This window comes from Staurois parvus, unplaced genomic scaffold (assembly GCF_062004578.1).
Source record: "Staurois parvus isolate SC_StPar_1 unplaced genomic scaffold, SC_StPar_1.0 ptg000334l, whole genome shotgun sequence".
In the NCBI taxonomy this organism is placed as follows: domain Eukaryota; kingdom Metazoa; phylum Chordata; class Amphibia; order Anura; family Ranidae; genus Staurois; species Staurois parvus.
In genome coordinates this window covers 641,422-778,156 of record NW_028318130.1, presented here as the reverse complement: position 1 = coordinate 778,156, position 136,735 = coordinate 641,422, and the positions used below count along the sequence as shown (strand labels likewise).

The following is a 136,735-nucleotide window of genomic DNA, read 5'->3' as shown; positions in this document are numbered from 1 at the left end:
CCAATGGCCACTACTCCGTACTCTTAGTACTTGACCTCTCTGTGGCTTTTGATACGGTTGACCATCCTCTTCTCCTCAAAAAACTCCACTCTCTTGGCCTGCGAGACTCTGCTCTCTCCTGGTATTCCTCCTACCTATCACAGCGCTCCTTCAGCATTACATATAAATCTGGCTCCTCTTCTCCACCCCCTCTTTCTGTAGGGGTCCCTCAAAGTTTTGTCCTTGGACCCCTTCTCTTCTCCATCTACACCTCCTCCCTTGGTCACTTGATAAACTCCCATGGCTTTAAGTACCATCTCTATGCTGATGGCACACAAATCTATCTTTCTACTACTCCTCACCTCTTCCCTTCAGTCTCCTCTCGCATTACTAACCTACTAAGCAACATATCGGCATGGATGTCACTCCACTTCCTCAAACTCAATCTTTCCAAAACTGAGCTTAGTATTCCCTCCAGCCCGTGCCCCCTCCCCCGACTTCTCCATCAAGATCAATAACACAACCATCAGTCCCTCCCCTCATGCCAGCGTACTAGGTGTAATCCTAGACTCCCATCTGTCTTTTCAGCCCTAAATCCAATCGCTGTCAAAATCTTGTAAACTTCACCTTCGCAACATCTCCAAGATACGCCCGTTCTTAACCTTGGAAACCACTAAGCAACTTATTCACTCCCTTGTTATATCTCGCCTTGACTATTGTAACTCCCTCCTTATTGGCCTACCTCATCGCAGGCTATCCCCTCTTCAGTCTATCATGAATGCTGCTGCCAGACTCATCCACCTTACTAACCATTCCGTATCTGCCACCCCTCTCTGCCAATCCCTCCACTGGCTTCCCATTGCCCAACGGATAAAATTCAAAACATTAACAATAACATATAAAGCTATTTATAACTCTGCCTCAAAATTACATCACCAATCTTGTCTCCAAATATCACCCAAACCATACTCTCTGCTCCTCGCACGACCTCCTGCTCTCTAGCTGTCTTGTCTCCTCCTCCCATGCTCGTCTCCAGAACTTCCCCCATCCTCTGGAACTCTCTACCCAAATTTACCAGACTATCGCCTACTCTGATCACTTTTAGGCGATCTCTGAAAACCTATCTCTTCAGTGAAGCCTATCCTGCCCTCAGCTAATAATGGAATCTTCTACTCCTCCTACCAGTCCATCCCCCACAGTTACTACCTTTTGTACCACTAGCCCCTCCCTCTTAGATTGTAAGCTCTAAGGAGCAGGACCCTCCTAACCCTCTTGAATTGAACTGTATTGTTGCTGTATTGTCTCCCGTTATATTGTAAAGCGCTAAGAAAACTGTTGGATCTATATAAATCCTGTATAATAATAATCCTGGATATGTTTTTTCTTACAGTTCACACCACACACAGTTCCAATGCAGTTTTGATGCAGTTTGCCATGTTCCAGTACAGTTATGTGCAGAAAAAAATGCAGCATGTTTTACTTTTTTTCCTGCACCGGAAACTGACTGCACTAGTGCCATTGGAATACATGGAAAACACTGTACATGCATTTTTGATGCAGAAAAAAAGCGCACTGAACTGCATCTAGTGTGAACTAGCCCTGACTATAAACATGGTACAGGTGAATTTGAAAATTAGAGAGGGTCTTAAATGCAACACTCTGAGACGACCGCACAATAGCAGTGCACTTACACAGCGCTGAGCAAACTGTTGGCGCTATATAAATCCGGTATAATAATAATACATGCATTGAGGTACATTGCATTAGGTTAGACTGCCCATTTAAAATGAATAAGCTGTAACACCCCTTAACACGAGAATTTTGGTCCTACCCTGCTTTTTGTGCATACTGCAATGCGCACTGAAAGGAAAGTGGGAGTAAAGTAAGCTCCATTTTTGGTGTTGGAGGAAGTATTGGAAAGTATTGTTTTCCATAAGGAAAACACTGCACCTGTAGAACTGCCCCTCCTGTCCCACTCCCTCCTCTTTGCCTGCATTAACCTGCAATAACCTACAAGGAAAAGGCTGATACAAGATGATATACATAAGGTCATGATATAATAATTTATCTTTAAAGTGATTGTAAAGGCAGAAGGTGTTTTACATTACTGCATTCTATGCAATAAGGTATAAAACCTTATGCATGCAGCTTCCCCTGCAACCCCCATGAGCCTGATTTTGATCCAGCAATGTACACGAAAGCAGAGGCTTTCTCAGCATTCTCGCTCCTCCTTGGCTCAGATATATCAGCCAAAGCCATTGGCTCCCTCTGCTGTTAATCAGAGCCAGTGACAACACACTTATGGACACACAAAGCAGGGCTCAGGAGCAAGTACACGAGTGCCCCCAGAAAAAGAGGCTTGCTATGACGGCATTTGGTGGATCTGGGAGCCCAGAGTGTCAACGGGAGACACCAGAAGAGGAAAATTAGGGCTATTACCATTGCATAGAGCAGATAAGTATAGCATTTTGGTTACTTTAGTTAAATAAAACCAAGCTTTTAAAGTCTTGACTGTAGCATTACTTAGCTTATACCACGGTGTATGTATCATGTAGAGTGTCTAAGGTTGTCCAGAGTTTTTAAACGATGGTGGTGATTGGTACTCAGTAAAGTTATTTGATAAATAAAGTACTTACTTTTTTTATTTCACAATAAACCTTCTTTTTCCTCTTTATAAGAACAACAGCTAACATTTCTACCATTTCCCTGACTTTACTGGTCTGTATACTTGTTTAAGGTGAGAATATCAAAGCCTGTGGGTTAGCATGACTCGAGCATTTTTTGGTTGTCAGCAATGGCAATCCCGGTGTTTCTCCCACAGCATGCTTATTTTATTCTGAAATAGATTTGCTGTAAAGCATGTCCTATTAGTTTTGATGAGAACCACATATTGTGTACACATACTTAAGGTTGTAAACATCAACCACACCAAATACATGCTTGGACAGCAGATGTTGGAACTGAATGTGTACGCCTCCTGAATATTTTATAAAAACTAAAACATCAAATTTATTGAAAAAGGTTTTCTTTGTTACAGTGCACAACAATTGTGATAGGTTAATACAAAAAAAAAAAGTATGTAATTGCATACCCTTGTACGAGTAATGTTATCAGCTTCCTCTGGGAGTGTTCTTTTCAAATCCCATCTGGGATGCTTCCTGGAACTAACCACTGCTCGAGGATTATTTCTAAACAACATTGGGAAGGTTTCCAGGTTACATACCTTTTCTCCTGTAATTACCTTTCCCTTTTTGTACAGCACTGCTTTCAGAAAGAAAGCTGTGCTATTCTGTATTCTTGTTTAATAGTAATTATCATTAGGGTATAGGCAGCTAAACTTAGTGATTCTGAAGGTACTATTAGTGGTCAGCTTATTATACAAGGCTATACTGTACACTGCTCAACAAAATTACAGGAACTTTTTAATCAGAGTATAACATCAAGGCTCCTAGAATGTAAGCTCCAAGGAGCAGGGCCCTCCTATCCCTCTTGTATTGAACTGTATTGTTGCTGTATTGTCTCCCTTTATATTGTAAAGTGCTGAGAAAACTGTTGGCGCTATATAAATCCTGTATAATAATAAGGCAATTAAACTCCTGGGATATTGATCTAGTCAGTTAAGTAGCAGAGGGGGTTGTTAATCAGTTTCAGCTGCTTTAGTGTTAATGAAATTAACAACAGGTGTACTAGATGGGCAACAATGAGACGACCCCCAAAACAGTAATGCTTTTACAGGTGGAGCCCACTAGTTTTGCATTTGGCTAGGGTCAGTGTCACTACTGGTAACATGAGGCGATACCTGGACCCTACAGAGGTTGCACAGGCAGTCCAACTCCTCCAGGATGGCGCATCAATATGTGCCATTGCTAGAAGGATTGCTGTGTCTACCAGCACAGTCTCAAGAACATAGAGGAAATTCCAGGAGACAGGCAGTTAGTCTAGGAGAGCTGGACAGAGCCATAGAAGGTCCTTAACCCATCAGCAGGACCAGTATCTGCCCCTTTGTGCAAGGAGGAACAGGTTGAGCACTGCCAAAGCCATACAAAATGACCTCCAGCAGGTCACTGGTGTGAATGTCTCTGACCAAATAATCAGAAATAGACTTCATGAGGGTGGCCTGAGGGCCCGACATCCTTTAGTGGGCCCTGTGCTCACTGCCCAGCACCATAGAGCTCGATTGGCATTTGCCATTGAACACCAGATTTGGCAGGTCTGCCACTGGAGCCCTGTGCTTTTCACAAATGAGAGCAGGTTCACACTAAGCACATATGACAGACGTGCAAGGATCTGGAGAAGATCTGGAGAAAAACACGGTGCGATGTGCAGAATTGGATTGCATGTGAATATCCATGCACTTTGATTCTAATGCAGACCAAAAAAAGGGTCCTGTACCACGGTGAGGTGCGGTTCCTGTGTGAATTACATGCGATATACCGCACTGCACAAGTGTGAACCCAGGCTTACAGTGGTAGTAAACCGTGGAGAAAAAAAAAAAAAAAGTTGGTCCTCCGGCAGAATAATGTCATAATGTGCTAGTATGCATTGCATACTAGCACATTATGACAGACGTACCTTAAAAACGGACCTCTGCAGCAGCACTCATAACAGAGATTCCATCTTCACCTGAGTATCCTTCTGGGTTTGCGGACTCCAGCAGCTTGAATGGCCAAGCAGCGATGATGTCAAGGTCACAGCACAGCTCTCTCAATGAACGACATTCCGCCCATTGAGAGCGCAGTGCATATGTGCCAGTGCCGTCACCGGCTGCAAAACATGTAAATACGGTGCACGTTTAGGAGATATTTACTGTACCTACAGGTAAGCCTTATTATAGGCTTACCCTTAGGTACAAGATATAAAGCGTAGTTTTCAACCACTTTATCACTGCCTGCCATGTCCAACAAAGGAACATGTTTAACGTACATCCTATCTTCTCCCATAATCCATCTTACTTTCATGATGTTGTCAAAAGTCAACTTTGCCTATTAAAATTGACCGTTACCACATGTCCCCACTAAACAGAATAGCCCCATTTTAATCTGCTACAAATGTCGTTCAGTTTGTATCACCCTTCTACTCCATCAGTTTTGCTACAATTAAACTTGTGGCTCCTACTCTTAACCTCAATACAGAATACATTCTTAGCACTGGGAAGCTTGGGAATCCATACCAAATAAAATAACCCTAACACAAACTCTAAGCCTGCAAATTTTATTAAAGCCTGTTGATCCTGCTTTGAATGTCCATGTTTAGGCACTTCCTATTATAGCATGAAAATGCTCTGTTCCTGTCTCTAAATTCTGTCACTCTCTCACACAAGGTGCTTAAAGCAGAGTTCCACCCAAAAGGGGAAGTTCCGCTTTAATGCTTTGTCCCCTGCTCCCCATTAAGGATTGTCACCTTTGGGGAGTGGGTACCCAAGTTGTTATCCCTCCCTCCCCGTAGTCTTCTGGGACAAGTGACAGGTCTCAGAAGACTACAGGGCCATTCACAAAGTGCAGCGCTTCACATGCATGCGCAATGGACACCCGGCTGTGAAGCTGCAAGCTGTCACAGCCGGGTGCCCACACTAAAGATGCCGGTGCCAGGGAGAGAAGACAGCCGGTGAAACCAGCGGTGGTGAGGACACCACTGGCCTGAGGGACAGGTAAGTGTCTGTATTGTAAACGTCAGCAGCTACAGTGTGTGTAGCTGCTTTTTTTTCCCAGCTGGAACTGCGATTTAAAGAGGAGCTCCACCCCTCCCCCCCCCCAAAAAAAACAATTTTTCTTAAAAGTCAGCAGCTACAATACTGTAGCTGTTGACATAATATTGGGGCAGTTACCTGTCCAGGACAAATAAGAGGAAAGAGACAACAATAAAAGCCTGTCAGGTGTTCTAAGTCATCTTCACTCTATCCAAAACTAAAAAAACGCTATGCCTTTAGTTATACTTTAAGACCTGGGTTTCAACAGACATACCATTAAAGCCAAAGACTGAGAGGCCAGATAGAATAGAGGACTTTAAGACACCTGATCTGTTCTGTTGGAAAGAGGCTAGGGATTGTCTGCTAGACGTTTGAGTAAGTTTGGTGCAATTAATATCACCATTTTTCTATTTTCTTGAGCAGACGAGGTAGGATTTGCACTGAAGTGAGGGCGTAAATTAGCCTGAACTGAGACCAGGAATTATCAAGGCATCTGAGGCTAGAGGATCCCTGGTCTTGGCAACAGAGGTATTTTGTTCTTGAATTTGGAGAATAGGATGTCCACGTCTGAACGACCCCATTGTTGGCATATCAGGTTGAAAACACTTGGATGAAGGGCCCATTTCCTATGATCCAGGCAATGGTGGCTGAGATAATCCACTTTACAGTTCTCCACTCTTGGCATGTGGACTGCAAAGGTCACTGGGCAGTGACCTTCTGTCCATGAAATTGCTTGGTTTGCTTTCTTTAAGGCAGCCAGACTCCTAGTGCCTCCCTTGATGGTTGATATAGGCCACAGCCATGGCATTATGTGACTGCACCCTGATTGAGTGTCCCTCTGAAAGGGGGGAAAAGAGATTTGGTTCGGAATATCTTGGAAGCAAACCAGCTGGCAGCAAGCAGATACTGAATCTCAGATGTGTAGTCAGATGGGCAAAGGTCAGCAACAACCGGGCATGCAGGAGGGCAGTTTTAAAATGTTTAAACCTTTGTTGGAAAAGACTATTCAAATCTAATTTACAGCGAATAATGAAGAACTGTGAACACATTACAGACTAGACATGTGCAGAACGAAAACATTTGTTTAGTTTTGCCTTGATTCGTTCGGAAGGCAGTTATATTCTATTTCATATTCAATTAATTTTTCTATTCTATTCTTTTATTTTCTATTCTAATCTATTCGATTCAAATTTATTCTATTTGAAATCCGAATTTTGGAAGATGGTTATATTCTATTCTATTTTTTTCTATTCTATTTTTTTTTGCTATTCTATTCTATTCTATGCATATTTTAATTTATTCTATTCGAAATTCAAATTTCGGAAGACTTTATATATTCTATTTTAATTTATTCTATTGCTTTTTTTCTACTCTTTTCCATTCTATTTTATTCACATTTGAATTTATTCTATTCAAAATTTGTATTTTAACGATGCTTATATCATATTTTATTATATTGTTTTTTCAAATCTATTCTTTTCTAGTCTATTCTGTTATTTTCTATTATATTCTATTCATTTATTTTCTCTTCTATGCTTTTCTATTTAATCTATTGTATTTGAATTCAAATTTATTCTATTCGAATTTCAGAAGACAGTTGTATTCTATTTTATATTTTATTGTTTTTTATATTCTATTTTATTTTTTATCTTATTCTAAACTATTCTATTCAAATTATAATTTATTCTATAAATTCAAATTTCAGAAGACAGTTGTATTCTGTTTTATTCTATTGTTTATTATATTCTATTTGAAATTGGAATTTAGCCAGATGGGTATATCCTATTTCTATTCTATTGTTATATTTCTAGTCTTTTCTGTTCTATTCTTTTATTTTCTATTCTAATCTATTCTATTTTAACATGTCTAATACAGACAGGGTTATTACGTTAAACATTACTCCACCCTCCTAAACATTACAAAGCAGGGGAAGCATATTAGGATTTTTAAGCAAATATAAAGCCCTTAAAAACATTTAACTTTCAATTTTTAAACAACGTTTAAGTTATGCTATGTTAATGGGGACATGTAAGGAATATGGGTCGGTGTTCTCAATTTGACTTCAAAAGTGGATATGAAACTTTTTTTTTTTCAAAGTCAGCAGGTAGGATTACTGTAGCTACTGATTTTCTAAAATCAGGTACTTAAAAGTGTCTGGAGTCCAGTGTTTTCTTCCTGCAGCTTAACGTGTTCCCAGTGCTACCATCCTGGATATGGGAACCGGCTGTGGCTTCCTGAGAAACCACAGCCAGCTCCCCACTGCACTGCCACTGGGAGAGAGCAAAACAGCTTGAGAAAAGTGTCACTTTAAGCCATAGGATTCTGCGCATGTGAATAGAGATTAGAGCCATTCATGACATGTTCTATAGGCATCCAAACAAAAATGCATAGCAGACGGCAACTACTGTAATTGCTCTGTAACAGTATGATCCTGAATGGGGGATCATGTTGGCTGATTATTGTCCTAGTCCAGTTAGCTGCACTTTGACATACTGAAATTGCAGTGAGAGCTGGTTACAGGGTTGGGCATGCAAGAGTAAACAGAGCTTCTAGGAGCGTCTCACATTTTCTATCTAGAGCATCTTTGAAAGAAGGCACATCCTCGGTAGGTACAGTGAGATATTTTTTAGGACACAGGTGGCAGGATCAAATACAGGAATAGCCCATTTCTTTGTGTACTCTTTCCACTAGATAGAGTTCAGCAAATATTTTTGGGGAGTACAAATTCTTTCTGGAGTGAACCAGTCGTCATATACTGCATATTCTGTCTGTTCATAAACAGGGAATGTTTTCCAGGATTTTGAAGGCCTATTTGTACCCAAAGGCATGTGGTGGACTTTTGTGAGGCAATGAGCTTTTCAATATCAGCAAGCATGTTGCGTGGCACTTTCTTCAGTATAGTGACAATCTGGGAAAGAAAAATCTTTTATAACTTTCTGGAATATTGCTTCATTATCCTCCTTATATCCTTCTGCATCTGCATCCTCTAGGATGGGCATATTGAGATTGGAGAAATGGGAGTATGCAAAGACGTGTAGCATTTTTGTGCCCTGGAAAAAGATGGCTGCATTAATACCATAATCTGTCTGTGGAAATGTGAAAAAGATGCAGAGAATTCTGCTTTTGTCAAATAGGCCACTAGAGCCGGCTCTTGCTCCAGTTTAAGGAAGGTATTGTCAGCTGGAGTGTTGAACGGGCCTTCAGCAAAGTGAAGATTTATCTGCAATTTTGTACTGGTTCTCTTTCACCTGGTCTCTGTCATAGCTACAAGTGAGGGTGCTGCTTTGTACAGTATTCACGGACTGGGGAGGATAAGCATGTCCATAAGAAGTACGTTAATCCAAAGTGTAGACCGTCCTGCAAGGAATTCTTGTGGTGAAAAGGCAGAAGGAAGTGCCTAATTTCAAACTGAACAGCCCCCACTAAGGTGGGGGCAGCAGAATGCAACTTTAAATGTGGCACCAAGAGAACATACACATATATCATATAAAACCAATACAGTCTTTATTATATACTTAAAAGAACAAAGTGAATTACAGGCACATAAAAATAACCATGTGTGGACCATAGCCCAGCAGAGGGCATAGACTCTCTTATATGGCAATTAGGGTTGATGTGTTTTTTGAATAGTGCTTCAGATTCCACACTGACTGCATATACAATAAACTAAAACCGTACATATAAAGCACTATTCTGTGTTCCCAAACATCAAACATAGGTAATGTCCTTTTAAATCTACAATACACCATGTGCAATTTATGTTTGCAATAAAGTCCCCCCAAAATTTCCTTTTTTATATTCAAAATAAAGTGATGAAAAGTCCACAAACGGTCTTTTGAAAACGAAAAACCCAAATTCTCTTGTGCCAGGACCAAGCAAACCAATCCAGCCACCGCCACCAGAAAAGATAGCCAAGCTCCTTACCCTGTAATATGACCCTCATATTGCAAGGAGGTCACAAACCGTTTGCTGGTTTAGCACCATTCCACGCTCCTTCCTGCTCCGGCCTCGCTCAGATGTCTTTCCCAGGATCTCATGGACAACTCACAGGACCCACATGGATTGTTTCCAGGGCATATATCCAATACCACAGAACCGTGGGACAACAGGTATTCAGGCTCTCAGGCCACTACACCTCTTCCCACATGGACCATATAATTAAAAAGGAAGCACTGCACACAGCGTGATATGGTTTAAAAACTGCTATTTAATCTTAGTATATATGCTTACAAAAAAGGTTTGTTTGCAAAATCAATATATAACAACAGTGCAGCGCTTAATATGAACCAAAATCTTTCCAAAATGTAAAACAATTCTGCCCTTCATGGATTAATATATGTGTAAAGGAACAAAAAAAACAACAAAGTGATCATAAAGTGTCCAAAAAGGTGTCCAATCATGTAATCAGTCCTACATTCTGTGATAGGAGTTTGAAACATCAAAGATAGCCAATGACACCATCCACTCTAATGCAAGGCTTACCGGAAATCTTCTGACCCCCTATTAAGAGTGGTCAATAAACTCTAAGGTAATAAAGGTAACATCATGGAAAAGGGTAATCCTCATAGAGAAGCTCAAAACATATCCAATGGTAAAGCCACAGCCTCCTCTGTAATTGACGCTGGCTCCACAATAATCCAACTCCAAACCAATGGGATCATAGTGCACAGTAGAGTACATGTAATAAAGAAATGCTCTACATAGTGTAGAACCACAAACTTGAGGAAATTATTGGGTAGCCCCTGATGACGTCACATATGTATTACTTTGTGGAACGTTTCGCTGAATGGTTCTCAAAATATCGGTGTTTTTGTGGTGAAATTGTCCCATAGGAATCAATGGAGGAATCCTGATAGTTTTCACAATATGACCATTTGTTTGCAACTCACGCCGTCCAGTGACATTCATTGAAACTGCACTCTAGCCACCTCAAATTTGAAGGGCAATTTCTAAACTGCGACTGTGCCTTCATTTTTAATATTTACTCAAGCCACTCCACCCAGTTACTCCGCCCACTCCAGTTGTAGACTACTGGTGGAGGCAAAAACATTTCACACAATTTCCCCAGAAATTATAGCTTTTCTAGTTTTATATGCACATCCAATATTCGTCATCCATCTGAGGAGCAGTTTGTACAAAATGTGTTTAGTTTCGGATTGATTTGTTAAGTTACTAATTGTTTCTTTGCATTCGTAACAAAATTAGTTTCCTATAGTTTCATTTTGTTTATTCATTTTTGACCAAATTTAAATTTTTCCAATGGATTTGAAGTATTCAACTCGAATTTGAAAATATCAAATCGATTAAAATTAATTGTGAAGAATTGCTGGTTCTATTCGAATTTCAGAAGATATCTATAGTCTTTCTAGTTTATTCTTTTCTTCTATTCTTTTTTTGATATTCTATTTTTTGGGGAAATTTGAATTTCAGAAGATGACTATATTCTTTCTACTTAATTCTATTTCAAATCTAAATTTCAAAATGTGAACTCTGGTTATATTATTTCTATTTTATGCTATACGAACGTCGGAAAACACCTATATTTTTTTCTCTATTCTATTCTTTTTTATTCTATTCTTTTTGAAATTCAAATTTCATAAGATGGCTATATTATTTCTATTGTATTCTTCCTATGCCAAACTTTTATTTTCTATTCTATCCTATTCTTTTATTTTATATTCTATTTGAAATTCGAATTTTGGAAGATGACTATATTCTATTTTATTCTATTCAAATTTTGAATTTCAAAATGCAAAAATTCGAAAGGCGGCTATATTCTACTTTTATTCTATTCAAATTTCAGAAGAAGGCTATATTCTATTTTATTCTATTCTAGTCTTATTTTCTATTCTGTTTTCTAAATTCAAATTTTGGAAGACTATATTCTTTCTATTCTATTTGAAATTCAAATTTCAAAATGTGAAATTCGAAAAACAGCTATATGCTATTCTATTCGAAATTCAAAAGACGACTATATTCTATTCTTTACTAATCTATTTTATATTCTATTCTGTTTTATTCTATTCTTTTCGAAATTCAAATTTTGGAAGATTGCTATACCAGTCTTTGAAGGAAATCAGCAATATGTTTACATTTCTAATTTGTTTTCAAATTTGATTCTAATTTGGATAATTTGCTATTTCGGTCAAATTTTTGTTTCATTGTTTTTGGATTTGCTTAAATTTGTTACTATTTTAATTAAAAAAATTGGATACATGCGAATCTCCGAATAACAAAATTTGTCCAAAATCTGATTCGGAACAAAAAGAAATACATCTATATGCTAGGCTTTGATACATGCCACATTTCTAATGGGGTGCTTTCAATGGCTTTTTATGGTAGTCTGTTCTGTCATGAGTGCTTCTCCCCAGTACTTGTTAGGTAGGTTGGCATCTGACAGCGTACACCTGGCCATTTCTATAAGAATGCAATGTTTTCTTTCAGGTACACAGTTTTGTTCAGGAGTGTATGATGTGGTTGTCTTTTAAACTATACCTTGTTTTTTCAAGTACAATTCCATTTACTTACTCATATATTCACCAATGTTGTTGGTGTGTATTATTCTTGGTTTCCTCTGGAATTTTTTTGCTGAACATGGCTACAAACTCTTGACGGTTTTCTGATGTTTCATTCTTGCACTTCACCAGATAAGTTGTGTACCTGAAATAACTATCAATGAAAGTCAGCAGATTTAGGTGTCCGTTTATGACACAGAGAATAGCTGCGATTCAATGGATCTCAGCTATTCTCTGGTCATTCGCAGTTTATGACACTCAGGAGATCATGTCAGCCCTTCACTGGAGATCTGTGTTCTCCCTCCAGATTCTCCAGCCCAGAGCTGGAGAATCAGAGGGACCGCAAACTAAGCAGAGATAATTTACCTCTGTTTAGTAAACTGATCTTTTACTGTAATCTCGTGAGATTATAGTAAAATCAGCCGTTTTCCAGAGTTTGTAGACCGTTCTCCAGCGTTTGGAGACCGTTCTCCCTTCGTTCGGAGACCATTCTCCCTTCGTTCGGAGAACTGCTTCATAAACTGCATTCACAGGAGAACTGTGTTCTCCGAGAATGCCGGAGAACTGAGCAGCGATCTATTACCGCTGGTTCATAAACAGACACCACAGTATCTATTCCTGCCTAATGTAGGAGTATTCACAGGTTCACACGTCACTGTATATGAGCTCCATGGGGCAAGTGTTTTTTTCTTTGAGTGATCTGTGGAAGTGCAGTAGCCTTTGCTCCCATATAACACTTGCATTTTATGAGCATTTTGCAACGCAACATTGTGATTATTTATGATAACCCTCTCTTTATAATTTTGTTTGATAAATGACTGCACAAATATTGTGCCAGAAACAAAAAGTGTAACAGCCATCATTTTACTCTCTAGGGCCTCTGCTTTCAGAAAATATATAATTAGGGTTGCCACCTCATCCCTTTAAAACCGAACACATTAATTACACAGGTTCTGTGGCTGATTAACCACTTGCCGACTGCAGATAGCCGAATGACGGCTTCACCGCGGCCGGCATCATATGACATCCTTCCAGAACGCGCCCTCCTGGTGATCTCCATGATTGCTGTGTCCTATGGACACAGCTAATCACGTAATGTGGTAAAAGGCCAATCACAGCGTCCTTTTACCACGTGATCAGCTGTGTCCAATGACACAGCAGATCACAGGTAAATGCAGTTGCCGGCTATTGGCTGCACTTTTGTCATGCTGTCACAGCATGACAAAAGTACTGCCTATAACCAGCAATTGTTAGAGGATGGATGGGCACTGATCATCAGTGCCCAGCAGTGCCACCCAACAGTACCGCCCACCTGTGCCAAGCAGTGCCGCCCACAATTCCCAAACAGTGCCACCCACCTGTGCCCAGCAGTGCTGCCAGTCAGTGCCACCTAACAGTGCCCATCATTGTTGCATATCAGTGCTGCCTATCTGTGCCACCTCAGTGCCGCCTATCAATGCCCATCCATGCCACCTATCTGTGCTGCCTCAGCAACGCACATCAGTGCTGCCCATCAGTGCAGCCTCATCAATGCACATCAGCGAAGGAGAAAAATTACCGGTTTGCAAAATTTAAAAAAAAAAACTTTTTTTTTTCCAAAATGGATGCTTTTTTTTATAGCACAAAAAATAAAACACCCAGCTGCGAGTAAACACCACCAAAAGAAAGCTCTATTTTTGTGGAAAAAAATGCTAAAAATGTCATATGGGTACAGTGTTGCATGACCGCACAATTGTCAAAGTGCGGCAGCGCTGAACGCTGAAAATTGGCCTGGGCACGAAGGGGGTATAAGTGCCCAGTAGGCAAGTGGTAATGGTGGTAATTAAACTCACTGAGTACCTTATCTGTATTAAATTGGCCTCAGAACCTGTGTAAATAATAGGTGTTTGGGTTTACCCGCTTTAACTCTGCCCCATAGTAGAAATACTGCTACAGGGCGGCAGCTGTGCGCAAAATCACATATACGTGATTTTGAATTTCTAGGTAGGGGGCACGCACGAGGCGCATGCACGACCTACGCACGCCATCATTTGCGGGCACAGCTGTCAATCACCGGATCCCAGCCTGTGATTTCTAATCAGTGCCCGGTGATTGCCGAGGATCTCCAACACGGGGGGGGGGGGGGGGGGGGGGGTAGGCAGCTAGAACTGATAGTAAATAAAACAGTTCTCATCCCTGTCAGCTTCCCCCCAGTGACAGAATGCCTGCCGCAGTCCCGTTATAGGTCGCTGATCGTTGCCATTACTAATAGAAAAAAAAACCCAGTATATATACCGCCATTTGTAAACGCTATGACTTTCACATAAACCAATTAATTTACATGTACTGGGATTTTTTTTTTTAGCAAAGACGTCACAGAATACATTTTGGTCTAAATTTATGACAAAATTTGATTTTTTTACTGAACATGTTTAATAGCAAAGTGTCAAATTTTTTTTTCAGAATTACAGTCAGGTCCATAAATATTGGGACATCGACACAATTCTAAACTTTTTGGCTCTATACAGCACCACAATGGATTTGAAATGAAACAAACAAGATGTGCTTTAACTGCAGACTGTCAGCTTTAATTTGAGGGTATTTACATCCAAATCAGGTGAACGGTGTAGGAATTACAACAGTTTGCATATGTGCCTCCCACTTGTTAAGGGACCAAAAGTAATGGGACAATTGGCTTCTCAGCTGTTCCATGGCCAGATGTGTGTTATTCCCTCATTATCCCAATTACAATGAGCAGATAAAAGGTCCAGAGTTCATTTCAAGTGTGCTATTTGCATTTGGAATCTGTTGCTGTCAACTCTCAAGATGAGATCCAAAGAGCTGTCACTATCAGTGAAGCAAGCCATCATTAGGCTGAAAAAACAAAACAAACCCATCAGAGAGGTAGCAAAAACATTAGGCGTGGCCAAAACAACTGATTGGAACATTCTTAAAAAGAAGGAACGCACCGGTGAGCTCAGCAACACCAAAAGACCCGGAAGACCACGGAAAATAACTGTGGTGGATGACCAAAAAATTCTTTCCCTGGTGAAGAAAACACCCTTCACAACAGTTGGCCAGATCAAGAACACTCCCCAGGAGGTAGGTGTATGTGTGTCAAAGTCAACAATCAAGAGAAGACTTCACCAGAGTGAATACAGAGGGTTCACCACAAGATGTAAACCATTGGTGAGCCGCAAAAACAGGAAGGCCAGATTAGAGTTTGCCAAACGACATCTAAAAAAGCCTTCACAGTTCTGGAACAACATCCTATGGACAGATGAGACCAAGATCAACTTGTACCAGAGTGATGGGAAGAGAAGAGTATGGAGAAGGAAAGGAACTGCTCATGATCCTAAGCATACCACCTCATCAGTGAAGCATGGTGGTGGTAGTGTCATGGCGTGGGCATGTATGGCTGCCATTGGAACTGGTTCTCTTGTATTTATTGATGATGTGACTGCTGACAAAAGCAGCAGGATGAATTCTGAAGTGTTTCGGGCAATATTATCTGCTCATATTCAGCCAAATGCTTCAGAACTCATTGGACGCCGCTTCACAGTGCAGATTAACAATGACCCAAAGCATACTGCAAAAGCAACCAAAGAGTTTAAGGGAAAGAAGTGGAATGTTATGCAATGGCCAAGTCAATCACCTGACCTGAATCCGATTGAGCATGCATTTCACTTGCTGAAGACAAAACTGAAGGGAAAATGCCCCAAGAACAAGCAGGAACTGAAGACAATTGCAGTAGAGGCCTGGCAGAGCATCACCAGGGATGAAACCCAGTGTCTGGTGATGTATATACGTTCCAGACTTCAGGCTGTAATTGACTGCAAAGGATTTACCTCCAAGTATTAAAAAGTGAAAGTTTGATTTATGATTATTCTGTCCCATTACTTTTGGTCCCTTAACAAGTGGGAGGCACATATGCAAACTGTTGTAATTCCTACACCGTTCACCTGATTTGGATGTAAATACCCTCAAATTAAAGCTGACAGTCTACAGTTAAAGCACATCTTGTTCGTTTCATTTCAAATCCATTGTGGTGGTATATAGAGCAAAAAATGTTAGAATTGTGTCGATGTCCCAAAATTTATGGACCTGACTGTATCTTTTTTTTTTTAATAGCACAAAACAGACAAAAAAAAAAAACGCATAGGCAATCAAATACCACTGAAAGAAAGCTCTATTCGTGGGAAAGAAGGACATACATTTCATTTGGGTGCAGCGCAGCATGACTGTGCAATTGTCAGTTATAGTAATGCAGCGCTGTATCACAAACAATGGCCTGGTCAGGAAGGGGTGTAAATCCTCAGGAGTACAAGTAGTTAAAGGGATGAGGGGGCAACCCTAAATATAACGTTTGGGTGTTCTCAGTTTTTTCTTTAGGAAAATGCGGACCTTAACACTTATGTGAAAATAAAAATAATCCCTGCTAGGCAAGCGGTTAAAATGGAAGGATTACAGCGACTAATCCTGACAGGAAAAGACCGCTCGGATTGTACAGCTGTCCCTGAAAACCTACACTAGGTCATTGGCATCATTCTCCACGTACTCCTCCGTGCTCTGTGCACAGGTTACAAGTCCGGCCGCGTCTCCCCACGCACACCGTGAATGCCCGACACCCGCAGCCCGCTCACACCCCACCTCCCTCCTCATCACGTCTTCGCACACAGCCTGACGACCGAAACGCCACAAGCCACTGGCGCATGCGCCTCAACCCCCGCTCTGCAGTCTACGCAGGGCTACAGCCAAAGAAGGCGTGCCTTCTTGGGTGGGTTTGACTGTGGAGAGGAAAAAAAAACCTTCAAGCCTGTGGGCGTCTCAACGAGTGAATCAGTAGCCAACCTCTACAATTTTTTTTTTTTTTTTTCCTCTTAGCAGGGGCGGGATAATCAGCCACGCTGCTCTTTTATAGGTTGTGTAAGGCGGTGCTTGATAAAGAGATACTTTCTAGGAGTTTGGGGCGTGGTTTAGCCTCAGGCTGGTTGGTCACGGAGTGGGTTGGTTTTTTTTCACAAGCAATGTGGGCGTGTAAATAGTAGAATAATAGGTGGGAGAAGCGTGAATGGGCGGGCCTGTTGGATGAATGGGCGGGCTGTGAGGTTAGCGGCTGAGGGGGCGGCGCAGTGCCCAGGAGCTGGACGCATTTAGGAGCCGGGGGCTGAGAACGGAGGACAGGTGAGCAGTATATGGGGTGCTTATGTGTGGGGTGGCTGTCATCACATGGGGTCAGAGCCGCACACTTGTCTCTGAGCAGCAGTACTTAGAGCGCAAGTTCTCCCTCCTGTGATTATTCCTCTAGTTAGACCCATTCCCCTCTATGGGATCTGTGTGGAGTTACACCGGTCCTATGGTGGGCTCAGATCTTCTAGAGGAGCCAGCCTTCCTGATGTCTGCAGGTCTAGCATCACCCTCATCTACTGTCCTCACTTAGATGTCATCTCACCTTCCTGACATGTCCGCACCGTCACTGGGACCCACAGAGCCGTCACTGGGACCCACAGAGCCGTCACTGGGACCCACAGAGCCGTCACTGGGACCCACAGAGCCGTCACTGGGACCCACAGAGCCGTCACTGGGACCCACAGAGCCATCCCAGGGACCCACAGAGCCATCCCAGTGACCCCCACAACCATCCCAGTGACCCCCACAACCATCACTGGGACCCCCGGAGCCACCACTGGGACCCCCAGAGCCACCACTGGGACCCCCAGAGCCATCACTGGGACCCACAGAGCCGTCACTGGGACCCACAGAGCCGTCACTGGGACCCACAGAGCCATCCCAGGGACCCCCACAACCATCACTGGGACCCACGGAGCCACCACTGGGACCCCCAGAGCCACCACTGGGACCCCCAGAGCCATCACTGGGACCCCCAGAGCCATCACTGGGACCCACACAGCCGTCACTGGGACCCACAGAGCCATCACTGGGACCCATAGAGCCATCACAGGGACCCACACAACCGTCACTGGGACCCACACAACCGTCACTGGGACCCACACAACCGTCACTGGGACCCACAGAGCCATCACTAGGACCCACAGAGCCATCACAGGGACCCACACAACCATCCCTGGGACCCACAGAGCCACCGCAGGGGCCCACAGAACCACCGCAGGGGCCCACAGAACCACCGCAGGGGCCCACAGAACCACCGCAGGGACCCACAGAACCATTGCAGGGACCTAGAGAATGGGACCCACACAACCATCACGGGGACCCACACAACCATCCCAGGGACCCCCACAGAGCCATCACTGGGACCCCCACAGAGCCATCACTGGGACCCCCACAGAGCCATCACTGGGACCCCCACAGAGCCATCACTGGGACCCCCACAACCATCACTGGGACCCACAAAAACACCACAGGGACCCCCACAACCACCACAGGGACCCTCAGAGCCATCACTGGGACCCACACAGCCATCACTGGGACCCACAGAGCCGTCACTGGGACCCACAGAGCCAACACTAGGACCCACACAACCATCACTGGGACCCACAGAGCCGTCACAGGGACCCACAGAACCACCGCAGGGGCCCACAGAGCCACCGCAGGGGCTCACAGAACCACCGCAGGGACCCACAGAACCATTGCAGGGACCTAGAGAATGGGACCCACACAACCATCACTGGGACCCCCACAGAGCCATCACTGGGACCCCCACAGAGCCATCACTGGGACCCACAGAGCCATCACTGGGACCCACAGAGCCATCACTGGGACCCCCACAACCACCACAGGGACCCCCAGAGCCATCACTGGGACCCCCAGAGCCATCACTGGGACCCCCAGAGCCGTCACTGGGACCCACACAGCCGTCACTGGGGCCCACAGAACCACCGCAGGGACCCACAGAACCATTGCAGGGACCTAGAGAATGGGACCCACACAACCATCACGGGGACCCACACAACCATCACTGGGACCTACAGTACTATCAGGGACCTACAGAACTACCACAGGGACCTACAGAACCATCGCAGGGAACTACACAACTACCAGAGGGACCTACAGAACCCCTCTGTATAATAACCCCTATAGAGCCCCCAGCTCCTATCTAGGATCTAGCCAGCCTGCAATTATAGAGTGATGCTGGGACTCCTCTGTATATTATTTATTACAGGCTCTCCTTGTACAGTCACATCAGTCCTTGTCCTCAGACAACCTGTCTTTTGAAGTGTAGCTGCAAACTCCATGCAATAAGGGCCAGTTCCCATCAATTGCCGCTGTATGTAGAGATGTGCAGGTATTAACTCGTCATGGCACCCCCATGCATCTTGCGAACATGGGTGCGTTTGTGGCCACCATAATGCACAGTACCGTGTGGCATGATTTTGAAAGTTGCACCTACTGTGCTTTTTTTGCGCATTTGGCAGTCCATTAGAATGAATAGGCTGGCGAAAACGTGCAAAAACTGTGCACACTCAGATGCACCAAGCTGGTGTGAACTTGCCCTTATGGCTGGTTCAAGCTACATGCATTCCAATGCGGTTTTTTTTCTGCATCCGGAATGCACAGAATGTAGGTTACATGGTGGTCCATTACATGGTTCACACCAGTGCTTTCAGTTCCACTGTGTTGCGGTTCCAGAAAAAAAAAAGAAAAAGTAGAACATGCTGCATTTTTCTTGCACAGAACTTTACTGGAATGTGGAAAAATGTACATGATCGCATCAAAAAAGCACTGGACCCCAAATGACCCAGAAAATGAGGGGAAAAGCATCAAAAGCGCACTGGAATGTGTCAATGCATCAAAAACGCACATGCAGAAACGCATCCAGACTTTCCAGCGTTTCCATGGTGTGAACCGGCCCTTAGTGCCCAGGTTGGGATTTGAATAGAGGACCCTTGTGCTGGAAGGCAGGCATTCCAGCCCGCCCCTAGACCACTGTGCTGCCCCATAGCGTCCTCCTTTCTTCTGTCTGGTTATATATAGGATCTAACCGTCCTGACTAGTCTATAGTTACAGGGAGATGCTAGAACGTGCCTGTATATTCTGCCCTATAGCGTCCTCCATTTTTCTGTCTGGTTATATATAGGATCTAACTGTCCTGACTAGTCTATAGTTATAGGGAGATGCTAGAACGTGCCTGTATATTCTGCCCTATAGTGTCCTCCATTCTTCTGTCTGGTTATATATAGGATCTAACCGTCCTGACTAGTCTATAGTTATATGAAGATGCTAGAACGTGCCTGTATATTCTGCCCTATAGCGTCCTCCATTCTTATATCTTGTTATATATAGGATCTAACCATCCTGACTAGTCTATAGTTACAGGGAGATGCTAGAACGTGCCTGTATATTCTGCCCTATAGTGTCCTCCATTCTTATATCTTGTTATATATAGGATCTAACCATCCTGACTAGTCTATAGTTATATGAAGATGCTAGAACGTGCCTGTATATTCTGCCCTATAGCGTCCTCCATTCTTATATTTTGTTATATATAGGATCTAACCGTCCTGACTAGTCTATAGTTACAGGGAGATGCTAGAACGTGCCTGTATATTCTGCCCTATAGCGTCCTCCATTCTTATATCTTGTTATATATAGGATCTAACCGTCCTGACTAGTCTATAGTTAGAGGGAAATGCTAGAACGTGCCTGTATATTCTGCCCTATAGCGTCCTCCATTCTTATATCTTGTTATATATAGGATCTAACCATCCTGACTAGTCTATAGTTATATGAAGATGCTAGAACGTGCCTGTATATTCTGCCCTATAGCGTCCTCCATTCTTCTGTCTGGTTATATATAGGATCTAACCGTCCTGACTAGTCTATAGTTATAGGGAGATGCTAGAACGTGCCTGTATATTCTGCCCTATAGCGTCCTCCATTCTTATATCTTGTTATATATAGGATCTAACCGTCCTGACTAGTCTATAGTTACAGGGAGATGCTAGAACGTGCCTGTATATTCTGCCCTATAGCGTCCTCCATTCTTATATCTTGTTATATATAGGATCTAACCGTCCTGACTAGTCTATAGTTACAGGGAAATGCTAGAACGTGCCTGTATATTCTGCCCTATAGCGTCCTCCATTCTTATATCTTGTTATATATAGGATCTAACCGTCCTGACTAGTCTATAGTTATATGAAGATGCTAGAACGTGCCTGTATATTCTGCCCTATAGCGTCCTCCATTCTTATATCTTGTTATATATAGGATCTAACCATCCTGACTAGTCTATAGTTATATGGAGATGCTAGAACGTGCCTGTATATTCTGCCCTATAGCGTCCTCCATTCTTATATCTTGTTATATATAGGATCTAACCATCCTGACTAGTCTATAGTTACAGGGAGATGCTAGAACGTGCCTGTATATTCTGCCCTATAGTGTCCTCCATTCTTATATCTTGTTATATATAGGATCTAACCATCCTGACTAGTCTATAGTTATATGAAGATGCTAGAACGTGCCTGTATATTCTGCCCTATAGCGTCCTCCATTCTTCTGTCTGGTTATATATAGGATCTAACCGTCCTGACTAGTCTATAGTTATAGGGAGATGCTAGAACGTGCCTGTATATTCTGCCCTATAGCGTCCTCCATTCTTATATCTTGTTATATATAGGATCTAACCGTCCTGACTAGTCTATAGTTACAGGGAGATGCTAGAACGTGCCTGTATATTCTGCCCTATAGCGTCCTCCATTCTTATATCTTGGTATATATAGGATCTAACCGTCCTGACTAGTCTATAGTTACAGGGAGATGCTAGAACGTGCCTGTATATTCTGCCCTATAGCGTCCTCCATTCTTATATCTTGTTATATATAGGATCTAACCGTCCTGACTAGTCTATAGTTACAGGGAAATGCTAGAACGTGCCTGTATATTCTGCCCTATAGCGTCCTCCATTCTTATATCTTGTTATATATAGGATCTAACCGTCCTGACTAGTCTATAGTTACAGGGAGATGCTAGAATGTGCCTGTATATTCTGCCCTATAGCGTCCTCCATTCTTATATCTTGTTATATATAGGATCTAACCGTCCTGACTAGTCTATAGTTATAGGGAGATGCTAGAACGTGCCTGTATATTCTGCCCTATAGCGTCCTCCATTCTTATATCTTGTTATATATAGGATCTAACCATCCTGACTAGTCTATAGTTATATGAAGATGCTAGAACGTGCCTGTATATTCTGCCCTATAGCGTCCTCCATTCTTATATCTTGTTATATATAGGATCTAACCGTCCTGACTAGTCTATAGTTACAGGGAAATGCTAGAACGTGCCTGTATATTCTGCCCTATAGCGTCCTCCATTCTTATATCTTGTTATATATAGGATCTAACCGTCCTGACTAGTCTATAGTTACAGGGAGATGCTAGAATGTGCCTGTATATTCTGCCCTATAGCGTCCTCCATTCTTATATCTTGTTATATATAGGATCTAACCGTCCTGACTAGTCTATAGTTATATGAAGATGCTAGAACGTGCCTGTATATTCTGCCCTATAGCGTCCTCCATTCTTATATCTTGTTATATATAGGATCTAACCATCCTGACTAGTCTATAGTTATAGGGAGATGCTAGAATGTGTCTGTATATTCTGCCCTATAGCAGTGGTTGTCAACTTATGAGCTATAGGAAGCCTGAAATGTGGCCCCTGACATCACCAAAGGGCTGTATATAATGTTTAATATATGTAATGCTTGAGCCTGGGTTCACACTAGAGCTCCCTGTAAATTGCACAGAAAGCTACCACATTCACATTTGATTCTTTGTGGTGTGATTTGAGTCGCAACGGAACAGGATTGCGTGGTCGTTTTGTACCATGCGATTCATTGCAGGCAAACACACTGCATTTGTGACCTGTGTTTGGCATGTCATTGAAGTGTTACTAAACCCACAACAGTAAAATCAGTCTGTATATGCAGTAAAGCGTATGTGAGGGAGGTGTTTCTCCAGTGCATGGCAATGTGAGGGAGGTGTTTCTCCACTGACTGGCAATGTGAGGGAGGTGTTTCTCCAGTGCATGGCAATGTGAGGGAGGTGTTTCTCCACTGACTGGCAATGTGAGGGAGGCGTTTCTCCACTGACTGGCAATGTGAGGGAGGCGTTTCTCCACTGACTGGCAGTGTGAGGGAGGCGTTTCTCCAGTGACTGGCAGTGTGAGGGAGGCATTTCTCCAGTGACTGGCAGTGTGAGGGAGGCGTTTCTCCAGTGACTGGCAATGTGAGGGAGGCGTTTCTCCAGTGACTGGCAATGTGAGGGAGGCGTTTCTCCAGTGACTGGCAATGTGAGGGAGGCGTTTCTCCAGTGACTGGCAATGTGAGGGAGGCGTTTCTCCAGTGACTGGCAATGTGAGGGAGGCGTTTCTCCAGTGACTGGCAATGTGAGGGAGGCGTTTCTCCAGTGACTGGCAATGTGAGGGAGGCGTTTCTCCAGTGACTGGCAATGTGAGGGAGGCGTTTCTCCAGTGACTGGCAGTGTGAGGGAGGCGTTTCTCCACTGACTGGCAGTGTGAGGGAGGCGTTTCTCCAGTGACTGGCAATGTGAGGGAGGCGTGTCTCCAGTGACTGGCAATGTGAGGGAGGCGTTTCTCCAGTGACTGGCAATGTGAGGGAGGCGTTTCTCCAGTGACTGGCAATGTGAGGGAGGCGTTTCTCCACTGACTGGCAATGTGAGGGAGGCGTTTCTCCACTGACTGGCAATGTGAGGGAGGCGTTTCTCCAGTGACTGGCAATGTGAGGGAGGCGTTTCTCCAGTGACTGGCAATGTGAGGGAGGCGTTTCTCCAGTGACTGGCAATGTGAGGGAGGCGTTTCTCCACTGACTGGCAATGTAAGTGGGGGGTTGAATATTACTGAAATAATTTTAGGTCTCTTGCACACTAACAAAAAAACGCTGAGTTTATCGCTTGGTACCTTTTTTTCTTCTTTGCAGATCTATACACAGGTGCATTACTGTCTGTGGGACAATGCACAGAGCAGGGTAAAGATCCGCAGGGCAGCGATGTGTTCAGAGACATAAAAAGAAAATTTGACAATTTGGAGTGCAGTAATTTACATGTGTATACAAGTACATACAAGAGCATATGCAAAAACTGAAGCACTGGCAGCTAGAAGAGGATGAAGAATTTTAAGCGTACTGTACTGGTGTTTGCACGCCTGTTCAGATCTATGTGCAAGGTCTTTATTGAACATAACATAGTGTCTTTTTACTCTTTTTACGTTTATATGCCAGAATGATTCTGCATATAAACGTCAGTAAATTATTACATCCATGTGCAAGAGGCCTTATTGTGTAGAGCCTGGGGTTTCACAACCATATTATTTGGGTGTCAAATACTCTATGCCACTATTGTTTAATGTATGAACTTACTGACCATTCTAATGTACTGGGAGCTGTAGTTATTTTTTTTATTTTTTTTTTCATCAGTGTTCCCTGAGACCTGAGAATTATTTCAAGGTTTTCTCAAGGGTATGGCTTCTTTCACACAGGCAGTTGTTTACATGCCACAGCCATGATGCATTGCGCTGTGGCAAATTTAATGTGTCCTATTGAACTGACAAGTGGCCCAGCCAAACACTTGGCTCACAGTTGCCTTAGTCTGGCCATACATTATACAGTTTTCTTACAATTTTCTGTCCAATTTCTGCCCAATTTCCTTTAGCTTTACCTTCAACTATGTAGCACAAGGGCTTGCCTCATTGGATACAATTGAAAGTGTTGTTTAGGTTTGACCTCTATATTATATGGTTTTTGGTAAATCTAAAGCAAATTTGTCAAGAAATTTGTATAAGGTATGGCCAGCCTAATTCAGGCCATAGACGGGTCGAAAACCGGCCGTTTTAAAAAAAACAAAATGAAAAATCGGTCGTTCAATTGGCTGACGTTACCACCAGCAGTAAAAAAATCTGCCTGTTTTCGTCCCGTCTACGGCCGGCATTTAATTACTTCTGTCCCTTGCAGAGAGCTCCGCTATTATATTTGACATGAAAAAGTATTGCGGCTGTAACAATGTATCTATTTGTATCCGAATAAAAACATCTGTATCCAAAATGGATACAATGTTGCAACCGCAATACTTTTTCATGTCAAATATAATAGCGGACTGGAATTCTTATTCTTCTTTTTCTTCTTTTTCTTGCAGGTCACTGCTCATGCGCAGATTTTATTTCAGTAAAACGATCGGCCGATTTGCCCATCATTGCCGGGCAAATCGACCGATCGCCAAAATCGGCTGATTTTTTTCCAACTTTACAGATAAAAAAAATGTGCCAAAACCCTGAAAAACAGCTGACCAATTAACCCACTAACAGTGTGAAAATCAGCTGATTTTCGACCTGTCTATGGCCTGCATTAGTACCATATAAACTAAACTAAAAAAAAACAAACAGTTGTTCAGGAGGTGGCAGGATCACCTCCCAAATGCCTGCCAAAATCTGAAGAGTAGATCACTGTGGATCACTTTTCAGAGAATGGGCTGGTATGAAGCTAGCCTAAAAAGGTTAAGGAAGGCTGGTACAATATGTCTTATGATGTTGTCTGATGTCTTCTTATGCAGGATCTTACCCTCCCAACACATGTGCTGTCTTTGCACCAGTCTGCTCACTTTGGATTTCAATCCATCTTTATTATATGTTCTATGGTGTTATTAGCTCTTTTATCTTCCTTTATACCATTTAACCTTCCTAACGTGGTTAAAGGTTGTAGCTCTGCTCATCTCTGTGTGATATATGTAGTTCCCGCGTGTGTCTGATGCAGCCCAGTCATCTTTCTGTGTATATCATCACTGTATGTCTTATCGGTCACTTCCAGCCTTAGCTCACCTCGCGGCTTTCCTTCCCTCGCCTTCTGTTTTTATAACTGTATTATCTTATCCTTTCTGATAAGGGCCTGAGGCCATTCACATTATCTTTCTATTCATTTGCACTTATCTCATCTAGATTGTAATTATTGTTTAATTCTCTGTAGTTTTATTCTGACACCTTGTTACAGTTATCTAATGATGCATGTTACATTGGTACATTCCATTTTAATGCTGCAGCTGCCTAGACCAGCCTTTTTCAGCTGTATTACTGCATTGGAAACCCAGGTATCATTTTAGTTCCCAGGTAACCCCTGAAAAAAATATCTGCAGCATACAGTGCATTAGAATGATCAGTAAGTTGTAGGTATATTAGTACTTTTAAACTGAAGAATTCAATTTACTTCTTTAGTGCTTCCTTTTTGCCTTCCAAAATAAAACAACTAAGGCTGGCCATACACTATACAATTTTCTGCCCAATTTCCTGTAGGTTTACCTTCAACTATGTAGTGCAAGAGCCTGCCTAATTGGATACAATTGAAAGTGTTGTTAGGTTTGACCTCCTATTGTATGGTTTTTGGTAAATCTAAACCAAAAAGCTCAAGAAAATTGTATAATGTATGGCCAGGTTTAGAATAATAACCATATAGGAAGGCAGACCATGTCAGTTGTGGAAACCCCCTACATTAAACGTCAGTAGAGAAACATTATCACCAGAATTATGTAGGCATCATCGGGCAGGAGGATTATATGTCATTACTTACTCTTTAGGCTACTTTCATACTGATCCGTGGCAAAAACACGTATATACACTTTTTGAGGTGCATTTTAAACATGACACGTGACTCAAAAACCACAACAAAAACGCACTGCTGGGGTTTTGTCACATTTTCCTTTGATTTCAGTGGAGAGATGTGTTTTGGTTGTTTTTTTTTTTATATTGCACCAAAAATGAATCCAGCAAGACTTTTGAAAAACGCACATGACCCGCAATTGATCAGGGTAACGTGTTCCATAGGAATACACGGTCAGATGTTTTTCTGTAGCTTTTTTTTTAACACAAAAGGGTAAGAAAAACAGATCAGTGTAAAAGCAGCCTAATTCTCCATTCACACAGCTGTTAAAAAAAAAAAAATGTACTGCGTATACAAGTGTATTTTCCATACAGATATGAATGCAGCTGCATTGTTTTCAGTATTTTCAATGGAGCCATTTACACAGGTGTGTAAACATGAGCTGCTTTCAGATCCATAACACAGAATCCAAAAATCTGCCTCTAAGAACAGGCGCTTTATGAAATTGCATGTATAAATGCATGAAAATTAAGGCTGGCCATACAATTTTCTTTTAGATTTACCAAAACCCTATAATATGAAGTCAGACTTAAGCACATTCCATTTGTATGCAGTCAGGCAGGCCCTTGCACTACATAGTTGAAGGTAAGGGCACTTTCATACTGATACCCTTTTCCTACATTTTTACCTTGCAACAAATACATTTCCCTTTAAATCCTAGGGGACTCTTCACACCACTGCGTTGCTGGTGCGGTGTGTTTTGAAAAGTCCTGCATGCTTCATCTTTGGTGCGGTTTTAAAAAAAAAAAAAACACACACAAAAAATGCAGTTCCCCATTGAAATACATTGGAAAACACGGTAAATAGCATTTAAAAAGCGCAGCGTTTTTGGTGCGTTTTTGAGTCATGTCCATTTTTTAACATGCAAGCAACAAAAAAACACACCTGAAATACAGCAAAAATGCATATGAATTTTTACCATAATTTTCTTACAGAGCAGTGTAAAAAGGCCCTAAATCTAAAGGGAATTGAAAAAGAAAAACATATAATGTATAGTCAGCTTAAAGTGGAGCTCCACCCAAAAGGTGAAGCTCCGCTTTAAGTACCGGTTTCCCCCGATCCTCGTGAGGAATTGGCTTGGATTTTTACAGGTACCTGCTCCCACTTCTGCTTACGATTGCCTAGGCGGTCACAGCGGAAGTTGTCCTCCCTCCCCGTAGTCTTCTGGGACATGTGAGATCTCTAGTCCTAGAGGATGCCAGTTTTGGGGAGACACGTCGGGCAGAGTCTCTGTGTAACGTCATTGCGCACCGGCATTTGGACTGACACCGTGGCCAGACGTTTTTTATTGAACGCTGCTTTATTCCATACACCTGAATGTAAGTGCAATCCGTTTTTTAATAAATGATTGGTTTTACCTTACTGCACTATGAGGCTTCTCCTTGTTTAAACCTTGCACATATGATTGTGGTGAGCAATATGAGATGCTACAGCTTATTCCTGGTGGGACCATATACTCCTTTGATGAATGTATTGATCCTTCCAAGGGTCTGACGATGAGACTGCCAGCCTGCAGTTTGGATGTATGTGCTTGTGTGATCTCTATAGCTTGAGATAATTTCAGTTTGGTTAGAGGCTTGCCTTTTTCTAAGATTCCCATTCTCGTTTCATTCTTGTATTTCACTGAAAAACCTTTTCTCCAGAACTGCCTAAGTCAGTGGTCTCCAAAATGTGGATGCGGCCCTTTGCTTGCCTTTATGTGGTCCTTGAGGCATTACTCCAGCTAATTATATAGGGCACTATTACCCCATACTGACAACAACATAAGTGCACTAGTCTTCCCACTAATGCCAATGATGGGTCACTATTCCTTATACTGATACCAGTGACTGAGCACTATTCCCTCTACTGATACCAGTGATGGGGCACTATTCCCTCTACTGATACCAGTGATGGGGCACTATTCCCTCTACTGATACCAGTGATGGGGCACTATTCCCTCTACTGATACCAGTGATGGGGCACTATTCCCTCTACTGATACCAGTGATGGGGCACTATTCCCTCTACTGATACCAGTGATGGGGCACTATTCCCTCTACTGATACCAGTGATGGGGCACTATTCCCTCTGCTGATACCAGTGATGGGGCACTATTCCCTCTGCTGATACCAGTGATGGGGCACTATTCCCTCTGCTGATACCAGTGATGGGGCACTATTCCCTCTGCTGATACCAGTGATGGGGCACTATTCCCTCTGCTGATACCAGTGATGGGGCACTATTCCCTCTGCTGATACCAGTGATGGGGCACTATTCCCTCTGCTGATACCAGTGATGGGGCACTATTCCCTCTGCTGATACCAGTGATGGGGCACTATTCCCTCTGCTGATACCAGTGATGGGGCACTATTCCCTCTGCTGATACCAGTGATGGGGCACTATTCCCTCTGCTGATACCAGTGATGGGGCAATATTCCCTCTGCTGATACCAGTGATGGGGCACTATTCCCTCTGCTGATACCAGTGATGGGGCACTATTCCCTCTGCTGATACCAGTGATGGGGCACTATTCCCTCTGCTGATACCAGTGATGGGGCACTATTCCCTCTGCTGATACCAGTGATGGGGCACTATTCCCTCTGCTGATACCAGTGATGGGGCACTATTCCTCCTCCCACTGATGCCAATGATGGGGCACTGTTCATCCCACTGATGCCAATGATGGGGCACTGTTCATCCCACTGATGCCAATGATGGGGCACTGTTCATCCCACTGATGCCAATGATGGGGCATTGTTCCTCCCACTGATGCCAATGATGGGGCACTATTCCTCCTCCCACTGATGCCAATAATGGGGCATTATTTCTCCCAATGACACAAATGATGGGGCACTATTCATCCCACTGATGCCAATGATTAGGCACTATTCCTTCCACTGATGCCAACGATGAGGCATTATTCCTTACACTGATACCAACAATGGGGCCCTATTCCTCCCACTGATGCCAATGATGGGGCATCATTTACTCCCAGGACATTTTCTACTTTCACAGGCCACGGTCTGGCCACCTCAAAGTCTGAAGGACAGTAAACTGGCCCTTTGGAAATTTTTGATGACTTCTGGCTTAAATAAATGTGATCTTAAGCCCTGCAGCTGCAGAGAAAACTTTACTAAGTGTTTCCATTTCATTGGCAGGTCACCCGATGGCTGCAGATTTGGCCATTCATAGTGAATGGAAAATCTGACAGCCATTTACATGTGCCAGCACTTAACATGTCCTTCAACAAATTGCATTGACCAATACTGACTGTTAGCCAAATAAATGTTCTTAAGAGACCCTATCATGCATAAAATCCACATGGCAAAGCACATAGCTGTAAAGAAGAGATTGAATACTTTCTGTCAACCAAATTATCTCAAGAACTACAACTAGAAAGACAGGACAGAATACTAACCTTGTCACCTGGGGGACAGTAGCAACTTAGACAATGTTTGGTGCAATTCTTCTTTAAACCATCACTAAGCAGTAATATCAGCTCATAGACTTTAAGTAGCTGCAAATGATTTACCTAAACTATTTATTACTAACCATAGATGGTGCGCTCGCAGGATTGCTGATTTACCTAATTTCCCACACATTGCCACTTTCAGGTGAATGTCAGTGGAAAAGGTCATTGACCAAAGTCTGTGGCAGGTGATCTTTACTGTGGCATATGTACGGTTATAATGACATAAATGAGGCTTTAAATGCTTCCATGCATTTCTTGGGGCTTTAGAATGTATATTGTAAGGAAATCTGTGCTGTGTTTCCACCCAGACCGCAATAAACTACATAGTCAATTCATGCTGTCATCCCATGAATTTCATCTTAATAATCCTGTCCTAAAAACATGTCTTTGCATGTGGAATGAAAACCAGTCCGGTAGCACACCCAGTCCACACTCGGCAGGAAACACTGGAAGAGGTTGAATTTTGCAGCCAGGCATGTTCATTTTAACTTTTCTATTCTTTATTTGCATCACATAGAAATGGATTGTTTTTTGCTTTGCCATGCCTACTTTTTTCTTCTCTTATTAACTGTGTTATAGTATGTCTTGGCGCCACTCGGAAGCTGAGTTGTCAATCTAAAGAATTACCTCACCAGCATGTATAGGGGAGCGGTGTCCTCCTTGAAGTCCTGTAACTTGCGGTTGAGAAGAGAAGACAGGACTCCGGTCAGAGCAGTGTTCTTTCTTCTCTTTTCAACAGCAAGTTACTAATTTTCTCTGGGTGTTTACTTGTTGCACTATCACAATAGATGCTTTGCCTTTCATTACAACAGCAATGACGTTCAGTAAATTGGTCAACTTTATTTAAGAAAAAATAGAAATATTATTTGCTACAAACATATTAAAAGCACATAAAACATGTCACAATAGTTGTTAGTGTGAAATTGTGAGCTGATCATACAAATAACTTGCACAACCCATATCACTACCCTTACATTTTTTATATATATATATATATATATATATATATATATATACACTATACTGCCAAAAGTATTGGGACACCCCTCCAAATCATTGGATTCAGGTGTTCCAATCACCTCCATGGCCACAGGTGTATAAAATCAAGCACCTAGGCATGCAGACTGCTTCTACAAACATTTGTAAAAGAATGGGTCGCTTTCAGGAGCTCAGTGAATTCAAGTGTGGTACCTTGATAGTTTGCCACCTGTGCAATAGGTCCATCCGTGAAATTTCCTTGCTACTAAATGTTCCACGGTCAACTGTTAGTGGGATTATAACAAAGTGGGAACAACAGGAACTCAGCCAAAGTGGTAGGCCACGTAAAATGACAGAGCGGGGTCAGCGCATTCTGAAGCAGAAGTGTGCAGAATTCGCCAACTGTCTGCAGAGTCAATAGCTAAAGACCTCCAAACTATGTGTGGCCTTCAGATTAGCACAACAAAAGCATGTAGAGAGCTTCTTGGAATGGGTTTCCATGGCCAAGCAGCTGCATCCAAGCCTTACATCACTGACTGCAATGCAAAGCGTCGGATGCAGTGGTGTAAAGCACGCCACCATTGGACTCTAGAGCAGTGGTGACGTGTTCTCTGGAGTGATGAATCGTGCTTCTCTGTCTTGCAATCCGATGGATGTGTCTGGGTTTGGCGGTTGCCAGGAGGTTGATACTTGCCTGACTGCATTGTGTCAAGTGTAAAGTTTGGTAGAGGGGGGTTAATGGTGTGGGGTTGTTTTTCAGGGATGTGTGTACATATATAAAATCATTCAACTGGTTAGTAGAAACTGGAAATCACAGTGGAATAAGCATAGCATTTAAATAACAAAGCTTTCATTAGATGTGGTGGCTGTTTTCCACTTGATGATCTGGCCAGTAACGCACCTCCTGTATTAGAGTGTCTACACTCAGGATGAAGGAACAACAGAGATGGCTTTGGACAGCAGCATTGTCAGTGGGGGGGGAGGGGCTGCACTAACAGATTTAGATACACTAACAAATTGAAGCCAAACTCCAGCAGTTACAGCAATTTTTTTTTCTTTTGAGATAAAGGTTTGCATAAATAAAAGCTGATCATTGTAAGCACCCTTGTCAGTGTGAAAGGATAAGTTCACGTTTAATAAAGAAAAAAAATAACTGCACATTTTACTATACTTTACTTTACTTACTATATTAGAGATCCAGGTGCAATGTTAGGCTCCTGAAGACTGTCAGTGTAGCTTTCTGCCCATATCTCCGATTCCAGCTGGCAGTTACTTCATTCCAGAAAGCTCAATGGACTACAAGAGCGCCTGTAACTGAAGCATCTGCAAAAGAGCTTGTTCTTTTGAAAAACAACAGACGTACTGGCTGGATCAACAGATGGAAAGAAAGCCTAAAAAAGAAAATTAATGCAGCTGTCACATTTAAGAATACAAATGTTAACCAGTGTACAAATATGTACAAAGTAACTATTCATATGCTAATATTGTAATGAACTTCCATTTAAGGCCTTGTTCACATGAGCATACTCTAGCCTATGTCTATACATTCCCTTGCAGGCAGTGGTATTCATTTAAATTGAGACATATCTGCTGTGCAAACACAGCTGTGGGTGTGGTAGCATGGTCCTGAATGCATATTGTCTATGTTTGGGGCTGCAAACTGGCACGGCTTTCAATTTGGGAGCAGCCGCTGTGTCCCAATTGACATGAAAGAGACTGCCTGCACAGGGATGCACAGAACACCTGTGCCCCTCCATGCGGTCAAACGCAGCCTTCGCAGGGGCATATGGTACATGGGTATACCCATGTCAACAAGGCCTTAGTCAAAAAAATTAATCACTGCACATGGTCAAGAAAACCTCTATAAATTAAAGGTACTGAGAACGCCAGTGGTAGATCAGGCTGTATGTGTTTAGACACATATATCTAGATAGTATATACACTACCGGTCAAACATTTTGGAACACCCCCCATTTTTTCAGTTTTTTTGAAATGTACACAGTTTATTGTCTCAATGTACTCTGAAAATAAAGCATAGAACAAATAACCAATTGGACATCATGAAAAAAATCAGAAATCATGGAACCGAGCAAGAAATATAATCTAAATGTTTGACTCATCAAAGTAGCCCCCTTTCACCACTAGATTAAACAGCTGAACACATTTGTGGCATTCTTTCTACAACGGAAATCAAATATTGTACAGAAAGTTCTTCCCATCACTGTTATAGAGGTTCTCGCAAATGTGTTGGACTTGTTGGTTGCTTTGTTTTCTCCCTTCTGTCCAGTTCATTCCAAACCAATGTGATGGTCTTTAGGTCTGGAGACTGTGCTGGCCATTCCATGATTTGAAGCCTATTGTGTTGTTCCTTTTTCCTAAGGTAGTTCTGACAGAGCCTGGAGGTATGTTGTGGGTCATTATGTTGCTGTAGGATGAACCCCTGACCAACTAGATTCTCTATTCCAGAGGGTACTGCATGCAACTACAAAATGCTGTGGTAGTAGTTTTGGTTGAGGGTGCCACTCACTCTGTGCAAGTCATCAACTCTGGATCCTACAAAATAGCCTCAGACCATCACTCTTCCTCTTCCATGTATGGCAGTTGATGTCACACACCAAGGAACCATCCTTTCACTTGTTCAACGGCATTTAAAATCCTGCGTAATGAACTGTAAATCTAAAATTTTGATTTATAAGTCCATAGCACCTTCTTCCCATCTTCAGTAGTCTACTGGCAGAGCTTCATAGCCCAGGCAAGCCTCTTGTTCCTATTTTGCCATCTTAGCAATGGCTTTCTTACAGCCACTCGACCTGTCAAAACTGCAGCTCGAAGTCTTCTCTTCAGAGTTGAAACTGAGACTTGCTTACTTTGATCAGACCATTTTCACATCTGGTGTTTTGGAATTCTAGGCAGAATCACTCCGATTCTGCCTGTGATCTCAAGAAGCACTGCAACAGTGGCAAAACGCACCATGCATCTTCAGGTGACATTCATTTTCAGTGGCACCTAAACGTGGTGTGATTCTAACACATTTGGCATGTGATAAATTGTGCTGCAATCACAGCAAACCGCAGGGCGTGAAGCTTGTTGCTCAAAAGACCTATATCTGATGAGGAAACCTTTTGGATGTGATACTTAATGCGTATAACTATTACGCATCTGGTGAGTGCATAATTCTGCCATTTTTCACGGAGCACCACTATCGAGTTTTAAACAGTCACCTGGCACTTTATAGTCACATAGACTGTCATTTATATCAAACTTTTACTATCAGTGTGTCATTTAATACCTTCTTTTGTTTTGAATCATAATCCTAGCGCTGCACTGTCTTATTTATTCTATTGTAAGGTTTATGTTGGTTACCTTGAGTGCTTAGCTGCTTATTGGATAGCGCTCACTTTTACAATTTTTTTATTATTGTCTTAGTATACACAATACAACCTAAAATCAAAAAGAGACCTCATGGCGAGGCCAAAGTGCATAGTATGCTGTATGGCCAACGACTGGATTGTCTTCTGCCAAAACAGCAAACACATCGGGGTGCACCACCGGGTGATTGTGAACCAGATGGAATGTAAATCAGTGCAAATAGACCAACTGAATATATGATAATATGCTGGAATGGATATAAATCCAAATCTATCACAATATGTGTATAATCACAAACCCTGATATGGGGTAAGTCACTTGATAAAACAGTTCTTGATAATCAAAGAATAAATAGTGAGCGCAAGACAAAAAGAGGAAAAAGTAAAGCAGCTAGCACAACATGGCAAACCCTCTTTCTCCACCAAAACAAAACACTATAATATGAATGTGCAGCGCTAATAAAAATGTGTGTTATAATCAATGATGACCAGTGTGATAGTAAAAGAGAAAAGAAACATCAATAAAAAGAAATAGAGAATAGTGAATATTTCAATGAAGAAACAAAATATATGGTATAACAAATGAAAATAAATAAGTCCTCCAAATATCATAACAGTCCCAAAAATAGTGATGTAATGAAATCAACAAAATGTAGTGACGTCTTTGACTTCCGCACTGCACCTCCACCATAATGCACTCACCAGAAGTAAGTAGCAAGCAAGCCCAGAGTGGAATGACACTAAGGGGTGTTCCTGCTTGTTCCTCCTGCTGGTGACCCGGTTGAAGCTGGGATCTCTCCAGAAGCCAGTGATGCACCAAATGAACTATCAAAAGTAGAGTAGCCAAGTCTCCATCTCCAGCACACGGTGAACCAAGGAAAGGGATTCCTCCTAGAGGGCAAGCTCATAGACCGAGCCCGGAGACAGTATCATATATTGTAGTATGTTTTATTAAAAAGATAGCAACCACGTGGAGCATAAAATCATCAATGGATAAAAAGCACTTACAAAGATGGTCGCCGGGCCATCACGTGGACACGATTCCTGATAATCAAGGCAAGCAGAGTCAGTGCTCAAAGATGTATGTAGAAGTGGCAACAAAGTAAAGGCACTGGCATCAACCTGGGAAAAACTTCACCTGCTCAGCAGGTCGCTGAAATTAGTATGAATGACTTCGATCTTTAGTAGTGTTGGGGCAGGCTAGAACCCCTGTCACATTTTCTTTTTTTCTGTGTTTTAGATTTTTCATTACTTCTGTTTAATGAAACTGTTGTCAGGATGACAGGAAGTAAAGGGTAATCTCTGTAGTGGAGCCCCTGTAAAAACAGACAGTGGTTCACAAGGCAAACGTCGGACTTGTTTTCCTTTTAGGCTTTATGACATTTGGGTCATGTTTGCACAAGTGTGGTGTTTGAAGAGTCTCTGGCACACATCCTTAGGAAAGTATCTAGTTTGTAGCTATAACGTGGGCTTCCAAGTTCTGATGTTTAAAGTAAATCCATACTAAAGAATTAGATGGGCTTCCCAAAGAGCTTCAACCCTGGAACAAGTATGCAGATCAGCTGTCACTTACGTGTCTTGTAAACTCATGCAGGTTTCCACTTGTTTGCATCTATTAGAGAGCTCCGGGTTATGTAAAAAATATGAAAATGAGGATCTGCCAAAATTAAAAACTGTGACCGAGAAATCTTTTGCTGGGATGACAGAAGCAAATGTGCTACTGAGATTCTAACATGCTTCTAACATTTGTGTCTGTACCTGCCACTAAAGCCTATTAATTGACAGCACTATGCACATACAGCAAAATAGCCTCCATTATATCATTAGAGCCACACTTTGTACTTGTTCCAGCTCAGATACGAACTGCTGCAACATGTCTAACTTTTATTATAATCCTGAAAAATGAGTCAGTCAAAGGTCCTGGGAATTACAGACATAATAATCTGTTTTTAATACGTCCAATAGTTGACAGTACTGCCCTATGCCTGCCCCAGCTGCCAGATCCTGGTAAGGTGGCATCTGTTTTAAAGTCAAAGCCTGATTTTTAGATTCTGATAGAGTGGTAAGAAGGTGAATACCTCTGCCATGTTTTTATTGCTGTCTGTGTTTGATGGGGACATTCACTCTTTCTTAATTTTCCTGATCTCCAATATCACAAGGAATGAAAGGGAGGGTAAATCCAAAATTTTGAGTTGCCTCCAGAACAGGAGTAGAGGGAAAATTGTCTAATGGGGACATCTGTGACATGTATGTGACCGCTGTCTAAGAGGGGATCTAACAATGTGAACAAGTACCCCCACTGGAGGATTTTCATTTACCTCTTGTGGTGATAACTCGACATGTATAACTATTTCAAAGGCCCTGTTCACCAGAACAAAGAAAGGGATGAATCTCCCAAGCAGGGGCATTCGCCATTTAAAGCAGAACCAAATTGTATTTGAGCACCACAAACCGATACTGCTACTTAGTTCATTTTTAAAGCAGATCTTCACCCTCCTAACAAAGTTCCTTCCTCCCATCCTGTACATGAATGTTTTTTTTTTTTTTTTAACCACTTGACTTCTGGAAAGATTTAACCCCCCCCCCCCCCCCCCCTCCTGACCAGTTAATTTTTTTCAATAGGGCACGTTTTTATTTTAACTGAAAATTGTGCAGTCATGCAATGCTGTACATAAATGAAATATGTAATTTCTTTCCCCGCAAATAGAGCTTTCTTATAGTGATATTTGATCATCTCAGGTTTTTTTTATTTTTTGCGCTATAAACAAAAAAAGACTGAATATTTTGAAAAAAATATATATATATTTTCTTTCTGCTACCTATATAAAACCTATCCAGAAAAAATCTAATTGCTTCATAAATTTAGGTAAAAATGTATTCTGCTACATATTTTTGGTAAAAATAATCTCAATAATTGTATATTGATTGGTTTGTGCAAAAGTTATTGTGTACAAATATGGTATATACTGGAATTTTAATTTTATTTTATACTAGTAATGACAGTGATCAGCGACTTATAGCATGACTGTGATAATGCGGAGAAAAATCAAACACTAACTGACGCTATGTGGGAACCAGTGACGCTAATACAGTGATCAGTGCTAAAAATATGAACTGATACTGTATTAATGACACTGGCTGGGAAGGGGTTAAATATCTAGGGTGATCAAGGGGTTAACTGTGCGCCTAGCTAAGTATAAAGTGTACGGTGTGTGTGCTGCTTTCACTAGATAATGTGCTGGATTCTACAGTATTCCCTGTTCTTCAGGGAAAGAAAATCCAGCAAATTGCCGCTGAAAGGACTCAGCTGTGTTCTGTCAGAGTCCTAGATAATGGGTGGCGCGTCAGAGGCGCATACACGCACTCGCGACTAAGAAGTGCAGGATCACGTTTATATACGTGATTCTGCACAGCGCGGCCACCCTGTAGCAGTATATCTGCTATGGGGCGCTAGGCAAATTGTCCTGCTCCACCTCTCAATGCACATTACTCGCCTAGGCACATGATGTACAGAGTGCTCCGTGTTCCTCCTAGGATATGCACATCACATATCCCAGGAGGCATAGTGTTAAATTCACAAATGAGGAGGGGGGAAGCCGAGCAGCAGGTCATCGGGGGGGCCAGAGTGCTGAACCGGGAAGAGTCGGCGGGCCTCGCAATGACGTCACAAACAACGTGGCAGCACGGGAACAAGTGCTGGCAGAGGACAAAAGAGGATCTTGGCAGGACAGTGCTGGATCTGCTGGGTGGGAGGGATTCTGAATTGTCCAAAACTGACCTCTTTGTAAGTAGAGGTTAAAAAAAGGGGGGATACAGTGAAGATCAGCATTAATATTCAAAGCTAACTCACTCATCCATTTTTGTCTTCATGCTTTATTTTGTTGGGAAATAGCTCTTAAAACCCCTCAACCCCACCCCTTCCCTAGCATTTCAAGCTCATATCACCTGGAGTAAAAGCAGATGATTCATGTAGCATTTACATTTCCTGGATTCATCTGCCCTTAGCCCTGGTTCACACCAGAACGATTTGTCATGTGGCTTGAGCGCTCAGATTTGCATGACAAGTCACATCTCATTAACGGCAATGGAACTGTTAAAATTGGTGCGACTCAAGTTGTAGTGACTTTGAAAAAGGTTTCCGAACCATTTTTGTGAGACTTTATGGCAACTTGCATTGACATCTATTAAATGCAGTTGCACAGAGTGTCGGCAAGCCACAATGAAGTAGCACTGAATAGTCAGCTTGAAAGTAGCACTGGTGTGAACCAGGGCTTAGCTCAGGCAGGCTGCAGTGCTTAGTTGAGAAAGCTCCTCCTCCAGATGAAAGAAAAAGAAAATGCCCCTGAAGACTTCTGGGATGTATGACATCATTTTGCCCTAGGCCAGAAACCAGGGTGCAACTGAAGAAATGTGTAAAAAAAAAAAAAAAAAAAAGGTTGAAATCAAGTAGGTATATCTATTGGCTAATGTTAGCAGCCTAAGAAAAATAATGAATGACGGTTGAGAGCGTTCAGTTCTGCTTTAATGTACTGGTGCAACTATGACGTGTTAGCAACACCATCCATATCATCACAACTACTTTGTACATCCAGGTGGATTATACCTTGTTTTTAATCAGGACAAATTGGGCTTTCATTTGGTGGTAAATGGTAACCGATATCTTCTGATTATTTATATATATATAATCAAAGGAAAACTGGCCCAAAATCCAAAATAGTTAAAAAAATATATATATTTTTTTTTTTTAAATTTAGATGTGTGTTTTCTTGTTACAACCATAACCCACCACCAAAGAACAACCCAAAATAAATTTTCCAGCTCTTGATCGCAGCGATACCATATATGTGTATGTTATTTGTTGTTTGTACCCACAGTCCAGAAACAATAGTGTGCATTTTGTGTTTTGTTTTTCTTTTTCCCTAAAACACACTAACCCTGATACCAATTTAAAAAAAAAAAAACCTGACCTTGACCCAAACACTAACCCTGGCACTGAATTAGATCAAATCTTGATCTAAGTATTTTTTGTTTGTTTTTTTTTATTTTTTAATTATTTATCTTCTTTTTTTTTTTTTAACAGTTTTTTTTTCCCCCTCTGTGCAAGGAGAGAGAGAAATACAATGTATCTCTCTGCTCCATTTATAGAAGAAAAAAAAAGAAGGGGGGCAGGCTATACAGGGACTGATCACTGTGATAGCCAATCAGAGGCTATCACAGCAATCATGTGACCCAGACCCAATCGTTAGAATGGGACCTGGGGCTCTCAGTGACACCCCGGTCTTTGTGCTGGAAGCACGCTGTGCGGCATGCTGCCAGCGCAAAAACAGGTACGCAAATATGCGGCCCCACGGAAAAAAGCCCAGTTCTGTGACGCCACATATTTGTGTTACACAGGCGTGAAGAGGTTAAGCAACCATGCTGGTCCAATTCAGAGATAGGCGCTTTTCTGCAGCTAGGTGCTACTTCAAGTGACAGTCTATAGCTGAAAACCTATTGCATGTATATTGTTTTTTGTACAGTATATTTCCCAGCGTGGGGTCTGTTAAAGAGCTTAGAAGGAATTTAATTTTGATTAGAGAAAGCACATAGTCTGTATAATCCTTGGCTTTTTTTTTCTATGAATAGCTGTGTGGTTAGTTTGCTTGCTGTGTGCTGATATCGCTTGGTGGTCTGTATCATTTTTCTCACTGGCAAGTTTTTCTTCTTCCATGGAGATGTTAGATTTGTGCCAGCTCAGACTCATTTTTTGACATAAAAGGGCATTGCAGCTGCTGAGCTCAACATTGCAGTCAGCTGGGAAAAAGCAAGCACTCAGGCAAATGAGAGGGCTTGATTCGCTTGAATGGAGGCAGAATGCGTGAAATGAGGCAACTAGCATAGTGTATGTGCTGTGTAAGTAGTCTGTTTACTCTGCAATATTCCACGATTGATTTTATCTCTTGTGTTGACATTTCTAATTTTAAAATCATTTCTTTTCAATGTTTTTTACATTAATATTCTTTCCTGATTGAATACTGCTTTTTCAGTTTATGACCACGTTTCATGCATACACTTAAAATATATTATAATTTTAATTGCCAAGGTCAAGATTATGTGGCATATGTTTTATTTTCTATATTTTGGGTAAATTATATGTTATAAGGCTTCTTTTTAGGTCCACGTTTCTTACTATGCTGCATTAATTTGCTTTAAAGCTTTGTTTATGAGCTTTTTACTTCAGTCAGTATTTTCATGATCATAAGAGGATAAATTGTCAGCTGCTGTATTGGGATTTTGTTCTGATGACTTCTGGTTAGAATGTATGAGATCAGGTTGATGTTTGTCTGACTTAGATGAGAATATTTCTGTTCACAAACAAGTTATGAACCCATTTTAAATTTGACTAGCAAAGTACAGTACACTTTGTTTTTTTTCAATAGAAGACATTTGCTTTTTAACCACTTAAAGTGTTACTAAACCTAGTACCCTGCATTCACTATATCTGGTCTCCCTCAGTACACACATCATGGAAATGCAATTATTTTAGTAAATATGAACTGCTAAATACCTTTTCTCATCAGCAGTTAGAGCAGTCTTGTGGCTATGTGTCCAGCCCAGCACTAGCTAAAGCTTGTAGGAGGAGTTTTCATTCTGCTCTAGGAGGATGCAGAACCCCTGACCTCTGTCTGGACAGTGCTGATTGGCCCTGTGCTGATCACATGCACTCTCCCAAGAAAAAAACCTCTCTAGCAATATACACCAAACTGAGCATGTTCATGCCTACGGTTCAGTCTGGAGATAAGTCATGGTCATTTGGAAAAGGGGAGGAACAGAGAAGAAAGGATCAAACAGCCTTTTTACACAATGCAGACGATTAACCTCTTAGGTTTCACAGTGAGTATTACAAGCATGCTTTACTGCATATACAGACTGATTTTACTTTTGTGGGTTTAGTAACACTTTAAGGTCCACCCTATAACCGTTTTACTGCAACGGGGCAGACCTCCTGTGCAAAATCACATATATTTATATGTGTGTGTGTGATTTTGCACTTCTGCCATGGGGGGTCGCTGGCGAATCCCTTGAGTGTTCACAGCAGAAGCTGATCTGCGTGTGCCCATGAACGGATGTCTGCTGGCACATGCTGATTGTCGGACATCAAGCACATAGCTAGGCACACAGTTAACCCTTTGATCACCCTAGATGTTTAACCCCTTCCCAGTCAGTATCATTAGTACAGTGTTGGTGCATATTTTTAGCACCGATCACTGTATTAGTATCACTGGTCCCCACAAAGTGTCAGTAAGTGTAAAAATGTTCACCGCAGTATCGCAGTCCTGCTATAAGTCGCTGATTGCCACCATTACTCGTAATAAAATAAATTAATAACAAAATTCCACTATATGCCCCATAGTTTGTAGACACTATAATATTGTGCAAACTAATCAATATGTGCTTTATTTGGATTTTTTTACCAGCAATATGTAGCCGAATACATTTTCACCTAAAATTTATGAAAAACTTGATTTTTTTTAATTACATTTATTGGATATGTTTTATAGCATAACATAAAAAAAAATTTTTTTTTTCAAAGTTGTCGGTCATTTTTTGTTTATAACGCAAAAAGTAAAAAAACCCAGAGGTGATCACATACCACCAAAAGAAAACTCTTTTGTGGGGGAAATAAATTACATAAGTTTCACTTATGTACAGCGTCGCATGACTGTGCAATTGTCAGTTAAACAAACACAGTGCCGTATCACAAAAATGACCTGGTCAGGAAAGGGGGTAAATCTTCCGGAGGTCAAGTGGTTAAGAAGGCATGCTGTACTGTCTAATGCTTTAGAATCAAGACTTTGTTTTCTTGTAATCCACCTGACCGAAAGTTGACCAGTCATCCTAGAGAAAGTAAACCAAGACCTTTAGTGAAGAGTCACAAAATCTAGGAGCCAGCAACTATAATCAGACTTATTATGCAGTTCTTAAACTTTACAGCAGTCACATACAGATTCGGACCAATTTGTCGGTACCTCTACAGTTTATTGAAACAATACTTTATTCCTCCTGAAAAGTGATGAAATTAAAAGCAGTTGTTTTGTGTATGCCTGCTTCCCTTCGGAAAAGCCAGCCATAGACGGAGCGATTTAATTTCCTGCAACCACTGTCAGTGTAGATGGGGTAATTCCTCCCAGGGAGCCATTGTGTTTGCTGCTAGCAATAATGAACCAACCAAAATTCGAACCATGTATGGCCAGCATTAGTCAGAGTAAAGAAATAAAAGTTTGAAAAGAGGTAAATTATGCCTTAGCCTATAAAAATATTCTGAAATGGCCTGGACAGATTTGTTGGTGCCCCTAGAAAAGGTTATAAATATATCATAATCATATTTGAGGCTGTTTTACATAATTAAAGTGTTAGTAAACCCACAGCAGTACAATCAGTCTGTATATGTAGCAAAGCATGCTTGTTATACTCGCTGTGGAACCTAAGGGGTTAATCCTCTGCATTGTGTAAAAACGCGTTTTGATCCTGACTTCTCTGATACTCCCCTTCTTTCAGTGTCCCCCTCTTATCTCCTTATAAGACATAGCTTGTGGAGTCACTTTGCACATGCTCAGTTTGGTGTGTATTGCTAGCGAGGTTTTTATTTTTTTTTGTTTATCTTCTTGGGAGGGTGCATGTGAACAGCACAGGGCCAGACAGTGGTCAGGGGTCCTGCATCCTCCTAGAGCAAAATGAAAACTCCTCCTACAAGCTTTAACCAGTGCTTTGCTAGGCACTGATAGAAGTCACAAGACTGCTCTAACTGCTGATGAGAAAAGGTATTTAGCAGTTTATATTTACTAAAATAATTGCACTTCCATGTTCTGTGTACTGTGGGAGACCAGATATAGTGAATGCAGGGTCCTAGGTTTAGTAACACTTTATTATTACACCTTGTCTCAATTCTATTAATAAGTCAATCAGCCTATTTCACTAGAGAAAAGTAGTCATTCTGCTATTTAGTAGTATTGTGTGCACTACACCAAACATGGACCAGAGAAAACAAAGGAGAGTGTTGTCTGAGAAGATAGCATGTCAAAGATAAAGGCTATAAGACCATGTTCCTGTGACTATTGCAAGCATTATTAAGATGTTTAAGTTCCATGAGAGTGTATCCAACCTTCTTATACAACCCCAAATGAAAATCAACCCCAGATTTAACAGAAGGATAGTGAGAATGGCAGACAAAGAGCCAAGGAAAATTTCCAAGGAGATGTTGGCTGAACTCCAAGGTCAAAGTACATTGGCATCTGATCAAACCATCTGTCATTGTCTGAAAGACAGTGGATTCAAAGAAATACCCAAGAAGACTCAACTGTTGAAAGAAAAACAAAAAAGAAAGACTGGAATTTGCTAAAATGCATATTGACAAGCCATAATGCTTCTGGGATAGCATTCATTGGACAGATGAGACAAAACTGGATCTTTTTGGCTAGTCACTTCAGCTCTAAGTTCACAGATGAATAAATGAAGCTTTCTGAAAAAGTTACCATGGGCCTCTTGGCTGCTTCTCTGATTGATGCTCTCCTTGCTCGGCCACCTGCCAGTTTAGGTGGACGGCCATGTCCTGGTAGGTTTGCAGTTGTGTCATACTCTATCCATTTTCAGATCATGGAGTGAACAGTGCTCCATGAGATGTTCAAAGCTTGGGATATTTTTTTTATAACCTAGCCCTGCTTTAAACCTCTCCACAACTTTATCCCTGACATGTCTGGTGTGTTCCTTGGCCTTTATGATGCTGTTTGTTCACTAATGTTCTGTAACAAACCTCTGAAGGCTTCACAGAACAGCTGTATTTATACTGCGCTTAAATTACACACAGGTGGACTCCATTTACTAATTAGGTGACTTCTGAGGGCAATTGGTTCTGCTAGATTTATTTTGATGTGTCAGAGTAAAGGGGGCTGAATACAAATGCACTCCACACTTTTCAGATATTTATATGTAAGAAATTTTGAAATCCATCTATCATTTTCCTTCCATCTCACGATCATGTGCCACTTTGTGTTGGTCGATCACATAAAATACATTTAGGTTTTTGATTGTAACAACATGAAACAATGTGGACAATTTCATGGGGTATGAATACTTTTTCAAGTCACTCTGAGATTAAGGATCCCATCAATGTCCATGCCATTTTTGTTTGTTTTTTTATTTTAAATATTCTTTTGAATAAAAAGCAAAATTTGACTTTTTGGTCAAATATAGGGAAAAAATGATTGATGACAATAACTTTTATCATTATTAAGTTATTTCCTCAAAAAATTGCTGGTGACAGCATTTATGTGAAATGAATAGTGTTGGGCCTCCTGAAATGTCTTTTACTCCTCATGCAGACTGAACCTTTTTACAGCTGCTGTTTTTTGCTTTTGGCGGGGGGGGGGGGGGGGGGGGGTTCTACAGCTAGTAAACTCCCCAGCATATTATCCTATGTGTCCTTACACACTTAGGTTTTAATCAGCGGTTTTTGGCAGGGGAGTTTTTTAGCTGGAAAGAAACCCCCAGAACTTTTTTTTTTTTTGGGGGGGGGGGGGTAAAAAACGTGGCAAAAAGCTTATGTAAAAATGCTGAAAAACGTGCGTTTTCAACGTGACTTTATACAGCTAACGTCACCAGCGTTTTAAAATGCCCAGTGCGCATGAGGACTTCCTAAACCACTGAATCCCTCCCACTGTTATCTCTAAAACATGGGGACTAGGCTAGATTAACACTAGACTGCTGTATAGGTTTATTTAAACATAGGAAAACTTATCTGGGATGTATACAAAAACTGCTTCCCCAACTGAATGCACCTAAATGTGGGTAAACGCACAGCATGAACTACCATTTCTATTATTACTTGCATTTATTTGCGTTTAGAGGTGTCCTAGAAACATCACTGTTAGTGTCAATGAAGATTAGTTGTTTTGTGGTCCAAGATATGAACTAGAAGGGTTAAGGTAATGCAGCAACTATGCCCAGGCAAGCTCTGAATTTCTGAAATGATAAACAAATATTTTTGCACTAAAGATATATAATTAAAAACTAATGGCATATTTAACATAGCAGAATAGATCAATGGGTTTTTATCCCCCCCCCCCCTTTCCCTACATCCTTTTTATATCAGCCACATATATTGCCCAATCCTCCGTCTCCAGCTTTGATAGCATCCTTGCTGATGTAATGTTTCATTATTAGTGTCATATTGTAACACTATGGGCCCTTAAGAGTAGAATATTCCAGTCGCCAAAAGAAGCTGGCGATCTGGAAACTTTCCAGCGAAAATCTCAGTTGCCCAACTGTCATGCTGACAATTTGCTTAAAGTGGTTGTAAACCTTAGACATGAAATATGGTCAAAGCATAATCCTCTATAGGGTGTAATTGTCTCCATCCAGAGCACTAAGTGTCATTTCTGTCTGCTGCTTTGTTCCTCTGCTATCAGCATGAATCATTTCTGACAAGTTTTCCTGACACCAAAAGGAAATTAGTGATAGGGGAGGGACCTCCTGAAGATTGACAGCTTCAGCTCGGTTCATGTGAGCTGTGTGGAGGAGGGTGTGTCTCTTCCCTTCAATCAGTTCTCAGAGCTCTCTTCACTGAGCGCTGCATAGTGTAATTTCAGCTCTCCTCCCCATTTTTTCTGAACTCTCAGCCAAGCTTTATATGTTCAGCACTTTGGATGAAGAGAAGACTGCAGACCTGAGGCTAGGCACTTCACTGGATATATGTAAGGGCTTTACAAGCACTTTAATTACTTTTTACAACACAAGAAACAGTGAGAAGCACCTCTAAGTATGGACTCATAGACAATTTTATTGCTCACAAAGTAAAAAACTCACATATTCAGGGGAATGAATAAACTCTTCAGAAAAACACATCACCAGGAAGGAGCACCAACTTCCGCTGATGTGTTTTTACTGATGAGTCTATTCATTCCCCTGAATATGTGAGTTTTTTACTTTGTGAGCAATAAAATTGTCTATGAGTCCACACTTAGAGGCACTTCTCCCTGTTTCTTTTTCATGATTTTTAAATGTTATGGGATTGGCAATTCTCCTTTGCGCCTATTCCTTTCATGTTTCCTTACTGTTTACACGTATGCAGATAAAGTTGTTTTTTTTTTTTTCTCTATTATTATCCTTAAAGGTTTTAAAGATTAACAACTAAGCCAGTAGCATTTTTAGAAGGTCCGCAATAGTAGCTCCCAAAAGTAATTCTAAAAAAAAAAGAGAATCCAGTACGGCCTGAAAAAAGTGACTTAAAGGATAAAATCACCTTTGGGAACATGTTACTTGTTCCACCCGTTTTTAGGGTGGAACATGTAACGTTCCCGCCGCTGCCCGATTCCCCCCTCCCTCCCTGTGACAGCAGTATGGCCGCATCACTCATTCACAGAGTTCCAACAGCTTTTGTGGATGTCCGCTTGTAGTTTACTGAATCTTCCTGTCAGACTATATCTGCTTGCCCATACGGGATGTACAGGAAAGCCACTGACAGTTTTCAGGCATCCTGCATGGCACCAGCAATCTGCTGCTTGCTGCTGCAATACTTTCCAGACTTCCCAAAAACAAAATAGTAAATGCACATTTTTTTTACCTGCAAAAAAATGGGCATTTGTTTTTTTATTTCTTTTTTTTTTTTTTTAAAGTGAACTTACCCTTTAACCTCTGTCAGCGATCCAGCAAGTTAAAATCTTCTGAGTTGAATGACACCAAGGGGTTTATTTACTAAAGCTGGAGAGTGCAAAATCAGACTCCCTTCTGCATAGAAACCAATCAGCTTCTAACCTCAGCTTGTTCAATGAAGCTTTGGCAATGAAACCTGGAAGCTGATTGGTTTCTATGCAGAAGGGAGTCTGATTTTGGACTCTCCAGCTTTAGTAAATAAACCCCCAAGTGTCATTCAGTCAACTTCCTGTGTATCCAAGGCATCAGAGCATCTCTCCTCCAACCTGGACTTACAGAAGAATTCTGCAGAAAGCTCTCTGCAGCACTTAGGTATCACCCATCTCCAAAGGAAGAAGAGCATCTGTGACATCACCAATGCCAGACCATATACGCCAAGAATGAAGTCTCAATGAAGATTTTTTTTTCAACTGTTATGAGAGTGTTCCAATGAGGGAGAGAAGGAAAACTGTGAAGGGAGGGCTGGTAAGCCGTGCGGTGGGCTTTAAGTTCAACTAGTTTAAATATCTAGGAATTATCCCTATACTGAGTTGCCATATATTATGAAAGCTATAATTAGCTTTGCAGTTGGAGGTGTCTATTAGGTAAGCTATTTGGAAAGAGATGGGTAATAAGGTTGGATTATAGGAGGAACAGATTTCAGAGTGGACATCACTGTTCTGGTGATGTTATCTTTATTCTCAGTTAAACCAAAGAGCAGGTAAGATGTGGGGCAATGGCGCAATTTTGCACATTTGCAGACTCTTTACAACAGGTTTTCTCAACCCTAGGGTTGCTCCAGAGGTTGGTAGACGTTCCTTGAGCAGTGAAATATTTATGCCTCTCTGTAATAGTGATGCTGGATGCAGTTACTAAAAACAAGTCATATACATGCACACAATCAACATGCAGTCGTGCAGGTACTTTTAATCAGCATTTAAACCATTACATGTACTATGCATTGTGAAAGACCAACTACCCAATGAATACCTGCCCTGGCACATCATATCATTCACCCGGTACTCCAAGAAATAACAGAATCCAACTACAATATTCTTGCACTGTCAAAACCTCCACTTTTATTATCACATGACACACAGGAGGATATATCCTTAGAGTCATCACAATCTGCATAATAACACACACCAATAATAATGTGAGCATTACAGCATGAAATAAACACATCATTTGACAGTGTCGCAGCATAGAATTAATACATTACCAAAGCTATGTGGAAGCTGGAAGGAACAAATCCCATCGAAACCAAACTGCCCATGGGGTCACGGAGAAGCCATAGGCGCGAACAGTTGATGAGCCCATATAGCTTTGGTAAAAAATCCCAGCGTCAGTGTCCTCTGGCCACTAGGGGAGCTTTCCTACTGGTCTTGCCCGGACCTTCGCCTTATAAACCCTTTTTCTGGAAGCAGTCCAATAGTGGGTGGTGCCACACCCACTACGGAAGGGGCTAGCAGAAGGGTTCCGCGAGGATAACAGTCATGTTCAACCACCATATTCATTATCTGAAAAGTCACACTTTTGCTTATCTACCCCAAAACCTTTTCATCTCCCTCAGACTTAAGGATTTCTAAGGATGTCCTTAAACAGGTTTTTATCTCCTAATGTGAGGTTACTAGATGTCATAAACACGGTTCATTCCATAAACAAGGTTTTATCTTGCTCTCAGCAGAATATCTTGTGACTTTGTTCTTTTGGCTAAAGAAATTACATCATCACTTCTCATGCCCCTGGCATTTGGGCGACAATGCTTTATTGTAAAAATTCCCCAAGAAGCAAAGGGTCCAAGGCCAATATGTTTCATAGGCATTACACTCTCAGATAAGTTTCCTCTGACACCATTGATATTTTTTAGCTATCTGTAAGGGGGTAATCCTTACCAATGCCCACAAGTGTAAAGAGCATTCTTCCCACTGACCATCACACTAATGTACCATGAGTTGTAGATCTAGTAACTTTTAGCAGGGGTTCCCTGAGACTGGAAAGCTATTTGAAGGGTTCCTCTGCATTGAAAAGGTTGAGAATGGTTGCTCTACATTGTTTGTCACATTCCCTGAACCACACAGTGTGCAGTTCCTCGGGTGTAGGTGAAACACAAAAACAGATCAATCACTTTTAGTTTTGGCTGCTGTTAGGGAGTCTTGCATGAAAGTATAACTAAAGGTGAAAAAATAATTTTTTTTAGTTTTGGATGGAGAGGAGAGAGTTTGGAACACCTGCCAGGTTATTTTTTTTTATTATTATTGGTGTTCGTTTCCCTGTTAGGAGGATTCACCCTCATTATTTGCTCAGTTTAATAAGGGGAAATCTTCCAGTGGGGACCCAGGTGAAAACCAGGAATTCCCTCATTTCAGATGGATTTTCTTTCACTTCTTATTTTGGCTATGAGACAGGAAGTCAAGAGAAGTGTCTCCAATGGGACAGATGGCAAAAAAATACCTAAAGAGTCATAACCCCTCCTTACTCTATCCAAAATGAACAGACATGTTTTCTCCTTTTAGCTAAAGTTTTAATGCAAAATAATGTGTTCCGCTATTTTCCTGGTGTCTGTCCTTAACGTTGCGTAACTATGTTGTGAGCATCTGTGCAGACACTTTTTCATGAACAGTTTATGTGCCTACAAATGTAACCATATTTAGAAGTCTTCGCTACGGACTCACTATTGGTTGTGTCATCCCTGGGTTAGGATTGTAGTATGTGTGAACATGAGTGTTTTGATACGTTGCCCTGTGCATGATCTGCATTCTGTTCAAATGATGTTGAAAGTAGCTGGGGGCATCTGAGGTGAAACAAGTGCGTTATCTCTGTGGCACAGTAAAGCTTTTATTTAATAAGGCAAAGAACAAACCACATAGTGCAGCAACCCTTGGCAACCAGGCTGTGTATTGCTTTATTCATTGGTTTGATTACAGTAGCCTGACCAGAACTGTCATCAACCCGATTCCTAAGCCTTACTGACTGCATCATATTGCTCAATTGAACTGTCATTAAACATGTCCCTTTGTTGCATATTTTGCTTCTAAGCACATTTCTCTTGTTAATCAGACATAACAGATCTTAATTGGCGTCTCTGAAATGCATCCTGTTACAACATGAAAGTACAGTGCTGAATTTCTAGACTCTGCCAGTTCTAAAGCTGGCCATAGCCAAGGAGGGAGGTCAGCCATGATCTGATCACTAAAAGACCTTTTTTAAATTGTTCATGTTATTAACTTGCTTTCCTGATTGAGCATGAATCAAAAGGAACTTGTCATGAGACCAATACATGGCTTGCCACTGCTGACCTCCTGTTGAAACATTTTAATTGCCTGGTTATAATGGTGACTTTATCTTTTTAAAATTGATGAGTGAGGACGAGAGGTCCCAGTAGTCCCAGTGCCAGTTGGTTGATTAGAGGATATACAGTTCTTTCCTCCCATCTTTCCTTGTGAATTATCTGCCTTTGTGTTCTACCTGTTATTATGAATTGCACAGGAGATTAGAGTGATAATATCCTTTTGCTACATTGTGTCCTGTATTGTACACAATCTGGCGTGGGTGGTGTGAAATGTGAACCTCCTGTGAGTGCCCTACTACCCAAATGTGCAGTATCTTTCAGTATCTTCTGTTTTGCCCAAATGCTAGGCGTTCAGTGGTGAAGCTCTCCAGCCCCTTCCCTGCTTTCATATATTAAAAGGGAAATATGGGATTAACAAAATATATATATATATATATATATATATATATATATATATTATACTCACCAAGGTGGATGCAGCACCAATCCCAGCTGCATCTGTCCCCTGCTTCTCCCAAGACCTAGAACTGGGTGATCAAAGACCGCTGATCGCTCAGTTCTTGGCCTTCAGTGAGCAAAGAGTCTGTGACTGTCAGTCACCGACTCTCTGCTCTGCCCTTGCATTGCTCACTTGACCTCTGGGCTGTGGAGGGGGCAAAAGCAGCTTATTTAGGCTCTCAACAGCTCACTAAGAGGCTGAATTAGCTGCTGTTCTAGGCTTCTGGGTGGATCCTAACTGTAAAGTCGAGATTTTTCTAGAGCCTGGACCGGCTGAGTGGCATCAGCCAGTGGGTTGGCTGAAAATTGGTCACAGGAGTGCAGAATGAACTGCACAACTGTGATCCATAGGAAAAGTATAGCCAAAAGAGCTTTGGCCATCCTTCTCCTTTAATATTATATTACCTTTTATATTCTTAAAAATTCTAGTATACCTTTTCATGCATTCTTCTGGATTGACCACTAACATCACTGGTCATTCCTCAGCAGCAGCAGGTGGTCCTTAGGTCTGGACAACACGGTTCCCTTATAGTAATGAGTGAATACATTGCTGTGCAGGACTGTTTTGAGCCCAGGCTGACATGAAGACATCACCTAGAGAACATGTCTATGACAGCCTGGGCTCTCAGGAAGCGAGTTGAATGACTCTGGGCATCATTCAACCCAGAAGACTGGTGGCATCAAAGAACTGTTGGAAACGGCTAAAGATTGAGGGTGGGTATTGCAGCTAAAATGGCTTTTTTTTTTTTTTGTTGTATACCTACTGGGTATCACTTATTTTTCATTTATTTTCAGAAGGTGGAGTTGGTCTTTAAATATTGCAGGTCTTCACACATGATGTTCATAAACAATGCATACTTATATCCATTTAACGTGCAACAAAAGGCAAAACTTTTTTATTTTGGATAGAGTAAGGGAGGGTTATAAGCATTGTTGGTCTTTTTTTTTTTTTTTTTTTGGGGGGGGGGTTTTGCCATCTGTGTCCCATAGCTTAGATCAGCCTTTCTCAACAAGGGTGTCCAGGCCCCCTGGGGATTCTTAAGGTTTCTCAAGGGGTGCCTTGGCAAAATGTCCAAAAATTGGCCAAACCTTCTATGCAAGCCAGTGGGTGGAACAAGCCTGACTTTTAGTTACACAAAACCATAGGTTTTCATTGTGCACCTTTACGACCTTCTAGCCGCTGGCATCCTGACAACCAGTGACATCAGTTGATAAGGAGGATGTCAGTTGCCTGCACAGCATCTGAGTTCGACCCTCCCCTGTCCCTTTTCCATCAGTGCTGGGGTAACAGTAGCTCAGTGATGGATAAAAACAGGAGAAGAGAAACATTGGAATACTAGTCAGTACCAGTGTGCAAAAATGTATTTGCTTTAGAAGAATAAATCGCCTCTAATGTTGGGTGCCCTACATGTGTGGATGTTGCTGCGTTATATAAAACTGTTAGAATAGTTTTTCCCATTTTAGAATGGGGTGCCTCAAAACTGTCCATAATTTTAAAGGGTGCCTTGACTGAAGAAAGGTTGAGAAACACTGGCTTAGATTCCCCTTTACTTCCTGTCCCATAGCTAAAACAGAAAGTGAGAGGGATATCACTCCAAAGTGAATGAATCCCACTGTTTCACTAGATCTAGTGTCCCCATTGGAAGATCTCCCCTCCTATTACTGTTTTGGTGACAACCAAAAAAATTTGATTTCGCTTTTACTTTCCCTTTCAATGATAACAGTAAACAAGACAAATAGGGGGCGCAGACAGCAATGAAAACTGACCAGTGTTCTAATCCCTCCTCACTCTATCCAAAACTAAAAAAAAAAAAAAAAAAAAAAAGTTTTGCCTTTTAAGTTACCATATTTTTTGCTCCATAAGACACAGCTTTTTCCACCCAAAAAATGGGGGGAAATGTCTGTGTGTCTTATGGAGCGGCCAGCCCGGTATTCCCCCATCTCTGCAGCCATGTTAGAATACTGGGCCGGCTGCTCGGCTCTACTGTGCAGAAGAAACCTGCTCCTCGGTCCTACCTGTTCCTCTGTCCAGCGATGTCCTGCTTTCACCAGCCGTCTTCTGTCTCTGGCGCCGGCATCTTCAGTGTGGGCATCCGGCTGTGACACCTTTCGGCCTCACAGCCGGGTGCCCACTGCTAATGCGCGAGAAGTGCTGCGCTTTGTTAATGGCCCCGTAGTCTTCTGGGACCTGTCACGTGTCCCACAAGACTACGAGGAGATCAACTCTGTGGAAATGGGAGCGGGTACCTGACAAATTCGGGTACCTGCTCTCCAAAAGTCTGCAGTCTCTGGTCATCTCCTGTACTATGTCTGCAGCCTCTGGTCATCTCCTGTACTGTGTCCGAAGCCTCTGGTCATCCCCTGTACTGTGTCTGAAGCCTCTGGTCATCCCCTATACTGTTTCTGAAGCCTCTGGTCATCCCCTGTACTGTGTCTGAAGCCTCTGGTCATCCCCTGTACTGTGTCTGAAGCCTCTGGTCATCCCCTGTACTGTGTCTGAAGCCTCTGGTCATCCCCTGTACTGTGTCTGAAGCCTCTGGTCATCTCCTGTACTGTGTCTGAAGCCTCTGGTCATCTCCTGTACTGTGTCCGCAGTCTCTGGTCATCTCCTGTACTGTGTCCGCAGCCTCTGGTCATCTCTTGTACTATGTCCACAGCCTCTGGTCATCTCTTGTACTATGTCCGCAGCCTCTGGTCATCTCCTGTAGTACATCTGCAGTCTCTGGTCATCTCCTGTACTATGTCCGCAGTCTCTGGTCATCTCCATGTGCATTGTACATTTCAAGGCAAAAACATCCCAATGAATATTTCACACAAAGAAGTCTACCAAGGTAGTCTGTGGGTATCAGTTTAGAGAATAGTTATAAGTAAATACAAGTCCTGTAGCTGTCAGAAAATGTTTTTTTAAAACCCATTTGAAGGGGAGCAGGACAATTTACAAGATTGCATGAGTGAAGCCAGGTCTGTATTAGTACTCTGCTAGTACAATATAAGTTGGAAATGGAAACTTTATGTCTGCCAGTCTCACTTTTGGTCCAATACATTTTGTTTTTTATTATTTTCATTGGGATTAGTGGTTTGAGAAGCTGGGGTATTTAAAAAATGGAAAAATTGCATTTGCTAGAGCTGTTTATTCAATGGAACATGCAGAAAGTTAGTAACAATTTGCAGGTAAGACATTTTTTATAATCTTCCTTGGCTAGGTGTTGGCGTCTGTATAATGTAAATTGCACATAGCTGGTGGACTGTTTAGGAAGCACATTGGAACAAATTATACTGGAGGGTGTCCAGTGCTAGACAATGATACCCATTCATAGACACTCAGTGACTTGGAACAAAGAGGGGTTTCTTCAAGGCTCTTTATATTATGGGAATACTCTTGTTTAGAAAGACACTGGCGTCAGTGTGTTTACAAATGAGAAAACATGAGGGCATAGCAATGTGGACATTTTGCTTTTTTTTCTTTCCTTTTTTTTTCCATCCACATTTTGGGCCTCTCCAAGCTGGATATAAATGCTTTCACTCCTCTTCAAATAGTGAATAAAAGGGTTGATTTATAAACAAAAGTGTACCCAAAAAGAAATGCATTGGGCTAGTTGCTAGGAGAATATCTGTCCAAAATATACAGTATTAGTAATTCTTCAGATTTCTCCTTTAAAGTGGTTCGAAACTCAAAACATTTTTTACCTTAAAGTGATTCTAAAGGATTTTTTTTTGTGGGGGTTTTTTTTAAATAACAAACATGTCATACGTACTTTGGTTTTGGGAGCAGCAGTGGCAGTGTTGTGGAGGGTGTCACATTTTAGGTAAATAGCTGCAATCGGCAAATTTTTAGCCACTGATTACAGCTATTGGTTTATTCAGAGTCTGCTGAACATTTTTGTTATAAGCTCATAGTCATTTCAGTGACCATGAACCTATAACAAAAGGAGGAATGCCATGTCCTTACAGCTTTCTGACCTAGCCAGCTGGAAGCAGTTCTGTAGGTCAGTACGCCATACTGACCTGGCAGTGAAAGGGTTAATTTTCATCTGGCAGTCCTGCCAGTAACTCCCTGCCCTATGTTGACACTGCACACTCGCCATACAAGCAGTGTTTTCACCAAAGAACAAGTCTATGAACACCACCCCCTCTCCTCTTCTCTATAACTTAGATGAGAAGGGTTCTATATTCTCAAGAGATCTGGGATCAATGTCATTGATAACAATGCAGCACAGACAGAAGTAATCAACTGACAATATTTCTGACAGTATATTATGCACAGATATAGCAAACTTCTTTAAGTGGTTTATTTTACAGCCCAAAGGGAACCTTTATTAAAAGCCTAAGGGCTCATCACATCTGTTCACTTTGACGCATTACATTGAGGCACCCCTTTTATTTAAAATTGGCTGCCCACAGGAAACGGGAGAAGAGGATCTGTTCTCTTCCATCTGGAGCATGTTCCGACACTGTTCTGAATTCCATTCATGGGTTGCCAGCGATGTCAACCCTCCTCTGGTGGAGCAAGTACACCATCCCTTGTTTCTTCCTCTCCCTCTACTGCTCTCTACTTGTTTCCTTTTTTTTCTCTGTGTGTCCCTTTCCAGTATTACCATATCACCTGATACATTTATCATCCCTTGCGTATAATCTGAGACGTGTTCCCATAATCTCCAATTTCTATGTGTTCTTCTGGGCCGAAGAGCCCGACAACCACTTACTCTTCTATGCCTACAACACATCTTCTATTTCGGGTGTTCTACATTCTCACCTAATTTTGTTAATTCATGTCAACAAAACCTGTATGTATCATAATCTCACTTTAGTAAAAGGTTGTTCGGATACTTGTATGCAGTATCCCACCCTTCTTTGTTACCCGTTTGTTTTACCTGTATTTCCTTGTAATCTCTGTTTCTAAAATTTGCAATGAACTCTGAAAAATGGGCTGCCAATGCACCAGAGTGGACTGGAAAACATGTCTGCAGTATTTTTCTCCAATCACATGTGATTGCATTGTTGTGTGCTGCAACTCTGGTGTTTTGTGAAGCTGTGTTGGGGTGCCATACAAAATGAATGGCACAAAATAGTATCAACAAATGTAATGTGAATGACCACATTACAGTGGTGTGAATGGGTCCGAAGCATGCCTTTGTAGCTGGCAGGACATTCTGGCTTTTGTGGATCCTTGTTTAACCCTCTCTGACCTTCTTTCTACATATCTAGGTGAATCTCCTTTCTGGCTACATTTGAAATATACAATGCAGAAACATCCTTTTCCCTTTGTGTGTTTTCTCTTGGGGAGGGAAGTATTCTACAGCAGAGGTGTAGATAATTGATACTTGCTCAAAGCACAGCAAGCAGTTTACTCAGTTCTGCTACCTGGTTACAATGCTGTTTAGCTCATTACCTTTTTAGAGGCATCATGGTGTGATTACATATAAAATGATGTATATGCAGAGCAGCGATACCCAGGTAGAAATATGCTGTTTAGAGATGACTAGACTGGCCACTTCAAAGTGGAATTTTACCTATAAAAGTATTTAAAGCAAAGCACATTTTACAGCCCACCATTTGCACCTGTCCATACAAACACTATAAACCGTGACCTCATTAAAATGCAACAGTAGAAGTGTCCTATTGCCTGCATAGTTCCAAACTTCTAAATTTCTCTTTGCTTTACAGGCGAGATTTCCTGATGGGCCAGACACACTTTTTCCATTTTGGGAGTTCTGCACGGTTAATCACGGAGACTGACATCACCATGACAAGCGGCAAATTTTGTTGGAGACCGTCATTGTTCGTCATTCTTTTGTTTTCTTTGGCAACGGCAATAAACTCAGCAGAGACTAATAATCATATTGCCAATACTTCCGAGGCACTGGATACATTACCTGTGGTCACATCAATAGTAGATCATATCATTGTGAAAGAAGGGAACAGTGTGGTCATTCACTGCAATATTGAGGGACACCCCGATCCTCATTTTCAGTGGTACAACTCTAATGGACATCTACTTAAAGAGGAAAATGGTAAGCTTACTTAATAAATGCATCCAAATAGCGCACTGCTGTCATCTTTCTCCTAGTCTCTCCATTTTAGTCCATTTAGAAAGCAGTATAGAATGCAAACTAAAGGAAGCTGCAACCAGTGAAGAAGAACATTCAACAGAGGCATACTTTTAAATTCCTCACACTGTGCTTCCAAATAGTAATTAATCAACAATCATATCATGTACTGTATGTGTGCACCCTTCCTGTTTGACTCACAAGTCACGATAAACAAGCTGAACGTTTCTCACTTTGAACAACAGATAAGTCTATGCTCTGTACATCTATGAAAATGTCCCTGGATTTTTACATTATGTGATCATATGACATGGGTGCTGTCAGTAATCCGGATATGACCAGAGATGTGTGGATTGACACAGGGAATATCAGACTTCAGGAGTGATGTGGATAATATAATTTATTGTGAGATACACCAGTAAACAAAACACACAGTACAAACAAAAACCAAATAACCAAACCTTCACCCAATATATATACTGTATGTACAGAAATAAAAGCATAGTCAGGGCTGGAGAGGTAGAATGGTCAAGCAGGCCGGGTCAGGATCAATCGAGCGGATCAGGTACAGAGGAGTAGGCAAACGGATAGTCAAAGGGAGAGCTGGGTCGGTGCAGTTCAGTCGTAATCAGAGTTAAGCAAGTACATCACAGGAGTCAGGATACAGATACAGGACAGCAAAGGCTCATGGGAAAACAAACACCAAGGCACTGGTTACAGGCCTGATTACTGTTTAGGTACACCTCCTGCAATCAGCCTCAGGTGATGGCTTAATTGCAGGAGGTGAGATCCTGGCTGCTGAAAGGCACTTGCTGGTAAGTCCCGGTACTGCAGCCCAGAGAGCAGGTGAGCCACAGCACCACCAGCAGTGAGCCCTTTCCTGACAGGTGCTCAACCTGTGGCCCTCCAGCTGTTGTGGAACTACAAATCCCATGAGACATTGCAAGGCTGACAAGTACAAGCATGATTCCCAAAGGCAGAGGCATGATGAGACTTGTGGTTCTGCAACAGCTGGAGGGCCACACTTTGAGCACCCATGTCATGATATGATACAGGGATGGATGAGGTAATGGCCTGTAAGCTAAGTTTAGCTAAGCTAAATTTTCTGGGTTTTTTGTTTTTTTTGAACATTCAGCCAGTTTTTTAACGGTTAGTGGGGTCAAATTGATGTTCCTTTTTGACTAGTTATGGGCAATTGCAAAGCAGGAGCACAGTAGAATTTGTTTCTCACACTAACTGTTAAAGTGGTTTTTGTTTGTGAAAAAATCATATATTTTATGATGAAACCTGTTTAAAGTAGAACTATAGGCAAAACTTTTTTTTAATTTTGGCTAGAGCAAGGGAGTTATTACCCTGCTTCAGATTTTTTTTTTTTTGCCATCTGTGTCCTATTTAGAAGATTTACATTTAACCTGTTACACCCAGAAGTTGGGTTTAATATGTAACATGTTTAGAAAGGTAAACTTATCCTTTTAAACTATATTTCACCTATTATTTAGTAATAATACTGGCATGGAATCTAGAGCAGACATCCTAGGTGCTTGGAACAAACAGCATTTCCAATCATTAGTCTATTATGTACCTTAATCACAACCTATTTTTTTATAACCCATACTATTAAATGTTACTGCATCTATCACCCACATATCTTACTACACCATTGCTTGAGCCGTACTATGTTTTAGACATGGGCCCATGCGCACAGCTGCGTTTACATCAGTAAAACTGAGCTGTGTAAAGATCCGTAAAATCAAAATAGAAAAAGCTGTGTCATTTACGCATGTACATATCTAAACACTTGTAAATGCATGTACGTGCTTACATGCATACATTTTAGCTGGAGAATATGATATGTAAGTTTACATGCCTAAATGCGTGTTTACTAAGCACTTTACTGACCATTTGATGAGTGTTTGTTGTGGTTTTTTTTTATGCAGGACCTTGCTGCCAGCCTCTTTCTTCCTAGATATTAGTAAATTATGGCAGTTAAATGGATTAAATTGCTACAATACTTCTGGAGTCCCTGACTCAGAAAAAGTGTAGGGAATTTTATTCCCTGACCACCAACATTCCCCACCAAATCCACCCACTGGCCATCTTACCGAGTCCTTCGGTGCACCCACTTTTGTTTTAACACAACTCTTACAACTTAATATATCCTCCATCCCATGTCCTCCTAATCCTCCTCTAGTCCCATTTGCTCCTCCTCTCCAGTAGGGGGACATCTGTTGACATTTTTGCCAGTCTGGATTAATAACATTCTGGACCTCTGGGTCCAGTCTGTCATTTTCAAGGGCTGCAAAATAGAAATTCTATCATGCCCCCTCCAATCTGCCAGCTTCACCACAAAGATGGGCAGATTTGTTGGCTGCCCTGAATCAGCATCAGGCAAGGAGTGGTAGTCCAGTTGCACCAGAGCAAAGTTTCAAGGGATTTTACTGAAACCTATTTACAGTCCCAAAATTGAGTGAAGGTATTTGCCCCATTTTGGACCCAAAATCCCTAAACTGATATGTGTATCCCCAAATTCCCCATTGAGCTGTTGTCATGTCTCTCCAGATCCTGGCATCAGTGGACATGCAAGATGCCTTGCTTCATATTACCGTATTTCCCACACACCAACACTTTCTACACAATAAGAGTGCTTATTGTCCCTGTTAAATTGTCAGGGCCTTATTTGTCAGTGGGTACCTGGATGAACTTTTGCTGAAAGATTCCTCAGCCCCAGTCTTGTCGTCCTATATCCAAAAGCCAATCCAGTTAATTTTAAACTTTCAGATACTTGATCAACTTGATCATATCTGCCCTCCAGCCTTGCTGTTGCCTGGAGTATTTGGGGCTAATCTTGGACACGACCAAGGCCAACATTTTCCTATCGTAGGAAAAGACTGCTTCTCTGAGATCCAGCTGTTGGAATTTGCAGGTCAGTCAGGCATCCATCACCTCGATTTTGCATAATGCTTCTGGGCCTCATGGTGGCCTCCTTTTCGTGTCTGTTCTTTTTGCTCCATTCTACTCAAGACCTTTGCAGCTCAACAGGCAGGTCCTTTTCTTGGGATCGCCCATTTCTGCTGTCCAACTAGATTAAAATCTCCTTGACATGGTGGATTTCTGACTCAGAGTCCAGAGAATCCATCCTTCCCTGTCCCGCGAAGGTGGTAAGCATGGCTGCATGCTTGGGGCGAGGTTTACAATTCCCTGAATGTCCAGGAAATATGGTCTTCAGGAGTTGATGCTCCCAATCAACATTCTGGCAAGCCGTAAGACTGACTCTCCTACACTGGACCCTTCTCCTACATGGTCCCCCAGTCATGCTGCAGACAAGACAGACAATGCCATGGCTGTGGCCTACAATAACCATCAAGGAGATACCAAAAGTCCATCAGCCCTGAAAGAAGGAAGCCTAATTTCTCTCTTGTGCGGAAAACCAGATTCCAACTCTGTCTGTCTGGTCTTGTCATGCACAAACCAGGCATGAGAAATTAGCACTTAGTTAGGGGTGCTAACTTAGTTAACATTGTTTGGGCTCAGGAGACTGGTCTCTTCACCAGAACGTTTTTCAGGACCTCATGTCCTAAGTGGTGAACAACAGATATGGCCTCCTGTCTTCCTTATTCAACATCAAACTGAGCAAGTTTGTCTCCAGGTACAGGGATTGTTTATCCAAAGCAGTGGATGATGCTCTTCTGACTCTGTGGGGTCAGTTCAGTTTGATTTACACCTTACCTCCTCTGAAGCTCATTCCTCAACTGCTCTAAAAAATTCAGAAGAGGGGATTCTAGTGCTACATCGCACTGGACTGTCCCAAGCAGATGTGGTACTCGGACCTCATTAGACTACTTGCAGACTCTCGTTGGGCTTTTCGAGGTCACCCAGATTCCTTGTCGTAAGGATTGGCTTACCACCTTGCTTCGTGGTATCTGGCTTTAATTGTGTGACTGTTGAAGTCCAAGTCCAGTTCTCTGGTGGACAGCAGCTTAACCCTGTTGTCTCAGAATTACTTCTGACCTTGTGTCCCTAAACACCCCCCAAAAAAAAGAATTTTACAGCAAGTCAAAAATCTCGTTTTCATTAACATTGTCAACCTCTGATAAAAGTTAGGTCCCAGCTGTTACATTGCTATGGGATGCATTTTCTGCCTTGTGCTAAGGATTAGCCATCCACTGCATGACTGTGTGGAAGTCACAGATCTGTGTTCTTTAGCATGCTGATGAGACTTGTCTACGTTAATCACAGAAACACTCTTTTAATGGGGTGAAAGAATTTCCTGTGTTATCTAGTCTGACAATTTGTTATGAGCCAAAAACATATCATGTATTAAGCAACAAAACCTTCTCCACTTTCAAGGAAAGCTAGAGTATTTGGTGAGCAGCTTTTTATTAGTCATTATGTAAAAAATTTAATAATATAAGTTATTTTAAGGAATGTAGACTTAGGGGGTTTTCTGTTGGAGATCATCTGTTTTGTTCTGCATCTTGCAGTACATGGGAGTCCTATAACTTTCAAGGCTATGTCTGTGCGATTTTATTTATGTATTCTATTTTTTTAATAAATACACAATTGACATGTTTCACAACAACCATTTAATACATCTAACTGTTTCACCCCCACATTTCATCCCAGAGAGAGCTTTTCCACCTACCTGAAACAGGAAACATACAGTTGCAAGAAAAAGTATGTGAACCCCTTGGGATTACGTGGAGTTTTGCATGAATTGGGCATAAAATGTGCTCTGAACGTCATCTAAGTCACAACAATAGAAGAACACAGTCTGCTGAACATAATACTACACAAACATTAGATGTTGCCATGGTTTAATTGCACATAACATGTTAACATTCACAGTGCAGGGAGGAAAAAGTATGTGAGGCCCTAGCTTAATGACTTCTCCCAGAGCTAATTGGAGCCAGGAGTGAGCCAACCTTGACTCCAATCAGTGTGATGATATTGGATGTGTTGCTGACAGCTGTCCTGCCCTTAAAAAACACACACCTGTTTTGGGTTTACTGGTTTCAAGAAGCACTGTCTGACGTGAACCATGCCTCGCAGAAAAGAGCTCTCAGAAGACCTACGATCAAGAATTGTTGACTTGCATGAAGCTGGAAAGGGTTACAAAAGTATCTCCAAAAGCCTTGATGTTCATGTGTCCATGGTAAGACAGACTGTCTACAAATGGAGAAGTTTACCACTGTTGCTACTCTCCCTAGGCGTGGTCGTCCTGTAAAAATGGCTGCAAGAGCACAGTGCAGAATGCTGCATGAGGTAAAGAAGAATCCCAGAGTGTCAGCTAAAGACCTACAGAAATCTCTGGCACATGCTAACATTTTTGTTGACACATCTACAATAAGGAAAACATTAAACAAGAATGGAGTACATGGGAGGACACCACGGAGGAAGCCATTGCTGTCCAAAAAGAATATTGCAGCACGTTTGAAGTTTGCAAAAGAGCACCTGGATTTTCCACAGCACTACTGGCAAAATATACTGTGGACAGATGAAACCAAGATTGAGTTGTTTGGGAAGAACACACAACACTATGTGTGGAGAAAAAAAGGCACAGCACACCAACATCAAAACCTCATCCTCACTGTAACACATGGCGGAGGGAGCATCATGGTTTGGGGCTGCTTTGCTGCCTCAGGGCCTGGATGGATTGTTGTCATTGATGGGAAAATGAATTCCAGAGTTTATCAAGACATTTTGCAGGAAAATGTACGACCATCTGTCCGCCCGCAGAGGATGGGTGATGCAACAGGACAATGACCCAAAGCATACAAGTAATTCAACAAAACAATGGCTGCAACAGCACAGAATGCGCCTTCTGGAGTGGCCCAGTCAGAGTCCTGACCTCAACCCGATTGAAATGCTGTGACATGACCTTAAGAGAGCGATTCACACCAGACATCCCAGGAATATTGCTACACTGAAACAGTTTTGTGAAGAGGAGTGGTCCAAAATTACTCCAGATCTGGTCTTGTGCAGGTCTGATCTGCAACTACAGGAAATGTTTTGTTGAAGTTATTGCTGCCAAAGGAGGGTCAACCAGTTATTAAGTCCAAAGGTTCAGATACTTTTTCCTCCCTTCACTGTGAATGTTTACATGTTATGTGCAATTAAACCATGACAACATCTAATGTTTGTGTAGTATTATGTTCAGCAGACTGTGTTCTTCTATTGTTGTGACTTAGATGACTTTCAGAGCACATTTTATGCCCAATTCATGCAAAACTCCACGTAATCCCAAGGGGTTCACATACTTTTTCTTGCAACTGTATCATCCATAATTAAATAAAAAGAGCACAGTTACCTAGTGCCCTCAGTATTTGTGTTTCCTCTGGCCGAACAGGAACACTAAAAAGGATTGTGCTAGTTTAAGGGGCCTTTGAATGCATGCTCCCCCAAGATTCCTGGGACAGTGGACCTGGGGAAGGGTTGCATTTCAGGAGTTTTCTAGGCTATTTTTGTTAGTACCTAGTTGTGGGACCTTTCTTCCCCATCAGACTCTTGGTTGTCCCAAGGTACCTTCTCCACTGGAGGAGAAGCAGCTATCCCCATGGGCACTGAGACTCTAGTGGAGCTCTCCCTTAAGCCAGCCATATATGGATCAAAATTCAGCTTGTTCAGCAGTGGCCATCCAAATGTTGGTACAAGTATGGGCACCCTATTGTTTTTTGTTTATTGCCCTGATCAATCAGTGTTGCCAGCTATAGCCAAAGGAAAAAAATTACCTTTTTAAACATATAACTTGTGAAGCAATTTAAGCGGATTCCTCATCATAAGTTATTGTACTTATGGTTCTTCCTCCAGTTGAGGTCTTAAAGTTATAGTTGAATATTTGAAGCCATATCGATTACACTGAAACCCTTAACATTGGGTTGTGCAGTCACCGATCTTTCCTAGGGTTTATGTTCTATATAGTGGTATAAACTTCTTGCATGGCTGATTGTCTAACTGGGGTAGCAGATTAGCTTGCTGCAAATGCAGACAGCTCATTCATGTGATACTTGCTTGCAGCACATGTTATAGGCAGGAATGTGGCCTGTAGATGTGGTATCATGACTTGCTAACACTCTGACCTTTCTATCTGACTGGATATAGATTTTAAATAGTCTGTACATCTCATTTACACAACCATCCTAACAGAACAGGTATAGTAAGTCTAAATGTTCTGCTACTACTACAGGCTCAGTCTCCAGAAGTAGAGATCTACATACAGTAACTTCACTCCCACCAATATCACAATGTGTCAGATGGTGCTGGAGTGCTGTCAGAATTCAAACATTGGGCAGGGCACCAGTCATTCATAAAATAGTCATGTTCATCATTTACTCAGCTCCTTTCTGCTTTATAGTGCGTTTAAATGTAGGTGTTTGGGTATACAGAACACTCACATAGCTGCCATACCAGTATTCAGATGGGAGGAAAGTCATACATATTGGCATAATCATTTTGGATATGTATGGCATTGGGGCGGAAATCTCCTAGATAAAGGGATAATTAGATACAAGGGCCTATTATCTAGGTGTCTATAGGTATCTTTCATGTGAAGATTATTATGTTGGGTGTTGGTAATCATTTGTATCTGCTTATATGCTATCTGATTGTCCTTGTGTATCGCTCATATGCAGTTTAATATTATTTATTATGCATTGGCATAGCTGAGCTGTAAATAACTCAGTGGCTTTCATAGCTGCTGTCTGATACTGACCAGTGTGCATGTAAGTAAATGGGAAAGTCTCAGATTTCCTTTCCCATAGGAAAATATTTGGACTAGGGCCTAGGCACATCCCTAGTTTTCGTGGTGTGGTTTTTCCTGCCGTCTCCGTTACTTCCTGTAGTGACCCAAGAATCCCTGTGGATGGGAAAAGGCAAGGATTATCCTTACAGCCCTTGGTAGCCAAAACACTCGTAGTGCTGCCATGCTGCACATACAATGCAAGACTCTACATAGAATACTCCTAACCCAAAAAATTATCCAATATGCCAGGAGCCAATCCTACACCCCTAAGGCCACTGCACAGATCATTGACTAAACAGCAATCTAGCACGTCTTTCTTTTCTGAGATAGAAATGGTCTATTCAGCTTACTGCTCTAAATTCACTGTTTTGTACACTGCTGAACAAGGACATTATTTTTAGGACCATGTTGCAAGTAGCTATTTTGCCACATCAGTAGCTTTAGCTTTCACGAAATCCCACTGTACTTTTTTCCTAGAATGAATACTTCTTATAATAGATCTGAGGGTCTGAATAAAATTCACCCCAAGCTACAGGCTTAGGTATTGGTGATTCCTTCCCTATTTTCAAAACCATCCTAAAATAGAAAGTAAAGCCATACTAAATTTATCTTAGAAATTCAATGATGGAAAAAGTAAAGTATCCGTGTAGTACTATTCACAGGACCCAAGTCAGTTGCTCGGGAATCTAAGAACACCATAGGCAGGTGGATCACATTCACCTTTTTGGTGCACACCATACATAAATTCTAAAAAGTAGAACCTCCCAGTGGATTTGGATCATTCCACAGGTCTTTGGCATCTGCATGGACAGAGTTAGTAGTTATGCCTCAACAGCTGTACAGAGTTGCCACCTGGTCCAATTTTCATCTGGTGATTTGACACATCTATATGGCCTGCTATCAGGTCAGGACTAAGCCTTGTGGAATAGTTCCTGCAAGCAGTAGATCCACCCTAATAGATTTCTAGCTTGTCCTCTCATGTGCTGTCCTGGAAGATGATATGTGAAAACAAGAGTTAGTTACCAGGTAACTCAATTACATGAATCTTCCAGAACAGCAGGGATTCCTGCCCTGTATTCTGGGTTGTATTGTGTACTTATGTTATTCCATTAGTTGCCTTTGGTTCTTCCATACTACGGAGGGCACTAGGTGACTGTGCTGTTTTTATTTGGATTGTGGGATGACGTGTTTCCTGTTTTAGGTAAGTGGAGCCTCTTTCTCATGTTCTGTCCTGAAAGATTCATGGAAATGTAGTTACCAGGTAACTATTGTTTTCCTCCAGCTCTGAATAAGAATCCTGTCACACTAATGCAATTTGTGATGCAACTTGAGTGGCACAGAATCGCATGACAAGGGAAATCACGTTATTATCAATGGTGTCCGATCACATCAGTGTAACTCAGCATGGTGCAATTTTGGAAGAGGTTTCTGTACCACTTAGATTTTGACTTGGCCTCATATGTTATGCAAAAAGGTAGCCAAGTCGCATCAAAGTTGCACATAATCACACTGAAAATCGTGCCAAAATTACATTGCATTAGTGTGAACCGAGGCTAACATTTTTTGGAGAAGCAGTGAGCTGCTTACAAGAATTTAGAGGAATTCAGTCAACAACTCAAGCACTAATGCCATGACACAGATGAATTATTTAAATTTTTTAGTAGAGCGAAAAAATAATTTTTTTGCATACTGAAATTAGGGGTAAGTTTTTGATAGCATTACTATTACTATAGAACTCCAGAAATCCTTTTTAGTTTTGTATAAGGTAGGTGCATGTCTGCAGGGCTGTAAAGTGTAATGGGGCCCTATAGCAAATCTATTAACAAGCTCCCATCTCCCAAATGGTCCACAGGTTAGTAATACAGAATAGTAATAGCTTTTATAGAAAAAGCATAGAGGCTCCAAAACTACTTGTATCAAATAACAAATGTTCACAATTTTTATGTCTGTGAAGACCACCATGTAGCCAGACCGTTGTATACCTGTTTTGCTGTAGGGCTCCATAGCAGTTGCATAGTCTGCTGTGGCTGTAGTTACATCATTAGATGCCCGGGTTGGAGAACTCTTCCCCTCTTTTTCTACCTAGTGACCACTCTCATTGGGAAAATGGGACACAGACATCAATTAGACCCTGAAAGTTGTTTTAAATCTCCTCCTATATCTAAAATAAGGGATACATTTTTTTAGCAGAATCTTTTTTTTCTTTTAAGGGTCAGTCCACCCAAAACCGAGGACTCAGTTTAGGTAGATGCTGGTGAGTTAAATCTCCTAATTATTTTTTTCTTGTTCAGGGACAATGGTTAGATATCTGTGATCCTAGGTCTGCACACTTGCTCTGCCAATATGAGCTGATCCAACTCTCAGGGCTCGTTGGTACGTGTGGCCATGGAGCAGGAAAAACAGGCGGTTGAGCCCTGGTTTTACTGCCCAGCTAAAGAACATTGCATGATTGAAGCAAAAATTATACCACCTGTCACAACCCATTAAAGTGAATTGGGCCATGATTTGGCCTTTTCAGGGTTGAAAAAAAGTTGTCGAGGAGGCAACATGTGGCCTTCTAGATGCCGGACAACTTCCTCTGGAAAAAATGGTACATGGTGGGGCTGCAAAAGCTACCGCCTGTCTGAACAAGGCCTTAAAGCAAAACTAAAACAAATGCCTTTTTTTTTCTTTTTCATTTTTTTAACTAGTTAATTTAATTTTATTTTGAATACAGCAAGGAAGAGTTATAAGCCCTGTCAGTTGCTTTTGCCACTAGGGAGATTTTGCCTTTATTTCCTGTCTCATATCCAAAACAGGAACGTAGAGGAAATCCATCCAAAGTGAGGAAATCCCAGGTTGTCACTAAGGCCATCAGAATTAGTGTTCCCATGGGAAGATTTCCCCACTATTTCTGTTCTGGTAACAGCCCAAAATGTGGGATTTTCTTTCAGTTTCACTCTCCATGATGACAGTAAACAGGACAAATGGAATGAATTCTCCCTAACAGGGATACAAACGGCAATAAAATCCCAACAGGTGTTCTGATTCCTCTCTACCCTATCCTAAATAAAATAAAAGTTTTGCCTTTAGTTGTACTTTAAACCAAATTAAATTGCAGGTGCACATGAAAAGAGTTTGTCATGATGGGGAGATCTCACCGTTGGCCTTTTCAGGATATATAAGCTACAAGAGGCCAACTTGGCCCACCAGGCTCCATTTATAATTAAAATATTACTTTTAAATCAAATGTCAAAAGATTTTTTTTTTTTTTTGTGCATCCTTATGTTTTTTGCTGTGATCCTTAGAAATTAACTCTTGTAGTTCAGCAAGTCTCTCATTATTCCAATATAGAGGTCTTATATTTCTTGGTTGCTTCAGCACATTCATTTTTTTTTTTTTTTTTTTTAAATGCAGAAAAAAATTCCCTTTTTTTAATTTTTCCTGCTGGAGCATGGAATTCCTTGCACCGTGATCAGTAATTCCATACAGGCTTTCTCTTTCTGTTTGAAAGCTGGAGGGCTTGTCAGAGGACTACAAGAGAGCTCATCAGCAAGCCCCCCCCCCCCCCCCGCAGCCAATAGAGAAGTACAAGCCATCTGCCATGGTGGGAGATGGTACCATTAGTTTATTTATTCGCAGAAATCTGAATGTTGTGACTGTGTGGGCAGAACCCCTCACAGCCTCACGGTTTTTAAAAACTGACAGCGGGTGTGGGGATCAGAATCCCCACCTGCTGTCACAGGGAGGGGGGGATGAGGGAGGTATCATGTAACATGTAACCTTTGCCTTTAAGAAAAAAACACCCCAGAAAATAAAATTTGATCAAATATGTTAATCAGCATTGTTAGTATCTGCACATTCACAATATTAAGCCTGGAGTAGTAATTTATATTGCCAACAGTCCTGTGTATAGTTAGTATGACATGCTAGCCATGCACTGTGTTCACTGGGCTGCGAGTTTCATGAAGCTCTGAACTTATTTAAATAGCTCTAATGGTCTTGCTGCTAATGGAAAAGCAGCTAGCAAAATGTCATGCCAATGCTAGTATTAAAATAATCCAGGCGGGACTTGTCTGTGCCGTAGTGCATTCATTACCTAGTACAAATACTGATGGAACATGTTATTTCAGATCTCTGTTATTTCCTGCTATTCAGACAGTGTGTTCTGACTCAGGAAATTGCAGCCATGGTATACTGCTTTGTATTCTCTTCAATAATATAACAGCAGCAGAAGAGAACAAGTAAATACAATAAAGGAACTCTTGCGTAAGGTGTTGGAAAGGTCATTAAGAATATTAAGCAATAGCTAATGATTATTAATGATTACTATTTACACAGTGGGTGCTTGAGTATCTGTAAATCGCACGCATTGCTGCAACCACACACAAAATGCATTGCTTAAGAAAATGTGTGGAGGTGCATTTAACGGAAACACATTGTGCATGGACATTTTGGGACCTTTTCATGCAGTCACAGCAACCTATTCAAGTGAATAGACTGCTGTGCCTGTGCAAATGTGACACACAGAACCTTGTAAATGTGAACCTAGGATAAGGCCACATTCTCCCTTGTAAAACCTTATTCTCCCCTACAAGTTCTGCCCTGCAACCTGCTATTGCGACTGTACATATGGCAGACCTTAATGTTCTAGTCCAAGGTTCTGTGCGGAGATCCTGGATTTGTCCTGAAGAATCTTTCTGTCCACCATCAACTAGAGTTCTTGCCTCTGGCCCTACTCTATATTCAGTTAATGGGTTACCAAATATTGTATACCATAAATCCAGAATAGAACTACAGCAAAATGGCACCCATCCGCACACTGCCTCAGAATGTTATTACTGTGGAGCATCAGTGTGAGAAGCACCTCGTCATTTGATGGGAAACTCCTCTTGAGTTCATGGAGGATGTCATTAAGAGACATCCAAGGTGAAGAGTACTCAAGAAAAAAAAAAAAAAAGGTAAAATCTCATATGTGAAATCCTCTACTCCTCTCCAGATCCTGGGATCCTCTAGCCTTCGCAAGCTGATTCAGGATACTCTGCTGTCTATCTTTACTCGTAAGGTTGCCTCTTTACTCGTAAGGTTGCCTTTCTTGTCGATGTCAGTTTTGCAATGTGAGCTTCTGAATTGCGACCTTAACCTGTAAAGAACCCTTTCTTGTGATAAATTAAAAGGTTGTTTTAAAACACAGGGTCTTTTTTCTTCCCAATGTGGCATTGTTTTACCTTCTCTCTGTTCTGGTCCTAAACTCAGTTATCTGGATGAAGTCCCTGCTGTTTAAGTTTATCTCTCAGCTACATCTCAATTTTTACACTGAATGCTTTTCCTTCCAGTATCGCTAGGTGAATTCAGCAGCTCATCATTCAAGTTTATGACCTCAAGGCCTGGGTTTCCCCTATTACTAGTCCATATGCACTCCAGTAGATCAGGATGGGCTTTTCATGGCATCGGTTTCTCAGATTGACAAGGCTGCCACTTGGTCTTCTGCTTCCATGTTCTTTAAGTTTTACTGGTTAGATGTTCAGGCCTCAGCTTTTGCCAGCTCCAGTTGTTTTGGTTCTTTGTGCGACTCTGTTGATCCACCTCTTCTAACCTGTTGGTTTTGTGCATCTCTATATATCTGAATTGTCATCCCACACCCATAATGTACAACTAAGAAAATAGGGTTTTTGACTTTCCATAAAATTCTTTTCTTGGAGTACATTACAGCGCACAGGACCCTTCTCTCTGCTCCTATGATCCACTCCTACTATTTGCTGATAAACTACAAAGCATGCTGGTAGCTAGAGGGGTTTACTGGGTTGTTCTTACAGCTTTGTTTTACTGGTGTCCAAATCTGTAGAAAGCAGCATTATAACACTATGTCCCTATGTTCTCATCCTGTGTCTGTCGTCAAGAAAAGGCTTGTATGATGCTATGATGACTCAAACTATTTTTTTCTATTTTTATGTATTGTGATTAATAGTATAGTTTTAGTGCATACACACTGTGACTTATTGTCACATTTACTTTCATTTTCACATATTGCTGTTTATACTTTGTTGTTACTATTTTGTTACTACTTGTTTCAGCAGGTGGAATACAAGCAAGTATACAGTTTTATTAACAACTGACAGTGTATTAATCTCCTATTGTTTTTTTTTTTTTTTTTCCTTAGCTGGAAAATGGTGGATTCTTGATAGTGGACTTTTAAATATCACCAGTGTATCTTTCGAGGATAGAGGAAAATACACTTGTGTCGCTACCAATGCGCATGGCACTGTAAACAATACAGTTACTCTGAGAGTCATTTTTACCTCTGGTGACATGGGAATCTACTACATGATTGTCTGCCTGGTGGCATTTACCATAGTGATGGTTCTGAATATAACAAGATTGTGTATGATGAGCAGTCATTTGAAGAAGACAGAGAAAGCCATTAATGATTTCTTCAGGACAGAAGGTGCAGAGAAATTGCAAAAGGCTTTTGAGATTGCAAAAAGAATCCCCATCATCACTTCTGCCAAGACACTCGAGCTTGCCAAAGTCACTCAATTTAAAACAATGGAGTTTGCAAGATACATTGAGGAACTGGCCAGAAGTGTTCCTTTACCCCCGCTTATTATGAACTGTAGGACTATAATGGAAGAGATCATGGAGGTTGTTGGCCTGGATGAACCAGGGCATATATTTGTAAGACAGGGAGCTGTTGGCCAGGAAGTTTGTGATGTGGATGAAGTCTTCACCATCCCCAATGCTTTGCAGCGGAGTGATTCTCCAACAGCTGAGTCAGATGCCTCCTCTCTACATGAGCCTCCTCGGCAAATTGCTATAACAGTGTCTGTACATCCTATGGGCAAGAAACAGTGTTTAGATACAGAATCACAGGACAGTATACCATCAAGTGTAAAAGATGACTCTACATCAATAGAATGTACTCAGACTTCTGAAATAACTGAACCTCCCCCAGATAACCCTACTACGTGTATTATCTATGAAAGCCATGTCTAGATAGGAAATCTATGCATATCACTAATAGACACTTGGAGCACCTTATAGAGAAGATGTTAACAAATTGCCACTTAGCCTTACTAGAAGAAACAACCATTTCTTCCCCAAAATCATTAGTGGCTCACCTGCAGCTTTGATGAGTGAGTTTTATGGCATTCAGTGACATACCACCGGATATACACCTGCACTCTTTTGGTGTCGTATAGGATACCAAGTCGGTATCACACTAAGAAATATAGCTACAGTAGACTCTAAATATGTATTTATTATTTTGTGGTTAACCCACTGGTTTAATTTTTTTATGTCCTCCTGCCAATGAAATGTCATGATACATTTGTAAATATTGTTTCAGTTTGAAATAGCTCTACTGCTGAAGACTTCATATGACAGGGAACATTTGCCTAATGGTATTTCACCTTCAACAAGAAATGGAACTAACCCTGGATAAGCGTTCCAAATGCATTAGTAAGCCCAAGGGCCTTGTCATTTGACAATCAGAGTGCTGCTCCTCTGTAGTCAAGTGTAAAAATCAATATATTTTATCCTTTAAACTGATTACTGTTTTAGAAAGGTCTGGTTAAGTCATCACAGTTTTTTGCCAAAAAAGAATGAACATCCATTTTTTTTTCTACTGATCATGCTTTGAACTACACTTGGACAACACTGTGTAATGTAGTGCTTTGAGCTGAGCTCATTGACATGTCGGAAAATGCCAAAGAGGAGGGGATAGTTCTTCCCTAATTTCATAAATACTGTATATGAAGGTTAGTTAATACTTTCCTAGACACACCCGAGAAACTGTACAGAACTCCCCAAATTCAGACCTGTTTGCCGTCAAACAGGATTACTCATTGTTATTTATAACTTAGTTTGGGCATAGTTCAGAAGTACTGTAATTGTGCAGTGTGAGAACAGAATGTTCTTAAGACTTTGCTGTTCATCACATCTTCGGACATATTTATAAATTAGATCGCCAGAGATTTTAAACTATTAACATTACAGTACAGTACAAGCCTGTGTTCCTTCTAATTTGGAAATAAAGTCAGGTTTGCAGTCACTTTGCACAGATTGGAGTTGTATGTCTAGAACAGTAGCGCCTAACTGGCAGTCGTCTGACATTCCTTCACAGGATTCTTGGCTAGCCCTTTTAAAGCAGTATTAAACCCAAAAGCAAACCTTTATTGTATTACAGCTTAACAGTTCTTAGATGTGATGGCTGTATTAGTTTCTTTTTTAGGCTTTCTTTCTTCTATTTTCTTCTGGTGATCCAGCTAGCAAGTCTGTTATTTTTTCGAAGCACAACTCTTCAGCAGAATGTATCAGTTTACATGGATGAGACAGACCATTTAACACTGATAGGAGTGATTTAACGTGATTAGCTTTATTAGTGTAAAACCTTTATCCCAAAGGAGAAAAACTATTGCTGTAACTGGTTATAAAGTGTTAGCTGGAGTTTGGCTCAATTTGTTACTGTATTAAAATCTGCTGGTGCATTTACCATTGCCCCCCCAGATTGACAGTGCTACTGTCTGCTGTGCCTCCTGTGGTCATACCTCCAGAGTTGTGTCTCACCAATGTCGGATGTGTGTTACTGGCCAGATCACCAGAAACAAAAAAGCCTAGGATACGAAGGTTCATATAGCCACCACATCTAATGAATGGTGAGCTGCAATATATTACATTTTTGGTTTTGGGTTTAACATCATTTTTACAATCAAATTCTAAGTACAATTAATTTTTACTAGCTACTTTTTTAATATCCATTTTTACAGCTGTATAGGGGAAAATGAGAGATGACCATTTGCAGACCATCATATCATTTACCACCTCTCATTTAAATAAAAGGAAAATAGCATACTTGTAAAGGAAATATTTAAAAAAATTAAAAAAGAACAAACCTGAACAAACAATGCTTCTGCACAGAGCAGCCCCAATTCTACTCTTCTCAGGTCCCCCGATGGCACTCCTGACCCCTCTTCCCCACCAAGTGCTCCCATAGCAAGCCGCTTGCTATGGGGGCACTTCTGTTTGCTTGCTCCTGAGCAGGCTCTGTGTGTCCCCCCAGCTTGGCTTGGCTTGGCTGTGTCTGAGCCAAGTAAATAGAGCTAGGAGAGCCTATGCTGTCATGTACATCACTGGTTCGAGATCAAGATCGGGCTCATGTAAGTAGGGGGGGGAGCAGTTCTTGCACATCGGTTTTTAAACCTCCATGCATATAATACATGAAGGTAAAGAACCTTCTGCTTTTAGAACCACTTTAAGGTCACTGAGGAGATATTGTAGATTAGTTGTATTATTTTTGTACTTGTAATTGAAAAGATTAATATGGAGTCCTTTGGCGTGGTTGGAGGCAGTGTAAGAAATAGACTCAGTTGCAAGGATGATAACATCCTCTCCATTCCATCCTCTATAGAGTGCTGCTGAAATAAGATACACTTTCGTTCTTTGAGGTACACATGATTCAGAGACAGTTGGGTTATACTGCCAGCTATAGGAGCATTTGGACACTTGCAAAAAATAGTGACCAGCCCAGTATAACCCCTCCCATTCATGGCATACCTCCAGATTTTCTCTAATGCCCTAAGAGGAAGAAAGCCTTTTTGCTATTGAGAAACATTTTGGGTTTTTATAGCCATTTGTTTTACTTTTGTTAAAGTTTTTTTTTTTTTTCCCTCCAATCATTACTTATTTTACATGCTGCTTGATCTGGTCCATTATCCAGCTATCTAGATTGGCATATCTTGGCTTGGATATTTTTTCTATGCGCTGTTAGTCACAGAGTTCTTTCAAGGTCCAGAGCTGTGGCACAGCCTTTGGTGTGAACCAGTCTTTGAAGGCTTGTTTAGTGAGTATGCCATGTGGGCTAAGCACCAGGAGCTCCTTTGATTTATTAAAACTGTTTGGTAACATGCTAGCTCCTTTTTCTGTTCTTTCCAAAAAGGGTTAAAACACCAAGGAATTAAGTGTTGCATCACTTGCCGGAGTGGCACATGTGCACACACTCTGCGCTGTTTTCCTGACGTTGCTCCTTATTGCAAGAGACAAGTAGTTTTAGTCCTTGCTGCTACCTCCAGTGACCTGATCTTTTCTGACCATTTAGGCCTCATTAACACCTTACATGCATAAAAACTGATGGGAAAACCGTGCAGATTTCACTTGCAGAGACGTATGTTTATATCTGTTTTCATGGGCGTTTCAGTGAGTTTTATGCACATTGTAGATTCCTGCGCACTGATACCAGTGTAGTGTTGTAGACCGGGCACATAGAGAACAATTATTTTCTTTGTGCCCTTGCAGAACGTGTGCAGAAAAAACTCACATCTCTGCACCATGGTGCGAATGAGGCCTTATACATCTACTTCAGCAGTTGGTTCATAATTAATCAAGGTTTTTATCTGTTTTAGAGCTAAGTTGTTTCCTTTTGAGGTGCAATATATGGGATCGCAAACTTAAGAGCAGCAGTTCCTCCGAATTGGAACTTTCTGGCTCACAATCCGCTAACAATTCTGGGGCAGCCTAGGCACCTAAAGGATGTTACTAGAGGTAAGAGTACTCTTCTGTTCCAGCAAAAAGGCCTTGGCCTACAGCTAAGAAAAATCATCCCACCTCTAAGGAAAATAAGAGTTCTTTTTCCTTTTGTTAAGCTAGGTACACAGTAGAATCTTTTTTTTTTTTCGTTCAACCCAACGGGCTGAACAAAAAAAAAAAAAGAAAGATCGTTCTACTAACACAAGCAATGTTAGTGCAGCAATCTCCCCCTCTGCGCCTTTGTATTCTGACAAGGGGCCCCCCCTTTCTGTCAGGACACTATCAGTGCTGATCAGATGCTGGTTTTCAAGCATGCCCATTTGACAGAAGACAGTTGTGTGAACAGCTTCTGCAGAACAGACAGCTGTACACAAAGGCTGAAAGGCAGTTGGTTCCTGCTGAACCGACTGTTTCCAGCTGATTTTTGGCCAGTGTGTACCCAACTTTACACTCAATCTGACCATTCCAAAAATCTGACCAGTCCAAAAAAAATCTTTAATATGTATGACCATATTCTGTGAAGCCCCATAAGGCCCCTTTCACACAAACATTCCTATCAGATCCGCCTGTTGGAAACTCCATTTTCCTTTTATGCAGCAGCTGGTGTAAACGGACATGTGTCTGTTTACACCTGCCTACATCCACTCCGATCCACTAAAAGCAAACGGATGGAGATCCAATCCCTTCTGTCTGGCCAGATCAGATCAGCTGGCAGTCGGGTGCAAACACAGGCAGTCCGTAGACATCCAACCGCCCATAGAGGAGAACAGGCTGTGTCCGTGTCCGCTCTGCAAGGATGGACACAGACCTGTCATCTTCCTGCTCAGCAGGGATCAGCTGACAGATCTCCTGCAGAGCAAGCAGATCGCAGACGGAATCCCCCTGTGCGAAAGGCACCTAAGAAGACTTGGTTCAGGCCCTGATTTAGACACCGTTTACAGGAATTTTATTTTGGTACATTACATTAACATATAAATGGCGCACTTTACTAAAACTGAGCTGACAAATGTGGTAATCGAATACAGGTTCTCAATAGTGCTAGAAGCCTGCATTTGTTTAGATCAAGGAAAGTGAATATTTGTCTTGCAACCCTTTAAAACATAAAGACCACACATACATAAGCTGGAGAAAAAGAAAGGTAGTTTGCCCATAACAGCCAGTCAGATTTTGGCTGATTTGATTGTTTTTATAATACAGCTTACAAAATGCAATTATACTCATTGGCAATACCTCCACTTTTTTCTTGACATTTACAATTGAGGCCATAAAGTAAATCTCTCATGACAGAATATGGAGCCTGCCAATTCTGTCCACCTCATTTTTAAAATGCTTGTCTAGCTGATTTAATGATCACCTGGGAAAATCTACAGTTTAGGCAAGTCAGAATAAAATCAGAAGTTCTTATCTGCATACTTGCAGGTTAGTGACCAAAAATATTGAGGCCAGAGACTTTATATGACGGACAATTTGCATTTTTTAAGGATGGTAGCCTCTGTTTTATTTTTCACGGCAGTTTTCCTCTAAGTGTTTCAGTGGGGTTATATGATTTCTGTATATTGCTGAAGATATATGTTAAGGAAAGAAGCCACAGACCTCTAGTACTTGAACCAATGTAAGGTTAAAGTATCATTGTACCAAAAGGTTAGAAGAAATTTTATAGTTGTCAATAATCCATTATGGCAGGCCATACATTTTATACTTTTTGTTGTAAATCTAAAGATCTGCACTTTGTCAGGAATAAATCACATTTTTTTCACCTGCATACAGATGCTTTTTTATCGGACTGTTTGTCAATGTCATCATCCTTCTGTATTGGCGAACACTACATTGACTGACCAAATAGCCATCATTTCTGTGCAGTGACAGGCTTGGAACTATGTGTGTTTGTGAAAACTTGTACTCAATTCTTGTTTCTGTTTCTGGTATGTAATAGCTGTGAAGCTGTTAAGGAATCAAAACACATTAAACTAACAAAAGCAATATGATTGTCATTTTGTTTGATTTCAGAGATCCTATTTTGGTAGACAGATGTTATAAAGAAGCACTGAATCACCTACAGTTGTCATCCCCGTTTCTTGGCATAAAATATTTTGCTCATACTTTCATTCATCCAGAGATGTGTCTTACTAATATAGCAGGTGTGCTACTGGCCAGATCACCAGGTGAAAAGAGAAGGGAAAATAAGAAGAAAATAAGAAAACTAATGCAGCCACCAAATCTGATGATTGGGATGCCAACTCAGGGGAAGACCTGTTCTTAACATGATGTAATACTACTGGGTGATAGAAGGGTAATCGTTACAACACATGTGGCATAACACTACTGCTGTGATCTAGTGTTACCAGAGGGATACTCCTGTATATTTTAGGCCACTGATATATTCTTAGCAAATTGATGTCTTCATCTGAACAGTGTTGGGTAGCCTAATTCTGTGTTCTCTTCACTTTTATTGCCATTGCCCCGTGAATACTGTATTTAAATGACAAAAGTTACTACGCCACCCTTAATTCAAGTGTTACTAAACCCACAGCAGTAAAATCAGTCTGTATATGCAGTAAAACATGCTTGTTATACTCACTTTGAAACCTAAGGGGTTAATACTCTGCATTGCGTAAAAAGACTGTTTGATCCTTACTTCTCTGTCCCTCCTCTTGTTCAAATGTCCACGCAGATAAGGTAGACTGAATCCGTAGCCCTTCTGCACATGCTCAGTTTAGTGTGTATTGCTAGAGCTTTTTTTTTTTTTTCTTGGGAGAGTGCATGTGATCAGCAATGGGCCAATCAGCACTGTCCAGACAAAGGTCAGAGGTTCTGCATCCTCCTAGAAAACTCCTGCAAGCTTTAACCAGTGCTGTGCTGGACACTGATAGAAGTCACAAGACTGCTGTAACTGATGATGAGAAAAGGTATTTTGCCGTTTTATATATTTACTAAAATAATTGCATTTCCATGTTCTTTGTACTGTGGGAGACAAGATATAGTGAATGCAGGGTCCTGGGTTTAGTAACACTTTAACCCCTTGACGCCGACATAACACAAATATGTGGCCTCACAGAACTGGACTTTTTTCCATGGGGCCGCATATTTGCATACCTGTCTTTCTGGTGGGAGGGCACGGCACGGCGCATTCCCAGCACAAAGACCGCGGTGTCATTGAGAGCACCAGGTCGCATTCTAACAATCGGGACCCGGGTCACATGATCGCTGTGATAGCCTCTGATTGGCTATCACAGTGATCAGTCACTGTATAGCCCAGCCCCCTTGTTTTCTTTTTATCTCTATAAATGGAGGAGATACATTGTATCTATCTAACTCCTGGCATAGAGGGGGGGGAATGTTTGTAAGTAAAATAAATAAATAAATATTAAAACAGAGAGTAAAAAATAAAGAAAAAATACCTAGATCAAGGTTTGATCTAATTTAGTGCCAGGGAAAGTGTTTGGGTCAAGGTCAAAAGGTCAGGGTCAAATGTCAGATTTTTAGAAAAAAATTGATGTCATTGTGTTTTTGGGGAAAAAAAAGACAAAAACAAAATGCGCACTATTGTTTCTGGGCTGTACTACGGGTACAAATAACATACACATATATGGTATCGCTGCGATCGTCAAGGGCTGGAGAATTTATTTTGGGTTGTTTTTTGGTGGTAGGTTATGGTAGTAACAAACACACAGCTAAATAAAAAAAATATATATTTTTTTTTTACTATTTTGAGCCAGTTTTCCTTTGATAATAAAAACAAATCAGGAGATATCCATTACCATTTACCACCAAATGAAAGCCCAATTTGTCTTGAAAAAAAACAAGGTATAATTCACCTGGATGTACAAAGTAACTGTGATGATATGTACGATTTAATACTACAACATATGTCAAAGTTGCAAAATTGTGCTTAGGCATTTAAATTTGTTTTACCCTTAAGCATGAAGGGGTTCAGCAAAGACAAAGCCTAATTCCTTGCCATTGTTGGTGTCAAGGTGGAGCTATGAGTCAAGTCAGTTGTTAATGGTATCACACCTACAGTAGGCATTCTAGAAATTGTTATTTTGCCTAGGTACACATTGTTATCCTATCTTATTGCACTGAGGCCGTGAGACAGTCGTCTGATTAGTGGCGATGGAAGCCATTAGCGGGCAGCTCTTCCTGTTCTCACAGTTGTATCCTGATAACTCCCATATAATTCTGAAATAAGAGGGGGAAATAGGCCTGTCAAAGTTCTGCTAGACACCTGTAAAGTCAGGGAACAGAATGTGCCTAGGCACTGATACATGTGTGGAAGTGTTCTGCCGCTTCTACTTGCAAAGTATACACTAGAGGTACTTTTTTTTTTTTTTCTCCTTGATTGGTTTGACACATTAAATAGAACTTTCAGTTCACAATTTGTACTGGCCAAAACCACCTCCTCACTGACCATCGCTGGTTGCCACTGAGGAATAAGCAGTGTGCAGTATACATCGAATCTTGTAAATAAAGCTGGACAATTAAACAGGGAACAGTAGTCCATTTGGAACTCTGCTCGTGGGTGCTCCAGACACAATAATGCACTGTGCAAGTGTGCTGATCATGTGTATAAGCCTTTCTGTGTTTCTCACTGACTTTACATCAGTGGAGAGAAATGCTGAGTTGATTAAAAAAAATTCCAAAATGATTCAAGGCCACATGGTTTTCCTGCCTTTTCCATGGTCACCTGCTTAATCCCTTCCAGCTTTTTTCCTTTTCTGTGTTTCTTAAAGGGCCCTAACCTAATTCTTTTTTTTTATATATATATATATTTTAAATATAGAGGGATGGCATCCGCATGCCTTGCTGTCGGGCTCTTATGTTCGAGCCCTTGTTGTTCATGGGAATGCAGGCCACACTTTATCCCTCTTCCCCAAATACCTATACTTAATAATTTATTTTCAAATGATCAAACACATTTCTTTTTGGCATACATTTTGGCCGTGGCACTTTTATTGGTAATTACACATAACATAACTTAAATTTGCAATATAATTTATTCAAACATCTTACACTTTATTATCAACCATGAATAAGAAGTATGATTAATATATCTGGAGCAGGCCAAACCTTAAACAACCTAGAGAGATGAAAGAACATGTTAAACCATTTGAGACCACCTATCCCTTTCCATAAAATTTGAATTTTAGCAGGATCCATTGTTAAATTAGTTGTATGTAAACGCTGAGCCGCTCTTTTCATAGCTCAGTAGACAAATTAACGTCCCAGTATCCATATATATCTTCTACCACCTAAGGAATTAAACAGACAGGTTAGATCTAACATATAATTGGAAACGCTGTGACTCCCATCTACCTCATTTTTTTATTATTTCATCATCCAAGCCCATTTATGCAACTTCAATTCTAAAAGAATGAGATGTAAATTTAAATTGTATAAGTCCTAATTTTTTAATGCATTCCTTAAATATGGCAATAAATTGCTACCTAGTTAAAGGTGATGAATCTGCATGTACAAGAAAAAGACCCAGGAAAACCGGTCTAATTTTCTAATACTTTTTTACCATGACAAAAGGGCAAATATCCTTGTCTCCACAAGTATGCAGATGAATCCATTTTCCTCTTCCAGCCTGGTCTGTTTTTGAAAATGGAATAAACAAACTAACTCCATCTTCCAAAACAATCACATTTTGGAGTAATAAATCAGAAATTGATTTTATATGTAGTTCCGATTTGCGTAATGCTCCAAAAAATGCTAGAATAAATGCCACATTTAACAGTATAACTTTATAACTGCTGAAAAGCAAATTTCTTTGGTAATCGTACATAACTTTTTAAACAATTCAATAGATATAGGACGTCTTGAATCCAGAAAACAATAATGTTTTTTATATCCCTTAAGCGCTTGTTTCACCGAAAAGAATCAAGTACAGGCTAGAAAATTACTTAACTTAAGGAAAAATTAAACACCTGCTAAAAATTTTACTATATATATACCATACCGTACTATAAGCAAAATTCATGTGCATTAAGGAACACAAAAAGGAAAGGATTGTATCAGACGGGAAATGGAATTGAAAACCAAATTCTCTGGAAAACTGCTTCCATCTATTCCATGAAGATGAATATTCAACCCATGTGCTGTTAGATACCAACTTTGTTATGGCCTTTACCACTAAATTTAAATCAGGTTCCACAGGTGATCTGCACACTCGAAACCTTTTAAATCTGCTGTCGGAAGTAAATGTCTGAATCTTGATATCTGGAATCGAGATAAAGCGTCAGCTGTTTTATTTTCTTTTCCTGGGACGTATCTTGCCCTAATTCAAATATTAAGCTTTAAACATTTCAAAATGAAATATCTTAGCAATTTAACCACAAAAATGGACCTAGATGATAAACCATTCACCGCATACATATCCCCTTTATTATCCAGCTGTAATAAATTCATAAAACCATCAATTTAAATACTTAGCTGTATATTTGTTTGGATAAATTTCCAACCACTGTCACATGTTTTCCAAATTCACTGGTGTGCTGGCTTTTTGATAAATTATCTTTGTCCTTGAAATACCATGTTTCTTTTGAAACATTTAAGAAATGGATGTGGGTCCTGAATAATGTGAACATTACCTACCTACATGACCCTGCCCACTTACATTGATTTTTGTTGGATTCATAACAATATCCCCTTTTATAAGGGGATACTATAACAAAAGACTGCATTTTTTTAAATATCTGTTTTTGTGGTAATATTAAATTTAGACACAAACCAACATCCTTCATACCCCATTTTAAAGAAGGATAAATAGACAGTTTCTGCCGGAACGATTCATCGTAATGATACCAACCTAACTTTTTAAAGGCCTCCAACACTTGTTTCAAATGTTGGAATAAACTGCTGCAATATTCTGGGTGTTTTTCCCCTAGCACACTGGAATATATATAGTGAAAGCTTGTAGCCAATTATGAAATGATCTTGCTGTTGGTCTACGCCTATCCTCATCTATTTTTTCTTCAAATTTCTTATCCGTTTTGCCTGTGAAATCTTTTGGTAACAAAGGTAACAATGACAGGATATCAACAAATTTCTCTTTTTCATATTTTATCTTTTAATTGAGCTGATAAATGATTTCACATTGCAAAACTACTTTTAAACAAGTTTCCGGTACTGAAGAATTAATATTAATTCCCGGATTATTTTTATCCATACTCATGGCACATAAACTATTAGGTATTTTATCATTTGAATTAGCATTACTATCCTTATTAACCAAAACGTTAGCATAACTATTATTTAATAAATTACTACTATTAACATTTTGGCTTAAATCAGCGGTTCTCAACCTGGGGGTCGCGACCCCTTTGGGGGTCGAACGACCATTTCCCAGGGGTCGCCTAAGACCATCGGAAAACACATATTTCCGATGGTCTTAGGAACCGAGACACCGCTCCTGTCTCCGGCGATGTGTGGGCGGGATGATATGCTGCCCCTGTCACCGCCTCCTCGCCGCTGATTGGCCACCGGAACTGTAGCTCAGGAGAGGCACACAGGCGGCCAATCACCGGCGAGGAGGTGGAGCTTGGAGAGGAGGAGCCGAGCGGCAGCGCGCGGAGATCGAAGAAGATCCAGGGAGCTGCAGGAGCGAGTGAAGAGAGAGGCCAGAGAAGGAAGACAGCTGACAGGTAAGTGCAAATTTTGCTGCTGCAGCCAGGTATGCAGGCTGTAGATGGGAGAGAGAGAGAGCGAGCCCAGGCTGGAGCAGGAGTCAGCAAATGTAAGTTAGATTGGTGTCAGTGGGAGGGATAGTGCCCCATCATTTGTGTCACTAATACCAACGATGGGGCACTATTCCTCCCCCACTGACGCCAACGATGGGGCACTATTCCTCCCCCCACTGACGCCAACGATGGGGCACTATTCCTCCCCCCACTGACGCCAACGATGGGGCACTATTCCTCCCCCCACTGACGCCAACGATGGGGCACTATTCCTCCCCCCACTGACGCCAACGATGGGGCACTATTCCTCCCCCCACTGACGCCAACGATGGGGCACTATTCCTCCCCCCACTGACGCCAACGATGGGGCACTATTCCTCCCCCCACTGACGCCAACGATGGGGCACTATTCCTCCCCCCACTGACGCCAACGATGGGGCACTATTCCTCCCCCCACTGACGCCCACGATGGGGCACTATTCCTCCCCCCACTGACGCCCACGATGGGGCACTATTCCTCCCCCCACTGACGCCCACGATGGGGCACTATTCCTCCCCCCACTGACGCCCACGATGGGGCACTATTCCTCCCCCCACTGACGCCCACGATGGGGCACTATTCCTCCCCCCACTGACGCCCACGATGGGGCACTATTCCTCCCCCCACTGACGCCAACGATGGGGCACTATTCCTCCCCCCACTGACGCCAACGATGGGGCACTATTCCTCCCCCCACTGACGCCAACGATGGGGCACTATTCCTCCCCCCACTGACGCCAACGATGGGGCACTATTCCTCCCCCCACTGACGCCAACGATGGGGCACTATTCCTCCCACTGACGCCAACGATGGGGCACTATTCCTCCCACTGACGCCAACGATGGGGCACTATTCCTCCCACTGAGGCCAACGATGGGGCACTATTCCTCCCACTGAGGCCAACGATGGGGCACTATTCCTCCCACTGACGCCAACGATGGGGCACTATTCCTCCCACTGACGCCAACGATGGGGCACTATTCCTCCCACTGACGCCAACGATGGGGCACTATTCCTCCCACTGACGCCAACGATGGGGCACTATTCCTCCCACTGACGCCAACGATGGGGCACTATTCCTCCCACTGACGCCAACGATGGGGCACTATTCCTCCCACTGACGCCAACGATGGGGCACTATTCCTCCCACTCATACCAACGATGGGGCACTATTCCTCCCACTGATACCAACGATGGGGCACTATTCCTCCCACTGATACCAACGATGGGGCACTATTCCTCCCACTGATACCAACGATGGGGCACTATTCCTCCCACTGACACCAACGATGGGGCACTATTCCTCCCACTGACACCAACGATGGGGCACTATTCCTCCCACTGACACCAACGATGGGGCACTATTCCTCCCAGTGACACCAACGATGGGGCACTATTCCTCCCACTGACACCAACGATGGGGGCACTATTCCTCCCACTGATACCAACGATGGGGCACTATTCCTCCCACTGATACCAACGATGGGGCACTATTCCTCCCACTGACACCAACGATGGTGCACTATTCCTCCCACTGACACCAACGATGGGGCACTATTCCTCCCACTGACACCAACGATGGGACACTATTCCTCCCACTGACACCAACGATGGGGTACTATTCCTCCCACTGACACCAACGATGGGGCACTAGTCCTCCCACTGACACCAACGATGGGGCACTATTCCTCCCACTGACACCAATGATGGGGCACTAGTCCTCCCACTGACACCAATGATGGGGCACTATTCCTTCCACTGACACCAATGATGGGGCACTATTCCTCCCACTGACACCAATGATGGGGCACTATTCCTCCCACTGACACCAATGATGGGGCACTATTCCTCCCACTGACACCAATGATGGGGCACTATTCCTCCCACTGACACCAATGATGGGGCACTATTCCTCCCAGTGACACCAATGATGGGGCACTATTCCTCCCAGTGACACCAATGATGGGGCACTATTCCTCCCACTGATACCAATGATGGGGCACTATTCCTCCCACTGATACCAATGATGGGGCACTATTCCTCCCACTGATACCAATGATGGGGCACTATTCCTTCCACTGATACCAATGATGGGGCACTATTCCTTCCACTGATACCAATGATGGGGCACTATTCCTCCCACTGATACCAATGATGGGGGCACTATTCCTCCCACTGATACCAATGATGGAGCACTATTCCTCCCACTGATACCAATGATGGGGCACTATTCCTCCCACTCATACCAATGATGGGGCACTATTCCTTCCACTGATACCAATGATGGGGCACTATTCCTTCCACTGATACCAATGATGGGGCACTATTCCTTCCACTGATCCCAATGATGGGGCACTATTCCTCCCACTGATACCAATGATGGGGCACTATTCCCCCCACTGATACCAATGATGGGGCACTATTCCCTCCACTGATACCAATGATGGGGCACTATTCCTCCCACTGACACCAATGATGGGGCACTATTCCTCCCACTGACACCAATGATGGGGCACTATTCCTCCCACTGACACCAATGATGGGGCACTATTCCTCCCACTGACACCAATGATGGGGCACTATTCCTCCCACTGACACCAATGATGGAGCACTATTCCTCCCACTGATACCAATGATGGGGCACTATTCCTCCCACTCATACCAATGATGGGGCACTATTCCTTCCACTGATACCAATGATGGGGCACTATTCCTTCCACTGATACCAATGATGGGGCACTATTCCTTCCACTGATACCAATGATGGGGCACTATTCCTTCCACTGATCCCAATGATGGGGCACTATTCCTCCCACTGATACCAATGATGGGGCACTATTCCCCCCACTGATACCAATGATGAGGCACTATTCCCCCCACTGATACCAATGATGGGGCACTATTCCCCCCACTGACACCAATGATGGGATACTATTCCTCCCACTGACACCAACGATGGGGCACTATTCCTCCCACTGATACCAACGATGGGACACTATTCATCCCACTGACATCAGTGATGGGGCGCTAGTCCTCCCACTGCAAAATTACAGTTATGAAGTAGCAACGAAAATAATTTTATGGTTGGGGGTCACCACAACATGAGGAACTGTATTAAGGGGTCGCGGCATTAGAAAGGTTGAGAACCACTGGCTTAAATTATTAGCAAGTTTAGTAATTGAATCTAATACATTCACCACTTCCACTAGATGTCCCTGTTTCGATGTCGTGATCCATAGGATTCCTGTGCTGACCTCTGCTGCCACCACTGGAGAAATACGGGATTACTTGCACAGGCTTGATGATTTCCGGACTTTCTCGACTTGAGGTTGTTGCCCAGCAACCACTTCAGAGGCCACAGCCTCCCTTTCAACTCCAGGAGATGTTGCTCAATCGCCCCACCTACTTTCTCTTCCTGGCTGCGACAGAAAAAGAACCCACCTCTTCCTCTTTTCCTGCTGGCTTGCTCTTCTGTCCACTGCTTCTTCCATCACCTAGCCGGACTCCTCTTGACCCGCTGCTGATGCCGGACGACCTCTGGCACTGACTCCCGCTCTGTTGTGACAGGCTCCAGACAACAACTCTTCCCCTGTCCAAGCATTGCTCCGGTGAGTTCTCCATCCCTTCTTCAGTCTCTTCTGGCAGTTGCTCCCGCTGCGCTTACACTTAAGCTGCCATACCAGGGCAGCACCGCAGCCAGTCTTCTCCTCCACTGCTCCCAGCCCCCTCCAAGACTTGGCGCATCCAGGGCCTTCATGGTCAGAATTTGGCGCAAACAGGCTCCACAGTATTATAGCTCACTGGAGCCTATTGGCCAACTCTGACCAACTGCAAAAATCTCTGACACGGAGTGCCTTTATATAATAAGCCCTCAATATTCCAGAATGTTCCAAGGTCATGTGGTTTTCCCGCCTTTTCCATGGTCATGTGCTTAATCCCTTCCCGCTTTTTTCCTTATCTCTCCTTCTTAAAGGGCCCTAATCTAATCCCTACATATTTCTGAGGGGATTTTTTTTTTTAATTTTAAATATAGAGGGATGGCGTGGCCGCATGCCCGTGCTGTCAGGCTCCTATGTTAGAGCCCTCATTTTTCATTCCTTGTTTACCGATTTCTTCCAAGGTACATGTACAATCATTCAAAGAGGAAGAACAGAGGAATGATGAGAATTTCAATTTCAAGAGAACTCATTTTCCAAGGCTGAGAGCTGCTCTCCAAGACTTAGACTAGGAGGGAATATTGCCATTGATGAACACAACACAGAAATGGGAGTTTTTCAAAAAATCTGTATGTGAACACACTGCAAACTATATTCCCATGGGCAACAAGTTTAAAAGGCTAAAAATCAAACCTATGTGGCTTACGGCCAAAGTTAAAAAAGCTATAAATAATAAGAAAAGAGCTTTTATTAAATATAAAAATGAAGGAATGCTATCATCGTTTAAATATTACAAAGAATATAACAGAATATGCAAAAAGGAAATAAAGGCTGCAAAAATTGAAAACGAATGACAGATTGCAAAAGATAGCAGGACCAACCCCCAAAAATTCTTCAAATATATTAATAGTAAAAATGTCCAGTCCGAGCATGTAGACCCTTCTTCAGCTCTGTGTATACAAAGGAGCAAGGGGGAGCTCTTGTCTATAATGGGCATGGTATTGACACAGCTCCAGCTGATCCACATTGGCTCACAATTGATATTATCCAGAAATATTTAGACAGTATAAAGGTGAATAAAGCACCTGAACCGGATGGCATACACCCACGGGTCCTTAAAGAATTGAGCTATCATTTCAAAGCCATTGTTTCTAAATCTTTACTAAGTAATTATAGACCTGTTAGTTTAACTTCTATAGTTGGGAAGATATTGGAGAGTTTAACAAAAGACCACATAGATGAGTTCTTGCTGGAAAAATATATTTTAAGCAACAGACAGCATGGATTCATGAAAGACAGAAGTTGTCAAACAAATCTGATTTCTTTTTATGAGGGGGTGAGCAGAACCTTGGACAGAGGGGTGGCTGTGGACGTGGTATACTTGGATTTTGCAAAAGCGTTTGACAGTTCCCCACACACGGCTAATGTGTAAGGTAAAGTCTACAGGTTTGGAAAATCCATATGTAAATGGATAGAAAACTGTCTAAAAGATTGTATTCAAAGAGTAGTGGTTAATGATTCATACTCTCTATGGTCTAGGGTCGTCAGTGGTGTACCACAAGGTTCAGTGTTGGGATCCTTACTTTTTAACATATTTGTAAATGATATAGGGTCTGAGACTACAAATCCCATTTCAGTCTTTGCAGATGACACCAAGCTGTGCAGTGGAATAACGTCCTTACAGGATGTCTTCAACTCACTAGCTGACCTCAATGTACTGTTTAATTGGGCAACTATGCGGCAAATGAGGTTTAATGTTGATAAATGTAAGGTTATGCACTTGGGGGCTAAGAATATGCAAGCATCATACATACTAGGGGGAGTACAACTGGGGGAATCAATGGTGGAGAAGGATCTGGGAGTTCTGGTAGATCACAAGCTTTATAATGGCATGCAATGCCAAGCTGTGGTTTCTAAAGTGAGCAAAATCCTCTCTTGTATTAAAAGAGGTATAGACTCCAGAGAGAGATATATCGTATTACCCCTGTAAAAATCATTAGTAAGACCACATCTGGAATATGCAGTTCAGTTTTGGGCACCAACTCACAAAAAGAACATTGGGGAACTGGAGAAAGTACAGAGAAGGGAAACCAAACTGATAAGAGGCATGGAGGAGATCAGCTATGAGGAAAGATTAGAGGAACTGAATTTATTCTCTCTTGAGAAGAGGAGATTAAGGGGGATATGACCAACATGTATAAATACATCAGTGGTTCATATAGTGAACTCGGTGTAGAGCTATTCACCCTGAGGTCATCACAGAGGACAAGGGGGCACTCTTTACATCTGGAGGAAAAGAAATTTATTCTCCAAACATGGCAAGGTTTCTGCACAGTGAGAGCTGTGAAAATGTGGAATAGACTCCCTCAAGTTCTGGCCAGCTCAGTGGATTGCTTCAAAAAAGGCCTGGATTCTTTCTTAGATACACAGAATATAACTGGATACTAACATTTATAGGTAAAGTTTAGCCAGGGAATATCCGATTGCCTCTCGGGGGATCAGGAAGGTATTACACCCCTAAGTGAAAATGTCCAAATTGGGCCCAAAGTGTCAATATTTTGTGTGGTCACCATTATTTTCCAGCACTACCTTAACCCTCTTGGACATGGCGTTCACCAGAACTTCACAGGCTACCACTGGAGTCCTCTTCCACTCCTCCATGATGACATCACAATGTTGGTGAATGTTAGAGACCTTGCGCTTCTCCACCTTCCATTTGAGGATGCCCCACAGATACTTAATAGGGTCTGGGTCTGGAGACATGCTTGGCCAGTCCATCACCTTTACCCCCAGCTTCTTTAGCAAGGCAGTGGTCGTCTTGGAGGTGTGTGGGTCGTTATCGTGTTGGAATACTGCCCTACGGCCCAGTCTCTGACGGGTTGGGATCATGCTCTGCTTCAGTATGTCACAGTACATGTTGGCATTCATGGTTCCATCAATGAACTGTAGCTTCCCAGTGCAGGCAGCACTTATGCAGCCCCAGACCATGACACTCTGACGAACATGCTAGACCATAGGCAAGACACACTTGTCTTTGTACTCCTCACCTGGTTGCTGCCACACACGCTTGACACCATCTGAACCAAATAAGTTTATCTTGATCTCATCAGACCACAGGACATGGTTCCAGTAATCCATGTCCTTAGTCTGCTTGTCTTCAACAAACTGCGGGCCTTCTTGTGCATCATCTTTTAGAAGAGGCTTCCTTCTGGGATGACAGCCATGCAGACCAATTTGATGCAGTGTGCGGTGTATGGTCTGAGCACTGACAGACTGACCCCACACCCCTTCAGCCTCTGCAACAATGCTGGCAGCACATGCACTCAACTTCTTTGGTCGACCATGGCGAGGCCTGTTCTGAGTGGAACCTGTCCTGTTAAACCGCTGTATGGTCTTGACCACCATGCTGCAGCTCAGTTTCAGGGCCTTGGCAATCTTCTTATAGCCTAGGCCATCTTTATGTAGAGTAACAATTCTTTTTTTCAGATCCTCAGAGAGTTCTTTGCTATGAGGTGCCATGTTGAACTTCCAGTGACCAGTAAGTGAGAGCGATAACACCACATTTAACACACCTGCTCCCCATTTACACCTGAGACCTTGTAATGCTAACGAGGCACATGACGCCGGGGAGGGAAAATGGCTAATTGGGCCCAATTTGGACATTTTCACTTAGGGGTGTACTCACTTTTGTTGCCAGCGGTTTAGACATTAATGGTCGTGTGTTGAGTTATTTTGAGGACAGCAAATTTACACTGTTATACAAGCTGTACACTCACTACTTTACATTGTAGCAAAGTGTAATTTCTTCAGTGCTGGAACATGAAAAGATATAATAAAATATTTACAAAAATGTGAGGGGTGTACTCACTACTGTGAGATACTGTATCTGGGGGGTGCGCCTCCAAAAAATGCTTTTGAAAGCCATAGATTTTTTTAGTAAATGCCACAGATCTTGTCCAGAGGGGTGTGATTAGTGGACAGCTCCACTGTATGTGTGTGTACTTTGAAACAATGCCAGCAGAGTTTGGAATTGTCAGTTGATATTCGATGCAGTCTATGGCTAGGTTAACCTTATGCCTGTTTCCCAGCAGCTCTGTACCTACAGAAAACACAGGGGAAAAAGGTCCCTGTACCTTTTCCAAAATCACAGCTGCAAGGAAACCACATAGTGCTGTGTTATTTCCAGTGCCTGGGGGTCCAAGTAAGAATTGATAGCAGAGGTGTAGAGATGCCAACAGCAGTGTGTTTTTGATGCAGGTGCAGGAAACTGTGCGATTTGCATGCAGTCCTGCACCGGCATATAGTGTGAGCCTAGCCTATGTGGGGATCTATACTAGGGAGTTCTCAACCTAAAATTCCTGTCTTTGTGCTAGCTATGTACAGTTAATGAGTGGCTAGGGCACGTTTGCAGTTGTTGGACCTAGCCATTGTTTGCAACACACTGCTGCATTGCTGCGTGATAACTAGTGTGCATCAAACGTACTACACATTCACCTGCTATCACCATAGTTTCAGTAACACTTGGCATTCCATTCATCTCCCAAAAAATACAACACAGAGAGGCAGGTTCTGCAGGACTGATAGGGCTGCACAAACTGAAGAAAGGGCACACTTGCCTTTTTTATTTATTTATTTTTTTGTTCCACCTCCCGAAAGTAGCACACTGGTAAAATCATAGCCCACTAGATGATAGTTGAATGGCCAACAAAACCTTTAATACCTAGATCACTCCAAGTTCAGAGCTTCCATTTGTCTGCAAGCGTTACTAGTGTGCTCTTTTCTCCTTCCTCCTCTCTGAGACAGTCTGTGGCCACCAAACTGTTCAGTAACACCACTTAAAACCTGTAATTTATAAGATTTGTGTATCTTCAATGTAGCCCTCAAAGCCACATGAAAAGACCCTCTCCATGCTCTATGAACCGCGTACATGTGTATAACTGTGGTATTAAGTAAGCATGTCGTGTACACTATGTGGGTGGGTTGCAGTTATAATTAAAAGGATTCGATTGCTGACAAACTAAGTGACTCATTCTTCATTTTACAATATTAGTATATGGTAGTGAAATGCTTGTGATGATTTTATTACAGACAAATGTGTTTATTTCAATCTACTGTATAGGTTTAATTACTTGCCCTCTGGAAGATTTTACCCCCTTCATGACCAGGCCATTTTTTGCTATTTGGCACTACGTTACTTGAAATGGTAATTGCGCAGTCATGCAACGCTATACCCAAACAAAATTTATATAATTTTTTTCACACAAATAGAGATTTATTTTGGTTGTATGTGATCACCACCGGGTTTTTTATTTTTTTTAATATATAAATGAAAAAATATTGAATTTTTGGAAAAAAACAAAACAATATTGTTTACTTTCTGCTATAAAACATATCCAACAATAACAAAGGAAAAAATAAAATCTCTTCATGCATTTAGAGCAACATATATTCTGCTACATATTTTTGGTTAAAAAAAAAATCCCATTAAGTGTATATTGATTGGTTTACATGAACGTTATAGCATCTACAAACTATGGTATTTTATTATTATTATATTATTTATTATGGTATTTTATGGTATTACTGGAATTCTTATTTATTTTTTACTAGTAATGGTGGCAATTAGCGACTTATAGTGTGACTGTGATAGTATGGCAGATAACCTGACACTAAATGACACTTCTGACACATGTTGGTACCAGTGACACTAATACAGTGATCAGTGCTAATAATATGCACTGACTGGGAAGGGGTTAACATCTAGGGACAATCAAATTGCTGTGTGCCTAAGGGCTTGTTCACAGGTTACTAAATTTCTCACTTTCCCACTCTACTATAGTATTAGTATGGGCATTAGGCGTTAATAAGCTTTACTATGGGTGCTAGACTGGCATTTTACAAGCTTTAAAAACACTCCCCAAATGCCTTATGTGCAGTTTTGAAGCGTTTTACAAGCGTTAAAACTGCACCACAAATGCCTACAATAAACTGTAATGTTATTAATGCACTGCAACCCCACTGCAAATGCCTGTCAGCATGTTTGCGGAGCATCACCATAGATTTGAATGGGAGGCCTTGAAAGGCTTCAAACTTCTCCAGACTCAGGCATGAGGCTTCAATTTTGAAGTGACACAATGCTAACACATCATGTTTTGATAATGTGAACAGCACTGTGTGCTGTCCAGAGTATCATTTGCACTGGCAGTTGAGGAGCATTAAGCACCTGCTTTCAATACCAGTATGAACTAGGCATAACAGTGCTCAGTATATTTACTGTGTTGTGATTTTAAGGGATATGACAGTTTTTACTATTTTTGTTATTGCTTTGCATAGAAACAAAAACGGGCACATCCCCACTGAAAAGGCAGAGCTCTATTTTGTTTACATTCAAGAGCTGTCCTGTCTTACCCTTTGCCGATCAGTGGGTCCCGGCTGGCAATCATTGGCCGGGACCCACTGATCAGCTTGTGCTCTGACTAATCACAGCACAGCCGGGGCAGCGCTCCACCCCCTACCCAGAAGAGCTGGATCATGTATTTGGCCCCTTTCACACGGAGCGAACCCATCAGCGGATCTCTCTGCTGATCCCAGTTGAGCAAGAGGATGACAGGTCCATGTCCCCTCCACTGCTGCAGAGCAGACACAGCCCCCTGTCCATTTCCAACCGACTGCCATCCGATCCGACGGACAGAAAGGAAATGGACCTCCATCTGTCTTTTTGGCAGATAGGATTGGAAGTTGGAGGATGTCCATTAACGAACGCATGTCCATTTACACCCAGACGAGAATAGAGGTTTCGATCGGGTCTGCCTAAAAAACGTGCAGGCAGACCCGATTGGAGCATCAGTGTGAAAGGGGCTTTAGATACGTGCTTTGGCGCAGGAGAGCTGCTTTACCACCGTACTCCTACCGGTAAGCAGTTAAAGAAGTCTTCACTTCTTTTTAATCTTAGACAGCATATAGGAAAATGGAATAAAGTGTGAAGGAATCAGCCTTTCAGCATTACCATACCGCCATTTTGTCCCTTAGCCTAAAAGTAGCCATCTTGTGCTAAGAATTAGTAAAGGCCATCTTGTTCAAATATGAAATAATACTTAAGATTTGTATATTCTCTGTCTTTAACTTAAAAACTACCTTCCTCTTTCTATTGTATGTTATCTTTTTTCAAGAAACTCTAAGGTTCCTCTTTTGTCTCATATTCTCAAGAAACCTAAAGAACTTCCTCTTTCTCTTAAACTCCAAGTTCTCTTTTTTCTTCTTATCAGATTAAACTGAAAAGTTAGTGGTTTTAGCAGCATCCTGAGTATATGTTAAAAATAAATATTTCTTTTTCTTAAGAACTTGGAATTTACATAAGTGTTTAAGAGTTCAAATATGACGTATATCAAAAATGATTGGCCATGACTGACGCATGTAAAACTTGATTGGTTTATGCATATCTGATATTTGATTGGCTTCTATATTTTATGCATTGTTTGAAGTTTCTTATATAAGCTGAAACACGGAAGAATAAATTCAGTTCATTCTGAGATACCACCTTGTGTCTGCGTTTCCTGTGTCTCAAAGTGAACTCCAGGCCTGAGGACAGTCACTGATCAAGCCTGGGACTGACGGGGGTCAGTGTCTTGAGAGGGATGAGAGTCAAATTCCTTTCAGCTGGGGGCTCGTATCCGGGATGAAATAATCACCCTTCGGTAGGTAAGATTTCTTGTCATTTTTTTGCCAATCAATCTGTCTTGCCGTAAGGTTGTGATAAAATTTCAGGCCCTTTGTTGCACTGGACCTCGCGTCATAAGACGCCAGTGGCCAGGCGCAGTGTGCTTTTTGGAAGCACCAGGTCTTTTGGGAAGACCAGAGCACTTTGTAGAAGTGCAAGTCTCTTAGAGAAGGGACTAAAGGAGTTTCTTTGAGAAGAAACCAGGGAAAGTCCAGTCCTGCAATTCTTTGCTTTTCTTCCTATCGCATAGAAGTATAAGATAATTTGTTTGTGTGACACAAGTGTCCAGGTGGTAAGTGTATGGGCCAGAGGTCACTGAAGGTTTTGTCAACTTCCGTGTAACACGCCCCACCCCTCCAGCTAAACCTTATTGGTTGATGACCTGGGGAAGGTGAAGGCATGGTGACACGGAGTTGGGTGCCTATGTAAATGTCTTGTTCAAATTGTGTTGTAGGCTTATTGTTAGAAAAGGTTGGACATAGTCAAAGTCAGGATATTATTAGAAGTATTGTATATCCAGGTTATAATCTCCACTTTTGGTCAATCACTAGAGAGAGACCAAATAAATACCTTAAGTCCAGACATTTTTATAAAGTAAATTGTCATTTGGAAGTTGACCCCTGTCTTTTGGGACAGCCTATAGGACAGATTCTTAACACAGACCTTTGCAAGTGTAAAACATGGGGAGTAGTCAAAGTAAGGATAAACTCCCTCCCCCAAATGTTGGTGAGACATGTAAAGATTATGTAGCCCGTATCTGTGGGACAGATTACTATCTAATTAACCCCTGGGTGGATAAATTAGCGGACTGGAGTGAATTAATGGGTAGTGTTGACCCGTTCCCCCGTGATGGGAGTAATAATACTTTTCATATGGATATGGTTAAGGGTCTCTGTTTATTAGATAAACAGGCTTTTCCATGGTATGAGGGAGATCCTGCGTGGGACCAGAAATACATGGCCAAGGGAGGACAAAATTGGATAGAATTTGCTCCTCTTTGGTTTCATAGACAAACTGGGAAACAAAATAAAGCCAAAGTTAGAAATATAAATGCAACAAAAATACATGCATTGGAGTCAGAAATAGACAGACCCACACACCCCCTCATGCCATCTCCTCCCCCATATGTCCCACGGCCCACAAAACTTTATCCATCTCTTACTGAAGAGGATATTGATTTTTTAGCCGGACATTATGCAGTCCAGAATCCCACTGCACCTCCAGCACCTCCAGCACCACCACTTTCACAGATCTACCAGATACCTAGTGCAGTTCACATTTCTGCCACACAGCCTAGTACAGTTCAAACTCCCGCAGACTCCCAGGGTGTGGTTCAAATTCCTACCACACAGGGAGCGACAGGGGGAATAGCTGTTTCTTCAACTACTGAAGCAGATGACTCACTTGTTGAAGAATCCGCTAGTTCAGGCTCTCTGCTGTTCAAAGCAGCTAATAGTCTAGGTATAGTGGACATGCTAAGTCCATCACACACACGCCATAATACCCAATATGGTATTGATTCCAATACACAACAAATGCCCTTCATGACAATAGGAGACAATCTATTGAAGAAACCCATTGAGATAGAAGACATAAATAGGATTGTCAAACACTGTCCAAGACCCACTGTTTCTTCAACGGCTACTGTGAGCTATTTGAAGAAAGCATGTAAAGGTAGAAACTACACACAAGAGGATATGCGCCTTATCCTCGATGGAATATTGGGACAACTTCCCCTTGGAATTGGGGTAATGTTGGGACCATATCCATCCTAGAAGCAGGTGACACTACTGCCACAAATTATCAATTAAACACAGAAGATGGTAGAAACAATATGTGGAGAGAGATTTCTGAGGAAATGGAAAGAGCTTTCCAATCTAGATCCTCCCTCCCTACCGCAGTAGCCTGCAAGCAAAAGTCAGGAGAAACTGTGTTAGACTTTTGGAAAAGGTTTAATGAGACATGGACACAAGAGGCAGGACTGACATTGCAAGACACCATGCATAGCCTACTGATTCAGACTTTCCTGTCCATTCTAAAACCCAGTGTCATGTTAACTGTAAAACAGATGATTTCTGAATGGCCCACTTGTACCAGAGAACAATTTCAATTGAAATTGACTGAGAAAGATGCTGCTGGATGTCTCGAGATACCCAAGGCGGTGGCCACTCATTTTCAGGAAGATCCCTTTCCCCGCAGAAACCCACAGTACAAGAGAAGGGGTGGTTTTAATAACCGAGGTAGAGGCCGGTTTAGGGGAAGAAGAGGGGATAATAGGGGACAAGACACGGGTTGTTTCAATTGTGGGGCTGAGGATCATTGGAGAAATCAATGTCCATATGAAACTCAGGACCATGCCCAGCATAGCCCCTCCCCAGGCCAACCACAAAGGGACCTCCCACAGCAGAATGTGAGGTTTCCTATCTCTTGGCAGACACAATCACAAAATAAATGAAGGTGCCCAGAAGGTAGTATCCCAGCATTCCCGCTTGTCTCTCACTCTTATAAGGAACAACCCCTTGTATCCTTACATATACAGGGCAAATTAATCCCATTCTTGTTGGACTCAGGGGCCACTCGTTCGAGTCTGAGTGAGGATTATTATAAGGGAGAGGTAATGAATGCTGAACCTTCCATGGGAATAAATGGGATACTTACCAAAACTTATAAAACACCGCCTCTTCCAATTTTTGACCCCATACAGGGGATCACCCTGCTAGAACACTCATTCAGAATCATACCCAATTGTCCAGTTAATTTGTTAGGGAGAGACCTCCTGGGAGAGTTGAACATCAACTTGAAATCCACAAAGAGAGGTGGTATTGTGGCTCACTCTGCCAAAATGCCAATCATCCCTGCCATGACAATGATTACTCAGGATGACCTCTCATTTCCTGCTGGAACAATTAATGACAAAGTTTGGGCAAAAAGTGCCTTGGATGTGGGATCCATTTCCTGCACTCCCTACAAGGCCACACTGAAACCATGGGCTCAGCCTGTGTTTCACAAACAATACCCTTTGTCAAAAGAAAAGGAGGAAGGAATAGCGCCCATGGTGGAACACTTTCTCAAGGAGGGAGTCCTTGAAGAGGTGATTTCACCATACAACAGCCCAATAAATCCAGTTAAGAAGCCGGATGGCTCTTACAGATTTGTGCAGGACCTGAGGGCCATTAATGATCTTGTGATTCCCATTGCCCCAATAGTGCCTGATGTACCAACACTCAATTCCTCCATCCCAGCTGATGCTGAGTTTTTCACAGTGATTGATCTGACAAATGCATTTTTTTCAATCCCTGTTGCCAAGGAGACACGCCCAATCTTTGCGTTTCATTACAGAAAGAAGACCCTTGCTTGGTGTAAATTACCGCAAGGGTATGTAGATTCGCCTGTGGTTTTCTCTGTTGTCCTCCAGGCTACCTTAAAGCCATGGACTCCTCGCCATGGTTCAGTTTTGGTTCAATACGCAGATGATTTGCTTCTCTGTAGTGTTAATCGGGCAGCCAGCCAGGGGGACAGTGTAGATCTCATGAACTGGTTATGTGAATGTGGTCATAAAGTGTCTAAGAAAAAGCTACAATGGTGTCAGAAAACTGACGAATACCTTGGTTTTGTTCTCACAAAAGGTGAAAGGAAAGTCAGCCACAAAAGAGCTGCGGATCTTATGGGTCTGCCCCGCCCATTGACCAAGAAAGACATGCTCACTTTCTTGGCATGATTGATTACTGCCGCCAATGGATACCTGACTGTTCCTACTATGACAATATTTTGAGACAAGCCACAGGTTCAGAAATGTCAGATTTTGTAAAATGGTCAGATGAAATGTGCAATGCTTTTGTGTATCTGAAAAATGCTATGGTAATAGCCCTTGGTCTTGGTCTGCCCGCATATGACCAAATGTTTCATCTGTATGCTAGGGAAAATTGTAAAACTATGGCAGGAGTCCTGGCTCAGGAGCATGGAGGAAAACTTCGCCCTGTTGCTTTTTTCTCAAAAATGGTTCCAGTACAGGTCCAAGGCATACCTGCGTGTCTCAGGGCACTAGCATCATGCGCTATGGTGGTCCAAATGGCTACGTCACTCACTCTGGGACATGAGACCACCTTACATACCACCCACAATGTGTCTATTCTACTTAAGAATATACATACCCAACACATGTCAGCCCAGAGACTTAGTGGATATGAGGTTATACTGTTGTCAAACCCTAAGTTGAGAATAAAATATACCTCTCCCACTTCAGGTCCAGCTCCAATTTTGAATGCCTTATTAGGCTTAAAAGGAGAGCAGGATGAAGTTGTTCCACAGCATGATTGCCTGGAATTGATTCATCAGGACACCTCCCCAAGACAGGATATGTCTTCTGTGGCTCTTCCAGAGGCACAGAATGTTTTTGTAGATGGCTCTTGCTCGAGACCCACTGACACTGTTTACCATGCAGGATATGCGGTGGTGCAGTTGCCAGATAAAGTACTTGAAGCAAAATCCATCCCATACCAGTCAGCTCAGGCCGCTGAGCTGATTGCCCTTACAAGAGCATGTCAGCTTTTTGAGGGACAGGATGTAAATATTTACACAGATTCCAGATATGCGTTTGGCGTGTGCCATGATTTTGGAATAATTTGGGAAAAGAGGATTCATAGCAGCAGATGGAAAATCCATCTCACATTCATCTCTGGTGAAGGCTTTACTCAAAGCCATACAACTGCCAAGATCCCTTGCTATCCTACACTGTAGGGCACACACAAATGAACAAACTGATATTGCAAAGGGAAATGCTCTAGCTGACAAAGTAGCAAAAGAGGCGGCCCTTACCCAGCCTGCCATGATCCAGATGCCAATGCTCACCCCTGAAATGCCACTGTTGGATCAAACATTGCAGGATTTACAGACATATGCTACCTCAGAAGATATTAAGCAGTGGAATGCAGCTGGTGTGACCAAAGATCCACAAACTGGACTTTGTGTCACAGAGGGGAGACCATGCATTCCAAAGGCCAGTGCACCTCTGTTCATCTCACAGTATCATGGAGTAGGTCACAGGGGATGGCAGGTTACATGTGAACTGCTGGACAATGATTTTTTCATCCCTGGCCTCCCCTCTTTGGTAAAATCATATGTGTCTAGATGCATTACATGCATAAGGAATAACCCAAACAATCCTCACAAGGCAAGACATGAACACCTGACATACCCATCAACACCTTTTACCCACCTACAGGTAGACTTTACACACATGCCAAAGGTAGGGAAAAGACAGGAATATCTTTTGGTAATTGTGGACATGTTTAGCCGCTGGGTAGAAAGCTTTGTAACCACAAAAGAAGATGCCCAAACGGTAATGAAGATCCTCACACAGGAAATCATTCCTAGATGGGGATGTCCACTCCAGATTAATTCTGACAACGGCCCAGCATTTGTGGCCAAGGTATGTCAGGATTTGGTGAAAACACTCAAAATTGAGTGGAAATTTCACATTGCTTACCACCCCCAGAGCTCAGGTATAGTGGAAAGGATGAATAGGACCATCAAGGATAAAATTAGGAAAGCTACTGGAGGTACCTATGCAAATTGGAAGAAAGTACTGCCTGCAGTTTTGGCAGAGGTAAGAATGACTCCTTCTAAAAAGACAGGTTACTCCCCCATTGAGGTTCTAATGGGTAGGCCTTTTCCCACTCCCTGGGCCAGACAGCCACTCATGGTAGAAAGAGGGGACTTAGAATTGATTCAGGAGGAATATGTGAGAAAACTAATTGAAACTTTGGACAAAGTTGAAAGAAATGTCGCTCGCACCTTTCCTCTTTCTTCACAGGAACCAACTCACTCTTTCCAAGTCGGGGACCGTGTGGTGATACAAGCCCTCCATAGGAATCGGAAGGAAGAGTATCCCTTTGGACCCCCCACTTCTGTGATCGCTGTCACTAGCCCCCTGTCCTGACTGAGGATTCCAAGGCCTGGATGCATGCCAGTCGTGTAAAAAGGGTGAACCAAGCCCCTAAGAAGCAAGACAAAGGCAAAGACACAGATACAGAAGAAGAAAAAGGAAGTGAAGCCGGTGTAAAAGTCTTTGAAGAAGATGACCTTTTGTATGCTCTCACAGTACTCTGGGCAGACATTTTGCTTCTTTGTACTAGCAACCCTGATTGTGTTTCTCCCAGTATGGACAATAACTAACTGTATTTATCACCCAGATGATTTTGGAGTGATTAAGAGTATATGTAATAACTCCATCCAAGCTAGTGACCCAGATAATGCAGAATCAGTGCACACACAAAACTATAGTACACAACATCCTAGTGTCAGAAAGAAACGAGGTCTAACCCGCACTAAGAGAAGGTTGAGAAGAGTGTCCTTTGTACCAGATAAGGGATGGGGGGTACAGGAAACACCAGTCTTGACTACTGAGGATTCAAACCAGACCATAGTGTTTACTCTAAGAACCAGGTGTTTGACCCGACTAAAGTTACTTATGATCTTGGACCTCATAATGTATATATGTGTGGGAAGGATAAGTCATGTGGTGACTGGGAGAATGTATGGTGGACAACAGACCCCCATAAATGGGAGACCAAATCAGCTAGAATTTCCCCAGATGACGAAGGCACCTATCAAAGAATCTCTATAGCAAAAGGCCAAGGGAATATTATTTTCACAATAAGAAACCCAGAGGTCAGAGATAGTGGGGAATATAGGTTGGGAATAACTGTGTCACGAACAGATCCCTGGGCCAAAGTCATATTACAGGTAAAGCCCTCTCCAAGAATCCCTGTCAGTACCATAGACAATTCATTCCCCAAAGTTAGGGATCAACTGGATAACGAGGTGACAGGAGTAGTGATGCAATCAGAAGACAGATTAAGCATTGAAACTGGTTACTCTGACAAAAATGAATGGATAGAATGGGTGAGATGGACAACTAAGAACAAGGGCCAGGGAGACTGTATTTCATGTGCCAACCCCCGCACCTTACTTGCCACAGTTCCTTTTTTAGAAGAAGAAACTAATATGTCCTGCCTAATTAGAATGTATAAAGATAACATCACTGAGAAGGAATGTTCTGATTTTGTTAAGAAGTTCCCTGTAACCGGACTAAGAAACTTACCTTTAGCCTCTAAACCGGTACCAGGAAATTTTACCTGCTTTGAACATGATGATGCTAAGGGTAAAGATTTAGGTACATTCCCACCTAATTACTGTATTAAGACCATCCGCACCTCTGCAGAAGGCTACCGGAAGGAATGGTTTCAGGACCACCGGCAGCAACTGTCAGATGTGTGATGGCTGTGTGGAGATATGAGACTCAGAGCCAGACTCCCCAGCAGATGGAAGGGAAGCTGTGCTCTGACCCATCTTCTCATGCCTTTCTTTATGGTCAAAGTAGAAGATGGGATAAGAAGCTTGCCCATCTTGGAAAAATCCGGATCAAGAAGGCATAAGAGAAGTGCACCCCGTGGTTCCTTTGATAATAGAGTTTATATAGATTCTATAGGTGTACCAAGAGGAGTCCCTGATGAATTTAAAGCTCAGGACCAGATTGCTGCAGGGTTTGTCTCTATCGCTTTATGGGTACAGCCTAACAAAAATGTCGATTGGATTAAGTACATTTACTATAATCAACAAAGGTTTGTTAACTATACTAGGGATGCTCTGAAAGGTGTTTCTGCCCAACTTGATGCAACATCCCTTACTGCTTGGCAAAACCATATTGCTCTTGATATGTTATTAGCTGAGAAAGGAGGAGTATGTAAAATGTTTGGTTCCTACTGTTGTACTTTTATCCCCAATAACACCGCTCCTGATGGAAGCATTACTAGAGCCCTTCAAGGCCTCCAAATGTTATCTGAAGAATTGGCTGAAAACTCAGGAGTAGAAAATCCACTAGCCAGCCTATTTGAAACCTGGTTTGGTAAATGGGGAACCCTGATGAAAACTATGTTAGTTTCTATAGTAATGGCTGCTGCAGTATTAACTCTGTGTGGTTGCTGTTGTATTCCCTGTATCCGGGGTTTAATGCAGAAACTTATTGACGCCACCATTACTAAAACCATGTGGAATCAGTGTCTTGATAAAAGACGTACTAAGGGCCTCAGGTACAAACCTGTAATTAAGGTGTAAGGTCACGTGCGTGACCTAAGAGGGGGTTTGAAGGAATCAGCCTTTCAGCATTACCATACCGCCATTTTGTCCCTTAGCCTAAAAGTAGCCATCTTGTGCTAAGAATTAGTAAAGGCCATCTTGTTCAAATATGAAATAATACTTAAGATTTGTATATTCTCTGTCTTTAACTTAAAAACTACCTTCCTCTTTCTATTGTATGTTATCTTTTTTCAAGAAACTCTAAGGTTCCTCTTTTGTCTCATATTCTCAAGAAACCTAAAGAACTTCCTCTTTCTCTTAAACTCCAAGTTCTCTTTTTTCTTCTTATCAGATTAAACTGAAAAGTTAGTGGTTTTAGCAGCATCCTGAGTATATGTTAAAAATAAATATTTCTTTTTCTTAAGAACTTGGAATTTACATAAGTGTTTAAGAGTTCAAATATGACGTATATCAAAAATGATTGGCCATGACTGACGCATGTAAAACTTGATTGGTTTATGCATATCTGATATTTGATTGGCTTCTATATTTTATGCATTGTTTGAAGTTTCTTATATAAGCTGAAACACGGAAGAATAAATTCAGTTCATTCTGAGATACCACCTTGTGTCTGCGTTTCCTGTGTCTCAAAGTGAACTCCAGGCCTGAGGACAGTCACTGATCAAGCCTGGGACTGATGGGGGTCAGTGTCTTGAGAGGGATGAGAGTCAAATTCCTTTCAAAGCGCTAGGGAACAAAATACATTAATAAACATTAAGCAAGACTTCTTATAGAAGAATAAGATACTTTATTTAAAATGACTTAAAATAATCAATTTTCTACAGATATGGTCAATGTGATAGTTAATACCAGTCTGTGTATACAATGGTGAAAATTAATTAAAGGAGGAAGTCATAAAATCATCAGGACAGAAGAATATTCTCAGAAAAAAGAAAATATACAATGCCATAACAAATTTTAAAATTAAGCACTCACACAGATGCAAAGAGAGACAAAATCTGTGAAAAATAGGTGTATCTCTGTGTCCACATGACACGTAATCGCACACAGGACTCCATCTTACTGTGACCAAAACTAAACCAGGTAATGAAAATGGCTTTAACTCTGTTCTCCACCTGCAGGAGATGTCCCTCACATGAGATTCGCCCCCTGAGCAGAGCTGAGGCCACTCTACAATACTTGGTTTAGTTTTGGTCACAGTAAGTTGGCGTTCTGTGTGCAATTGGGTGCCATTTTTCTGTAGCATATTGTAGCCTGACAAGCTGTTTTATATGATCTGCACTAGTTCATTACATGTCAAGTTGGCTGATATCAGTGATAGGAGCATTAGAGATGTACTTTTTTTGTCTACAAAGGAGTGACACATGTTACAAATCAGGGACACATCGCAGCAGTATGCTGGTAACTGCAGATCCAAGCACTTACTTGCATACAAAGATGGATATGCACCCTGGGCGATGACAATTTGCATTGTTACCACCTTTTTTAACTCTAAAAAGGCCAAATCATGCCTCAGCCACATTCACTGCATGCAGTTGCGCTGCCTCCCCATTAACCTTAAAGGGATACAATCAGTGGCAGTACTGCCAACCAAATGCAGTCGGGAGTTTGACTTTGGCCGCAAAGCATTGAGCAACCTTGAGCATTTCTTTGTTTAACTTGGTGGTCATTGCGCGGTTAAACTACTGCTTAGCCACCTGCTTTTACTGCCCCTTGTCCACACAACAGAATGAGCCGTAAAACATGACAAAAGAAATATATTTAAGCTTGTTTTGACATTAAAAATATACAATGTATTTTCTTTTTTGCTGTGTTCTTTTTTTTAGCAATTATAGCATCAAGTTAAAATGGTTTAATAGCACTTTAGTAATTGTCTGTCCCAGAGCCTCACTTGTTCTTAATCGTGTATTAACTCATATTAACAAAGTCTCTAAATTATGTATACAAAAATACAACATTTTAGCTAATTACAGGTAATTAATACTAGTGAGAAGTCCCTCTGCCTTATTCTTGATTGTACACATACTGTACATACACCAGTTCTCTATAGCCATTATTGTGAATAGTTTCATGGGCGTCATCAGTCATAACTTATTTAGCCAACTCATTTTTATTGTTTACCTGCAAACTATTATCTATATATTATTTGTGACTTGCAGACTGTGAGAAGGAAAAACATGTGACACCTCAGCGTTTTAAGTATAGTATAATTTGCCATGCCCTATTCATTTTGAACAACCCCTCCCGTTCAGTAAAGCAAAGATCGTCCAAAAACCTACATCATCATGGACCTTCACCATAAAAAGGAGGAAAGTAAGGATCTGGATGGGAGAGGGAGAAGGCTCAACATAACATAGCTTATGGGGCAGGGTGGGTTTAACTGGCCATAAATGGATAGAATTTTGAACAAAAATTCTTAGGACATTCTTAATTTGTTTGAAAAATTTGTTTTTAATGTTTGGTTTTGAACCTTACTGAATAAAAACCACATCCACTTCACTGTTCACTGTTAAAAATTTGTTCATTCGAGAAATATTTTTCATCCTGCTCCTTCGAATGTTCTCGTCACTGGAGGAAATAATGTAGCTTTTACACAGTAATGATTAGGAAAACAAAGTTTCTTAGAACAGACTTTCCGTGCGCAATTCTACCCATCTATAGCTAGATTTGTACTTGAAGGTGAACTTGTCCTTTTAAGCTGATTTCTTGATTGATCTAATTGAAAATAATATAAGTTCTCTTTTAACAAGCCATTCTTATGACTTCCTGACTTCGGGAATGTTACAATTTTTTTTTTTAATGTAAATTAAATGCAGTGTTTTTTTACAATTAATGTACAAGCACCAAGAAATTCACACCTGAAAATCCTATAAAGTAACCAAAACATTTGTACATATGCTTTGTCCTGAAATTCAGCCCCAAAAAATATAATTCTATTCTTCCTGGTGCCCTCTTCAACTTTGTGGGGATAAAAATTGAAGGCATCAATTTGATGTAATCAAACCTATTATTATGTGTTTTATATAAAACATAAAACTTGTTTATTGTTTATTGTTTATAGAGTAGCCATAAATGCTCAAAGTGACAGTACATGTTCTACAAAGAAAGCACACTAGGAGGGGTATTTACTAACACTGGAGCGCTCAGAATCAGGTGCAGCTGTGCATAGCAATCAATCGGCTCGTAGCTTCAGCTTGTTCAAGTAAGCTTTGACAAAAGAACCTGGAAGCTGATTGGTTTCTGTGCAAGGCTGCACCAAATTTTTCATGCTCTAGTTTTAGTAAATATTCGCTATAGGTTTCCAGCTCATCTACTGAATAAGAGTCATACTGCTCTCTCCTTGTCTCTTCCCATGCAACAATGTTAATGACTGTACTGCCTCTTGGCCCTACTTGATGACAATAATAAGAAGCTGGCAATCTGCTTCTTGGGTCAGGCTTTCCAACACTAAGTCTACATGCTTAAAATAGCACAAATAACATTGCCATGGGTCACTTCTCATCCAAAACCATCTGCCTCTGAGCAAAAATGGACTAGTCATAGAAAAAAGTTTGCTTACCCCTATTTCTGAGTTTTCTGATCTGTAAATGCACTGCTCAAAAAAATTAAAGGAACACTTTTTTTAATCAGAGTATAGCATCAAGTCAGTTAAACTCCTGGGATATAAATCTAGTCAGTTAAGTAGCAGAGGGGTTGTTCATTTCATTAACACCAAAGCAGCTGAAACTGATTAACAACCGGTGCACTAGATGGGCAACAATAAGATGACCCCCAAAACGGGAATGGTTTTACAGGTGGAGGCCACTGACATTTTTTCATTACCCAGCTTTCCTGACTGTTTTTCACTAGTTTTTTCATTTATCACTACTGGTAGCATGAGGCGATACCTGGACCCTACAGAGGTTTCACAGGCAGTGCAACTCCTCCAGGATGGCGCATCAATATGTGTAATTGCCAGAACGTTTGTTGTCTCCCAGCACAGTCTCAAGAGCATAGAGGAGATTCCAGAAGACAGGCAGTTTCTCTAGGAGAGCTGGACAGGGCCGTATAAGGTCCTTAATCCATCAGCAGGACTGGGATCTGCTCCTTTGTGCAAGGAGGAACAGGATGAGCACTGCCAGAGCCCTACAAAATAACCTCCAGCAGACCACTGGTGTGAATGTCTCTGACCAAACAATCAGAAACAGACTTGATGAGGGTGGCCTGAGGGCCCGATGTCCTCTAGTGGGCTCTGTGCTCACTGTCCGGCACCATAAAGCTCAATTGGCATTTGCCATTGAACACCAGAATTGGCAGGTCCACCACTGGCACCCTGTGCTTTTTACAGATGAGAGCAGGTTCGCCCTGAGCACATATGACAGACGTGAAACTGTCTGGAGAAGCCATGGAGCATGTTATGCTGCCTGTAACATTGTTCAGCATGACCGATGAATGAAAACAGTCTCCCCCCAAACTGTACCCCAATGCCTGGACTAACCATTGAAAGCCCACAGCACCGCAACTGGAGTTCAAATTCACCTAAAAAATGTTCAGTAGGGTTGAGGTCTGGGCTCGGAGCAGACCACTCCAGTTTCTGCACACCAAACTTATCATACCATGTCTATATGGATCTATCTTTGTGCATAGGGACACAATTATGCTGGAAAAGAAAATAGCCTCCCGCAAACTGTACCCCAATGCCTGGATTAACCATTGAAAGCCCACAGCACCGCAAAGATGTGCAGGATTCAGTATTCACAAAAAAGTCAACTGTACTCTAATGCTGCTAAACTAGAAATCTCACTCGCTAGAGTTTTCTCAGGAAAGGCGTTTGTGTGGACAGACAGTATTATTACTATGAATTTACACATCTAATGAAGTTTCCTCTTTCTCACAAAACAACAAAGGCACTCTATGGCAACAGAAAAGCTTTCCAGGTGATCTACAAGCGTCCATTCAAATATTTACACTGTTGGGTGTAAATACACTTGTGTGTTTATAGGGCCCTTTAATAGAAAGTAATCTTCACTTTAAAGTACATGAAGATATAAGATGTCTATGAGCCTGATGTTGAATTGATTTTCTGGTAAAAGGAAGTTTACTAAAATGCTCAATTTCCTCTGTTACATTATGTATACAATTCTTATGGAATTGCCAGATAGAATATTAGTAGCTCTAGAGTTAAGCAACACAGGCTATTATAACAATCTCCGCTGCAGGCGAAACATTAACTGATTTTCTCACAGGGTGACTTTACAGCTCCAGTGGTAAATGAATCAAAGGAAAAACAGATTTTGTTACTTAAAGTAGCAGGTAGAAATCTAGTAAGCATTAAAATCACATTCTGGCCATTTTTTTTTAAAGTTTGCTTAGAGTGGGTAAAGGTTGGAGCTTCTGTCAGGTTGGTATTACTGTCTGTGGCCCCACTGGAACTATACCAGGAGAAGAACTGAGGTGATCAAGGGTCACTGAGACAAGAAGGATCAAACTGCAATAAAAGTTAAGGTTTTAGGTTATTTCCCCATTTTTCTTAAAAGTGTTTTTTGTTGTTGTTCATCACTATCACTATTATTCCTGATAACACCCTATCACTTGGACAGGATGTGAGGTGAAATCTGCCCATTGTGGACATAGGCAGAAATAAAAACCTGACAGAGACTCCAATTCTTTCTGACTTTATCCAAAACAAACAAATATTGTGGGTGGAGGGTGGCCTTAAATTTGAATCTGCTACAAATAACTATGACTGTACTATAAATACCTTGGCAACCCCCAGAGATTGATGGGATCAACAAAATGTGGGCCCAAGGCACATATAGAGTATACAGTACTGTATGTGTGCCTAAAATATAAATACATGAACATAAAATTACAGAAATATATAGTAGGAGAAGCAGAGCTGACCCCTGAAGTACAGTGTGCAAATGCAACACAAAGGACTCCCACTACAAACTCAAATTGTGAGAAACCAAACCATGAGTCACAGCTTGCAGCACACAAGTAGAATGTATCCAATGCATCAATCTGGAAAAAATACCATGTATTGCAATCCATTACTTGCCTGTATGTGAAGTGTGTGTGTATACAGTTGTGCTCAAAAGTTTGCATCCCCTGGAAGAAATTGTGACATTTTGGCATTGATATTGAAAATATGACTGATCATGCCAAAAAATGTTCTTTTATTGAAGGATGATGATCATATGAAGCCATTTATTATCAAATAGTTGTTTGGCTCCTTTTTAAATAATAATAACAGAAATCACCCAAATGGCCATGATCAAAAGTTTACATACCCTGGAATGTTTGGCCTTGGTACAGACACACAAGGTGACACTCACGGGTTAAAATGCCAATTAGAGGTTAATGTCCCACATATGTGGCTTTTTAAATTGCAATTAGTGTCAGTGTATAAATAGTCAATGAGTTTGTTAGTTCTTCCGTGGAAGCACTGACTAGGCTAGATACTGAGCCATGGGGATCAGAAAAGAACTGTCAAAAGTCCTGTGTAACAAGGTAATGGAGCTTTATAAAGATGGAAAAGGACATAAAAAGATGTCCAAAGCCTTGAATATGCCAATCAGTACTGTTAAATCACCTATTAAGAAGTGGAATGTTCGGGGATCTCTTGATGCCAAGGTCAGGTAGACCAAGAAAGATTGCAGCTATAACTGACAGAAGAATTGTCCGGGATTCAAAGAAAAAGCAACAGGCAACCGCAAAAGAAATACAGTCTGCTCTGGAAAAAGATGGTGTGGTTGTTTTTAAGGAGTACAATACGGTGATACTTGAACAAAAATGAGCTGTTTTGTTGAGATGCCAGAAAGATGCTTTTACTACACCAATGTGACAAAAAAGCCCAGCTACAATATGCCTGACAACACCTTGACATGCCTAACCAGGCCTTTTTGTGTCATTGATGCAGTAAAGGCTTCTTTCTGGCACCTCGACCATGCAGCTCATTTTTGTTCAAGTGTCATCATATTGTGCTCCTTCAAAACAACCACACTGTCTTTTTCCAGAGCAGCCTGTAATTTTCTTGTGGTTACCTATGGGTTTCCATTTGTATCCCGAACAATTCTTCAGGCAGTTGTGGCTTCTATCTTTGTTGGTCTACCTGTACTGTTGGTATCAAGAGATCCCCGAACTTTCTACTTCTTAATAGGTGATATAACAGTACTGATTGGCATATTCAAGGCTTTGGACATCTTTTTATGTCCTTTTCCATCTTTATAAAGTTCCATTCCATGTCACCTTGTGTGTCTGTACCAGAGTATGTAAACTTTTGATCATGGCCATTCAGGTGATTTTTATCATTATGATTTAAAAAGGAGCCAAACAACTATTTGATAATAAATGGCTTCATATGATCATCATCCTTCAACAAAGGAGCATTTTTGGCATGATCAGTCATATTTTCAATATCAATGCCAAAATTTCACAATTTCTGCCAGGGTATGCAAACGTTTGAGCACAACTGTATATGTATATACACAAAATGTGTGTTTTAAAGCTACATCAGTAAAAAAGAACAACACATAACTGTACAATGACAACATTTGGTGGCATACGCCCAGTGGGTCCCGAATATATAAATCCAAAACTGAAGTGTAAGCCACTAAAAATTGGCTTAAAAACTAAAAAAATTTACTTATAGTGTATCTAAACCCAAGAACAAAAACTGACAGTATTGCAGCTAATCAGTCTGGTGGCTGCATTACTTTTCTTTAATGAGTTTTTCCTTTTATTTTGGCCTGGTAATCCTGTAATCAAGTCACTTCCTGTCCTAGTGTGACAACCATACTGAGCAGCATGGTCCCCCTAGGACAGAGAGTGTGTTAGGAATATATAACAGGGGGAGATGTTCTGTAGTCTACAGAGATACCCGGAAATAATGCATGCTAATAAGGCCTCTTTCAAACGAGCATTCCGTATGTCCGTTTTTTTCATCTGTCCGTTTAAGGATGAAAAACTGACACTTATGTATTTCTATGGACTAGCGGATGTAAATGGATGAACATCCATTTACATCCGTTAATGTCCGTATCCGGTTTTTTAACGGAAGAAAACCCTATTTTTCTTCCGTAAAAAAACCCCGGAATCGACAAAAAATTAATGTAAACGGATGTAAATGTATGAAAACCAGATGTAAACAGAAGAAAAAAGGATGTAAACTGATCTGTTTTTTCTTGGAAAAAAACGTGACTGAACTGATGAAAAAAAAATGGAACACCCGTGTGAAAGAGGCCTAACAGTCCAGAGACAGAGAGCACACAATCTATCCCTAAGATTTCTGGCTGGATGAACAACTATTTTGTTGCAGTTGAACAGATAGGTCCCTTTCACACAGGCATTCTGTAAGTCCATTTTTCATCTGTCTGTTTACAGATGAAGAACGGACACCCATGTGCTTCTATGGACTAGCGGATGTAAACGGATGATCATCTGTTTACATCGGTTAATGTCAGCATCTGTTAATATACTTTTTTTTAATGGAAGAAAGCCCTATTTTTTCTGTTAAAAAAAGGAATAGACGGAAAACAGATATAAACAGACAAAAATGGATGTAAACGGACCAAAAATGGATGTAAACGGATGAAAAACTTATGTAAACAGATGTAAAATGGATGAAAAAGACAAAAAACAGGTGTAAACTGATGAAAACTGTTGTAAACTGATGTGAGCTGATGAAAAACTGATGTGAACTGATCCAGGCTTTTTTTGGAAAAAACGTGACTGACCAGATGAAAAAAATGGAACGCCCATGTGAAAGGGGCCATATAATTGTACAATCTCAATGGCATACTTAACAGACCAAAAGGGAGCAAATAAGAGAAATTTACTGTTACTGTTTGCATACACTTTAGGCAAATATCATTAAAGCCCAACTCAGGGCAGATAAAAAAATTATCCCTTGTAGTAAGGCTGTGCCTGCACTACAAGGGTTAATTGGTTGTTTATGTAGAGGAGAAAAATATCCAATCCTACACTCCTTGCAACTAGACCAGTCCCCACAGCTTCTGATTTCCCACACTCTAGCAGTCTAAGGTCCTGATGTCATCAAGATTAGAGCAGGGTCCATAGCCCTACTCTGAAGATGAGAATACTGAGGAGCAGTCCACCATCAGATCATGGGGGATCAGGTAAGTAAATCTCTTTGTCCTGAGCAATTAACCCTTGCAGTGTCGGCACAGACCCACTGTAAGGGATATGGGTTTTTTTTTTATATATACGGTATATATCTGTTTTATCTCACTCAACCTCATCTATCAAGCTTCCGATGAAATTCTATTTCCACAATTATCTCCTCTGTGCCTCCACACTCACTTTCATCTGTCTTTGATCAGCTGGCACTTCAACTTGTCTCTTTCCGCCACAGTTCACTCCCACTCTGCCTTCTCTGCTCTTACAAATGTTCCATGGTCAGCTGTTGCTATACTCTCCCCTCCAACCCTTGCCATGGTCAATTTCCACTACCTCTCCTTTTTGCCCCTGGCCCACCCATCTCTTGCTATTCTCTTTCCTTTTTCTCTCTCATTCCTTTACGCTTAAGTCCATTTTAAGCCACCATTCCTGTGGGTTCCTGGAGTTCACAAGTAGCAGCAGATTTCAGCATTCTTAAAGTTACTGTCTGTCTTTAAAAAAGACCATTCAGGACAAAGCGACATTATTTTTGGCCACCAACCCCACCCTCTGACCCAGTTATACTTACCTTGCCATCGCTCCTTCACCAGTAGGCATTCATTGCATCCGGCAATAATACCCATTGCTTCTGGATATGGGAAAACATGTGACCTCCTCTCTATGACAGTGCTCAGGTCCAAGCACTGTCACATGACCAAGAGAGTGATGTCATCACACACCAGCCTACGCTAGGGACTTTAGTACTGGCTTTTTCCAACATTCCTTGTTAACTTCTGTAAACGAGGTCAGAACAAACCTTCTACCTCTGTAATTCAGCCAGTCACCAACTTTCACACAATGCCAGTTTATAGACATTCAACATTAGTTTTTGCAGAAATAATATATATAACTAGTATTATTATATAATTACTAGAGTCATTCTTTTAAATACCATTTAAGATTTATGTGCATAATGCTCTCCTAGCCTTGCATTAGTCCACATACTGGCATCCTGACATCTCGGAGAGCTGCTTACAGAACATTTATATATAGGTTAATACTGCATGCTGTCTGCAGTATATATCCTGGAGTTGGGATAAGTTTCACCTTCATGTCCGTGTACTACATAGCAGCTGTGTGCTCTAAATGTAAACCTATAATTAGCAATGGACGGGAACAAGAATCATTTATCAGCCTTGTGCCCTCAGTGGCTGTCTTCGCAACGTCTTTCAGATTGTGTCGTTTACCAGTTCTAAAATCTCTGTCAATTTTTATAGCTGGACAATTGCTGTACTTTGCAGCAACTCAGTTTAAAAACTCTACTTCCAGATGATTTCTTTCCATTTTATCATCCACATTTAGCATACCTCGCAAGTAACATTACATGGACCATGGGGAATAATGCACCAAAAATGATTGGTTTAACCCAATTCTTTATCACTACTTTTTCTCTTATTTTGGCTTATCAAAATAACAAATAGAATACTTTGAAGATCACATAAAAGGTTTAGTGCAGAAAACACTTTTGATAACTAAATAATACATTTCTCGCTAGTGATCATTACATCAGGCCAAAGGGGGGGACAACAGAGGAAAAAACAAGAGACAGAGTGATTTGGTTCCAAATGAGGGACAGTCCCACAAAATGGGGGACAGTTGGGAGGTATGCATTATGGAAGAGGCCATGGTTTCAAAAAGGAAATGAAGTAGACAGCAAGTAGACAGAATAAAATGTAATTCAGATTTTGATTTTCTACAACCAATTGGTTGTCAAGCCCGATGCTTGTCCCCCTTCCTATGTTGCTAAGAGGGAGCGTGATTTAAGATGCACGATTGATGCCGTAGAATGGTGCGAGATCTGGTCCGTGATCAAGACTTCATCGCCCAATGTCATAGCAGTAAAAACAAACTATAAGGTCCTTACCCGATGGTACTTAGTTCCAGCCATAATAGCAAACTATTCCTAACTATTCTGTGGCTTGTTTTCATGGCTGTTCAGACTTTGGTATGCATCTCCATGTGTTGGGACTGCCCGGTGGCCTGTGACTTTCGGAAGGCTGTATTTGCATTAGCCTTGGAGGTTCTTGAGACTGCCATTCAACCAGACCATGCAATAACTCTTCTGAATTTAAAACCAGGTAGTCTAATGGACAGCCAATTTAAACTCTGTTTACAGTTCTTAACAAATGCAAAAATAAACCATAGCCAGAGCCTGAAAGACCCCGTCTTTAATTGTAGCCGAAACTAAACATAGAACAAATCAGGCTTTGATCTATTCTAAAATAGAAGCCATTGGATGTGATAAACTTCATAAATTTGATAAAATTTGGCAGCCTTGGATTAAGCATTGTGCCTTGATAATCTCCTCTCCTATTTACTATCTCTAGGCATCCAGGCACCTAGGGCCACACCACCTTTGGGGAACACATCTTTCCAACCTCAGTCCTCACTCTCCTTAGTCTTCCTCTTCCCTTTGTCTTTCTACCCCTCTGCTCATTCTCCTTTTCCTCCTACACTTTGCTCTCCTATTTCTGTAGTCCATTAGTGGTACGTCTCCAGATGTACAACCTACTTCTAACAGACTTGCTCCAGTTTTGCTGATTGACAACCATTGTAGCCAACAGGAAAGCTGGAAAATAACCACAAGCATCCTTTATTATTCCTTAACACACATTTCAGCAGGCTTTCCAGCAGTGCTTGTTAGACATCTTGTATGCTGTAATGCTGATACCAGACCTCAGATGTTTGTTTGCTGTGATGCTGTAATATAGCGGTACTCAATGTACTTCTGTACCACTATTTTTGTCTGCTTCCTGATTGTTAGTTTTTGTTCTGTTCGAAAACCAATAAACAAATTTGACAAGGAATAAATGTAATACGGAACATTGTCTACATTGTTTTTTTTAATTTGACACAAGCTAAAGTTTTCTTTTCATACCTTTTTCATAATGATCAGAAAATTAAATGAATGCTACTAATGTTCAGAAAACAAATAAAAACAGCAAATATTTTCTGAAATGAATTTAAATCTGAATGTCATTTATATTTTCATGGAATTAAAAAAAAGGAAAATGATTAAGTTCTAGGATTTATTAGTGGCACATGTACTGCACTGTGGTGAAAAATGGGGATATTGTAGCATGGTTTGATAGTGTCAGGACTGCAAGTGACTAACTTATAGTAATATGGTCCCCTAAACAAGGTTGACTTGACAACACAGAGGCAAAAAAAAATGGCAGTCCTGACCGTACATGGCATAACTCCCAACTGTCCATCATTTGTGCAATTACCACTCTTTTGAAGTCAAATCCATCTGTCCATCTTTACTTTTCAGGTATTCCACTTTTTGGTCTGATGCACAGAACTATATTAAAAATGTAAAGTGGTACTAAAGGCAAAATTAAAAAATAGCATGTGTGATGCAGTCTGTCACTGGACTTGGCAAAGCAGTGAGTGTTTACAGAGTGGCCCTGCAAGTTGTTGTTTTTTTTAATTCTGTTATTTTTCAACTTCCTTAAACAAACCAGGTTGTGCGGGAAAAGTGGAAGTTATAGGGTTGTCAATCCATTTAACACTGACTTTGGTGCTTACAATGATCAGTTTTTATTCATTAAAACCTTTATCCCAAAAGGTAAAAAAACTTCCTGTAACAGCTTAAAAAGTGTAAGCTGGAGTTTTTTTTAATTCGTTGGTCCCTTATATAAAGTTTATCTAAATCTACTAGTCCAACTAACACTACCCTCTCCAGAGGGCATTGCTGTCCAAGGGTGTCTATGTTGCTGCTTCATAGATAGCGGAGCAACCGTAAGACAGGAAGCATGTTACTGGCTGGTTATATAGTACTCCTTATAACTCATTCACAAAAAAAAATGTAAAAAGTCAATAAAACATACTATTAAATAAAGTATTTTTAACAATCAAAATCCCCCCCAAAAAATATATCACACAACATAAATCCAACATCAATGAATCCAACATTAATCACATTGTCAAGGGTTGTAGATCTATCATTAATCACAAACACAAACCACAGACACAAATATGCCAACCCTTGCCAATGATTCGTCAAACTCTTGTCACAAATAAAATAGGTCCACTGGCACCAATGTTAGGGGTTTTTATTGAGGATGACTGACACCAACGATGAATTTGTTCTTCAGTAAGCATTGCAGTACATTGCAAAAAATTAAACAGGATCAAAATGTTCATCTAAACAGGTACAAGCTGCACCTTACTACATGCACAGTACACTAATGTCTCATGTAATATATGTATACAATCAAGGTTGAGGCCGGGGGATGAGGGATTGTTAGTTGTGGCAAATTCTGTTATGACGGAATTAAACTTGGTTTATTTAAAAATGTTTCAAAGGATAAGTTCACCTTTCATTACATGTTACACCCATAATCAGGGTGTAATATATAACATGTAACTGTAGGTCTGACCATGCACACCCCCCTTCCCCCAATCCCCTGTTGTGACAGCTAGTGGGGAATCTTCTCCCCCTCTGTTATAACATTTTGTAAATAAGTAATTTTTCTTCACTGATGTGCGCTGATGAGGCTGCATTGTTGGGCACTGATAAACTGCACTGATGGGCACTGATGAGGAGGCACTGATGAGGCTGCACTGATATACCGCACTTATGGGCACTAATATGCGGCACTGATGGCCATTGATAGGCGGCACTGATGGGCACTGAAAGGCATCACTGATGGGCATCAGGGTGCTGATGATCAGTGCCCTGATTATCAGTGTAGATGTCCCCTGTGTGGATTGCCACTTACCCACTCTCCTCTCCTCACGCTGACAGCATGAGGAGAGAACTGTAGATAACCGGCAAATCCTATTTACAGTGTGATCAGCTGTGATTGGACACAGCTAACCACATGATAAAGGGCCGCTGTGATGGGCTGAGACCTGTATGGCACCAGCGATCTGCTGATTGCTGGTGCAATGCTTTTCAGGCTCCTAAAACAAAAATTAGTAAATGCACATTTTTTTACCTGCAAAGAAATGTACATTTATTAGTTTTTGTTAAAAGGTAAACGTATCCTTTAATAGTTTCATATAGTGAAAAGACTGATTCCTGCTTAATACACCTAGGAGTGGCAGGGGCACAGTTCGTCAAGGTCAGGATGACCTTGTCCCGGCACTGCCTTGCCTCACGCATTATAGATTCCTTTCAAGGAGATGTGTAAGCTGCCGCTGACATCTGCTCTTGAAAAAGATGGTTGCCTGGCTTTCATTCAGACACTTCGGCTTTTGTACTTTCTAAGTCACAGACCTGCATGAGAAATGCCAAGTTTTCTTCGACTTTTGTTTACTACATGAATGTTCCAGGTTTGTGGTGTATTGAAGCCAGACCCAACCAGGCAATTACTATTTTCAGAAGACCAGAAATAGCAGCTCACATACAGTATTTTTCTATTGGCAAGTGAACTTAACATACTTGTTTCTCTTCACAAGCATGATAAATAGTTTCTGTGATCACAGTGAAAAACTTCTGTTTTCTCTAACTCATAAACTGTAGTACAGTCAAAGCAAACTAATATAGTATTCCATCCACAACATGCCATGAGTAGACCTGGCACATCTACTGCACAATTGAATAGAAATCAATAATGAGTTCACCGAATGAACGCTTGAATTTTAAGAACCCTCATGAAGAGCTTAGCAAAACTTCCCTTGTGCTCTTCTACAAAAGACATTAAAGAGAATGCTCCTGACTCAGACAGATTTAATTAGCTATTCCAAATGCTGTGATTTACCGGTTTAAAAGAAAAGGAAAAAAGGGAATGCGACCTTTTTTGTAGATTAGCGTTTGTTTTTACTGCTAAAAAGCACAATTTTAGAAAAAGCAATATCAGACAGTCTACAGCTAAAAAATAATCCATACTGGTCTTTAGACTCGCCAAGTCTAAGAACTTGAGTGATCTCTTCTAAATACAGCTGATACTACTGGCTATAATTTTACAACCAATGTAATAACTGCTAATAATGCTCCTATTCATTCAAAACACAGGAGGTCAGCTGCTTAGTATTGGCATCGTTCAGAGAACGCTTTGCACTTTCTGAATGAATGCAAAACATTCTTTGATTGGACAAGTTGGTGAGAGTGGCATCACCGTTCCACATTTCCACCTCGTCTAATTAGAGAACACTTTACATTCCACCTCTGGGGGACGGCTGGCCTGGTTCAGAATGCAGCAGGGCAGCCAATTGGTGCAGGACCAGGAAGCAAGTGGAGATCACTGGAGTAGCGATGTCTACTTAGGTCATTTCCAGCTTCTAAATGCAGCAGCTAGATATGGTATGTGCATAGTTTCAACCTGGACCAATGTAACTATGTAAAAAATGTTCCTATCTATAAATCTTTAATATTTACATTTTTAAATTCATTATTTATAATCACCATTTGGTAGAAACACAATGCTAATACCGGTTAGAGACTCAATTTTTCACAGCATGGATTCCACATTCCACAAAGATTCCTTTGAGTTTCTGGTTCATGTTGACATGAATGGATTAGGCAATTTCTCCAGTTCTGTCAGCTGCACATTAAAACCGCAAATCTCCCTTTCTACCACATCACAGAGATATTCAGAATCAAATCTGATGACTGGCCCACTATCAGTCTGCTGCAGCAGAAACTGTTGTGCAATGGGGGGAGTGCAAATGCCCTTTAACTCCTTCCTTCCAGGTCCATGGGTGACCTTCCTATTCAGAGTGGGTACCTTGGGGCCCCTAGGATCCCAGCACTGGTCACATAGGGAACACCTGCAGATGGTTAACCTGGCCTAATGAACACTACCTTGAATATTGTCACACCTGTCTTAGGCTTAGCTGGCAATGGACCCCACTATGACCCCCAATGGAAAGGCGGCTTCCATGGGAAAAAGTATAGATCAGACTCCCATAAGAGTAGTGGCAAACTCTCAATTTCCAGCTATGGGAGCAACAAGTGGCCAACCAGGGAAACTACAAGAGGCAACATACATGCCCTGCCCTACACTATAATTATTCATCAGAATAGGCTACAGATTTTCAGGGTTCAGCCGCTTGTTTTGGTAAGTCTATGCCTAGTGCAAACTCGGCCTTGTCTTTGTCTGACAGGTGTGGAAGCCAACATGATTTTCTGCTGTTGTTGCATATCCTCTTCAAAGTTTGATGTATTGTGCCTTCTGATGCTTTTCTGCTCACCACAGTTGTAAAGAGTAGTGTAGAGAAGACCCTGTGATTGGTCCCGCTATCAAACCCAGGTTCTGATCCCTTAATGGTGCAAGCAGCCAAGCATAGAGTATTTTCGGCTAAACGTGTTAAAGCTTACTCAGTCCTTAGACAGTAACGAGGCAGATAGTGTTCTTTTTTGTCATTTTATTTCCTTTGTAAAGTTGGGATAAAATATAAAATATAGCAACAGCTTTAGCACAGGGGGCTTCCACTAAGGCTCAGCCCTAGCAGCAATCCAGAACAGTAACTCTATCAAGAAGGGGTGTACAGGCAACAGTCTCTCTCTTAGTATTTCTCTGTGGCCTACTCACTGTGATTCAGGCAGTCTGAAGACCTCCTTCACTTCAGCTGGCTCTGACACAAGGTATCCTAGGATCCTCTTTAGATGCTGTGGTGTTCCTGTGACTTTAGGTGGGATCCTTATTCTCCTTGGTGAGCTAGAATCATCCAGAACTTCTTAAAGCTCCTCCTAAGCCTTGGAAGGTTTGACAGAACTTCCAGACCGGATCAATGTCCAGAGGCGAAGGACCCTGCTACTCTCTGCTCTAAACTTTATATACCTCTCTCAGACCCCCACTGGACACTTTTCCCATTTGGGGATTGGCTGAGGCTGTATACAGGGCCAGCTCAGACAATAGTAAATATATGACATTATTAAGGCACCAATTTAGTAAGTAAATTAGTAATATTGGTATTAGAAGAACTTCGGACACCAATATTAATAACACAGATGCCCCTAAGTGAACCAACACTGGAAGTAACAATAATAAACCAAAACAAAAATCAGAAAAACATACAAAAAAAAATATTTTGTGCATCAACCAACAAACCGGAAAAAATGAGCACATATATCATTTTTTCAAAGTAAAGTCTCTAACAACGTGAACATGTAATACACATAGTGACCAACACAATGTCAGGGCAGGAGCCGAGGAACGGACAGGCAGGCCTAACAATGTAACGCACTGGCTGACGACAACCACCACCCACAGATCGAAGTCCCTCAGGGCGCAGAGTCTAAGTCCCAGGCTGCCCTTCACCAGGGCCCCTGATGGTGGGGATGGACTTGACGCAGCCAGGAACCAGGTCGCGGCCCCCGAGACACCTCAGCTGCGGTAATGGCCGCCGCCAATGGCGTGTAGCTGGTGGAAGAGACAAAAAAGAGTAGTCAGACAGGCCGGGGTCAACAACAACAGGACAAAACAGTACAGGACAGCAGACAAGAATCACAGGTCACGAGCCGGGTTCAGCAACAGAGGGTCAGATCAAAGGAGAATACAAAGAATAGTCAAGTCACAAGCTGAATCAGAATACCAGGAGAGTCACGAGAGTCAGAACAGAGTAATAGTAACAACAAGACACAAGACACAAGTGCAAAGAGCATGTGCGGGCCACAGGCTTATATGTCATCAGCCACGCCCCTCTGGGGGGTGGACCTCAGAGACCTGAAGGCATAAAAAGGATTCCCACCATGCACAGCAGAATCCAAGATGGACGCCAGCACATGGAGTAACATAACCTCAGGGAAAAGGTAGGACCTTGACACACAGGTGACAGTCTCATTTCCATATGGTGCCAAAAACCATGTACCCTTATATCTTCACCATGTGCCCATCGGATACAAGTGGATTGCTCACTCACCAGACATATTTGACCCCAATTACGGTGGTCAAAAGCGCTTTTTTGGAAAGACATAATGGAGAATCAGCCTCTGGTTGTCCTATGATATTTCTCCTACTCATCAACAGACCACAGATTATAACATCAGGGAGGATTGTAATGGTAGTTTCAGCCAACCAAACGAATCAAAACCGGCTCTCCATACTCTTGGTAGAATGTTACCAAGAATGTAGAATGTTGTTAGCCGTACATTGAAGCGTGATTCTGTCACTTCCAGTGTCAGGGTCCTGTCCAGAGCAGAAGTTCTGAAAGATCTGGCATTCCTGCCAGTACTCTGCATGGCCGCAGAAGCACACATCAGCCTCAGTTTGGTGCCAGACGGCCTTTATAAGGAGGCTCATCACTTCCTCAAGTTGTTGGATGATTTCTAACTCCCCGTGCCCTGTTTCTGTTTCCTGACATTTTGACCTCTGATTTCCTGTTACTGACTTGGCTTGCTCCTGGACCTGTCTACTCTGCTTTACCCCTGATCTGACCTCGGCTTGGCTTACGGATATTCTCTCTCTTGCTCCTCTGTGTATGACCTCCGCTATCCCATCTGACTACATCTGCTCTGATTCCCACCTAGTACCTGACCTTGGCTTGAACAGACTACCCAGTAAACATCTAAATCCCGGAAGGGCTTACATTCCACGCACAGGTGCCTCCTGTCTGCAGACCTATCTCCATGCAACAACTGTACTTCTGAGTGGACCACCAACCAGCACTCCTACAGGCGACCTGTGCAACTTTGGGCCTGACTCCCGCTGTCCCACTCTCAGGGGAGTCCGGAACTTAGCCGCAAGGGAAGCCCTCTCTCCATTGGCCTCCATCACCAGGCACGTGATATCCAGGTACAGGTGACGTCACATCCGGCTGAACGAGAGCGAGGCTTGGAACGCGTGTCGGACATCTTTTCGGATCTCAGAGCTGTACATGCTGGTGCTGGCTAACATAACACCTTTACATGTGAGTGTACACCTTGTATGTTTTTTATTCAAACAATATTAATAAATGCTACGCTAAGAATGGCTTAATCTCCGGTTTATTTGAATGGCTGTTAACTTTCTACAAAGAGTATGGAGAGGCGGTTTTGAAGTGTTTGCACACTGTTTGGTTGGCTGACACTACCATTACCATCCTCCCTGATGTTATAACCTGTGGTCTGTTGATGAGGAGGAAAAATATCATAGTACAACCAGAGGCTGATTCTCCATTATAGCTTTCCAAAAAAGCGCTTTTGAGCACCATAATTGAGGTCAAATAGGTCTGGTGAGTGAGCAATCCACTTATATCCTATGGGCACGCGGTGAAGATATAAGGATACATGGTTTTTGGCACCATATGGAAATGAGACTGTCACTTGTGTTGGTCACTATGTGTATCACATGTTCATGTTGTTAGAGACTTTATTTTGAAAAAATTATATATGTGCTCATTTTTTCCGGTTTGTTGGTTGATGCACAAAATATTTTTTTTTGTATGTTTTTCTGATTTTTGTTTTGGTTTATTATTGTTACTTTCACTAAGTGTTTGATCACATCACCTATCTATTCACTCATTCCGCAGCTCAGACAATACCCTTTTGGCCCAATATGTTCCAGAAAATTCTGGAAAAATGGGGAGAATGGCAAGCCTGCAGCTGCAGAACCCAGAGTAGGCAAAGCACAATCACAGCTCCACTACTACAGCAGAGCTCAAAAACTAAACTTGCCTCAAATCTAGCACCTAACTAGGAGGGTTCTACAGTGGTTATTTAAGTTACTATATCCTTTTTTTAAGGATAGGTAACTATGTTTAAGCTGAAGTCTAAAAATGTACCTTTTGTCTTGAATTATTTCTTAAAAAAATAGCAGTGCACTTCTGGGTATGTGAGGGTGCCTAGGCACACCTCTTCCTACAGACTCATAGTTGTAGATCAGCTGAGAACTAAGATACAGCTCTGCTGACTGCTAGTCTCAGGAGATTTGGAGTGAGATTTGGTGATGTAAGAATGGTGCTGCTCTCTGTTCTCCTCGCTGCAGGCTCTGACATGAAGAAACAAAGCCCTGCCTCTACCAATATGGCCACCTCCATGTAAAGACAAAAATGTAGAGCAAGACATGGTTAATCAGTAATGGGGAAACGATCAGCTGCAGAGAGACCATAAGCAATATCAGAGATTAGTCATTTGCCCCCTGCTTGCTGTTTTTTCATGCACAACTGTCAGTGATCAAGTATAACTAAAGGCACAACTTTCTTTTTAGTTTTAGATAGCTTTAGTTTTAGATCATTTCAAAGTGAAAGTCGAAAGTGCCTTTAATTGTTTGTAAAACAGCTTCTATATTTATATACTGTATGTATGAACACAAGTGTTATTATTGTAATTTTTGTCAGTTCTATTACTTTTTTTGACTTGTGTCTGTTCTGAAGCCCTGGCTTTTTTATGTGACAATATTGCAAACAATTAAAGGCACTTTAAACTCTTTCACTTTGTGGTTTGGCAGATATTTTATACTTTGAGGTTTTATATGCTGTCTGTGTTTGCGTTTGGGAGATTCTCCCTCCCTCATTGTCCACATCACAAATGTTACTGGGGATGAAAGTGAGAGTAAATTCAAAATATTGAGTTGTCACTGGAACAAGAATGGGGAGGGGAATCTTCTTGTGGGGACACTTGTACCAAAGACTAAGAGGAAATTTCCTTCATATCAGAAGGATATTCTCCTACTTTCTGTTAAATTTATAGGACATGAAAAAAAGGGAATTTTCCCTAATTAGACTCAGATGCCAAAACAAATCCAGACAGAGGTTTTAATCCTCCTTTTTTTATTTAAATGAAAAAAAAGTCTTGGCTTTAGATATACTTTTAGTTCATCTTTAACTGGAATACAATTAAAGGAAGCAAACCTGTATGAATAAATTCTTGATGTCACAATTTATTGTAGCACTTACATGTTATGATAAAAAGTAGCACACATTATACTGCTGATTTAGTTCTATAAAGATAATTTGGGCTGTGCAAAAAGTCTATTCTGGCATACAGCAGGTCAGTAATGAGATAAAATAACATATCAACACCAAGTCTTTCAATCTTCCAAGTCTTTAAATGCACTGCTATTTCTGTGTGTATTGCCATTCTCCGCTATTATCTCTAGTATCTGGACACACCCCTGACAACACTTAGATTTGTACCATTGTCCAAGAAATGTTATTAGTAGCTGTTAAAACTTTATTTTCCATATGGAAGACCAGTAAAAATGTAAGGCCTGATTACCTTGCAAAAGTATCATGAATTTAAAGAAAAGGTCATACATGCTTTTTTATCTGTTTCCACACAGAGAGCAGGTCCGTCTCTACAGGATACTAGTAGGGGACAGGCTTCTTTATTCAAGCTGTGGCTGTTTCTAAGAAAACTATAAAGCATTGAAAATCTTTTGCTTTAATGCATTCCATATGTATTCAGCTTATTTAATGAATATGTAAACCCAACAATTCATATTCCTGATATGTGCCTGCTGTACCATGTACTTGTATGAAAAAGTATCCTGTTCTCTTTGTATTGCTTCCTTTGTGTGAAATCCCTGGTGTTCTTATACATTTTCTTCATATTATAAGGGTTCCTTTTCCCAACTGCTGTTTTGAGATCTCTCCACAGGTGCTCTATGGGAATGAGATCTGGACTCATTGCTGGCCTGTTCACTCTCCTGCACTTTGTCTTAAACCATTTCTGAGTGCTTTTTGACGTGTGCTTTGGGTCATTGTCCTGCTGTAAGACCCATGACCTCTGACGGAGACCCAACTTTCTGACATGTGGCCCTACATTGCACCCCAGAATTCTTTGGTAGTCTTCAGATATCATAATGTCATGCACACGATCAAGACATCCAGTACCTGAATCAGCAATAAAACCCAAAAACATCAGTGAACTTCTATCATGCTTGACTGCAGGAACTGTATTCTTTTCTTTAAAGACCTCATTGCTTTTTCTGAAAACAGTAGAATGATTAGCTATATCAAAAAGCTGTAATTTTGTTTCGTCTGTCCACAGCACATTCTACTAAAAGGATTTTGGCTTCCTCAGGTAAGTTTTGCCAAACTCCAATCTGACTTTTTTATGTTTCTGTGTTAGCAGTGGGGTCCTCCTGGGTCTGCTACCATAGTGTCCCTTTTCATTCAGATGGCGACGTATAGTGTGAGCTTAAAATGTAGTTTTCCCAACGCACACTTTTCTGCAAGTGACTGTAAATAGTGTTTGGGTGTTGCAGTGACAATGGGCTGGGCACCGCAGACAATCCAGAAAGAAAAATGTCACCAGCACACCAAGGAATCCTCAAAAGAGCCCAAAGCTATATTTAGTGGTCACATACTATCAACAGCGGCAACATTTCAGAGCCACGCACGGCCCCTTTGTCAAGCACTTGTCTGACAAAGGGGCCCTGCGTGGCTTGAAATGTGTAGTGACATTTTTCTTTCTGTATAGTGTGAGCTGACACAGTTGTACCCTGTGCCTGAAGGTCAGCTAGAATTTGTCTGGAAGTTGACTGAGGTTCTTTATCCACCATTTGAACAATCTTTCACTGAAATCTTTGAACATGTTTTTCTCTTTTGTCTATGTCTAGGGAGATTAGCTGCCCTGGACTGTAAACTTCTTGACAAAGGTACACACAGTAGACATAGGAACATTAAGATCTGTTTTTGGATACGGCTGAAATTAATTACAAATTACAGGAGCATCATAAACTTGGAATGTAATTATTTCTTACAATTTTGAGAAGGTGCCAATAATTTTTTCCAGTCCATTTTTGGGGTTTTGCGTGGAATGTGTCAGATTTGGCTTCTTGTTTCTCCACTCTTTTGTGTCATACCAATACAAACAAAAGAAATATTGAGAATGCCTAAACATTTGTAATTGCAACAATTTTTGGGTGAAGTGGTGCATCATCTGACAGAAATGCAGGTGTGCCAATATTTTTGGCCATGACTGTGTGCACTTCACAATGGTATGAGTGAAGTGCACAACAGTAATCAATCACAGTGCATAGCAATCAGGCTCTCCCAAAGGCTATATATAGAAAGAAGAGGAAATGGATTGCTGTACATACAAATATTTAATGTAGAAAAATCATCATACAAAAAAATGATGAAGAATGAACAAAGCCATATACAACAGTGTTCAATTAAGGGTTATGCCTATTAGGATAACACCCTTCTTCAGATCAGAACACATACTGAAATAAGAAATACAACTATAATCGATTTATAAAAACAACATAATTGGAACCAATTATATAATTAATCATAAATTAACACAAATCAGGTAAACATCTTCTGGTAAATGTGATTGTTTCAGACTGAAACAACCACATTCACCAGAAGATTTTTACCTGATTTGTGATTAATTATATAATTGATTCCTAAAATTCTGTCAAGAAGAAAAGCCTCCATATCAAAGACATGGAATGCAAACCTGTTATAAAAAGCACATATATACACCATTTAAAAAGAACAAAAAAGGAGAAAAAGAAAACAAATATATATATATATATATATATATAGTGAGGAACAGAAGTATTTGAACACCCTGCAATTTTGCAAGTTCTCCCACTTAGAAATCATGGAGGGGTCTGAAATTCACATTGTAGGTGCATTCCCACTCAGAAACAGAATTAAAAAAAAATTCAAGAAATCACACTGTATGATTTTTAAAGAATTTATTTGTCTTGCACTGCTGAACATAAGTATTTGAACACCTGAGAAAAGCAGTGCTAATATTTGGTACAGAAGCCTTTGTTTGCAATTACAGAAGTAAAACGTTTCCTGTAGTTCTTGACCAGGTTTGCACACACTGCAACAGGGATTTTAGCCCACTCCTCCACACAGATCTCCTCTAGATCTGTCAGGTTTCGGGGCTGTCGCTGAGCAACACGGAGTTTCAGCTCCCTCCAAAGATGCTCTATTGGATTTAGGTCTAGAGACTGGCTAGGCCACTCCAGAACCTGGATATGCTTCTTACGGAGCCACTCCTTGGTTATTCTGGCTGTGTGCTTCGGGTCGTTGTCATAGTGGAAGACTCAGCCATGACCCATCTTCAATGCTCTGAATGAGGGAAGGAGGTTGTTGCTCAAAATCTCACAATAAATGGCCCCATTCATCCTCTCCTTAATACAGTGCAGCCGTCCTGTCCCCTTCGCAGAAAAACACCCCCAAAGCATGATGTTACCACCCCCATGCTTCACAGTAGGGATGGTGTTCTTGGGATGCAACTCATCCTTCTTTTTCCTCCAAACACGATGAGTGAAGTTTAGTCAAAAAGGTTCTACTTTGGTCTCATCTGACCACATGACTTTCTCCCATGCCTCCTCTGGATCATCCAGATGGTCACTGGCAAACTTCAGACGGGCCTGGACATGTGATGAACCTTCCGCGCAATGCATGATTTGAAACCATGACGGCGTAGTGTTTTACCGACAGTGACCTTTGAAACTGTGGTCCCAGCTCTCTTCATGTCATTGACCAGCTCCTCCCTTGTAGTTCTGGGCTGATTCCTCACCTTTCTTATCATCAGTGATACCCCACGAGGTGAGATCTTGCATGGAGCCCCAGTCCGAGGGAGACTGACAGTCATCTTTAGCCTCTTCCATTTTCTAACAATTGCTCCAACAGTTGATCTATTTTCACCAAGCTGCTTGGCGATTGTCCCGTAGCCCTTTCCAGCCTTGTGGAGGTCCACAATTTTGTGTCTGGTGTCTTTTGACAGCTATTTGGTCTTGCCCATGGTAGTAGTTGGCCTCTGACTGACTGTGGGGTGGACAGGTGTCTTTAAAGAGCTCAGACAGGTGCTACAAAGTTAGATTAATGAGTGGAGTAGAGGTGGACTTTTTAAAGGCACAAAAACAGGTCTTTGAGAGCCAGAATTCTTGCTGTTTCTTAGGTGTTCAAATAGTAATGTTCAGCAGTGCAAGACAAATAAATTCTTTAAAAATCATACAATGTGATTTCCTGAATTTTTTTTAAATTCTGTCTTTCAGAGTGGGAATGCACCTACAATGTGAATTTCAGACCCCTCCATGATTTCTAAGTGGGAGAACTTGCAAAATTGCAGGGTGTTCAGATACTTCTGTTCCTCACTGTATATATATTAGCCGCCTCCCGCCTGCCATATAAGGAAATGACGGGCATAAGGCGGTTCTCTCCTTCTGGGATGAGATATATAACGTCCTCCCACTCTAACCATGCATGCGTGGCTCTGGGAGCGCGCAGCGCGGCGATGCTCTGTGTCCCTCGGACACAGCGGATCACCGATCCACGGAAAGAGCCGAAGATGTCGGCTCGGTCATGTGATCAGCTGCGTCCTATCACAGCTGATCACATGTAAATAGGGAAATTCCGGTTATCTGCATTTCTCTCCTCATGAGCTGTCACGCTGACAGCTCGAGAGGAGAGGAGAGCAGGTAATTGGCATTCCTTGGAGGGGACATGGGCACTGATCATCAGGGCACTGATGATCAGTGTGCCCTGATGATCAGTGTAGCCCCAGAAGTGCCACCTGTCAGTGCTTATCAGTGCCACATCAATGCCACATATTAGTGCCTACCAGTGCACATCAATGCCACATATTAGTGCCCATCTGAGCTGTCTGTCAGTGCCACCTATCAATGCCAGGCAGTGCCGCCTATCAATGCCAGTCAGTGCCGCCTATCAGTGCTGCCAATCAGTGCCAGTAAGTGCTGCCTATCAGTGCCGCCTAACAGAGCCAGTCAGTGCCGCCTAACAGTGCCAGTCAGTGCCACCTAACAGTGCCAGTCAGTGCTGCCTATCAGTGCCACCTATCAGTGCTGCCTATCAGTGCCACCTATCAGTGCTGCCTTTCAGTGCCCATCAGTGATGCCTGTCAATGCCCATCAGTGGCACCTACTAGTGCCTCCTCATCAGTGTCCATCAGTGCCACTTATCAATGCCCATCAGTGCAGCCTATCAGTGCCCATCACTGCAGCCTCATTAGTGCACATCAGTGAAGGAGAAAAATCACTTATTTACAAAATTTTATAACAAAAACTAAGAAAAAATTTGGGGATTTTTCAAAATTTTCAATTGTTTTTGGTTTGTTTAACAAAAAATAAAAAAAAACAAAGGTGATTAAATACCACCAAAAGAAAGCTCTATGTGTCTCAAAAAAATTATAAAAATTTCATATGAGTACAGTGTTGCATGACCGCGCAATTGTCATTCAAAGTGTGACAGCGCTGAAAGCTGAAAACTGGCCTGGGCAGGAAGGGGGTATAAGTGCCTTGTAGGCTCGTGGTTAAACAAAGAAAAAAAGGAAAGTTGGACAAAGATTAACATCCATAGAATTACATGGCAGAATATTATAAACAGCAACTTATTCCAAGAGGACTTTGTGCGAGGATTGTACCTACTTTGCATATAATGATGAATTTAAAAATCAATTCACCAAGATCATTAATAAGTGCTCTTTTGATTTGATGACTCTTACTGACCAATTTGTAGAACATACCTCTCTGTCACAACAGATTAGAGATTTGGAAACTCAATTATAAGAATTGATGGGCCAAGATGATATTTTTGAAATTTAAACAACAGAGCGGTGAGAAACATTTGTCCTTCAGGAAGAATATTGAGGCATCTAATCTAAGTTGGAATGAGATCGTGATGATTATCTCAATAATCGTGTCTATAATTGGACAGATCCAGGTCGGTCCAGATATAAACCTTAGACGGCCTTGCTGTAACCCACAATTATCTACTATAATGTTCCGAGTGGGACTTTTTTGGAACATCGTCCTATGCATCCAGGAAGACCAGGAGAGGAGGTAGAAATAAAGGAAAATACAGTTTCAAGGGGAATTGCAACTTGGACAAAGAACAGACAGAGGACTTAATAACATCATCTAATGTGGTACAAATATTTCTGCTGTTGTGCTTTCTGATATTGAATAGTATGTTTTGAACAAAGGTTTAATCGTTTGTCCTAAAGCCAGGATGGACATTTTTGTCCTTAAACAGGATTTATACCATTTCTATAGACAGATTCGGTTAAAGGATTTTTAATCCTCTAAACCTGCCAAAAACAGTGACTGTTCATTACCTTTATCTATTAGCACTTTGGAGTTAAAACAAAAAAGTAAGTTTATTCCATCTACTACTTCTCCTGCCACTGAGCTGTTTATTGGCAAGGTTGAACCTATATATATATATATATATATATATATATACACATATACATACATACACACACAGAGCTGCTATTATTTGTGTCTTATATGTGCCTTGACGTTTAGTTTTAAATTCAGCATTTGACTTTGCTAGTATGAAGAACTTCATGAAATGCTTCCAGAGAAATGTATTCAAATCAGCCTCTCTAAAAGTAGAAACAACTTCTGACTATAATAGATTCATGGCAGGCCTAGAAGTGAATGTCTCATCCACTGAGCATTTTCAAACAATACATAGCCTTTGCTGACTCAGAATTTACAGTGCATCCATGCTTAGTACAGTTTGGGTTGGTAATCCAATTAGCATAAACAAAACTGAAAGGAGGAATTATTTCTGTCTAAACACCATCTTTCTAAGAAAGACCAGTAAGAAAATGTATTTACTCAGAAATAGATTGTTTTTTCAAAAGGTTTATTTAGATGATTGGGTTACATTTTTCCCAATGTGCCTATAAAATGGATTGAAAGTAGAAAAATTACATTGGAAAGAAGAGACACTTCACTCCGGTGCAGTTGTTTTGCATTTTATTTTCTGTAACTTGAAATTATTTGCTGCTGCTCATGCTTTAGTTTTAGACATAACTAGAAATGTGTTGAGTGGGATGAAAAGGGCAAAATAAATCAAGAGAAAAACAGCGCCAGGTGTTATAATATAATATCTGCCTCATCCAAAATGTCATACTGTACAAATTTAAGAAGGTATGCCAGCGATGTTATTCATCACTGACAAATACTTTTTGCTGCAAGCATAGTATAGATCTTCTTTTTCCTATAAATATATAATTCATACTGAGGTTAGGAAAGATTACATTTTCCTAATTGTATTTACATTTAGATACTTTCTTCAGTTAACCAGGTTTTGACATGTCACCCTGTTGTTCAGATTGGGAGCTTGCAGTATTAAATGACAATGCTGCTTCTCAATAGATGTAGAATGTCTTCTTGTTGAGGTGGACATGGAGTCTTTGTATATGTAAATCTCTACTAAATAGTCCTCAAAGCTACACCCAACATACTGGATCAAAGATATCCTTTATGGGAACACATTATGGATTTATTCAGTTTGTTAGTATCATCTTTCCATCTTTTTTTTTTTTTTTTTACTTTCAATCCACAACTTCTTCCTCATGTTTGACCACTGCCCTTTTATTGTTCAGTACCTGTTTTTGTGCTCCATCCTACTTCTTCATTAATTATATTTTTTGGGATGAAGATGGTTACAGATATTGTCAAAGGTCTATTATCTCGTGTTGCTATTAATTGTGTTACTAATGCAACCGATTTGACGTTCTTGGACACTTGTGGATCAAACTGAATTCTTACCCCTGTACTATACATGTGTTTTCTATTGTAATTTTTCTTTTTGAAAACAATAAAAATACATCCATCCTTAATTTTGAATAAAAACATTCTTACTTTCAATGGCTGGCACTAAAAACAAAAAAGAGGTGTTGTAATGGGTGCTTCCTGTATCCCAAACTGCACCTGAGATGGTAGGGCAAACCAGTGAGTATAAGGAACACGTTCTGCTATAGATTTGTTAAATAGATAATTAGCTGGTGGCGTGAAGGAGGTCTCCAAAGTATTGGGGTATGTTTACTAATGACCTGAATAGAAATTATTACAATGTTTTCCTCTCCTATAAAATTCAGTATGATCTGAAGATAAAAAAAAGGTAAATAGGTTGAAAACTACAACCTTCAGGAAAACAACAGCACAGAAAATGCACTTTCAAATTCCCTCACTCTATATGGCCTGAATAAGGAAGTTTTATTGTAAGCATTCTTATAATGTTTAGATATGGCCAGGAAAATTAGGTGAAGAATTTAGAATAATGTTATTAGGTACATGTGGAGTCATCCATTGTTCCTTTACAATAATAACATCAATGTTATCTAAATGTCCCCTATCTAGATACTCTACTCATGTACATAGGCAAATGGTTTTCTGTGCTCTAAGGTTTGGCATGCAGTTTATTGTGGATATGACTTGAACTAAGATTCATGTATTAACTGGCAGTAGAAGTGAACTCAGACTTGAACCACTTGAGGAACTACTCCAACACAAGCCCTTTCTGGTTTCAGTCCCCAACACTTGTGGATAACTGGCTGTAGAGTAATGGAATGAGCCAGGATCTGTAGTTATGTTATATTAGTAAGGTAACATGGGATCTATGCCAAATATACCTCTTTCGAACATGCTGTATATTTCAGACGCTATTATATCTTGGACCAGGTAGCTATCATGATACTGGTGGATTTCTCATACATTATTTCTAAAAATCCTTTTGTTCTGGACACAAGCAAGCTTCTATGCACAAAAACAAGAATGTCCAGGGAGCTACCCCAATAAGTATTGGAAGCCAAAAACCCAATATATACTGGGGAGGTGTCTCCAAACAATAACCTTTGATCAAATACAAAAAGAAACCGGATATGACACCTTCTTGTGGCTAATACAAAATGTATTTATTGATAATAAATATTAAAAAACATGTCCCGTGTGAAAGCCTGGGCAATTCCCTTCCCCCCTTCCCTTATGACACCCACCCAAAACACACAGTGGTACTCTATGTACCTGTCCCTCCTATCAAGTCATCCACAAGACCCTCTATACTAACTCCTCCCTCCCAAGACCCCCTCAAAGAGGTGAAAATCTGACCTGCATACCCAGCTTGTATGACAGTTGGTATATGCCTGGGATTTACACAGTAAGGCTATGATAATAGTGAACCTGAAAGGCAGCACTAAGCATATGCTGTTCACTAAGCATACAGTATGGTTGAAAGTCGTTGCATGCCTTGGTGAGTACTATAATTTCCTAAGAAATCCAAAATGACTTTGTGAAGCTATTAAAATTGGTGGATTGCACTGGATAGAATGAAAAATAGATGAATAGAATAAAAATAAAAGAATAGAATAGAACATAAGGGAATAGAATAGGAAATAAAAGCATGGAATAGAAAATAATAGCGTAAAACATAACAATAGAATAGAAAAGAAGAGAATAGATTAGAATAGAAAATAAATAGAAAAGAAAAAAAATAGAATAGATTAAAATAGAATATAATTTTCTTCCAAAATTTGAATTTCAAATAGAATTAATTAGAATAGATTAGAATAAAATAGAAAAAAACAATAGAATACATTTGAGAAAAATATATTAGAATAGAATAGAAAAATATAGAATAAAAAAATAAAAGAATGGAATAGAATAGAAAATAGTAGAATAGAAAAAAACAATAGAATAGAATAAACCAGAAAGAACCATCTTCCGAAAGAGTGAATTAGAATAGAATTGAATAGAAAAGAATAGAATAGAAAAAAAACTATAGAATAGAATAAAATAGAACAAATACAACCATCTTCTGAAAATCAAAATTCAAATAGAAAAGAATAGAATTGAAAAGAATAGAAAAAACAATAGAAAAGAAAAGAATACAATTTAATAGAATAGAATAGAAAATAGAAATTAAAAGAATACAATAGAAAAAATAGAATAGAAAAAAATATAATATAACTGTCTTCCAAAATTAAATTTTTAAATATAATTAATTAAAATAGAATACATTAGAATAAAATAGAAAAGAATATAAAATAAAAGAATAGAATAAAAAAAAACCAATAGAATAGAATATAACCATCGTCTGAATTTTGAATAGAATTTCAAATACAATATATTAGAATAGAATAGAAAAGAAGACTAGAATAAAAAAATTATAGATTAGATAAGAAAGGAAAAGAATATAAAAACAATAGAACAAAATAGAAAGAATATAACCGTATTCCAAAAGAATAAATTCAAATTTGAATAGAATAGATAAAATAGAATAGAAAATAATAGAATAGAATAAAAAATAAAAGAATAGAACAGAATTGTCTTCAATTTGAACAGAATAAATCTGAATAGAAAAGAATAGAATAGAAAACAACTATAGAGTAGAATGAAATAGAATATATACCTCCCACTCTCTAGTTCCCTGGTCTCCTCCTCCCATGCCCGTCTCCAGGACTTCTCCAGGGCTTCCCCCATTCTCTGGAACTCCCTACCACAATCCATCAGACTATCGCCAACTCTCCTCTCCTTTAGGAGCACCCTGAAAACTCATCTCTTCAGGGAAGCCTACCCCGTCCTCAGCTAATTGCCGATCTCCCCTACTCTTCCTTCCACTCCATCCCCCACAGCTATTTTCTCCTGTACCGCTATCCCCTCCCTCCTAGATTGTAAGTTCCAAGGAGCAGGGCCCTCGAACCCTTTGTGTATCAAATTGTATTGTTTCTGTACTGTCTCATGTACTGTCTCCCATTGTAATGTACAGCACTGAGCAAACTGTTGACGCTATATAAATACTAAATAATAATAATAACCGTCTTTTGAAATTTGAATAGAATAAAGTTGAATTTGAATAGAATAGAAAAGAAGAGAATGGAAAATAACAGAATGGAATAGAAACAGCAATAACATAGAATAAAATAGAATATAATGTAACGTGTTTAGCAGTCCCCCACTCTCCTTCCTGACAGCTTTCAGTGGCAGCAGCTGGTGGGAGGATGAGGAGGGAGAGCCAGCTAGCAGCGCTGCATGGGGGGGTGCGGGGGATCGGGGGGGGGGGCGCACTGAAGGTTTGCCTTTAAATACATAAAACTAGAAAACTCAATTGAAAAGCAGAAACCACGTTGACAATTTCTCTCTTTGGCCTGTTCCCACACTGTAAGAAAAATTACAAAAATATACTTGTAATGGGCATGTAACGCAATGAGAGGAAAGCCACAGACCTGGTTTGGCTACCTACAGAGCACAACAAAAAAATCATATTTATTTTTATTGAAAGGAAAATTGATAACAAAACTACCCCGAAGCAATTATAAATGATGAATATATGTCTGCATTCCAACATTGGTTTTTAAAGTGGTATTAAAACCAAAAATGTAATATACTGCAGCTTATCAATCATTAGATGTGGGGTCTGCATTAGTTTTCTTTTAAGGCTTTTTCCCTGTTTCACCTTGTGATCTGGCCAGTGGCATACCTGATGTATTAAAGTGCCCCCACTCTGAATGAAGGAGCACAGAGGGCAGCTTTTGACAGCAGCATTGTCACTCTGGGTGGAGGGGTGGACTGGCAGATTTAAATAAACTAACAAAGTCAAACTCCAGATAACACTTTGTAATCAGTTACAGCAACATTTTTTTCCTTTTGGGATAAAGGGTTTACATAAATAAATAAAATATGATCATTGTAAACACCCATCAGTGGTAAATCTTTTTTCTCAACCCTCTAACTGTTACATCTGCATGACAGCTTGTTCTGTTGAAAAACAGCAAACTTACTGGCTATATTACCAGGTGCAAATAAAAGAAGAAAAATGAATGCAGCCACAACATTTAAGCCTTGGTAAACTGCAATATAATGTTTTCTTTTAGATTTAATACTGCTTTTCATAGGGATGGGGTTCACAGTAGTGCAGGGTTCACACCAAACCCTGCCTGTTTGCAGTTTGTGGGACTGTTCAACTATTTGCTTACTTGAACCTACTGCTGGAAGAAGCAGGTAGCCAATTCATTCATTGGCAGTATTACTGCTGAGTCATTGTTTGCTAAGACGCATCATCCCAAGCTGGCAGGCATCCAGCCTTGATGGCCATAATCATATTTGGTCAAAGATGTCAGCCAGCTCCCTTGCTCGTGTGTTTACAATCAGCAGTCAGTTGTGACAAGGAGTCTCTAGGGATCATCTTGGCCGGTCCATATTTGGTCAATGATGTCATTCGAATTACCCAGCCTCTTTGTTTACATTCAACAAAGTGATCTGATGTTGTCATTTGTTTACATTCAGCAATATTACATTCAGAACCCCAAGGCTCCCCTTACAATCCATGCCAGACATGCATCTGGGGTAAGGTTCTGATATAGATTAGGGGGATCCCTGGCTGTTTTTTTTTTTTTTTTTTTTTTTTTACAAACAGGAAATGTCCCTTAGTTGCCATCCTTTATTGGATGTGGCACTCCACAGGCAGGTTTAAGGCATCCTCTAAGCATGTTATTTAAGGAATTTAGTATTATTAATCCTGCTAGAAGCTTTTACTTTTTAAAATCACTTTTTCTGTCACTTTTTAAATAGCATTGCTTTTCCTTTCCTTTGCTTCCTTCAGTCTGCTGATTAAGGGAAGGGGTTAATTGGTCACAGGTGCTCCAGATCCTATATAACTTTCTGTAGAGCTCACACTGACCTTGCTTCTTGAGCTTGCCTGTATTTTGCTTGCTGGACCTTTGACAAAGTGGACATCCCTAACAGCCGGGAGGGCAGACCATCTGGGAAGGGTGGTAAGGGTAGTGCAGGAAGGCCTAGGCAGTTGGTGGTAGTAGGGGATTCTATAATCAGAAGGACTGATAGAATAATTTGTCGCCAGGATCACCTCAACTGAATGGTTTGCTGTCTCCCTGGTTCCAAGGTTCGGCATGTGGTGGACTGGGTTGATAAATTACTGGGAGGGGTTGGGCATGACCCAGCTGTCTTGGTCCATATTGGAACCAATGACAGAATACATGGAAGGTGGAGACGCCTTAAGAATCAATTTAAAGAACTAGCCTGCAAGTTGAAGGGAAGGACCTCCAAGGTGATATTCTCTGATATTAAATATGACATGCTCAACTCAGGAAAGACAGGGGGAGATTAGAGAACTCAATGCATGGCTGAAGATTGCTGTAAGAGGGAAGGATTGGGGTTTCTAGAGCACTGGGCTGACTTTTCATTGGGGTGCAACCTATATGCTAGATATGGTTTGCACCTAAATGGAAGTGGGTCTGCTGTATTGGGAGAGTGGTTTTTGGGACAGCTAGAGGAGTATTTAAACTAGGATCAAGGGGGACAGAGAATTAGATAATATTGAGGCAGACAGATCAGACAGGGGTCAGTGCTGACTGGTGGGTGGAATGGGGAAAGATGGGGGGAAGGCTATGGCAGGTGATAAGGTTACAAACAACCATTGGAACTGG

At 41.2% G+C, this 136,735-nt stretch overlaps 1 protein-coding gene across 2 annotated transcripts; it reads left to right on the top strand.

The window, feature by feature from the left end:
- Positions 1 to 17,252: 17,252 nt before the first annotated feature.
- On the top strand, positions 17,253 to 77,324 carry MFAP3L (microfibril associated protein 3 like). Of its 2 annotated transcripts, none has more exons than XM_089684030.1 (3): positions 17,253 to 17,343; positions 56,724 to 57,070; positions 70,984 to 77,324. In XM_089684030.1, the coding sequence occupies exons 2-3, from the start codon at positions 56,737 to 56,739 to the stop codon at positions 71,814 to 71,816; spliced, it is 1,167 nt and encodes a 388-aa protein (XP_089540156.1). In that variant the 5' UTR covers positions 17,253 to 17,343; positions 56,724 to 56,736; the 3' UTR covers positions 71,817 to 77,324. The 2 variants fall into 2 exon arrangements, with proteins under 2 accessions (XP_089540156.1, XP_089540157.1); XM_089684031.1 differs by lacking the exon at positions 17,253 to 17,343 and adding an exon at positions 40,386 to 40,495.
- The last annotated feature ends 59,411 nt before the right edge of the window (positions 77,325 to 136,735 follow it).

Excerpts from the sequence above, each read along its gene's own strand:
- MFAP3L (XM_089684030.1), top strand. The coding sequence starts at position 56,737 with ATGGGCCAGACACACTTTTTCCATTTTGGGAGTTCTGCACGGTTAATC. Across the intron at positions 57,071-70,983 it reads TCTACTTAAAGAGGAAAATG|CTGGAAAATGGTGGATTCTT; the intron begins GTAAGCTTACTT and ends TTTTTTCCTTAG.